This window comes from Prosopis cineraria, unplaced genomic scaffold (genome assembly GCF_029017545.1).
Source record: "Prosopis cineraria cultivar Desert tree isolate PC_DT_omini unplaced genomic scaffold, ASM2901754v1 PC2, whole genome shotgun sequence".
In the NCBI taxonomy this organism is placed as follows: domain Eukaryota; kingdom Viridiplantae; phylum Streptophyta; class Magnoliopsida; order Fabales; family Fabaceae; genus Prosopis; species Prosopis cineraria.
Window position 1 is genome coordinate 15,814,786 of NW_026555333.1, and position 121,672 is coordinate 15,936,457.

Sequence of the window (121,672 nt, forward strand, 5' to 3'; positions counted from 1 at the left end):
ACATGATCTATTGAAGTTAGTTAAGCTGAGGAGATATGATACTTGGGCTCCAGTATACTAGTCACAAATGATTTGCAAAAAAATTAGAGAGTATCAAAATGGAAATAGCTGAACTCATTTTTCCTCTCTCATTGCTATACCCCCCTTCTTCTCTCATCTCCCCTCTCCTTCGATACCCATAAATCCAAAGGGTATCAAAGTGGGAAATTCACATATCTCTGATGGAAGCTGCAAGATGCTAGTGTCAATAAAATATATAGAACAATGATTGAAGAGTGCAATGGAATAACTATGAAGCTCAGCAAGAGAACAATTGAAGGTGTAGCAGACAAGGTTGTTCAAATCAAGAATCAGATCAACAACTTGCAAGAGATGATACTAGGCCTTACATTATAGTAGAGCAAATTAATCCATGAACGGAGACAAGAACAACCACATGTTAGGACCAATTTTATTCCAGAGGACAGCCAATTACCAGGAACAAATGAGATTTACAAAGATTGACTTTCCAAAATCCACTCAGATGGTGTGAACTTGAGGGATGGATGACTAAGAGTGAACACTTCTTGTCCGACAGAATACCAGAAAATAACCTAATGGTGATTGCAAGCTTGACATTGGATGAGAAACCTCTCCAATGATTATAAGCTTTTGAAAACAAGCAAGGTGGGGAGCTAACATGTAGTGAGATGACTCAGCCTCTCAGGGATACAGAACCCATTTAAGTTTGATATTCGATGATCCCTGGAAGAGAGCTCATGCAGCTTAGTTAGGCAAACAGGACCATTATCACAGTGGACCAGGATAGCTTCAATAAACTGATACGTAAAATAGAATTGACTTAGAGCCAAAAACTCAGTTGTTAGATTGCTAAATTGAAATCTGAGATTGCAGATTGAGTCAAACATTTCCAACCTAAAACGTGTGCTTCCTTTACCCAATTACAAAAGACCCCCCTTCACACAATTAATCATCCTTGTAATTTATTTTTATAATGCCAAAATGCATAGAACCCCTCAAATTTCAAAATTTGACAGAGAATTTTTTCCAAGCTATAAAATTTGCAAATATCACACCTTGAACAGAAGCATAACACATCAAAGAGCTATTTGCGCATAACTTGTAAGTCGCGAAAATTATCCACAAATATATCAAAATTTAAAGGAATAGAACGTACGAAAAGCATAGAGGTTTAATATCACTTAGGGATCACATTCATTAGTAAAATAACGAACTCCAGAATGTTATCATTAGACACAGTTTAAAAAGTTTGTTATCAAGTTTCAAATGTTATCATTAGGCTCAAATTTCACTGTGGCCATGAATCTTAACCTTTTATAATCAAATATATGAACTACAATAATTTTAAAACACTAATAATAATAACAAGGATATGAGCATGGACTTTTGCGACTTCATTAGTGAGCCTAACCGTCCGAAGTGCGAAAAAATATGCTTTGTCTCAGAAACTAAAACCCCCATCTGTTAACAAGAAACTGGAGACAATGTATTAAAACGTGTAGTTACTAGATTTTACACAGTGAGAGAAAGACAAAGAGAATAAGCTCATAAAGTTCAAATCTAGAATAGCTCCTCCATCTTCCAGCAGCAAGACCAGGTTTCTGCTCAAAACTCGTTGGGCCAAGTTTTACTCAGGATTAAAAGTAGAATTGGAGGTTTATAAGAAAAAGTAGAATTAGAGACCAAATCATTTAGGAATGGATATAGTAGATCGAATAAGCCACAAACTGTTACCAGAAAAGGACAAGCGGACACCAAGCATAGAAGCAAGCACAGAGACAGAAATTTTGCCGCCATGGCTAGAATCTTTGACACGGTAAATCCTCAGAAGCCGTAACCTAGACCATGGAGGAGTGATTGGCGAAGGCTGAAGCAGAGAACCTCCTACGCGCGGTCTTCTTCGCCTGAAACCACGGGGAAATTTGCCACGACGGCCGATGAAGTCAATTAGACCAAAACGAATCCAACGGCTTGGATTCAGTTTCGACCATTGTTGTAAAATTATTAATAATTATTAATTATTAATTATTAATATTACATCACACAACCATCACTTAAATTATAGAATTTTAAGTTTTTAAATGTTTTCCATCTCTCTAATTTCAATAAGTTGAGTGACCTTTATTATAAAGATCTATAATTAAAAAGTTATCAGAATTAAAAATAAAATCTACAAAAATTATAAAAATAATTACATATAAAATTATATATTAATTTTAAAATACATTTTAAATTATAATAATTATATTTTGAGAGAATGAAAATAAAATTTCAAAACAATAAATTTATGACAATCAAGTATCTAAAAAATTTATTATAAATATTAATTGAGATTATTCTAAATTTAAGATTCAAAATACAAATAAACATTTAAATTTTAAATATAATTTTTATTTTTTAATGAAATTTCAAATTATAAATTATATTTATAATTTATTTTAAAAAAATTATTAGAAATCTAATTCTTATAAATTTTCAGTTTTGACTTTTTAATCTTATCCTTCCTATATTTTTTATATATAAAATCATTTTTCATTCACTCACTTTTAGTTTTAAAGTTTGTTAAAATATTTCTTTGGGGTGGGCTAAAACCGACTCAAAACAAGTGATCACCAGCCATCAGGCTTGATGCCCGGCTAGTGTGCGCCCATACCCGATCCTTAACACTTTCGACCCGACCAAACAAAAAAGCTTACACCCTTACCCTTTACCCTTCTTTCATCTTCCCGCCTCCCTACCACGGCCCACTCCGTCGCTTATCCGGTCTCCATCGCGTTGGCGCTCCATCGCTTCGTCCTCTGGTACTTGGTCTTCGTTCCTCAGCTGCTGGTCTTTCCTCGGCTTTGCCTCCGTCTTCACTTCGTCACTTCCTCCGCCGCCACTCCCCGTGAAAGCTGTTTTTTAGGTGTGTGGCGTTCCTTTCACTCTCTCTGTAAATTATATATATATATATATATATATGAGGATGACTATATGCTCATAGGCTTCAGATTTAAGTAGGCAGTTGACAAATTTGCATTTATTTTATACGCATAATTGTGTCTTGTGAACATTGAATTGATGACAGAGGAAAGCCATGAGGAAACTGAAGTTTCATGAGAAGAAGTTATTGAAGAAGGTGAATTTCTTAGAGTGGAAGAGAGAAGGAGGTCACAGAGAAATCATGTTATTCAACGCTATCATATTACTGGACGTGATGATTACAAGAAGTACTATTCTTCGTTAAATTATGTTTCTCATTGTTCTGAATTTGGATAGTTTACTGTGTTTGAAATTTAACTAATGCAATTCTTTATTTTGGTCATTGGGATGGTGAAAATACCAATAGATATTCAAGTCTTGCCGGATGGTGCAAAAGTTAGTAAACATGCTGAAGCAACATGCTGAAGCAAATGGACCAAAAGATCCATTTCGGATTGAGATGGCTGATAAGCTCTTAGAAAAGCTGTAAGTTTTATTAGCTATGAAATTTCTAAGTTTTGATTAGTGAACTGACTTAAGCTGCATTTAATGTTGTTTTTGAAACGACATATATAAATATGTGTTAATATTGGTCTACGATTCCTTATTAATCAATGTATCATCCAGGAGTTTCATTTCTACTTTTGGCCTCTGCAGCATGCATTTGGATTACCTAAATTCATCACGAACAGGGCTGCAAATGACATGTCCATTGTTGAATAATTGTGACTAAAAACCCTAATTTATCTCTCACAACTCATTTCTTCAGTAAGCCTAGTAGGCAGAGGGATGGCATGGGGTGCTGGTAGATAGGATTGTTTTGAGTCTTAGGGATTTGTAAATGTTGGAGGTGGTAGCTGTAAAACTGATGTTGTAGCAGTTGTTATAATGGTAATGTGAGGATGTGATGGCCGAGGTGATGGAGTTGATAATTGGGTATTGAGATGATGATGGCAGTGCATGAATGTGAGGGCAACAAGCAGGGATAGATGATGAAAGGACTTTAGGTTATTATTTGCTTTTAGATATTAATTGTTTTCATCCTTTAACTGTTGGAGTTCAGAACAATTTTTTATTTTTCTCTCCAATTACATGATTGACGAAATTGTTTGGTCATATTAATTGTCTATCATTGGTACATTTTTACCTACATTTTGGAATGCAGAGAACCGATATTTATTATCCCTCTCTCTCTCTCTCTCACACACACACACACGTGAATGATAGGTACAATATTGGCGTGATTCCAACCAGGCAAAGCATTACACTTTGTGATCGTCTAACAGTGTCATCCTTTTGTAGGTAAGAAAAAACCATTTCACTCCTTCAATATTTTAAATGAAAAATTAATTATTAGTTTGTGATTTTTGTACGCCAAAGATTCCTGATGACTGTAGTGCAGGAGAATGAAAAGGAATTATTTTTAATATTTAAAACAACGTTAGTCATCTTCTAAAGGCAGAAGGTATTATGATTTATGATACATTAGTACCTGTTACAGGCGTAGTCTGTAGTTTAGTGTGCAGAAACACAAGAAACCTAAAAAGAGATGGCAATATATAGCACTAAATTCTAAATTATGGGATAGATATGTTTTTTAAGTTGCTTCTTACATTCTTTTCCTGTTGTTTCAACACTAATCCTAGACAATTATGTAATACAAATGGTGTGGGAACCTTAATTTCGCCACTCATATATCTTTCCCAGCAACCTAAATATTTTTAAGCGGATAAAAGAAATTATAAGACAACCTAAATTAATTTAACACAAATGGTGTGGTAATCTTTTGTCTTAATGTATTTGACCTTTTCACAGGGGAAAAAAACGCAGAGGATGGGTTATCCTAATGTCCTTCTAAAGGAAATATCAACACCTAAAACTATAAGATAGAAATTGAATATAAACTTATGCAGCAAAGCTACTTAATCTTTCTGCATATCTTATAGAGACGTCCCCTCATAAAAGCCCTAAGCCAAATGCCATATAAAAGCTAAATCTATTATCCCAGCCCGTTAGATAAACACCCTTAAAATGTGAGCTCTGTGCTTTGATCAAATATTTCCATGTGCTGGTAATATGGTGCATTGCCACAATGTTCTACCCTACTTTTATCCGAAATCCTTTGAACTGTATAATGAGTGCCCCTGTGACACACCTATCTATTACTGATCCCAAACAACTTATTTCACAAGTGGCAATGGCAGTATGGTGAGCTTCAGCTTCTGCGTTGTTTATACACGTAATACCAATATTTGATCCGCAAATGAACATGCCATTTGTATTGATTAGAGTGTTGCTGTCCAAATAAGCGTCTTCATCTCTTAGGCTGGGGGTCAGGGAGTGACAAATTGTGGTAGGGACGAAACCTTGTGCATCATCTTTATAAAATGAAGGCTAATTATGATCAACAGGGGAACTAGAATAAGATTATGAAATGAAGACTAAGAAGAAGATATGTGCAGTATACTTCTAAAGATTTTAGAACTAATCCAAGTATTTTTTGAGATAATTCAGCTGTTCTACTTTATTAACATTATACCCTTGTGTTCTTAAATTTTGTTTACCCCTTTTGTAGGCGTAGGCTTGCAACTGTTTTGGTGCGATTAAAATTTGCCGAGTACTTGAAAGAAGCTGTCACATACATTGAACAGGGGCATATAAGAGTTGGTCCAGAGACAGTCACTGATCCTGCATTCCTTGTAACCAGAAATATGGAAGACTTTATCACATGGGTGGATTCATCGAAGATAAAGAGAAAGGTTCTACAGTACAATGACAAATTGGATGACTATGATCTAATGAACTGAGGCATGGATTTGGACATCGCCGTAACAGCCAACTGCTTCAGAGTTGAACTGTTGAGTTTTTTTTTTTTTTTTTTTGGGGTTAGGAAAAAATACAAGGTAGAATTTGGAGGGATGGGGTACGGATTGAATGCCAGCATGGGTTGTATTGAATTTGTTGGGGCTTTTTTTTTTTGGGTATTTATGTGTCGAATTTTGGTCTTTCGGTAATCAAGCTTGATATCTAAGCATTCGGTTATAGTACAAATTTGCCCATGAAGTTTCCATCCAGATGCACCTCATATTTTAAAGTATTTTGTGGTACAATTTTGTCCTGTGGTTAGAGTTTGATTATGTTGACTGTTAAGTTGAAAAATTGACTGTTATATGCCATGCGAGTTGGCCATGTGGCATTCACGTGTCATTTGTCTACCCTGCCCCTTTCACTTTTCTCTTCCAAGCCCATGTGCAGTTCACGTCTTCCCTCCCGTTTCTTCTTCTTTCTCAGATTCCAATCCCCATGACCACTTCAATCATATCCCTTTGGTCTACCATTACTGTCGCTTCCTCCTTCTCCTCTCCCCTTAAACTTCATTGGAGATAGCGAGTAGCAGCAGTGGTCGAGTCCAATTACCTTCTTCTCTGAGAACCTCAAATTGCTTCTCTGAAATCATTGCCCCTATCGCATTTGCCTTCCTCTCCAAGCACCACTAATTATGACACCGTATCAGCCATACTCATCCAAGTATTTTTTTTTTTTTTTTCCTTTTTCTAATTTTTGAGGTCTGCTTCAACAAGTCTGGAATTTGAAATCAAGTGTTGACTCCACTGTCGCTGGTTCCACTTGTGACGAAGCAGGAAGCTTCTTTTATACTGGGTTCGATCATGGCCTGATACAAGCTTTTCAGACTCCTCGCGAATTTTTATCAACTCTATGGATTAGTCACATATGGGTTTTGGATTCTTGCTCCTTTTGAAAGATGGTTTTTGTGATAGGTATTGTGGGACTAATACAAGCTTTTCCTGTGATATGTTATGGGACTTCTAGTTTGAAATATATTTTGATGGTTGATGTTCTTTAGGTTTGATTTCTAAAACATTGTTAATTTTTTTATTTCTCAATTTCTAGTATGTTGTAATTTCTGGTGTGCTGCTCCTTGGTTCTTGGCCCGTGCTGTCCTTACAAACTAAAGATGGAAGTATTGAGGGACTAGAGAGCAACACGAAGAAGATGGGGAAGGGGGAAGGGGGAAGGGTTCGAAGGAGAAGGCAAATTAGGGACCTTTGCAAGAAGAAGGATTAGGAAGGGCAAAGGAAGGAGAACTGGAGAGGTGAAGAACACAAACGACGAAGGAAGGGGACTGAATATCTACATGGAATTGTTCTTTTTTTTAACATGGGGTGGCAGTCCAGTGAGGCACAAAACAGTGAAATTTTCAAAGAAAGCAGTCAAAGGTTGAGAGCAAGGCGAAATTCTACCAAATTGAAAAACATTGAAGCAAAATTATACTAAAAAATATATTAGAATATGAGGTATGCTTGAGTGAAAATTTTAAAGGTAGATTGGTGTCATTACCTCTAAGCATTTTTTTTTTTTTCTTTTTGGTTAAAAGATAAAAATATCTTAAAACTTTTTATGAAGGGAGCTTGTTATCATAAACTTTTTTGGGATAATCTCCCCTTCAAACTTTTAAAAAATGTACAATTTCTCCCCATTATTAATATTGACAGGTGTTTGACTGTTAAATTTTTATTTTGAGTCCATGCTTTACATGTGTCATCCCCTCTCTTTGTGCATTGTTCTTCTTCATCTTTCTCTTTGATTACTAATGGAAGGGAATTTTGGCTCCTTTAAAAAAGAGTTTAGGAGAAAAAATATCTCACCTACTAATATATGATGTCCAGCACTCATAAAAAAAAGTACAAAAGTAAAAATATACTTTAACCCTTGTTTTTTTTTCATGCTCTTATTTGTTTTTAACTATTATTTTTTCATGTGAATGAAGTTTTCAATACTTATTCAAACAAAAAAATATATATGTTATTTGTATGTTATAAATAGAATGTATACAGCTTTATAATAAGATATATTTTTTGACTATGTGTTTTGTATGGATTTTGTTAAAAAGAACTTATAAAATATCATAATTTTATTGTATTAGAGGATAAATTTTTATTTATATGATTCTCAATGATGAAAACTTTTAAATATTTTTTATTTATTTAATATAAAAAGTTGTTTTAATTGATAAAGAATAATAAAAGTATAATTTTTCTTTTAAATTATGTTACCCATAAATAATGAGAATAATGTTGCTCAACTTGTGTTAAAAGTAAAAATTATGAGCTTGTTTGAAACTGTTTTTATTTTATTAATCTGAGAATATTTAGAAGTTATTTATATTCTTTTATTCTCTAAAACAATGTTTTATTTTTTTATTTTCCAAAATACTTTTTTAAAAATACATTATCAAACATATTTTTTATTTTTTTATTTTGTTTTGGAGAGTAAAAAACTGTTCCCATAATAGATTGCCAAACAAACCCTACAATTTTGTCCCTCTTTAAATTGTATTAAAAAATAGTAAAAATATTTTTTCATATCATGTACCATATATATTGCATTAATCTGACATAACAATAATTATATTAATAAAATAACAGTTAATTGATAGTAGGAGGCTTTGAAAAATAAAATTAAAGGTTAGAGTGATCAGTTTTAAATGTTAAAGAGGTGATGTGGGTTATATGCAATTGCCTCAAAATTTAGGAACTTATATGCATTTTAGTCTAATATTAAATAGGGTTAAAGTGTTAATTTATCTAATTTTTTAAGATCCAAAAAATTATACATAATTATTTTGTATAAAAAATTAATATTAATCAAGTCCTTTAAATTATAAATAAATTATAATAAATTAATGTTATTTCTTGCTCACATTAAAAATCAAAATATCATTTGAATCAATCTCTTTGATGGGCTATCACATGATTTTCAGATCACCACTATTGGTAAAAGCACTGATAAATGATTAAAAAATAATTTAAATATTATTATTATTTATTAATCTTCACACAAAATTTAACCGTCAACTTTTAAATATACAAATTTCCTAAAAAAAATTATAATTTTACCTAGTTAAAATTTCTGGAAGAGAGATTATAAATTTTAAAGAAATACATGTAAATTTAAAAGGCTGAAATTTCATATTTGAGGTGGTAATGCTTAATCGATAGCATGAAAATGCCATTTGTTTTAATTTTATGAGAAAAAAAATTGAATCTCTACACTTTGTTTAAGTTTTGCTATAAATCTTTGCATTTTTTTTGATATTTTAAATTCATATATTTTTATTTTCTAATGTTCCAAACCCTTATAACAATACTTATTGAAGGATTTAAAATATTAAAAAATAAAAATGTAAGGATCTGAAATACAAAAAAAAAAAATAGAAATATGTAACAAAATTTAAACAAATATAAAGATTTAAAGTTATATTTTTTCTAATTTCATTGAAGGCTTCGTCTCGTTAGATATAAAGAGAAACAGTTGGGTCAAGCATGGGAACGAACGCGTCATTTGTGTTGATTTCATCGACGGTGCTGTCCAGTTATGAGGAGAAACCAAAGGTCTGTGATGAAACATGTCATTTGCATCGTTTTTTTTTTTTTCTTTTGGGCAAACCATTTGTATTATTTTTATTTGAGCTATAAACTTTTTTTTTATAAAATAAAATATGCCAACATCCCTTTTATTTTATCTTAGTTATAGATTTTTTTTCTATTTTTAAAACTTATATAAATCTCTTTAAAAATCAAAATCTATATAACACATAGCTCTCGTCTATTTTAAAAATTCCATTTTTATTCATTCAAAACTATTAATTAACCATTAAATCATATATTTTTAACTAAAATACCCCCTCTTTAACATAAATTTTGTTTAAGAGTCATTTAAATTTTTAAATAATAATTATAATAATAGAAAAATGATAATAAAATTTTATCAAAATATATAAATGATAAATTGATAATCAGGTCTTTCAAAATACTATAATTTTTCTAAAATCTTTAAGTATCTTTTTGATATTAATAATTTTAGGTTAAATGATTATCTCTAGTTTAAAATAAAACAAAATAATGAGTTCATATAAGAAATTGTGATTTCTTCTTCAATTCTTATAATTTATAAAATAAAAATTAAGATTGCTTGAACAAAATTTATAATTAATTATTTTCAAAACTTGAACTTAATGATAAAAAAAATTACATATGCGATGTGATTTTTTATTCAATTCTTGCAATTCATATAATAAAAGTTATGAGTTTTTAAACAAAAGTTGTAATTGATTGTTTTCATAATTTAGACTTCAATAATAAAAGAAATTTCATGTGAGAAGTTGTAATTTTTTGTTCAACTTTTATAATTCACATAATTAAAGTTATGATTACTTAAATAAAAGTTGTAATTGAGAATAATTATTTTCATAACTTATTTATCAACCATAAAATAAATTTCACATAAGAAGTTATTATTTCTCATTTAATTGTTGCGATTCAAAAAACAAAAATGTTGATTACTTAACAAAAAATTGTACTTAAAAAAATAGAGCCAAACCCATTATTTTTATTTTAAATAAGGAACAATTTAGTCAATTAACATAAAGTTATTCATGTTAGAAAAGTATGAAGAAATTTCAAAAGAATTATAACATTTTGAGAAACCTGATTATTATGTATATATTTCGTTGAGATTTTATTGTCATTTTTTTATAATATATAAGTTGACAAAATAATATTAGTTAATTTAAATTATTAAACTAATAATTTAAGAAAAATTACATATAGGTCTCATAGATTAAACTTATTCACAACAAGTCTTATAAAATTCAAAAACTGCAGCCAGATCTCTTGATACCTGAGTCTAATTTAAGATTAAGCTACAATGACAATAATATCTTTATTAACATACATTACATTAATCAAATAATTAATTTATAGCTATTTTTATCAATAATTTACAATTATAATTTTACCTTTTTATAATTGTTACTTCATATATTTAATAATTAAATAATTATACGTTACTAACAAAGTTTAATATTAATTATTTATAACTATTTCATCAGTAATTTATAGTTATAATTTTAATTTTTTACAACTATAACTTTATATATTCAATAGTTAAACTGATCAATTTAATTATTAGATATATGAAATTGTAGTTTTAAAATGTTGAAATTATAGTTATCAATTATTTAACTCATGTAATATATATATATATTTCATAGGGACCTTATTGTTTTTTTTTTAATTCAAATTTTTAATTAGACTTAGGTTTTAAGAGACCTAGTTGCAGTTTTTAAATTTTGTATGACTTATTTGTCAATAAGTCAGCTCCACAGGACCTATTTATAATTTTTTTTCTATAATGTATTAAATTAAAACAAAAATCAAGTAATATATCATAAAATTTATAAAATAATTATTTATTATTATTATAACCAAATATAAAATAATTTTTTTTACAAAATTTTTATAAAATAAATATTTTTTATAAAATCTCAGAATTACTTAAAATTATTTATTTTTTAATCTTAAATAAATGAAGCTTAATGTACCACCTAAAATGAGACAGCACAATGAAGACTCAAAATGATATATATTTTTGCTTAATATTAAAATACATGATATTGCTATTCTGGACTGGGTCGCGAAAGTCCAGTCCATTGCGAAATTTGCGATGCGGGTATAGGCTGATTGCTGAGAAGCATTCGCAACCTACGGATTTCGCGGTTGAGGGAGAGGAGGTAGCAAGACGGTGAAAAGGGAAACGAAGGCTTAGCAGCAGCGAGAAATGAGGAAGTTCGATCCATGGCCTGTTTTCTTTAAGCGAGAGTGGAATCGGAATTGGCCCTTCCTGGTTGGCTTCGCCATCACCGGAACCCTAATCGTCAAGTTCACCGCTGGTCTTACAGAGGAAGATGCTAAGAAGTCTAAGTTCGTTCAAGAGCACAGGAGGTAACCTATCTATCACCATTCTTCAAACTCTATTATTTGCTGTATGAAATGAGTGCGCCTCTCATGTTTCCGATCGTGGAAAGCTGAAACAGTGACTCGTTAACTCGATGGCACAATACTCAGCTCTTTATGAATAAATTGATTATAGATTGTTAGTGGTAGCACGGGTCCCCTCTCCCTCCGGTTAGGCTAATGATAAAATCCCAGGATGAAAGGAGCATTAGGATGCACCATGCAAGAATAATTCCAGGGAAAGTCATGGCTGAAATGATTGGTGTATTGGTATTAGGCCTCTCTTGTCCTTCATGCCCCAGTTGATTTTCTTGCTGCATTGCCAAATCCTATCATTATTATTTTCTTTTAAGCCATCCTAGCTTATGGATTCGGTTAACGAGGTTGTTTCGTTCTTATGTTCCAGGTGATTCCAAGTGGTGTGTATGGCTTCGAGCTCTGCACTTTGTTTTCAGCGTCATAGTCGAGAGGTTTGCATGTCTTGGTGTTATAGATTGTAATAACAGAAGAGGGTTTCGGCATTGATCTTTGATTAACAATGGAAAAAGATCCTTGCCAAGCTTTCCATTAAACAATAGATTGACTTTTCGATTTTTTGGTTGAGTCGTTCACGTCAATCCTTATGCTTGAAAAATACATGATATTGTTTTTAGCAATGGCATTCATCTACAGAAAGTGATTTACCTTTTTGCCTTGTTTTCGTTTTCTATTAAACATACAAATCCATTTCCACAAATGGATTCAGTTTCCCATCAATATCACCGGGATAAAAATAGAATATAGGATGCGAGTGTTTTTCAATTTAATTTTTAATAAAATATATATTTCTCAAAAGAAAATCTAAAAAAAAAAAATGATAAGTCAATGCTTGTTTTTGTGACAATGGATTATAAAGGCAGCCCCATGCTGAACAAAGAAGACGCAGAAAGGTAGCCAGCAGAGAGCAGACTATTGCTACATGAAGAAGACAGGCAAAGAACGAGGCATCATTGATAAAAAGGAAAAATAAAGAAAGAAAGAAAGAAAATGAGAAGGTAATAAGGCTTCAAAGTTTGGACTGGAAAAAGAAGTTTCAGTTAGATTGAGAGTTGGGACCAATTACTTGGTAGTCAACGAAAATATTGAAGCGTCCAAAAAGAATACTAGATCAGCAGCTCGTGTCGTGTTCACCATGTTAATCAAGGTAGCACTAGGGACATGGGCCATAAAAGTCCAGTTAAATTTAAGATGCTCCAGGCTCCAATGATATTGCTTGGGCTTGAATTTTTTTAAAATTACATGACAAACTCTAATTTCTCTTTGCCTTTGACCGGGGATTTGATCTTAGCATTGTCATGCTAATAAAACTATATATATATATATATATATTTTTTTTAGTACGATCGAGATAGGTGAAATTTTCATGACTTAAATTGATCAATTCTGAATGATACCATCACGCTGACCGTATAATTTGACTGCAAGTTTTCAAATAAAATTATCAAGTATTGACTAAGGCACCTTCACATTACAAAGGGTAAGATCGTTAGCAAAATTGTTCTCACTAGCCACAAGGGCAAACCCATACTCCATAATTCAGCACAATCAAAAGAAAAATAATACATAATTTTTCTTACCTAATTAAATTTATTTTCCTTCTTGCTTGTCAAGAAAACAATTCTTACAGACAAAACCCTAAGCTAAAGTCTCGCATAAATCACTCCTTCCCTCCTAAGCAAAATGTTTATCACAACCCAAAGTCAAGTTCAGCTCGTCTTAGAACGCCAGTTACTCTCTTGTAGAATTCTGGTTCTTCCTTCTTTATATCATCTATTGTCCGTGACTCATGCTCATCCGCCTGAACAAATAAAGAACTAAATTATCCATCTAAATATTTTCAAGTAATGCAAAACAGATATCAAAACATCATCAAAAACATGTTATCTTCACAATGATTTTGACAACTCTAATACAAGGACGAAGAGAGAACCACTACAGCGACAGCAGCAAAAGAGGGCACTCGTTTGATAGCTAACAAAATCTTTCAGCCACTATTTTTCAATTTAGCGATTGGGTGTTGTTTTGCAGGTTAGAGCTATAATTTGGCACATAAACTCGTTATGATTAGTTTTAATCTTCCAACCACGCCCAGAAATCTGAACACTGGTTATAATCAAACGCAGCTTTGAATTTTTCATGTATCACCTACTAAATAATATTTTAAATAAATTTTCAGGATCTCGCAAAAAAAAAAACCTCTTTTAATCTTATTTATAAGTTATTTTTAACATGTTTTAATGGAACAAAGGAAAACTTTAAAACTCATTAAGTCTATTGAAAAGTTTAAGAAGTTCACAACTTTGTCCCTCCCTATTAAATATACATAAATAACTTACTTTCTCTCACCAATTTAAAGGGAGGTAAAGCAGGAAACCTATGATAAAAAACCAATAACATGCCTCATAAATAGATCATAAAAATTCTCTCTCTACTTTATAAATAGAACCAGAGGGAGTATTCTAGGAATATATGAAATTCAGAGGTCCATTTTCGTAATAGCACCTAAGTAACAAATGATGCTGAGTACAGAAATGTCACATTTCACGATTGTACCCTTTATGAAGCAGTGGTTGTGTCATGGGCGGTGCACTTCCTATTTAAATAGGGTGCGTATATAGAGACATGCATCGAATAAATAGGCATTCCATACAAAATAAAGCTCACTCCCGGGATGGCAGTTACTAAATTACCTCTTTGAATTTTAAAAGAATTAGATTTGAAACATTGGCCGGTTTAGTGCGATCCCACCTGAACAGTCAAAGCAGAAAAGATTCAAATGAGTTCAAAGTCACTAAATATACATGGAAATTTTATAGTAAAGAGAAAAAGAGATCAAAATGTGCAGTAAGATTAGGTTGTCATCCCATCTATACAACACTAAAGCTTTTAGACTTCACTTTTATTTTCTCTTTTTGGTGGAGGGGCATCTCTGTAAGCTTCACTAATGATTTAAGCATATTTCTTTCCATAAAAAGTCACTCTTTCTTTCTTCCTTTCTTTTTTAAATTGGGGAAAACAAAGTTGTCTCAAATGTTTAGATGACATGGACATGTATTTTGAGTACGTGTAATCTAATAGAAAATTAAAGCGAAAGTCGAAGATTTCAGACCTACGTTCCTACTGATAGAAAGAGCAAGCCACCAGAGTGGCTAAAGGGACGTTAATTAGAGTAGGTATATGCAAATTGAAAGGAATTGGTCTTACGTTTAAGAGAAGGAATGCATGTAATTCAGTAATTGAGCAAAGCTTCGAAATGACACCCTACAGGACAACAGAGTCATCCATACCTTACAAGCATCAATTCATTAACTGATCGCCACATCCCTCGTCCAACATCTTTAGCAAACTGCTCTCTAGCACTTCTGCCGTGCCACAATTCTTTGGCAATATACATCACTTCTTCCACATCAACCTTTGAAGTGGGAACAAAGACAACAGATGATAGAAAACGTGTAATTCTTGTGTGGGTAATAAAACAATCACATGTATAGAATTAAACAGAGTCAAACACAAAAATTAGATGAATTTGTTGTAGTATTCAATTGCAACTTTGCAGAATCCACAATGATTACGTTGAGGCATGCCAGCTGCTTTAAGAATCGCTAAAATGTCCACTAACGATAGTACATTGACAGTTTTAATTTAAATAAAAGAAATTTTGCTAAGGATAACAGTAAAATACTACTTGGTCGATAATATGTCTTCAAAAGAGAATAACAGGAGATTCTCATAACAAAATCAAAGGAGCAAAATGCCAGAATAACTCGTAAATGACAGAAAGCTTGTCAACCTCTCTGCATGTCAAAAACATATTCCCTTTATATATATATATATATATCCTTTTGCAGAGCACCAAAGGGAAGCCATATAAGAAATTCTATCCCATAACTTATGTAGAGGTAATGTCGTAATGATATGCTTTTGAAGATGCAGATATTCCTACCAACCATATAAACCAAATTATCCTGTAAACTGCATATTGTTTCTTCTTTTTGTAACCAAACTTTTGAAATAAATTATAGGAGATTACTCCAATATTTGACCAAAAAAAGAGAGAATACTTCAATATAATAGGCACTTCTGAAATACCAGGAAATAGGTGCGTCCATGCTTCATAGCTAAGAACTTAAGCAATTAAGAGAAGGCTATTATGGGTTTGATTCACATACCGCCAGTTCTGAGTAGTCATAGCCCTAAGGATTAGGGCATGGAAAAATATACGTTCCCATACCTTGTCCTGAACTTTAACCTACTTAAGTGAATGATAGAGACAGGGACAAAACTCCCAACTGTTTGGTCATGGAGGCTCCAATATCATGTCAAGGAGCATTGTAATAAACTATTAGAACTCCGAAGAAATTATAGGAATGGTTTCAATGCTTATATCTCTAGACATGTATAAATATTCTTCAAGCAAGAACTAGAATGAGTTTAATTTAAGAATAATAACTTATAAGTCTGTTGTTAGTTCTAAATCAATTTAAATCCTTTAGCTATATCATACTGTGTGTGGTTTGGCAAAAGGGGAAAAAAATCATTAGGTCCTTTCCAGGAGCGTTAGTTTTGAGGATATACATGAAAGTCATGTAAATGAACTATATTGGCAAGCTAACCAGTTATTTTAACTCCCAACTCGAGGTGTAGCTATTTTCCTTTAGCTCAGTCAGTTTAAATAACTGTTTTGACCATGCGCTCAAGGGTCATTTTTGGATGAGTTTCAGCGTGGCTCAATCTTCAATGGATCAATCTGATAGAGCTGGTGATTCCCAAAAGATTTTCCTGTCATTTCCTAAGGCTTACAGTAGACAATTTAGGCAGGGAGGTGATTTAGAGAAGACTAAGACCAGTGGTCAAGAGGTTTATTTGAAGGTTTATAACTGTAAAATTGAAATGATGAAAGAAAAGTCAGGTTAGGTGTAGCCTAGGATATGGGTACTGTCAGTAGGGGTAATGACTACTTTTTGACTCTTTAAATATGTACTTCCGTGATGAGGGATGGAGAGGACTATTGGAGAATTGTGGTCAAGTGAGAAGAGATCTGGCCTCTGGAATGCCAAATTAGGGGTGGAGAAGATCATCTTTTTTTCATCATTTTATCTTTCTACTTCAGTTTGTATTTGTGAGACACCAGTGTTCGTGTTGCTGCTCAGAGCGTGCAGTTTATGTTGTTTCATCCTCTGTAATTGCCATCTGAGTGTAGTTTCAGTCTTTATTTTGATTGTAATCCCACTCTATTGTTCAGCAATAGTAATTGTTGGTTACATTTACAGTGTATTTCTGGTTTTGCTTATTTTTAAGCTTAATAGAGTAGAGGGTTCCATCACAATCCATGAACAGTAACATGAATAAGGAGATTCTGGTCCAGAGGAAGGCATCAGATTAGTTAATTTTCACCTTCTCATACCCAACGGGCCTGCTGTAACTGAAACTCATAACCTTAGGAATACAAAGAGAAATGAGCAAGTTGGGCATGGCCCAATTAAAGCTGCTGAAAATCCATTCTAGTAAGGAGAAATGAAGTAAGATGATTGGGAGGGAAGCAAAGAAAATGAAGGATGGTAGTAGCTAACTGACACATGGTGATTGTGAAGTGACAAGCAGAAAGGAAGGAATATTGAGGACTCACGGCTGAGGAGGGAACAAAAAATCTAGAGAAGGAAACCTGAGCAGAGGATCCAGCCTCTTGAATGCCGGATACCTTTCAAGTTATTATCTGCATGTTTGTTCTTATTTTGCTCTATAGCTATGTCATAACTATATTTCTGTTTCTGTCATATCAACTCTAGTATTTGGATTGAATAATACAGAGCAGCAGAGTTTCTATCAAATTTCAAGATAATTAGTAGCTAAAGTGTTAACTATGTTACTGTTTGGAGCTACCCGAGGGGCATGCCAGCAATGCCTTCAATTTCTCTTGCATTAGCTCAATTGCAACTCCTTCAATTTCAAACTGCTTATTCAAAGACCAAAGACGCCAGTGCTCGTGGAACTCCTAGTCAATTATATCTCACTTTGAGCATCTTTAACACACTCTTCAGAGAATCACGGCAGCATTTTCATCCCAATTTAATCACTTTTTTACTATCCCATTTTAGCTTTCGACATGGTACATACCTTAAACCAAGCCTTCCGACCTACAAAGAGCGATCTAAATCCGTAGTTCTCACAAAATCTAAAGTTTCCACTTGAGATAATTTTTATGTCAAAAATTAAATAACAACAGATTGTAGAAGTAATAATCACATACAAGAAAAAGTTGGTGAGACATCTATTGATAAGAAAATAATAGAAAATTATTTGAGATAGTTTGAACATGTAGACAGAAGGCTGTTGAAGGCACCAAAGAAGAGGGTGGAATATATAGTCTAAGTCTAGATTTTTGTCAAAAAGGGTAGAAGAATATCAAAGAAAACACTCAATAAAGTTATTGAATGAGATCTTTTAATTAACAATATATCTAAAGTTTTGGTTGTTGATAGAGCACAATGACATTATGCAATATATGTAGCTGACTCCATCTATTAGGATAAGGCCTGTTGTTGTAAAAGTAGTAACACACAAAATATATCTTTCAAGTAACACAGAATGCTTTGTGTACAGAGAAGGAATATAAACATATAAATTACTCAGATGCCCCATTGTCCACGAACTCCTAGCAAGGATATGCTACCCAACAATAAAGTTATATACTTTGACAAGATGTTCGTAAGGTAAACTTCATACCTGCACATGCACAGCTGAGCCATACAATGACTCCTCATGCTCAATTAGGCGCTGATGAAGAGTATGGTAATGATCCGTGTCAAAATTGACTACAGGTTCTGTTTGAACTTGCAACCCTGCTAGACATGTCACAACATAGGAGGCCATGACTTGTCCAAATATTGCCGGGATGGAGCCCAGCACAGGTATGATACGGACCCTAAAGCCTGGTACAATCTAGCAACAGATAAGATGTCAGCAATCTAAGCCATTATAACAGACTCATGGCGATCCATGTCATTAAACATTACAGTAATGATAATAATCAGCAAAGCATAAACTACATTACCAAACAATAACAAGCATATCGGTGGTATTATTAGTAAGTCAAAAATTAACAAAACCAATACTCTCACCTGATAGTCTGAAGGGTTTTCCCCTTCTCCACTTGGTCCTTTGAATGGAAGCAACTTTACTTTGGGTTTCTCTAAAGAAAAGGCAACAGGAATACCACCTTCAATGCCATGATCTTTCCTCAAGCGGTGTCTTACCTAATAAAGGTATGATAATATAACTATTGTCAGAAATCTTAACAATAGCAATATAGGCAAAGGGGAAACATCACCATGAAAAAGCTTGCTCTCATGTTGGCTTTTATTTTCTTTTCATAATAACACTCATGTTGAACATCAAATATTGATATTCCAAGTAACATGAAAAGTATGCCAAGAGGACAATCTTGTCTAGATTACCCATGAATCTATAAACTGATCTATAAAATTTTGGTCTTTTAAAGATTCTTGCATCCAAAAGAGTTCCAACCTTTGCATGGGCACATGCTTTTTAGTACAAGTATTTTGCTGAGTATATGAATGCATGTGAGAGAAGGCAAGACAATGGTTTACTCTTAGGATATATAGGCGTTAGTGCATACAATAGGGAAAGGAAAAACTAAGTAGCAAGTTAAACTGCCTAAGCAATTACAATATGCGGTTTTAGGCCCAACAAAATATAATAATAGTAAAAAAAGGTAATGTCAAAGTATTACAGCTCGAGATAATGGATCATTAGTGGATTCTCTTAGATCAGCAATGCGTATTCTTGTTGGATCGGCCCGAGCACCAGCTCCCATAGCAGATAGAACCTTCAATCCCCTACGTACACATGCAGCAAGAAGGGCCACCTATCACAATCCACAAATCAAGCAATTGAAAGTGAACTCAAGATCATTACGTGTTAGCATAAGAATGACTTTAAAAAGGGAAGATGATTAGAAGGTAGGAATGTGCCATTGGGTTTCATCCTTCCAGGAAGCCAAACCATATTGACTAGTGTACATATATCTACAACCTTTGCTGATACATCTACAATCTCAACAATTCTCACAGCTCTGAGTGTAAGCATTCAAGTGAATTAAAAATCAATCATTGATATAAAAGCAAAAACTACTTTTACGATTATTAGGTATACTATCTGATAGAGCCCGTTATTTTCCTAAGACATCGGAGGAAGTCAAAGGGGCGGAATAACTCTAAATACTTTAACTGGTCCAAGGACTTATCCTTCAGTCCCTAGCCGTAAGGAACAGTAATTTGTGATCTTTTGTTATGATTAGAATCTTTTGGGTAGTATAGGCTGTGTGTAAGCCATGCTGAAGGTATTAATCGTCTTTTGCTTGGAGAGTGGGGGTCAGAAAGGATAATGATATTGTGAGGAGAGACTAGCCTCCCGAATGCCAGTGGGAGTGGAACTTTTATTTTGAAGCTTGTAATCTGGTGGCTGGAGTTATTTTGATTTTATAGAGGAAATATGGTTTTTGCCAGAATCAGAGAGTGTCCTTGTAACTCTGATTCGGTTCATTCAGCTCATTATTATAAAAAAAAAAACCTCAGCATTTTCCTCTCATATTTAGTGCTGTTATTGTCTTATTTATTGTTTCCATTGTATTCCTGGTTGGGTCACATTACTATCCAAATTCATCAAGTTGGGGTATGTCTATGATGTATGAAAAATATTCCTTAAAAGGAGAATACTAGCACACATCAATATAATAAAATAATGAGTAATTCAATAGAAGATACCTTTGTATCAATGTTGTCAATGCAGTCCAGAACAAAATCAGGGTGGCCTGAGAGAATTTCTTCTTCAGTAGATGTATCATATAACAGAACTTTTGCATCTATTTGGCACTCCGGGAAAATAGATAAGAAATGCTCCTTGAGGCACTGAGCTTTTGGGATGCCAACATCTGCTCTTGTTGCAACAGCGTGTCGATTTAGTGAAGAAAGAGAAACCTTCTCATTTAATAAATAAATGAGTATATTATTGTAAAAAATTATCTAAAAAGATTCTAATGCAACCAAATATGACATCAAATTTACAATTCCTTCCTAATTTATGAGATGTTTTAAAAAAACGATTTATGGGCTTCTTAAGTCATACAATGGCTTATATTAGGATAAATAACAACACACGGCTGTAAAGGTTGATATCTGAAGCTTTTAAAAATATCTTTAGCAGGAAGATAAAAACAAAAGTACCCAGTTGATATTTGATTCCCCCCCAGTTTTTTAAACCAACAATCAACATCATTACATCTTTACTTTTCACATATAGATTTTAAAACTTATATTTACAGGACATGTTCCTTATTACAGAGGGTATCAAGCATCTGAAGGAAAGATGCTCCAAATTAAATTAAAATGCTTCGAACCATGTTTGACAATTGACTTCATAAAACATTATGATGTAATATAAGTTGGCAAAAAAAACCACCACTTATGGCATTTGAAAAAATTAATAAAATACAAACATTAGGAAAGCATACATTAATTACAAACCAGCCCATCAGATAGAGCCTTGGACATAAGTAGTTTGAGGTTCCACCTTTCACAAGGAAACAGAGCACAAAACAAACAGGGATGACACACTGAAACCCTAATACAAAGAAAGAAATGGAGAAAACAAAACATAGAGAAGGAAAGATATTGCAGAAAGAAACCTGGTCAAAGTCCACTAGAAGTAGCTTGCCAACCCCTGACCTCAAAAGCATAGATGCAGCATGACTACCAACCCCTCCAAGGCCAATGACCACAACATATGATGCAGTCACTTTCCTTTGAGATTCAAAACCAAAGAACTGAATGTTCCTATTAATACAATGAATATTCCAGAGGAAAAAACTGTTTGATAAGTAAACGCTCAAGAAAAGGACATCTCTCATAAACGTGACTCGTATCCCTTAGAATGTGAAGATGTACCATAAATAAATCTATAACATTAAGCGATGATATAGAGACTAAAAGAGATGTTGTCTTAGTAGTCACAAAAGACAGAAAAAAAAGCTTCATTCTCACTGGGGCAAAACATAATAGCTAAAATATAATAATTGCTCTCTAATCAGCTTGTTCACATTAAACAAGCCTAAGAAACAAACCACAAGCCTGTGCAATAATAGTAACTCAAATTTGTTTGGTTTATTAGTCTCAAGACTCATCATATCAGACAAAGTAACATGTAAAAACCTTTAATTGCCTATCAAACCTAGTAAGACAATATGCATGACAGAAATCTTTGAAGTGACGTCCAGACTAAATAAAATGTCTAGACATATAGAACAACTAGTTGATGCAAAACGGAGGAGGGGCAAAGGGAAAAGAGAAGAGAGAACAGAGATCAAGAGATTAAAGAGAAGAGAAAAACTCAAAAGGAAGTCAAATAATACTCAATTCTTATCCATTCAAAAAGGCATGCAAAAAATGTGTTAAGGTACTATTTATAGGACTGAACCCTAGTATTAAAATCAAAGCATTAAAAGTGAGAATATTTAAGGAATCTGGAATCCTAATAATTTAATGCAAATATTCTAAAATAATTTAAAAGATAATCTAGTAATCTAAAAGATTACATTTATTCAAATCAAATCCTAATTCAAGTCTAAGTAATCATTTTGATAAAATGAAAATCCTAAATCTAATTAGTTATATATCCCATCACCATTACATCAGCATGATACCAAAAGGCCAAATATATTGATTCATGAGATTGGGCATTGACCTACACAAGCATAAGAGCTACTAGCCAATGGTCTGCTGTGAATAAGATCGTAACACATGTTGCCAACAAGTTCCACAATATAATACATAGTGAGGCAAAGAGATAATTTATTAAATGGAATTGTGAGATTAAGGGTGACAACTTGGCATACCTAGTCAGGTGTTCAGAAACAATCTCATCATTTAGAAGATCTTCATTAGCCACCTTATCATTCTTTTTATGAGTGGCAGTACATCTCTCCATACCTGTACAAGACACAAGACCCACACTTACAACAAAACACTGAACAACAACCAGTGTTCTTAATTCTATGGCATGAAATAAAACTTTGTCCATGTGAGAGCACAAACTACGTATTGCAACCTAGTTGAAAATTGAAACACATGAACAGTATTCCTTAGCAAATGTGCATGACCATGCAGTAGAAGGGCAGGATAACTGCCACAATAGGCATAAACATCACTGTGCCACCACTATCATCAATAAACCTAAAATTACTATTTGTTAAGCAAAATTGCAAACACCACATAATAAATGGAAGGGATTGAATACAAATAATTCACTATACCCCATATAACCACATTCAGATTCAACCTACAGTATCATTAGCCAGCCCCTAAAAAGTCCGTTGTTTAGCAAGGACTTTTTATATGTATATGGCAATACTCTAACTTGCTCACACCAATGATCATCTGAATGTTACTGCAAATGCTTTTCTTTTTCCTATATTTACCCCATTTATGCTAAAACCAAGAAATTTCATATCAGGCAAAGATTAAGGGCATCAGATAAGAACAGGATTAATTAAAATCAGACAAGTTGAAGACAAAACATCACGTACCGTTTAATTCAGTAGTATTCTTTCGGCATTGCTGTACACTGCGTCTGCAAAAATCATAGTCAGTACCGTTGAAAAAAGATAAACTCCAAATCCGAGGCAAGAGGCAACCACTAAGCGTTGCATAGTATTTGAAATATCCCGTTTTCCCAGCCTTAGTTTTCTTCCTAGCAGGCAACATCATGCCTCCAAAGACAAAATGATCATATTATTGGTTAGGCTCAATTAATGAATACAAAGTTTCTAGTTTGCATTTACAACCCAAATTTTTCTCCCGGAACTCACACTATCTCCGTCACATATACGTTTAGACCCAAAGAGATAAGGCACGAAATAGTTCACTTGCTCATGCTACAGTTTGGAAACAAAGCTAAGCGTCCAAAAAGGTAATTTTAACTTATACATTTCTCGGTAGGCAAGCAGGTAGAGACTGACTCACTTTTGTAGAAGCTTTAGAACGAAGACGGTAGACACAGAGCCCAAGAGAGCTCCAGCTCCCACCAATGCCACATACTTGGCTCTGTCCATCCGCTTATGTATCTTTTTATCTTTGGTCGAAGAATAAGCTCTTGCCAAAACACCGTGTTCGAGGTCTTCCGAATCCTGGGAATTACGCTGCACGCCGACGTCCCTTGGCGGTTTCCCGGTTTCGTTGAATAGTGACGTCGTCAGCTGGCTCGAGTGATTTGGACCTGAATCAGCCCTTTTCATTGGCTCCAGTTTTTTTTTCGGTTGAGGGGTTTTTTTTTTTCCGTAAGAATGAATATATAAAAAAGGGGAGAATTGGTCGAGATAACCTAGTTGAAACTAAAATTATACCCAAGGATAAAAATAAATTAAAAGACCAAACTTATTATTTTATTTATAAAATAATTTGATGAAATGACTAAAATGTTCCACTATGTTAATTAAAAAGAAATTAAAAAAGATGCACAAAATTCAATGAACAGAGCTTTGGCCATTCCTCTAATAATTGAGGATACATTTGTCGGAACTCCGGTCAGCAAATGAAGAGTTGCCAAAAAAATTCAACTCCCCTTAATTACATGTAATCATCAAAGATTATATGTAAACTCAACAATCAAAGGGTGTAAGGATTTTGGCTTAAGGTTTAAGACTTATAGCTTGAGAGCAAATTTTTTGGCTTAAGAGTTCAAGACTTTTAGCTTGAGAGCAAGGATTTTGGTTTAAGATGCAAGGCTTCTAGTTTAGATGTAAAGCTTTTGGATTTGAGATGCAAACACGTGTTCTTGCTTGAGGTGTAAAGTTTTTGGCTTGAGTGCAAAGGATCTAACTTATGGTGCACGTGTTTTGGCTTAGGGTGTAAGGTTTTTGACTTGAACAATTATATTTACTATCTTATAAATTACATGTAAATCAAGTGCACAAAATGTACCAACTATCACACCCCTATAATTACATGTAAATTAATATGGGAAAAAATTCGTGAGCATGTCTAAGAAATAATTTACATGTAATCTTTAACGAATTACATATAAATCAAACCCATAAAAAGCATGCCCTTATCAATCTCCCAGAATTACATAAAAATGATTATTGATTACATGTAAATCAATATGAGAAAAAATCATGAGTAGTTTGAAAAATAATTTACATGTAATTTCTAGCGAATTACATGTAAATCAAACATATAGAGAGCACGCCCCTGACAATCCCCAAAATCACATGAAAATGAATATAAATTATATATAAATCAATATGTGAAGAAACTCACAAGCATGATTAAGGAATGATTTACATGTAATCTCTAACAGGTTACATGTAAATCAAACACATAGAAAGCAGCTCCTATCAGTGCCCTTAAGTTATATGAAAACGACTATAGATTACATGTAAAGAAATATATGAAGAAATTCACAAATATGCTTGAGGAATACTTTACATGGATTATATGAAAATCAAACATACAAAAAGTACCCTATTGTCAGTGCCCCTAATTTACAGAAAATGATTAAGTCAGAAGCTATTCACCCTAAACTAGATCCTTGCACCTAAGTCAGAAGCTCTGCACCTAAACTAAAACCCTCACATTCTAAACCAAAATTCTTGCACCTTTTAATTTTGCTGCCCCAAATCAAAAAATAAGAGAACACTCATAATGAGTTCTCTTTTGTTTAAGCATTGTGTATCGTATAACAAGTCATATTAAACTGTAAATGATGCGAAGTCAATAATGTAACATGGAAGACAACTAAATTGTTCTTGAAAAATAAGTAAACATAAAGAAGAAGAATGAATAACAAAAGTTTCAATGAAACAGCAATAATTATATTAGATTTGGTCTGTTTTTCTATCAAATATGATCAAAATGATAAACAAAGATCATAGGCCATTTCATATCAAAAAATATATTATGAGGGGTAAGAACAACATCAGGCTCCATGTTAAACTACATCTTACCTTAAAAAAAAAACAAATAAGAGAGATGGCTATAAGTACACTTTAAAATACAATCATATTTTCATTTAATCTTTCAAGGGATTTCCTTGGTCAGTATTTCTTTACAGCTCGCTTGAATTATGAGATGCGTCTAAGAGCTTCTTGACTTGAACTTTTTTTTTCCCTCATGTTCAGCTAAAACCTTATGCTTTAGTACATCTAAAATATTATGCCTAAAATGAAAATTAATAGTTATCACAAACAGTTCATTCAAACATTAATACACAACACCCACAAAATTGCAACTAGCAATTTAAAAGATTATTAAACATCCCATCACAATTTACAATTATCTTGTGAGAAATCTAGATTTCATATGATAACTGATATGGGATGATTTAATGTTATAACAAGTTTGCCTTTTATTATGCAAATAACAAAGAAAACATATTAAAGACAAAATCACAATATAAAACACACCGATATTAATCCAATACCATAAGCTGATATGCCAATCATAAGGTAATGTTTAAAGTTATAAACGTGAATAGATAAAAAAGATGACAGACTCAAAATATTATTGATACTTGAAACATAATTTTTTGGAGGTTCATTATGATGTTTTGAATACTTACATGGATTTCATTATGATGTTATGAGTGATTTAGTCAAGTATTTCATCTACATTATATCTATTGAAAAATAAAGCAATTCTAAACAAAATGCTTGCATTTTGTATGCATATGACAAAATAAAAAGCTCACATGTATTTCAAAACAAGACATTTGAAATATAGGAAAAATTTGTTTGAATAAACAAGATCAATAAAAATACGTATTACACTTTATAGTTCTTGTACAATTTCTCCATTCTAGCAGCAACATTATAAGGTAGAGATCTTGCTTTTGCTTCTTTCTTGGTTCTCAACAGAAGTTGTACAAAACTACAACAAACTCTTCTAAATAGTCATAATAGCACAAGAGGATAACATTACCTCAATATCTTTCCAGTTGTGGGTGCACAAGAGGACCTCCGTATACTTCTAAAGTAGAGGTAAGCAAATACTGCCCAATAAAATGAAGAAAAAGAATAAAATCTCCAAACCATGCTCCTACTCTTTTTGCGTGGCAATCATGTACAATGTTCCAATAACATTAGTCTTTATTGTCTATAAAGTTTTTTTAACTATCAGATTTTCTCAAGGTAAACTAGATAGATAGAACTTTCAAATCAATGATAATGGTATGACGGGAATTTCTACTTTGAATGGAAGATTAAAGTACAGTGATAATCATAGTAGGATAATAAGTGAAGACGCTGAAAGGAAATCACATAGAATTCAAAACCAGAAATCACCTAGAAATTGAAGGGTCTCTCCCGCAAACAATGAAGGGAAATCGTCACTGTCACTGGAGCAAGTCATCGTCGCTATCACGAGGTTGAGATCAATGAGGAGTTTGTTGTCACTGTCACTAAAGAAAGGAGGAAGTCGAATTGAAGAGTTGGTTGAAGATGTGGGGTTGAAGGCGATGGTTTGATGTCACTGTCATCCTTGTCAGTTTGCTGTCTCTTCCTTGTTGTCGCACTTGCCACCTCCCCAATCGCTTTACTTCCTAGATGTTCTTAACCTCGCCCAACCAAATCCTCACTCACACTGCCAATGCTCTCCGTTACAGCCACGCTCAACTTTCCCTTGTTCAATTGACGTCTCTCTGCTTCTCCTATTAGGGATCATCTTGAACTAGCAGTTTTTTTTTTTTTTAATTTCATTGATTTAAACATAGAGATATTTCGATCATTTATTTATATTATTTAATAAATAAAATATTTAGTTTGATTCTTGAATTCAACTTAATCTTTAGGCATAATTTCTCTTTTAACTTAGTCTTTTTTACCAATTCTTCAAAAAAAAAAAACTCTAACTTCCTTTTTTAAGAGGAGAATGACAATAAAACGAAACATGTGAATGACAAATAAATACAGTAAAATATGATAATTATTTTATAATCATTAGGTAATTGTTCAGCATTTTTGGTTTTTTAGAAAAATAATATATTTGCTCCTTCCTCAACCCTTTTTTCCTCTATCTCCCACATCCACACATTTGCCCTTTGTTTCAGGACAATCCAGTAGAGAAGAACAAGGGAGGGATGTGGGAGACACAGGAAAGTAAGGGTTGAAGGAGGGGTGCATATGTCATTTTTCAAAAATCAAAATACTACCTAAAGTCTAGAAAATAATTATCATATTTTGCAGTACATGTTTGCAATTTACATTTGAAAGTATTTTATTACTATTTTTATTTTTTTAAGTAAAATATTGATGAAAGTAATGAGTAAACTTCTCTTAACTAAATTGTTACATAGAAAAGGATTAAAATTTTTCACCCAACAAAAAAAAAAGAAAAGGATTAGAATTTAAATCCCCAATTACTTGTTTAAATCACAAGACACATGCCAACTTAATTAGTAAAAGACTCTGATTTCTAACCATTAATAAATTGCCACTCATAAAAGCATTTTTATGTTATATATGAATGTAAGGCTGATAATAACTTTTATAATTATAAATTCTTTAAAAACAAAATGTTTAATTTCAATTTTCATATACAAAATCTGATCGCTGATTTTTTTTTCCCAAGAAAAAGAAACGATAATCATAATTCCCAATTTTATCTAAGGTCAAAATAATATGAGAGAACATTAATTACGAAACTTTTTATAAAAACAAATCTACCAAGTCTCTATAACTCGGCCAGAAAGACAAGTAAATCACGCCTATTCACCTTGTTTTTGTTGTTTTCTAAATAGAAAACAGATTTGATATGCAAAATACAAAAAAATAAAACCCAAGAAAAAATTCTTTAGATTAGAAATATCACTCATGTCCTTAAATAAAACCTAGACCCTATGTATGTAACAATTTAATTCGAAAATGTCTCCCCATTGTTCTCAATGCAGAGTCTACTTCTTATACTTAATAAAAAAACCGAAAGAAATTAATATATATTCCCTTAACCACACAGAACATTAGGCCTTAGCCTCCCCAAGGAAAGGAACGTCGAGATGTTCTCTGTTGCTATAAGTTTGACTGCTCTTTGGCACAAGTTAAAATGAGAAGTTTTACAAATACTAAATGTCCTACACATGAATGTACACAATACTTCAGATTCTTCTCTCTTTTTTCTTTTTGTTCTTTTCGGGAGGAGGGTGGGTAATGACAATTATTCACAGGTGTTGTGCTCTCCAGTCCACTGCAAAATCATCTTCACTGTCATCATCGCTTGATGGCTCGTCACGTTTAGACTCCATTACCACCTCAGAAGTTTTACTACGCTTTGCATCTTTAGCAGCCTTCAACTCCAATCTCCTCTTCCTCAACTTCTCCACTCTCTCTCTGTTGTTCCTGTACAAAGAGAAGAGCATAGAATAGAGATTTAGCAAAGGATGGAGATCAGAGCAAGATGAAGTAACAAAATAGGGTTTGAGTAGTATCAGAAACTAAGCATACTTCTGCTCTACGGATTCAGCTTCTTCAATCATTTCAGCAGCATCAATCTGCATTTGTAATAACAGACAGATCATTTTGCATATTTGCAGTGCACACATATCTCAGCGGTAAATCAATAGTTAATTAAAAATAGAGCAACAAGAAACTGAGAACCAGCACCTCCTCTTCCTCAAACCGGTCATCCACCTCCTGCAAGTCGTCTTGAATCAACTTTTCAAATTCCTTGTACTCGTCCCTAACAGAGGATTTAACAAAAGTCAATATTATTCAATGTTCAAATCTCTTGAATAATGCAGGAAAATAGAACACAGGACATTTGTAGTTTAAAAGATGAGTGATAGGATATGCTGGAATAGAGTTCACTCAGGAACTCGTCAATCCAACATGACAATGAAAAGATCATGCGATAACATGGAACTCGCCCATCATATTATTAAATTGCCACCAATTTGTTAATCAAAAGAATCACGAGAAGTTTCCAGAGGAAAGGGTGGAAACTCTGAATGGGTGCAGATTGACAGTGACCAGTGTTTCAATCACTCAAGGACCTCAGGGCATCCACAGTCAACAAATTGTCCAAAATCTAAGCCTTCCACTTCAGGATCGTGACCTGGAATAAAATCATGCTAGAAAACACATCTGACATGCTTGTGACTTACAGATGTGGATTCTTGAAAAGCATGTTTGAACCATTCTTAGTTCCTATTTCAAGTTTCTTTAAACAGCTCTGCCAGCCTTCACACCAAGTTTAGAAGCAATCATTCTTTACAACAACTCATTGCCATGATTAAAGATATGACTTCACTTCCTGTAGCCAATAGGGACCTATTTACAATGTAATAGTTTCAACCTTCTCCATCACTTCTTGATCGTGATTTATCACATGTGTCATCTGTTTCAGTGGAGCAGCCTAGCTACAGGCATTCTGCTCGGAGCTAGCATTGGGCAATCAGCCAACAGATTTATGCTTAAGATTCTCTCCGCAATCCAAATAGCATCAGCATTGATCCTTCAAGAAAATTTGTTAACTAAATAATACAGCTAATCTAAATGGACATGATAATTTTGGCATCACATCTATCATCCATAACAATCATACAACTACTAGTCAAAAGGGGCTATTCGTCACATCTTAAAAGTTTAAAACGGTAAAAGTAACGCCCATTTGTGCTTGCCAAACTGATTTTTCCATAGCTTTTAGGTTTTGTGGATGGACTTTCAAAATAATCTTTTTACACCCAAACGAACTTTTAGAAAATGTACTTTCTAGAAGGACTTTTGGGGGGTGTTGGATGTAGCATCCAAAGACCCCCTAATACGTTAATTGACCAAATTATTGGCCAAAAAAAAAAAAAACGTTGTCAAAATTAAAATAGGAAGTCATTTGCCTTGGGTTCAAAGTTGAGGCAGGCCATTTGTAATTTAGCCTAAAGGAAATTAGGACTTCCAATGACCTTAAATCCCCTTTTCTTCATAGTTGTTTTTCCAAGCTACCTCTATTCATTTTGCATCCCACTTCCCTTTAATTTCAAAAGTTCTTCCATCATCAACTTTCAAACTAGTACAATTATTCTTCCACTCTCTCATTTGTGCAGACAATTGCGCCATAGGATCCAATTCAGGAAACTCAATACTAAATAAATAAATATAACAAGGCCAACAAAAAAATTAAAGCATCACAGTTAGTATCATGTTTCAACAGAGAGGTAACCAATAATTTAGCAGTCAAATGCAAAAACATCAAGAAGCAGGAACCTACTTGACATCAGGTTTAACAGGTTTTATGCCACGAGCACGCAAATCAGCATCCTTGTTATCAAAAAACCCTTCAGGAAGAACCCCTTTTACTTGTTTGGCTTCTGTATCAGCAGGCATGCCTGATGTCTGACTAGCCTCCATTGCAGCCTGACTTCCCTTTGGCTGTGCTGCATTATTGCTATGTAAACCACCTTTCAACTTCTCTGCGTTTAACACTTGGCTCTGAGCAGAAATCCCCATTCTTTTATCTGAATCAGGGTCCACCGACTGGACAGAGTCCTTTTCTGCAAGAAAACAACGCATTCAAGTCTTCAACATGGTTTGTCTTAACCATGTTTGGTTGGAAGGGAAATTTTCCCTCCCCTTGTTTGGATGGAAAAATGGAGGGAGGGGCCGCCCTCCCCTTGGCAAAAATACAATGGAGGGGAGGGATCCCCCCCGTCCAAACTGGGGAGATTCCTCCCCTAACTCCCCTTAAAAGCCATTTTCTCAGGTGTTTACAATCTCAGACACCACAACTTTTCATACTCCATCATTAAATGATAGTCCAAAAAATTGGGTATGGCAACCCTCAACAGAGGGCAAGCAAAAACCCTTCCTTTCTCCTCATTGGATGTCACTGCTTTCAATAATATATTCAGTTTCGTCTCACATTTTTCAATGGTACATTATCTTTTGCTAATATACATATATGTGGAAAAAAATATTTTACAACCAAGAAGAGCATTTTAGATTGTCAATTCCATTCTCAAAAGTCACATTTTCTCAAGGCATAGAAAGTAGAGATTCATGAAAAGATAATAATGCATGGAAAGAAAATGATTATTTTGCAATTCTCAGTATTCCAAGCAAATAGGTGTCTTATTAATAAACTGCATTGCAAAAGAAAAAGAAGAGTATATTACATCTATAATCGAAGTAACAGCATACATATCAAGACAGATATATCTGTCTCCATGGGCTGTATATGTTGGCATGAGCAAGAGTGTATGAATATACAGCAATATTTGTCTAAACTAAATCCTTACCTGATCTTGGCTTTCGAGCACTGTTGTCATCAAAAAAATCTGGTGGAAGCACAGATGATGGTGGAGGTTTTGGTGATTCTTGCGAATGATTGAGCATTTTAGATTGTGATTCTGAAGCATTCTCAGGTTTAGGCTTAGGCAACTTGGTATCTGCAACAGGCTTTGCATGACTTTGCTGGGCTAATCCAGCAGCATTAGCTTTAAGATTATTTATTGCCTGTCACCCCACAAGAAAAGAAAAAAGGGACCAAACTATCAGACTTCTTCCCCTAAACCCACTTGAGGAGAATTAAATTAAATGTGAAACAAAGGCAAAAGGAAAATAGACCACTATAAGATCTTGTAAACATAAAATTTTGCGTGTACAATTATATAAAGCTACTACCATCGATGTTTTGACGTGTCACAGGATATGCATAACATAAATGAGATTGTAAGATATCATCACCTCACGATGCTTACGAGAAATTTGGTGTGCATCCCAGTTAGATTCATGCTTCAGAACAACATCACAAACCCGGCAGACCGGCTGATCAAATTCATTATACCTGTTTGAATATCCACAAAAAGACAGGCACATTCAGAAAATTCTTCTTGAAAGGCTAAAATATTCCATCCAGTCATCATTGGGGCTCTCGCTTTCTTGGCTGTGTGCCTTAGAGATAATGAGAGACAAGCTGATAACCAACAATTATTAGATGCATAGTGGTGCTAAAGCGATCGAAAATAAATAGCCAGCAGCTTGTAAGTTGGCAGAAAAACAGATAAACTAACAAATGGACCTAACAGGATAAGGATGTCAAGAAACTTGGCGATTTTACTTTTCTTGGTCCATGAGGGGGCCTAATAGTTGATGAAGAATATGAAAACAAGTTAGACAGTGAATCCAGAACTATACAAGTATGATGGCAAGCAATCCTAGATGCAAACTTATCAACAGCTTGTTAAAACGAAATTTATGAATGAAAGCGCAGAGGACTCATTTGGCCGAGCGGAGCACACCAACCTCACAAGAGGGGAATCTATGCGCTTTTCCTTCTTCTGAGCATTCAATTTAGCACGAAATAATGCCTTTTTTTGGGCTTGAGCATCCATTTTCTATTCGTTGAAGAAAGTATGTCGTCAAGGAATCAAGAGGCAAAAAAAAAAAAAATCGCTGGCTTAAACCTTTAACCAGGAAAGCTGAGAAACGAAAGGAAGAACTGGATAATTCATCTTCGCGATTCGCGCTTGAGATGGAGTATTCTACCTCGCTTCAGAAATGCTAGTATTGTCTCCAGGTACAAGGTCGAGGCTCGAAGGGTTCGTTCTTCTTTCTTCTTCTTCTTCCTCCTCCTCCTCCAATCGCAAGAACATATTTTTTTTTTATTACAAAAAATTATATTCTCTTTAATTAAAAATATAAGTTATTTTTGACAGAATATTATTAATAATAAAATAATTATTTATATTTAAATTATTTTGTTTATAAAAAAACACAAAAAGTAAGAGCAAAGTAAAAAAAAAAGGGCAAACGAAGGCAACATGACACTCTTAAAGGAGGTCTGCAATTACATTCTTGATCTTTTATTTCAATCTTATTTAATTCTTATCATTCATTTAAATTAATTTTTAAATATTTTTAATATTTATAATTATTAATATAAAAAATATAAAAATTTAAAATTTTAATAAATTTGTTCATTATCAATTTAAATAATACAAATTTAATTTAATAATCTAATTTAATATTAAAATTTTTTATAATTTTATAACTGACTATACAGATATACTCTGGATAGATTAAATAAAATTTAAATAATCTAATTTAATATTTAAAATTATAAATTTTATAAATTAATTATTTAAATGTATTTTAAATAGTTCAAATTTAATATTATATTTTTTATATTTTTTATTATAACATTAAAAATATTTAAAAATTAATTTAAATGAATCTTTCAATCAATCTACAACAAGTCATTTAACTCTAAATTGTAGAACTCAGAGCCAAAGCAAGAGCACATTTGGCCAAATAGTCAGTGGCAACGTTCGACTCTGGAGGTATACTTCAGACTCATCATCTAGTTACGATTAAGAATTTCCTAAATTTCCAAAATCTTGCTAAAGTATGCATGAAGATCGACACCAGCTTCCTTAATCAACTGGAGTGGATAGCCTCCCATGAATAAGAATGAAGACATATCTTCTTATAGCCTTTGTCCCAAGCATTTTTTAATCCCATCAAACACGTCTATAGCTCCCCTCTCAACTCAAAGGAACTTTATTTTTTTATATTTTTTCTTTTTAATAAAATATTTTATTTAAAAATAAATATAAAGTAATTTATTTAATATAAGTTTTTTTAAAAAATAATTATTATATTTTAAAATATTAAAAATAATACCTTATATTTTTTAATATTTAATTCATAAAAAAATATATTATATTTTTAAATTGAGGGAACAAGAATAGGGTTCGCAATTTCCATGGAGGCCCAGCCCAGGTGATAACAACTATTTATTTTAATTAAACTTTTTGTTCAACTATTTTAACTAAAATCATAAAGTAGTTCTGAAGTTGCTTTATATTAATGAACATATTTTATATAATTATCATAAATATCACTTATAAAATTAAAAAATTAGTTACTGTTATATTATACTACATATAAAATTGTCAATAAGAATTAGCTTGATCTTTAAAAGCATGATCCTTAAGAATTTATGCTCATATGCTTGCTTATTTTAAATCTATTATTTTTTCAACTTGACCGTCATTGATACGAGCAATCCAAGGCTAGTTCCGAAAAGGTGCATTTGTAATCTTAAATTTTTAATCACGCTAACAAATAAATATAAATTTCAAAGAACTTGAATTAAATGTTTGAAGCACAATAATAAACTCCCAAATATAGCTAGAATAATAGGGATCACTAAATAAAATATAATTTTTTTCTTTTTACTTAAATTTCTCATTAAGAAAGAACAAAATTTAATAAATTGTATCATTTTCATATATTAATTCAAAATTTAAAGTAAATTAAATAATTTTAAAGATACTCCCTCTGTTCAAAAATATAAGACATTTTTAATCAAATCTCACCCCTCAATAAAGTGATTAATTACTTTCAAACTAACCCTATCTTTTTATATTTACCTCTATTAAACACCTTATAATAAATATGAAGTCATTATCAATAAGAGCACTTAAAAAAATAATGATTATATCTCAAAAGAGTAAAAATATTTTACATTTTTAAATATCCAACTTTTTAAAAAATACTTTTCATTTTTTAACAGAAAAAATATTATTTTATTATATTATTAATTTTAAACAATTTTAATTACAGGTTAACAAGGAAAAAGAGAAAAAATGCAAGCCAATTGAGCCTAAAAGAGTATATCTTTTATTCAAAGGGCCTATAGGAGTCAAACTTAAAAAGTTTTCTTTTTTGTAAACATCATCAATTATAGTATATAAAAAGTAAAATCACTTTTAATTATTTATTAACATGAAATTATCTTGAAAAAATATATTAAATGGAGAAAATTATTTATTTATCTTATATCTTTAGTGAAATATTAAAAAATTTACTGTTCATGGAACAGTTATTTTAACAGTGCCATGGACCCACAAATGCTTTTTTTTAAAATAAAAAAAAAAACTTAACTAGAGCATGACCCTATGCGATGCACAAGAATACGTCAGCGTTAATAATTTTTTGTCAAAAAAAATGTTACTGTTGTTTTCACTGTAGCACAAGCATTAATAAAGATTATATTTTATATAAAAAAGATTGTTTTTTAGTCATTTTTTACAATATTTTTCCTTTATCTAATTTATTTTGTAACTAGCATTTAACCCCACGTGATGCATAGGGTGAAAAATAATTGACAAAGTTAAGCAATGAGAAAGTGTGGTGAAAGGGGTAAAGTGTTTTGGACGTGAGATTTGTATTTTAAATTAAACAAGCATTGGTTAAGCACAAGAATTTTTAGTCATCAGGGACAAGGATCAATAATAACAATTAATAAAAGGCATTTGTGTTTATTGCACAACACTAGCTAGTATTTAGTTGTTTCATGCACATGAAAAGATTGTGAGCTATTTTTATGTTCAGATGTTAAGATTAGGTATTGACTGATCGAGATGAAAAGGATATGGGTGATGACATCAAGCACATGCAAGATGATATTTTGATCAATATAGCTTGCCTTCACATCTATACTTATCTTGCACAGCCAAAACATTGACTAAGGCCAAATATATTGTAGTTTACTTTAATCCTCTAAATCTATCCTAATGTACTGTACGAGTAAAAAGTGTCATGTAGGTTAAGAAATGCTATAGTTTACTTTAGCAAGGTAATTTCAAAATCTATTTACGTGCAGGATGCTTTATTGATCTATTTTTTCATTGTCTTTTATCTAGTTTATTTTGTTATTCTATATCACTTTTTCCTCAAAAGAAATTTAAACTTTAAAGGCTTCCTGGGTTCATATGGCCAGGTTTGGGCTAAAACATATATGGATTTTTATTTAAAAAATAATAATTTTGAGGACATCTCAATTTCAGGGTTCAGGAAAAAAAAAAATTGATCCTTCTCAGCTAAGTTTTGGAGCAGCTTGGTTTATCAATGGAGGCTACTAAAAGCCATTCTTGATGTGTTCAAAAATTTTCAAGAGTTAAACTTCGCCAAAACATTTTCTAAAGAGTAAGCTAACTGATTTGAGAGCATTAGAAACAAACAGATTCATATATGCTTCTTCAGTTCTTCAACAAGGACTTTTATAAAACACATGGGTGAACGTAAAAAAATATCTTTAAAAAAAATTATCACTTTAAATTGAGTCGGACAATGTTTAAACCTAACTCAATGTCATTGTCATATTAAAAATTTATTGAGAAAAGTCTTTAGATCTCACCATCATGTCATGTGTGATAAATACATGTATATTTTTTAAAGGACAAACTAATTTACAAGGCGTGCCAATAAATAGAAGAATGGGTACAAATTTAATTGAATCTTGACCTCACGTAATGAGAAAAAATAACACACTACTTGATTATATTCTAAGATAACAGCTTATTTATTTTTGTATCATATTCTTTGTGACCAATAACTCATTTTATATGCAGCATAAACTTTTAGATTGAATGGTCTGCGAATTTTTTCCTTCTAATTTTGACATGATTATGAATTGACACACCATTATCTTTTAATTATCATATTAAAAATTTCAACCCCGTCACATCACAACGGGGGAAATTTATTTCTGCTTATAATTAATTAATAAAAATCATGGCTGTCATTATTTCTGCTGTAGTCATGTGTTGCACAGAGACTGTCAATATAGATAATAAAATTGAAAAAAAAAATGAAGTGTAGTGCTTATAACTTAGTAATATTATTTTTGTCATAAATTTTATCAAAAATGCAATATTTTGAATATATATTTTTTGGAATAGTTAAGCATACATCATTAATATAAAATATAAAATTGATAGCAAGTTACACTAGTTATAACTCAACTTAGGATATATATATATATATATATATAAAGTTTATTATTTTATTGGATTAAATATTTATAGCTTTTTTTGGAAGCCATGAATTAGCTGCTGCTAAATAAATTTTGAGTTTGGTGTAATTTAATGAAATCTCAAATTCTAGTTCTATTAATTTCTTATCACGAGATTTGTAAGTCAAAAAAATTTATAGAAATCAAAATACGTGAGAATTGAGAGTTTTATCAAGCGTGACTTACTAATTTATTTCCTTAAAATTATAATACTAATAATTTCATTTAATTGTTAACTTAGCACCCCTTTTTTAGCTTACTTTCTATAAAAATATTTTTTAAAAAAAATTTTGTGAGTTTTTATGATATTTGTTTAAACTTTTTTAAAATAATCAGAATAAAAAAATAAATTTTTAATTATCTTAAGACGTTACTGATTGTCTTGAGAAATTACTTTGAATAAATTTTAAAAATAATTTAATACAGTAGATGAAAGAGATTGTTTTAAAAAATGAAATACGTAAACATATCATAAAATTTTAAAATAATATGATAATAAATTATTTTTATAAAACAAGCATCAATATATATATATTATAAAATTTAAAAATAACTAACTAATAATTACTTTTTTATTATTATAACTAAACATAAAATAATATTTGCTTTTTATGAAATCTCTATAAAATAAATATCTTTTCATAAAATTTTTATACTATCTAAAAATTGCTTATTTTTAAATTTTAAACAAACAGTCCCTTATCACTATGGTTTACAACTTTGTTGATAGAACTTTATAATAATTTTAATGTTATATTTTTACCAACTAGTTAGGCGCCTGCTTAGTTGGTGAAGGGCATGAGAAGGAGATTAGTAATACTAGTACACCAGCACTATTCATGATGCATGAATAATGTGATTCCCCATAGATTTTATATCATATATTTATGTTCTGTTGTATGAGTAATTGTTGTATTTTTAGTTTATTGTTATCACAAATTATAGATTTCGAGCATTAAGATGTAACATACATCTAGATAGCTCTCACAAGTCACATGTATTGGGTAAAATTTGAAAAGCGAGCTTTATAAATATCAATCATGTCTTATAAATATTATGTGCTGTTATATATTTTACATTGTACATTGATATTGATTATTAGGTTTTTATATGTTGATATATCAGTAGTTAAATTAATAAAGTTTTAATACACAAAACTCAAGATGAAATTTAAAAATTTGAATAAAATTATAATAATAAAAATATAATTTTCAATTATTAAATTCTTCATTAGTCAAAAATAGTATTGCATCTTGATTAATTGGAAGCGGGAGGAGCAAATCAATTAGAGAAACTCAAACCCTTTCAGTATTTATTCCTTTCTTTCCTATTTATAATATTTGAACTGAAAATCTTACTTAAAAAGGTAATTTTATAATAATTTAAAATTAGTTTTATGTATTTACGTTGACCTTTTTGACTTGGTCTACAAGTTCTTTGCCCCCTTATTACTTGTGGAAGAGGTTGGGCGCTTCCTGAGTCAATTATTGTAGGCTTGACAATTTGCCAATCACCAAGACGCTTCCTGCCTGTCTAGCTTGGCTACAAATAAACCATTCTCCGCACAGTGAATGTATCAATAAGCAAAAGCTTTGGCAATCAGAATCTTTCAATCAATCGGCCATGAATATCAGACTAGGAGGACTTATTGTGTGCTCATGCCTGCCGCTCATGAGCTGCTTCATGGAGTCAATTGGTGAACTTTTTTCTGCTGCTTCTCAGTCACAGTTCACTGCAGATTCTGGGGAGAGCATGTTGAACGCTGAGGAAGAAGATGATGCAGTATCTGCAAATGCACAAGCCCAACAACACTTTCGACAGATTCAACATATAAGTCAACCTTAATTGTGTGGCTAAAGAGTAAGATTTCAGAAATTGACTTTTATATGCAATACTGACTCCTGCAGTAACCTTGATCTTGTAGCTAAAACTTCTGTGATCTAAGCGTGTGTTTATGTGTCTGTTTTAGGACACCCAAAATGTCCGTTTCCATTGGATTTGGGAAACGGATGTTGTGTGTGTCCCAAAACGGACATCCAAACATGCTATTAAGTATAAATCACTTTGCCCTTCTATCTATCGTTGTGGAGTCAATGAAGAAAGGAGTTGTATAACTATGAAACAATTAAAATACAATAAAACCTCATCCTATGTTGCTCGCAAATATGGGGAATGAGTTTTTTGACTAAGTGCTTTCAGACTTCTGAGCATCAATGAAGCATGTATTAAGTATAATATGAGAAATATTTACAATAAAGTGGAATATTCATGGCGAAGATCTTTTAATACTGGAGATAAGTAATTGGCCAAACCCAATGTTGAAATTGAATAGAGATAAATTCAAACAACAGAAAAGTTTTTAGTACATATGATCTCAACTATACATACCTTGTGCTTGTAACTTAACGCCATACCTATATGATGTAATAAAGTATACATATGAATGGTAGATCAACGACATGTTCAAAAGGGAAATGAAATCACCAACTATTGCAAAGTCCTTTAAAATTAGAGTGTAAAAAGGTCATTAAAATCAAGAAACCTTATTTGGACTTTCGCTTCCATGATGTTCTCATCTTGGCGTTATGTGTCATTGTGGCAATTGCAAAATTACAACATGAGGGTGGATTTAAAAAATGAAGATATTTATCTGTGACGTTGGAAATTTATTCATATACATCACAAATGCCGTAAATTGTACCCCCTTCACCTCGACAAACGTTCCTGATCCTTCCCTACTCCTGGCCAGTTCTAAATGGTTTCTGAAGCCTATAAAAGCAAACAGAGTGATACATTTACAACACATAATTATGTGTTATATGAAAGCTACAATACGTGTATCTCTATTGCGTTTTGTGGACTAAATACAGCTTCTGGCCATCTTTGATCATGTCAACATCAGTAATTAAACCTGCATTTTCAGACAGAATACAGGAATCAGAAGAAAAGTCTAGCTGCTCTGTTGCTCTTTTCATAAGCTCTTCAATGGTGTGTGGAATCCACAATACAATTCCAAATCTTCCAAGTTCTTTTGGATCCCATGGGTGGAAAGGGTATATTGTGCATTTCATTGGGTGCATTTTATCTGTAAAAGGGCAAAGAAAACTTCAGATCTTGTTTTATTTTTTTAAATAAAAGATATCAATTTGGAATATGTTTTTTTCCATCTCTTAGTAGTAGGCATCAAGAAAAATAAAATAACCATTTTTTCTAATGCAGGTTGGCAATGAAACATACTTCACAACTACGTAATTTGTATATTTACTAGCAAAAGGGGAATTGGCAGTGATTAGGTGTTGGGAACCGAATCCCAGCCAAATTCATATGAAAAAGTATGGAGTAAATTACATTGCACATTACAAAAGTTTAAGCTACAAAGGTCATCACCGGTTTAGACTATTTATATTTGCATTTTACAATTCAGGTTAACATAGGTTGGAAACATAAATAAAACTTGATTTGTGGACCTCATAAGTTCCATTGAAATGTTAGATTTATGTGACATTTTAAATGATCTCTCGTGATCCCTTAGTTAAGAGAAAATTTTATTTTGGGTTGAAGTCTTAAGTCCATGATCCATTAGACCATGAGCCAAGTTTAGGTCCAATATCTTGAGTCTATTTTCTAGAATAGTATTAAATATAGATGTTAGCTAGAAAGAATAAATATAAGTTGGAAGGTGCATTTAATGTTAGTAGATGATGGTTGAAAGTTGTACTAAATGTAGATCCTTTTATGACTCCTATAAATAATGCTTAAATCTATCAAGCCAATATACTTTCTCTAATAGAAGTCTTCCTTTCTCTAATATAATCCTCTCCCTTTCTACTCTCCTAAATTATCTCTACCAATAACTGTTGATACAACATGTTTCTTGTGACTTGCTACTTCTTATGAGGCTAAACTCATTTTGCTGTCCCAACACATACATGGAGTAAAACTGAGCTAGACACAAATCTTTAATGTTATTCCTTAGGGGACAATGTGCCAATTATCTCGCTTTGGTTTAGTATCATGTCAAGAAACTAAGCACTCTGACATTTAAACTATTGTAAAACAAGTTCATGAACAGTTTTTATTAATGTATTTTTAGGTTAAAAACAGAATAATGCTATCAAGTGAGTACTAGTAAATTCTGAGGAATGATTTGGGAATTTCAACAATTGAGCAGACTTTGCATCTTCTAGTAGCTTCATCATATTTTTATTCCCACTCATCTTGGCTTCATCAAGTGGGGTATTTCCCCATCTGCAGTGCAATAAAAAGTAACAGTTTTAGCTTTTGGTTTCATTTTCATGAATCAGTGAAAAAGGAAAGGGCAACAAATAAGATTTCTTTGTCTGTCAAGAAATATACAGAATTATATCCTCATCCCATTATTCTGTAATAGAAAAGATACCCTTCAACATATAATGCAAAGAAATTCCATCAGAAAGGACATTCTTGGAATTAAGAAAATGAAGGGAAAGACATAGTAAGTAATTTCATTACAATTAGAATTACAAGGAGCCAGTAGGAGGTTTAGGAAGTACTGACTGATGAGTTTCATGTATCAACAAATTTACCAAGCAAAAGTCTCCAGCTTGCATTTAGTCGTTAGTATTGATATAATTTTCTGCCAAAAGGGGAAAACAACTAGGATGGAGATCAGTGTTACTCGTTATGCCTTTAGCATAAACTACACAAAAAGCACAATATGAATTCTTAGATCTTTTGACAATCAGCATTAGAGAAATCCTTCTATTCTCTTTTTTGGAATAAGGCTATGCCAATGCACTATACTCCAGCTGTTAAAGTTTGACTCATGAAGGAAAAAGGTAGTCCCTGGCTCAATGCCCTGATGTAAGGTTCTACTACAGCTTCAACTATTTCGCAATTCATATCAGTTTGAGAATCAATGACGTTGGTTGCCTAAAAGGCCCCACAAAAATTTAACTTAATTAAGAGGGGGTGATCAAGAGGACTCCTCATTAAATTTTCTATCTCACTACAGAGCAATATTCCTAGTCACTGCTGCAATACCTGAATCAACATGGATACGAATGCTCAAACTTTTTTGTTTGTTTCCCATAATATTGAAGATGCAGCCAACAAATTTAGAAGACAATATAGCAATAACAATATGAAGATTCCTACAATTACAAGCAAGGTAAAAGGAAATCAATAATGCATAAGTTTTATGAGAAAAGATATTGAAGCATGGTATTTATTTTATTGTTCAACGGGCTTGTAAGATTGTTCAGGTTAATATAGGTTAAAGTTATTTCTAGTTGGCAAGATGCTAGTATATCATACTTCTTTTTAATTCATATCATAGTTTAGGGGAGTTGTGCCTGTTGTTAGGCTCGTGGGTCTTGTTATGCATTTAGTGAGGGTATTGGAATTCTATTTGTTGCTGATACAAAAGATTTTCAAGTCCTTGTATGGGTAAAACTTATCTACACATTATTTGAACATCCATTAATTTCAAGCTTTATGTAATCCTTCATCAAGCCTTTTGTTGTGATACCATAACACACACACACACTTTTTGATTACATGATACCATAACATATTTAGTATAAAGAAGTTATGTTTCTGAAAACATCTATGTCCAACCTTCTAAATAAACAGAAGTCACCATGCTTTTTCCAATTTTGTCAAGTAGAAAAAGTATGCTCTCGAGTTTCAAATTGTATAAGCAAGTTAAGCTAGCATAAACATGCAAAATGAGTTATTCAACTGCACCTGTCTTTGGTGAAAACACTAGCCCCAGCATCTAATAGCAACCTTGCCATGAAGTATAGACCTTCAGCAGCGGCAACATGAAGAGGGGATCGGTAATCATAATTTTTTGAGTTAGGATCCATACCGTAAGATAATAGCCTTTTAACATAATCTGAATCACCCCTTGCAACAACTGTGCATAGAAAACTACCCGGATTGTCTATCCTCATTGACGCCCCTTCTTTAACAAGTAAGGAAGCAACTCTATCATGTCCATTCTTTATAGCCTCAAGTAGTGGCGTATTCCCAAAGTTATCTAAAATGTTTGCCACATCAAATATATTCATCAGCATTACAGCAATAAAAAGGATGAAACTTTAGTGTCGTTTTGAAGTGTTTGCCATTAACATTTCCAATTTAAACATGCACTTATTTATTTTTGCTCCTTAGATCATATAATTGTCGCTTTCAAAAAAGTTTCTATGCATATCATGTTTTCATCAGAGAATGCAATATCAATTCTTGAGGGATTTTTGCAAATATTTGTCCCAAGATTATTTGACAAATCAGACAATTACTTACCTCTAATACTGACATCTACGCTTTCCTGAATAAGGAAATGTGTGATATCTTCATATCCTCTAGATGCTGCAAGATGCTGTAGCCAAAAAATAAAATAAAATATTGGTCATAGCAGAAATATATTTTTCATAACAGAATGCTGGAGTGCTTTTTCTCATTAGAGTTAATTACAGGAAATCACGTGCAAAGTGCAACCTGCTATAACTGAATCGGAGGACCAACCCATTTCACTTTCAATAGAACAGAGTTGTGTTTCACATACAGCAAGAGATAGTAAATTGCGGAACTTATTGGGATACAAATTCTTCAAATAGATTTTTATTCAAATAAATAGACAGTAATGAATTTCACAAGGTTGCCAAATTGCCAAAGACGAAACCATAGCAAACACAATTTGTTTTTTATACAATTAGTATAAAGGCAAAAGTTGAGTGCAATTATGAAGTTTTTGCTATTACATCCTTCAATAAAAATAACAAAAGAATAACTTTTACATAAATAACATCGCGCAAGTTGTCTTTCTAGAATTTTCTTTCTCATGTTTTGATCAAAAAACTTGATGGCAAGGGAGTAGTTTACACGACTGGTGTAGTCGATTTAAACACACACACACACACACACACACATTGTTGGCCCAAACACACAATTAGCCAAGTTACTGGGTTGCTTATTTACCCTTACTTGATTTATGGGACATTGCAACGAAGAGAGAGATTTTAGAAAAAAGGAGAAAATTTCAAAAATAAAATTTACACGAACCTCAAACTTGCCTACTCCCATAATTAAGTGATTAAGTCAAACACCATAGTATGTTGCGCAAACTAATCAATGACAAGACATCTTAATAAAGTAAGTTCCTCACCAAGGGTGACCTTCCATCATAATCAGTCTTGTTGGGATTAGCTCCAGCTCGAACTAAACCTTTTAGTTGATACAGATCTCCTTGAAAAGCTGCATTATTGACCTTTAAAGCAAGTTCAGCTTTTTGCTTGCTAATATGAAGAGTAATGTCTGACCCCAATTGTTTATCATGAAAAGATTCTTTCCCCTACAAATTAGGTAATGCTTTCTCACGAAAAACACTTATGTGATGTTTAGTTGTCCAAAGAATAAAACTTAAGAATTATATGAACCTCAAATAAATGTATAATTTCAAACTTAAAGGGGTGAGATATTATATACAACAATCAGTACCTCTAGAAGGTTGTTCAATACTTTCCTTCCATCATAAAAGTATACTTCAACAATATTTGTGAATGATTGTTTATCAAGCCGCAGAAGCCTACATAGTTCACAAACCCTAACAGTATATGGCTGAGGAATGTTACAAAGAACAGATATTTCTCCAAATACACTGTAAGGTTGTAGAAGGGAAACTGTCTCTTCATATCCATCTTTACATGTACCTACTTCTTCCTGCGCATAGACAACTTCTAGTGTTTCAGCAAACTATTTCTGGTTGAAATCCGTCTCCAGGAAAAAAAATTAAAAAGAATAATTTGAAAGAATATGGTTTGAAATTTCATATAAAATTAAATTCAATTTTTATTTAATGACCAGCTCAAGACATATAGTACATTTGCAAGATTCTTAAATTGGAATCTACAAAAATGATTTATCATGTGATGCCAAATAAACAACTCAAAAAACATTAGATTTGAGCATTTCACATGCCTAAAAAGAGCATCCACATTTGTCTGTCTCTATATTAAATGGTTCAAAAGCTATAAATATGAACATTAAAAATTAGGAAGACAAAAAAATAAGAGTTGAAAAATACAAATTCACCCTACTTATTTTGGAAATGCATAATTATACCAGCACACCATGACAGACAAAGTATAGCTGGTCCACAACACTTCCATATTCCACAATCACTTCTCCTGGGAGAAAGAATTCTTCATAGAGCCGAATAACCTGAAAGATTGAAAGAACCAGGGCTATAAACTTCAACATCCCATTAGTGCTGGACTAGTAACATTCATTCTTTAATATGTATAGACCTACTAACAATTGTTTTGTCACACAGAAGTTTAACCTGGAGTGTCAGAATTCAAATTTGAATAAATAGGCTTGCAAAGAAAATAAGCATTGTTGTTTCTTGAGTGGGAAAATCCCAATATGCTTGAAGAAAATGAGAGAGAGGACTTGAAGGAAAAAGAAAATTTTATTGGATGTTCAAACTACAATAATCTCCATACTACTTAACTTTTTCACTCCCTTTCCTATTCCACTTCACTTCATCTTTCTTTTCACCCTTCGGCCTTCAACGCCACTTCTTACTTCTCTTTCTTACCTTTTCGCTCACCAAACACACCTCATGGCACTTCTTCACTCCTCACCTCTCTCTTCCTTTTTACCACACACCTGCTTTTCTTACCATTCTCCACACCAAATGCTTTACCGAGGAACCTATTTATACTAGTTTGAAGAGTTGTCCAAAATGTTACCCATTTCCCAAACTTTTTGCCCATTTCTTGAAGAGGAAGAAATCCATTGTTTTCCTCTTCAATTGCTGCTATTTAATACACACACACACACACACACACACACATTTCTTTCTTTCTTTCTTTTTACTTTTAAGTTTTTTTAATGGAAATGGGCCTTTGAACTTATTGGGCCATGAACACATATTTTGGCTTACTGGCCAGTAGTATTCTTTGTTCCTTGGGGATGGAATTAGTGCTGTGAATTCAAAGTTGCTTATCAAACAAATAATAATAATGATAATGGGATGCAGAAAGATGCTGGCATAAAAAGGTTGATATCCTTTTCGTGCTTGTTACAAGCCAAGCCAAGAAAGTCATGTTCCCTGTTAATGTCTATAGAACGGGGAAAAAATGGTGGAGCTCTAAAGTATTGTTGCCCTCAGTTTTAGCTGTAAATTATGAGAGAAGTGAAACCTAATGTATGTATCTGAAAAGAAATGGCGCCAGTAAGCTGATAAATAGTTTATATTCACGTGCAAATTTTCCGCCTAGAAAGAAAATAATACTCACAATCTGATTGATAAATTCTGAAGAGCAACCCTTAAACAGAGAAACTTTTTCGATGTATGGCAAATATAATGTCTGTGATATCTGTAAGAAAAAATCAGGCCATTCCATTGAACAAAATTGTTGGAAGAAATAATTCATGTCTTTCTTTGAACACATGAAAATCTCCATAAAATAGCTCAGACTCAATCCGACTTGTAGAGGACATCTCAAAGAATACAACTTCAGATAAATCTTATTAGGAACTGACAAATTTCTAAATTGATCTACCATCGGGAAGAGACAAAATGAAAAGTAGGAGAGGAACAGCATAACTTTAGCCCCTATTTGGAGGGGAATGGAAGGAATTGGATAGGAGATTTAAAAAAAAAATGGATAAGTGGGTTATAAAATTTTAATAGAGAGAAGATATACTCAACCCCAATTCTCCATATTTTCTATTTCAATAAGAGGAAAAATAAAAAAAATTAATTAAAAGTTTTCAACCCCAGTTCTCCACATTTTTTATATCAAAAATCTCCACTTCACTCCCTTCCTCTCCATTCCTTTCCAACCAAACATAAATATCAAGTTCTATAAATACCAACAAGGCAGAAAGGACGCAGGAAGCACCAAAAAACCAAATACCAGGCATAAAAAAAAAAATGTTAGGATATGATAACTTAGAGCTCTTGTAGAGAAAAGGGGGAACAGGAATACATAACAAGGAAATATGATAAAGCATCAAAGATCCATATACAAAGCCTTCAAAATGACATATTGACATAAGCCACTGGAAAAGATATCTATCCAAGACCGTGATGGGGATACATATTTGTTCTTCAATTCAAAATAAGGGAAAAAACTCATGGCTCGGATCCTCTACATTCACAGAATGAATATAGGTGTATTCAGAAGGAGAAACAGTTTAGTTTAGCTCTGAAATGCGTCCACATACACAATCACATTTTTTGTATCACTCTATTTTTTAAGGCGTGAGTGGAGAGGATCCAAAGGCAAAATATACCTCTAAATGGTAACAATTCAACCTATCATAAACACCTAGTATGCCAAACACACAACACCAGATGTCATAATCTCATATAGTCTAAACTGTGCATTTGCATGAATGCTGATATGCACCAACCAAAGTCGAAGGTAAAAAACAGTCGTTAGAAAGTCTATTGAAGAAGATAACAAATCATAATATTATCACTAGAAGAAAGAACATTTCCAATGGTTACTTTAATTGTGTCACCCTCAATGCATCAATAAGGTTGAAAGCCTTCCTTCCTCCAATTACCTTTGCTCGAATAGAAATGGGTAATTCTTGAACGACAGCTGTTTCAGCATATCTACTCTCATACTGTAAGCACACATGGCCTTTTATTTGTTCACGGATGTCCCTTCCTAATCGGTTTCTGTTCATATATTTCGTGAGATCCTTCATTTTGTCCCTAAACTTTTCAGTCTTTGATCCTTTGACTATTAATGCCGTGATGTTACCAATCAAATAAGCACCAAGAACCATGTCAAATAACACAAATATCATTACAAATATCATCTCCCTCATATTGACCGCGTGTATATCTCCATACCCTGTGGAATAAATAAAGATCTTTAATTTTTTACAAAATCGCAAACAATTTTCACTAAGAAGAACATTAAGGATAAGAAAAATAGTACAGAATTTGAAACCAGGATTTAAGGCAAAAATATTTCTGGAATGGTACATGAAGCACAGAGAATATCACCATCTCATCTGTAATTTACCAGGTTCAGCTAATATTCAGACCAAACGAGAACTAACATCGAAAAACATTACCAATTGCCAATTATATCAGATATCAGTTGCCTTCAGTCCTAGTATGGGACCATAAGCATAAGATGACAATCTTTGTATAGCATGTTTAATGGTCTTACAAGATCGAGCAAATTCTTCTTTTGGTTCTTAGAATACCCAGTAGACCATCTCACAAAGCTTCAGAATTGTATAGCAGTTCATCAGGAAGAAAACAGGGATTTATAACAATGAGGACGATAGATTATCAATTAATCAAAATCATAAACCAAAAATGAGGACGTTCCTATTAACCTTAATGAATCCATTTTGCTTCTACATTGACATGAACCATCATCATGCTTGAAAGAAAGAGCTCCAAATTCACCAAATCCTTAAAATACATTCCTCCTATTTAGGTCCCTATCATGTTAATTATAAGCTCCGCAATAGATTATCGATTTAATGTCAGTGGAATGAGACTTGGTGTATGGAAGAAGCAGAGGTGCTGGTTCTTAGTTTAGTAAAGCATTAAATAAAACTGGCCACGTCCAAATTAGTTCAGGAAAGCATTAAAGCTGAAAATGACTATGATAAATGATTCTGTGATTAATGATGATATATAAAACGAAGAACATTTTGCTTTCTGATAAATTGTGTAACTTACCAACAGTAGCCATTGTAACAATAGAAAAATATAAGGATGTTATGTAACGCTTTCCGAAATCAATATCTCTGAAATGTGAATAACTATAGTCGCCCAGCTCTAGACTTCCAATCCACGTATAGCCCTCTTGGGAAGGAGGTAGTGTGGTAGCCAAATAGTAGAAGATACAGGCAGCTATGTGAGTGCAGTACAGCTCAACTGCTAGAAGTTTCAGAATCCTAGTAAACATGTAATTTACCCGTATATCCTTTTCCAACTGCTGTAAAAAATCATTGACTCTGCGCACCCGATATGATCTTATCCACAAAAAGTACCTTAATTCCTCTCTTCTACCAGAAGCCTGCCCATTAAAGCTTTATCCTAGTAAGCAAAAATCTACAAAACAAGATATTATAGCAAAAGACGTGAAGACCTCTAGTGCAATCTGTCTTCATCTACTAAAATACTTTAGGCAATTCGGTGAAACGGATATCTCAAATCACAACCGACAGGACTATAACGAATGTCAAGCAAAAGGAGTTGCAAAGTAAGTTTCATGGTAACACCTAAAAATTAGAAAATTATGAAATATAAATAACCTCTGATAGCTCTCACCCAACGAAGTGCTGCAGACATAATTATGTACGCGCTCGGGTCCAAGGACTTGGCAGGCTAGACATTTTGTGAATCTAATTGGCTTCATAAAAAGGTTCAGCACAAAAACAATTACATGAGAAAAGGTTGCTGCTACATGTATCACTGCAGTCAACTAGGGACCCAAAGACAAATGCCAGCTGAAAATTTTATCAGCATTCCAGAGAACAAAAGGAAGTTTCAATTATCCTTTTGAGAAATGAGACAACGTCAGGATCCCAAAGTAGACGTTCCTTTCCTTCGCAAGTTGTCTTCTTTTTGGCCAGCTAATAGTTGGCGAGTGTAAGTAGAACTTCATTAACTTTTCAACTTTACACTGACACAAAAAAACTTGAATATATATCAAATCCTAAATAAATACAGATAACAATTTTGACAAGAAAAGAGCAGAGAATGGGGCATGATTGAAGCTTTCGGGGGGGGAGGTCAAATAAGACATTTGTTATCTTGGTAAAGCGTTCCTCTGGAAGTTGTCATTTTACTTAAAAAAAAAAATCAAAATATACTAGAATTACTATTAAGCAAAATGACTCATTATGTGGCAAAAGGGAGTAATCTGAAGCCGAACTCATGCAAAATGCCATCATACATGCCACTGAATTAAATAGACACGAGCCAAACATCAAACAGTTGCTGTACTGGTATAGGTGGTCAAGACTTAAAGGTAAGAATATATATAGTCAAGAAATTTAGGTTTATGCAGAGAAAGAAGAACCTTGTAAATAAAATCCCAGGGCAAACATCCTAAAAGATCAATGACAAAGCTAGATTTTATATACCTGCATGAATAGGGAAAGGAAATCGTGAGTCAACTTTAATAAATGCACAAATAAGAATGGCAACATTTGAGCAGATTTTTCAATGCTCATCGCCATTCAACTCCCTTATTTCCGGATTGGAATTTTGTTAGTTTTATAAATCCAAGGGGCTATTTTGCCACGCGAGATTTGGGAACAAGATTTTTCATTAAATCATTCATAGCACCCGAGGACTTAGTAGTGAAACACATCAAATGATAACATGTATACGTATTTATATGATTTTTTTTATAGCTCGATAAAATTCCTATATCAAGTCTTTATCAGTGTCCTATCTCAAGTGAATTGAATTGTAAATTTTACCATAAGATTTATTTGTATATTTAACTTCTAAATTTTTCATTAATCAAATAATTCTCATAGGCATAATTTATAAATGGACTTATACACACTTGATAAATCAACAAAGCGTTGGCAAAAGTGTACTTTTAATACTCTAGTTTTATGCAAAATTTCAGTTTAGTCATTTAATCTTCTAAAGTACATTTTGAATCTTCTAACATTAATATCATTAATCTCATTAATTGAAAATGCCAATTGCTATTTTAAATACTAACAAAGCATTCTCAAACATTGATATATTCAGTTTAATTTCAAAGATTACTCACTTAAATATTGAATGAAAATTCAATTCAAATATACTAGAACGATTGGCCAAATTATTAACAATTGCATTATGCGTCCCTAATAGGCCAGGATAATCAAGAAAATATAGTTCAGCTCAAATCGCCATCACTTTCAACAAATTAAACAAGCAACAGAAAATTGATTAATATGTAAACAATTAGGGGTGTACATATGGCCAAAGACTTACAGGCTTTTGCCTTGGGAATAGTAATACAGGACCTAATATTTAGAGGAGATGAAACTAGAACTTCATAAATCATAACGTCTACTTGTAAATTTTTTTTTTATAAAAAAAAGTGAAGTTTTAATTTTAAGAAACATAAATGATAACGTATTTGTATAATTCTTATAAGGATTTTATGTAAAAAAATATTTAATCATCAATCATATGAATTACAAAGTGTCACTTTTTTATTCCAAGCAAACAAGGATGTATCGCTTAACCATGAGCAGTAGAAATTAAAAGAATTGAAACTTACCGCAAAGCTATAGGGGTTCGCTTATAAACCATACAATAGGTCTGAGTGTCCCTATAAGCAACAAAGAACTGCAAAACAATGTCTACAAGGAAAGCTATTTGTGCAATGATGTCCAGTATAAGGAGATCCTCAGGCAATCCACGAAAAAATCCAAACTCCATCGAGGTGAAGAAGGATGAATACACTGCCCATAACAATATGAATTTTGTCCATGCCCGATACCACCTGCTATGCATTTAATTATTTTCCTAATCTTAAAAAAAAATACAAATATCATTCTGAACTAGAAGAATTATATATAAATCCTCCGTTCATGCCTAGGATTTACTGTGTAATCAGTTTAAGGGCTGAACGAGATGCAGATCTTAGAACAAGAAGCATATAGATGAAAATTACTCGATGCCTCAATTACTGCATGATAGTAGATAGTAAGAATCACTCTCTGGTAACTAATATAATACAAGGACGTCAATGATTTAAACCATCGTCACTAAGCAAACGACAAACATCAACACTACCGAAAGCACATTACTGCTTCAACATTTAATTTTACCTCCGGTAGTTTTGTTTTTCTCTCTTCTTACCTTGTTTCGAAATCAGCGGGGGAAATGCAAAGGAGATCCTTTACATATATAACAGTAAGTTGCCAAAGTTGCAACGGCTTATTACACGAATGAAGTAACGACAAGCTACATACTTTGTTCGTCCTTATATACAAAATATTTTTAATTAAATCACACAAATTAAAAAAATTAATTATTTTATTAAAAGCATAGTAACATTTTCAATTTTACCCCTAATTATTATAAATATAAAAATGAATATCTTTTTTTCAAAGTAAATTAATGAGAGTACTTATATTTTTTTTAATTTAATAAAAATATAATGGTCTATTTATTAAAAAATATGCCAACAGCCTCTTATATTTAGAAACAAAAAAATTCTAAAATATGTTTTGTATGTAAGAACAGAGAGAGCGTATAGGTGCATTTTTTGCCTGCTATATTTGCTCGAAATTATCACCAACCATTTTCTCCCAGTCACCCCCAAAAAGAAAGCGAATTACTAAGTCCGTGAGCGTTAGTTCAAATTTCAACCCGGCATCAGATCAATATTTTATATATATATATATATATATATATATATATCAACTCTGCATGCATACTGCACGACTGTACTCAAATCGGATCATTTGCTTAGAAGGTTCAATTTTACTTTATCTAATTATCTTCCACGATCTTTTAAAATTTGTATTATTAAAAAGGTACACAAAATTTGTATAAAGTTCTGCTACTCATTATTCATGAATAATGCAACTAAGCATCCAATGAAACTTTTGGAAAAAAATTAATAAAAAAATATCAAAGCTCTCCAAAGTTTTTACCCAAACTATACTATTCAAATATCATTCTTTAAATTTTTATTTTAATATTACTTATTTAATGTTGACAATTGTAAACTCAATTCTTTCAAATTTAAAACTATGTGATAGTATATATTAGTTATATGTGTATACACGCACTAAATATTTATTATTGTTAGATAAAAAAATATTTTGACTAAAATAAGTGTGTGTTTGATTTTCAGTTTGTCCAACTTTTATTTGTTAAAAAATAATTTTGGTAAAAATTAATTTGATAGAAGTCAATTATTATAATAAAATTTATGTTTGAATATTTTTTAAAAAATTACATTCAAGTCTCACAAAAAGAAGTTTATTATTAAGAAGTCTCATGAATTTTATAAAATATTTTTAAATTTTAAATCATATATATTAACAACTTGATTAAAGGTATTGATAATTGGACAACTTATAAGTTGTAAATAATCATTACCTAATTGTCAATACCCTTAATCAAATTGTTAATTCACAAAATTTGGAACTTAGAAATATTTTATGAAATTCATGAGACCTTTCAATAATGAATCTCCTTTTGTGAGATCTGAATGTAATTTTTTTCTATTTTTTTTTCAAAAATTGATAAGTAAGTTGTATGTTTTTAATTTAAAATATACTCCCTCCGATCCTATTTATAAATTATTTTTATCAATCTCATTAATACCAACACAATAAAAATATAAAGAATAATTATAAATAAAATTTTAAAACTAACTCTCAAATGAAAAAGGAAAAAAATGATCAAATCAATATAATATTATCCTTTTGTATTTATCTCCCACACTTTATAGAAAAGCTACTCCCTCTACAATAAAGAAAGTAATTTCAATTTTCTTTTATAGTAAGGGTGTTTTGAGAACTTTATCTTATCTTAAAATGCAAAGTCATCATCATTGGATGACCTATATTATGGACTACATTTTCTTTCTAGAATGTGACCCATATAGTGGACCAGAGGGAGTAAATTTTAAAAGTAAAAAAATTTGAAGTTGGCCCAAAGCACGTTTAAATATATTTTGTAAAGGATTATGGGTTTCTTCAAAGAACTTAATAGCCAAACAACACCTATTTTATGTTAATATATTGTGAATATTAAAATAAGAAGTATACTCGGAGGAGGAGGGATTCCCGAACCTGTTGTTGGGGTGAATCACGTAGTCTTTGTAGCAACCACTGATGCCATTGAGAAAGGTTTGGTGACCGAAATTCCTCAAATCTGATTCGTGTTTTAACAATTCGAATCGACTTCCTGATGCTCTAAACTGGTCATTCGCGTCCCTGATCACCTTATACTCTCTATCGTCCAATGAAGACGACGGTGACGAAGATGAAAAAGAAGAAAAAGGAGAATCAGAGGACGACGACGCTTCATTCCACTTGATATCCCCCTTTGCCTTCTCCAGCTTCACCGTCGTCAAAGAAGGTTTATTGGGAACACGGTTGTCCAGTTTTGTTTCAGCGAAATCTTGATGTTTTATACAGGCAGATCACGAGAGTCCGGGCAAGTAAAAGGAAACAGATTTGACCTGGCGAACAAGAGCTGCATTACTATTTATGAAACGTTACAAACGCCCTTATAAAATAAAATTAAGGAACTTTCGTTTACCTGAAAAAAACTAAGGAAAAATTAATGCTTTAATCCTTATATTTTTGGTATTTTACACTTAAATCGTTTTCTATATTTTATTCTCTTATAATTCAGTCCCTATATCTTAAATGCAATATCTTAAGTTATTGAGCCAAATATTTTAAAAGCATCATAAATGACCAAGAAAAACCTTGAGTCGTCCAAGAGATCAATCCAATCTCGGTGCCTGAAAACCTTCCTAAATTATTTATAACCAGGTTTGGCTGAGCTTTTGGGTTTGTAAAATCTATGGTTATCAAATTAAATCTAAAAGCCTCGAGGAAAAAAAAAAGGACCAAATTATAAATATGCCCCAAATATTTTTAAAGAAGCACAATTAATATCTTAACATTTTAAAAGGCAAAATGTCATTCTCCACATTTTTAAAAAATGGGATAATGTTGCCCTGTATTAACAGATATAGGTAACCGTGTTAATTTCTTCAAATGGATCCCACGTATTAATGCCACATACGTTTGAGTACTTTTGACCAGTGCCACGTAGATCTTCTTCCTCATCCTCAATTTGTCCTCACACCCACCTGCAAGACACACTTTCTTCTTCCTCCTACCCCCTCAGAAAGCCATACTCCATTGAATTTGAGAAACATAACCCTTTGAGATTTGTACCAAACTATGGCAGCAAAATCTTGAAAAGCCACACACCCAATCATTGCAGCAAAAACATAATCCATAGCATTTGAGTTATACATCTAGACCATTGCAGCAAAAACATAATCCATAGCATTTGATATTAATATACCCAGATTAATCGATATCATTTGAATCAAGAATTGGAAAGGAAAAAAAAAAATAGTGTCTGGATAAACGAGAACTTGACAATAAGTAACAAGGATATTAGTATTGGTTAGAATAATGAATGGGGGTTTTGGGTGCCGCACTCAATAGCATACATGAGAACTAATATTTATAGTCTCACGTGTGCTCAATGATTACACCAATTCTAATTCGTGTTATTTTGGACAAGAACTAATCCTAGTGAGAAGAAATTGCTAGTCAATGTTCTTAAACTCAAACCAGACCAAACTACTAGTGAACGTGATTGGAGATCAGTTGCACACATGCTGGAGTTCCAATCAGTTCGGCCATCGAATCTTGGGAAGCAAGGAATGAATCTCGAGTCACAAAGTAAGGAAGGAAGTAATATCGCAATCCTTAAGTCTGAAGAGTGGAGATTTGAAGACGGCACCGACAAAGGGTTAACGAAGGTAATTAATCTTGCAGTCTTCAAGTCACAAGGAAAAGAATCCTGCATTCTCGATGAATCTAATCTTGGCAAGTGAAAGGGGAAGAAGAAGAGCTCAAGCAAGACTGTAATTGCTGTTGATGATGGGGGAAGACGAAGATAATGACGAAGAGGTGGGGGAAGAAGACAAAACCATCCGACTGTGAGGATGAAGACGATGAAGGGGCAAAGAACTAGCTTGCGTGGCAATAGTCAAAAAATTTTCCTGCACACGTGGCATCAAAGAGTCGGCCCATTTCACTAAATTAACATCGTTAGCTATTTTTGTTAGTGTAGGGCAACATTGTCCCATTATTAAAAACATGAGGATGATATTGTGCCTTTCAAAAACGTTAGAATACTAATCGCACTTCTTTGAAAATGTTTTGGCGTAAGTTTGTACTTTAATGCAAAAAACTTTTTTTTTTTTTTAGAAAAAAGTCAGAGCAAATAGCTTTGGGTCGCAAAACTATGGTCAAGTTCGAACCTACTTGTGTTTGCTCTCTAGCTTGCTGCTAAAATCATGGTTTTTTCGATCTTGTAAAATTTACTATTTCAAAAAAGAGTATTTAAATTAAAAAACGCATTACCGAATTTCAATCCACAAAAAAAACAAAAAAAACACGCGCGCGCGCGCTACCGAACGTGTTTCGAGATTGGCCAACCAGAGGACACAGCGGCATTGTCAAACACAGTACTTAATATATATATATATATTATATTAATTAGTTAAATCATCTTTGAAAAATCGTGTAATATTAATTATCAAACTTTGAAAATAAAACATGTCCCAAGTAAAACAAAACAACATAACTCAGATAAGATCTTTAAGAAGATATAAGAGAAATTAACAAAAACATATATAGCGATCTCAATGAAATTACAATTAATTACAAGGTAAAAAATGAAATTCCGATTACAAATTAATATGACTTAAACAATAGCAAACATCTGTCATTAAGCCGTTTTAAGAGAAAGAACCTAATTAAAAAAAAAACTGAAGCACCTTTTCATTCTTTCAATGAGTTCTCTTCTTATAGAGAACAGGAGAGAAAATTAACGTCAAAAATATTTTATTCAACAAAACTAAGCATTGCCTCCACGTCGCCCCTAACCCTACAGGACAAAAAATAAATAAATAAAAGAAAACAAACTACAGTGTGCATGAAAATGTTAGACTCGGGGGAAAAAAACAAGAAGAACAAAACAAGACGTGACTAATGCTAACAGTAGAGTCACCAAGAATTGTTCAATGGCTTCTCCAACAAAGCCGAGAGATACATCTCCTTCATCTGCGGTCCCCTATCGAGCTTCTTCCCCGTCACCCACTTCACCTTCTTGAATCCGACGCTCATGATCATCGGCTCATACACATCCTTCATCTGCTCTCCGACGCAGAAGAAATGGTCCAGCCACAGCAACCCACCTGGCCTCAGAACTCTGTATATATCGAACAACAAGAACTGGAGCAGCGTCTCCGGGATCCAGTTGCTCAGAACGTGCATCGAGTGCACAATGTCCAGCGTGTTGTCGAAGAACGGAAGCCTCTGCGATATGCTCATGAACAGAGGAACCACCCCACGAGAAGCTATGAAGTTATTGAAAGGTCCGTTCAGGTTCATTGACGTTGTCACGATCGTCACGTTTCTTTCTCTCATCCTCACCGCGAATGATGCCACTCCGCCTCCGATGTCCAGCCCGATCCGTATCGACCCGGGTTTGCGGGTTCTCAGAACGTCGTCGATGCTAAAATCGAGACCCTTGGATTTCTTGTAGGTCCACCGGTGCTTCTCCCGGCCGTTCAGGTCGAAGCAGTCCTTGCAATCGTCGAAGCCCTTTTGTGTTTTGCGGTTGATAAGGCATTCGTAGCTTTTGCAGGTGTAGGCCGTCCAGACCACTGAGGAATCGGACGGGGTGGACCATAGGCTGGATGGCAGAGGGAGCGGTTCGATGGAGTTACGCGGCGCTGCGGGACGACAGCGGCGGCGGGGGAGTGGCTCGCAGCCCTTGAGGAGGAGTTTCTGTGCGAGGAGCTCGTCATCGGGCAGGAGCCGTTGACTTGGTAGGACATGAAGTGACGGAGCTCGACGGGCGAGAGGGTGCAGCCATTGCCGACGGGAGGGTGGATGGTGTCGGAGGCGAAGTTGCGGTTGAAGCCTAGTGGGAGACGTTGACCAGAAGTGAAAGCCAAGAATTCCAGCGGGAGGTCGTCAGAAGGAGGGGGTACAGTGGCGGCAGTGGCCGAAAAACTGGGAGTGCATGAGGATGAGTAGAAGGTGGAGGAAAGGAACAACGTGAAGAGATTTGAGAATAAGAGAATGAAAAGGAAGGGTAAATTGGAAGGGATGGTGTTGGACTGAGAAGACGCCTCCATGGGAGGTGGTTGTTTTGAGTGTGGTTAGGGTCACTTCGTGGTGAAGCAATCCATTTTTAAGTACTAAGTTAGGGCTTACAGGAAAATTGTTATTATAATCAATATTAATGCAAAGAATCCAAGAGGGAAGCCATGACTCTAAGAGCTAATGTCAGTTTGGAGAAAGTCAACAGTTTGCCAATAAATTCATGTTCATAGTCATTAATTTATAGAATATATATATATATATATATTACAACTGTTAGAGTGAAATAGTCGTCCAAAAATCTGTAATTTTGAGATTAAGGTGATCGGTGTAATTTAAAAATATTTTGGCAATATGTGATGGCCGATGGGTCACAGATTGCATCAGATGCGGGGAGAACATTGACTTCAGAGCAGCAACACTTGCGGATCGGGATCATACATATTCTCTTGTTTCTGTGTGTTGACTCAATTTCTTATAATAGTAAAGGAATCATATTCTTCTTTTTTCTTCACATGAGAGATAAGACAATTGGTATCAGAGTAATTAGATGCAATTGTAGACATGTAAATTAATAAATAGGCTCCCCTAGCCCCAAGGCTTTCAAGTTGCTCAAGGTCACGGGATTAGTCAACACCTGTGATGGAGTGTTCTTAAACGGAATGGACCATGACTAGCCTTGATTTGACCATTTGGGCCGTTTTGTGGATTGGACTGGTTTGATCGATTTTGGACGGGGCACTTTGGAAGAACCAGAATGAAGCCAGAACCGGGAGCGTCTTAGGGCCCAAACCGTGCATTCTGAGTCAGGAAAAATCCTTCATGCGACTTCTGGTGTATTTGGATCGGACTTTTAACAGTTCACGAGTCTTTTCGTGATACAATCCATAAGAACATGTTGTTGAGGTATTCTTTGATGGTATCAAAAGTCCATTTGAAATCTTTACAAAAGAACCCATTTGAAGAAAGCTCTTGAATATGCAAGTTTCATTTATCAGTTTTCGGACCCTACCAAATTTGCACCTTATTATTACGTTAATAAAGTCTGTAATTTGAGTCAAGTTTGATTTTGATAAACTAATCTAAATAAACTTAAAAAATTTTACAATTGGATTTAGAAGTCTATAAATTTTTCTTTAATTTATGCTTATTCTAACGCCCAAATAAATTCAAAAAAATTGAGTCAAGAATGAACTTAAATAAACTTATTTTAAATATTCAAATTCTTTTTTTATTAATAAAATAAAATTAACATTCATCTTAGCCAGCACTCACAGACCCTCCCACAGACTCTTAGTTCACACATTTCACATTCCTACATGAAGTTTCAATTTTCTAATCATTGTCTATCTTGAATTTTTTTTGAAAATATTAAGGAGAAATAATCACAATAAATTATTTCACATACTTTCATTTTTACTTTTTCAATACTTACACATATATGGCTTAATCTTACTTTTTCAATACTTGGTCTCATGTACTAGAAAGCATAAAAAAAAAGGGCGTTGTAATGTTATGTTGCTTTAAAAATCTTAATGTTTTAGGTAAAAATTGAAATTGGCTCAAGAATAGAAAAAATAAAATAAAAGGCTAAGGTTCGTTTTCATTCATGAACTGTAACACACCAATTTTTTTTTTTAAATAATTTAACTTAACCATAGTTGGGTTACAGCCACCCAACACATTTTTATATCAATAATTTTAATATAAAATATTTTATAATTAGCTTCAACTCACACAATATAACATTTCAGATAAATTTTTACCTCTCACATGCCTTTAGGCTAAATTACATTTGTCCATCCTTATACTCCCAACAAGTAAACTAAATCACATTTGTCCATCCTTATACTCCCAACGAGTAAAATAAGCAATTTAGTCAATTTTGAACACAAGCCAGTTATTTGTCTTTATAATCATGTCATTTTAACCAGTCCAAAATAAACCAAATATTAAAATTACAGTCATCTAATTGTACTAAAAATAGAAATAATTTGAAAGGCATGATTACATTTATATATTCATATAATTGACAATAAATAAAAAGCCCTAATATTGGCAATATAACACATTTTAAATCATAAATCAAATACCCAAAAGAGACAGTGGATCTATGCCACTAAGCCTCTGAGACTCCTCCACGTGTCACTCGTGGCTTTTCTCCTGAAAATTGTTAACCACATAATGAGACTCAAAGTCCCAGTAACCAAAGCCAATTTATGATAGTGTATACAAACAGTTAAGTGTGTGCTTATTAAGTAAAAATTAAAAATAATATAATTCCAACAATTATAAGAAATATTACAATACATACAAACAACTATCCTTATATCCCTCCATTAACCTCGAGCTGTAGCCCTCACTCGGTGCTAAATTATCCGGCCAAAGGTAAATTAGCCCGAGCCCTTACAAGCCACCTATTGAGCTCCAATAGGGGCGTACCACGTGGCACATAAAAACTACAATAATAGCAAGTCTCCCAACACCTCCCACAATAATCAAACAAATTCATAATAATATTGCACAATTATACAATATTACAAATTCATAATTTTCTCAATAATCACCCAATTAACATGAAGTAACACTAATCACAAATTAAAAGCATGGTTACCTTGTGGCTTTTTTAATGAATTATTTCTTACAATTTCTCTCCCACTACAATTTTCACCAATAATACAATCTACAAATAACATATTATTTATAAATATTAGTTTCAATTTTTGAAACTAATAAAATAATTCTAATAATAGAATTAAAAATAAACATAATTCCTAATCTCAATCTTAATACAAATCTAGAGTTAATACTATTAAGTAAAATTTTTAACTCCTCTTTTACTCATCAATAAACATTAATAATCTAAAAATCAATTTTAAAACTAATTTCTATTATCAAAATTTTCTTTTTATTTTATAAATTCGCACCTAAAATACCCAAAAATTAAAAATTAAGTCTCTAGCTTAGAATCATAATGCTATAGCCATAATAATTTATTTTCATCCCAAATAATCATCTAAACCTCAATAAATTAACATATATTTTCAGATCTAGTCTAGAATTTGATCCATAAGCCACAAAATTCAAAGATCATCAACAAATTTATACTCTAGAACATTTATTATACTACTAACAACCTCATAAACCATATTTATTCAACATAAATTCATCCCTTTTCCAGATCCTAATTTTTCTACCACCACAAAATCAGAAACTAAAGAGAAAGGATGACTAAGAAAAAATTTCAGACAGAAACACTTAGTCTTGAAAAGCTTGAAATCACACCCTAAATATCCTATCAAAAACTCTTACCTTAAAAATTCAGATCTTCGCACTGGCGACCTGACTCACAGACGCTCTCTCTGATCGCACACGAAAGAGAAGAGAAATGAAGGAAAAATGAGAAGAGAGAGAACGGTGGGTTTTTAAAAAATGAATGTGGGTCCCATAAATTTTTTTATTATTTTTCTCTTCCTCTCTCTTCTTTCTTTTTTTATTATTATTATTATTATATAAATATAATGATTACACGTGCACGGCCGAAAGTTTTCTTGTTCTTCTCGTTTGTTTGTTGTTTTTTTTACCTTTTCTCTTTTTTTTAATAATAATAATAATAATTTAATAATATTTTTTTTATTTTTTATTTTTTAATTTTTTTAATTAATTTAATTTTTAATTTAATTTTTTTTATTTTAATTTATAATTATATCCTAAGTTAGATTTAATAATTATTTTCTACTAATTTGCTTACCTCTAAATATTTTTCAAAATTTCTATTAACCCAAATTAACTATTAAAATTTAAATTGGGATGTTACATGAACTTTTTTCAAAAATATTTGGCATCATGTTCTAATAACTGTAGCAATTTCCTTGAACCCAATTTTTCGATAAGTACAAAACTCCTTCTATTAGTCACCCATTAATTTTATCTTTTTTTACTAATGTGATATACGTGTAGGGCCCACATAATAATAAGTAGGACTCTAACTATGTCTTTAATGCTAATATCCCCTTCGACTCATTCTCTAAAAATATTGGATACCTTGAAATTTTTTTTTCAAAAGTGCTAAGTACCCTAAAATTTATTAAAATAAAATTTAGTAAATTTATTAAAATATTTAATATTTTTATATATAATAATTTAAAGATTACTGTTTATAAATGTTATTCAAAATTTATAAATTATTTTTTAAATATTAACAGCTCAAAGTATATTTTCATACATTTATAGATAACTTGTAATTTTTATATATCGATCATATTTTTAATATTGATTAAATTTTTTAAATTTTTAATACTTTTTTTTTTGGCTAATTAATGGTCTCTCTCCAAAATATTGTACTACCCAAATTTAATACTCTCTATGTGTTGTAATGTTAGAGGTGAAATCATAAACATGATAGACTATGACCAACATGCCAAATAAAATTACTTATTTGAAAGATATCATCTATCCCATTAATGTGTTACAAAATGAGTTACTTGACAAGAGAATAATGGAGTATGTAGAGATGAGGGAGAAATTCCTTTGTTCATTGGGAGGTATATTTTATTTGACAACTCGGAGATTAATTTCTTCCAGTTTTAATATAAATTTGTACAATATTAAAATATTAAATTTGGATAGTGTAATATTTTGGATGATTATTAATTTCTTCCAATTTATAAATAATAATATTTAAATTATTAAATATTAAAATATTAAATATTTTAACAATATTTATTAAATTTTATTTTAGCAAAACTTCAAGGTACTCAGTTTTCTTAAAAAAAGATTTCAAGGGTGTGTAACGTTCTTAGAAAAATGTTCAAGTACAAATTAGCATCAAGGGACATTGCTAAAGTCCTACCTTTCATTATGAGTGAGCCTTACGCATATGTTACATCAGTAAAAAATGACAAAGTTAATGAGTGACCAATAAAAATGGTTTTTGTGTCCTTGAAAAAATTGTTCAAGTAAAAATTACCTTATTTATTAGTACAAAATAGTCACCGCTCATAGAAAAAAATTTGTGCGATAAAAGTAAACCTTATCCCTAAAACAAAACAATCTTTGACAATATTTGGGTAGTGGGGCTAACTTCAAATAGGCTTGAGATATTAAGGTGAGAGTTCACTATGTAGCTTTATATATATATATATATATATATACAGCTAGGTATTTTAAACTCAATTTAAATAAATATGACCTACTTGAATTACCAACTTTATGCATTAGAAATGCATTATCAACAGAACCTTATTTTTTATATTCTTAAACGTCAAATCTATTCTAAAAATATTTTATTTTTTATAATTAACACCTCTAATTTAGTGTTCTTAAACAGATTGGAAAAAAATCAACTCCACCGCCTTCTCCCTCTTTCTCAATATAGAGTCCCAAAAATAAACCTTATCCCTAAAATAAAACAATCTTTGACAATATTTGAGTATTGGAGCTAACTTCAAATAAGTTTGAAAGCTTGAGAATTAAGGTCAGAGTTCGTTATATAGCTCTCTCTCTCTCTCTCTCTCTCTCTCTCTCTCTATATATATATATATATATATAGTTAGGTATTTTAAACTCGAATTAAATAAATATGACCTACTTGGATTACCAACTTTATGCATTAGAAATGCATTATCAGCAAAACCTTATTTTTTTTATGTTCTTGAACATCAAATCTATTCCAAAAATATTTTATTTCTTATAATTAACACCTCTAATTTAGTGTTCTTAAACAGATTGGAAAAAAAAAAAATCAACTCCTCTACCTTCTCCCTCTTTCTCGATGTAGAGTCATTGACCCCAACATCTCCCATAAACTAAATCATTTCTAACCGATTTTGCGGACCACTTGCCTCGCTCCCGAGGCATTCTTCTTTTATGAGTTTGAATCTGCTCTACTCCATGCTTGTTTAGGATGTTAAGAAGGACAGTGTAAAATTAATTTATTTGAATGCGAACATATGTGTTTTGGAACAAGTTAGTGTAATTATGTTTTCAATTTTTAGTACCAAGAAGTTGTTATATGATTAAAGCAAACCCCAGGACTTTCATGGGCTTATGAGATATAATGCAGCCTCTTTTATTAAATTAGAAGAGCAAACACTAATAGCATGTTACAAGCGGGATCAGACATATGACTTTTCACTTATAAAAAAGTTTACATGCTACTAAATTACGAAATCGTTGACATAGGACGTGGCCTCTAAAACACAAGACATGGGCCTTGAGGGATGTAACATCCTGATTTTTTTTAGATAAAAAAAATTGTTGTGAAATTTAAATTTTTATTTAAAAAAATAAATAAATAATAATAATAGAAATTTATATTATTTGAGATTATTCAAAAATAATAATATGGTTAGAAATTTAATTATGAATTAAAAACTTAGGTTTAAAATTATATAAGAAATATTTTGTTAAGATATAATTTTAAGATTTAAAAAAAATTATTATGTGTGTGTGAGTTTAAAAAAAAAAAGAAAAGAAAGTAAAAAAAAAAGAAGGGGGGTGTAGAAGTCCCACATCGGTTAGATGTGGGATGAGGAAAGGATTCCTCATGTATAAAAGAAAGCGAGAATGTGCAGGAAGGAAGAAAAGAAAAGTTTATACAATTGTAAAAATTACAATTAAGGGTCCAAGATGCAATTTAGAGAAAATTGCAAGTAATGGTCTAAAGGTTTGAATAATTAAATTCAAACCTATAATTTTTTTTAATATAATTTTGGGACCCACAATCCCATTTTTATATTATTTTTCTCTCTTCCTCTCACATTGCTCGGCGTCTTCTTGCAAGGGGGGATTATTTTCTTTTTCTTCAAGTATGTTCTAACTTTCCTATTTAGATTAGCATTTAAAAATTTATTTAATTACAAAATTAATTTTATTGTTATTTTCTAAATAATATTAGCTTTCTAGTGATATGATTATTTTGTAGGATAGAGTAAATATTCTGATTAGGATTTTTCAATATGATAGTTAATCTGATGATATGATGGATTAAAAATATAGGTTAAAACTCTTAGGGATATAATAAATATTATAGAATATTTTTTTGAGATTAAAACTCATGTTTAAGAATTTTTGAGTTAAAATCTAGATCTATATGGTTGAATTTATGTGGAATCTGAGATGTAGGAATAAATCTATGATTATTAAATATTTATTTAAGTATGAATAGGTATTTTTGAGGTTATAGAAAGGTGATTTGAGGCTTCAGGATAATTCTAAAATTTTTAATTTATTTTTGGACAATTTTTAGAATATAGAGGGATGAAATTGTGATATGAGAAGTGATTTGAGGACAAAAAAAATAGTTTATTAGGGTACGAAAATTTTAGAAAAAGAATTTGGAAAGTTAAATGAGGCATAAATCTTAAATTAGTATTAATATGGATTATAGATCTAAGACTTTCTAACTCTTTAAATTAGAGTTATTTATTTTAATGTAAAATTAATATATAGTATTGTGAAATAATTATGTAGATTATATTGACAAAGATAGTGGTGAAAAAGGAGTTGTGAAGGGGAACTTGTTATTCAAGACACAAGGTAACGATTATTAATGTGTTGTGATGAGTGTGTTTGTGAATGATTATGTGTTGACTTGTTGTTTGGAAAAACTATGAATTATTGAAAATAAATACTGTTATATACTTGTTTGAAATTATTGCCAAGTGGGTCAAAAATTTATTTTTATTTATCATGATGAGATATTATTGTTCGGATATATTCCTGTTTGAATATTTGAATGATGCATGACTTGTCAGGGTATTTTAATGTATGGTGTTAATGGGAATTTCTGTTCGGTTAATTATTACCATGTGGTAAGCTCTCATTGGACCCAATGAGTGGCGTGTCGCTTGGTCCAACTCACCTTTGGCCGGGTGATTTGGCGTCCGAGCATGATGAAAGGAGGATATAAGGTGCAGTCATGCAAATTAAATACTTGTTCGGTTTGTTTGAAAGTATTGTTCGGTTAAATGTTTTGTGTGCCCACTTAGCAATCGCATGATTAGTTTACATCCGCATGCATCATTACATATTAATTTTTGGTTACTAGGACTTTTAAGTTTCATTCCCCGTGGTTAATATTTTTACAGGAGCGAGTCCGGCCGAGAAAGCACCAAAGGTGTAACTGGTGTATGAGACACCATCTTTTACGTTGCCTCTTATTTTAGATTATACAATGTATCTTGTGCCAACTTAGGACATATCTTTTTTGTGAAGCATGTAAACTCTAATCCTTTTTATTAAAAGTATTTATATGACCAAGAGGATTATGTCTGTCCCTCTTGATTTATGATCTGATTTGAATATCATGACATGAGTATCCTGTCTGTCCCTCATAGTTCTAATTGCTTTTTTGAGATATTTTAAGACCTGTGATATGTTGTCTTAGATGTATCATGGTAGAAATTTTTCTACCATGATAAGGGTATGATAAGGGTTTAATGAAAAAAAAATAATTTGTTGAATTAATAATTTGTGAAAAATCAGTTTGTAAATTTGAGGGTGTTACAAGGGACGTGTTATGCTGAATGTTACCAAAAGAAAAAACATATTTTGCTGAGCATGGGTGCTGTTTGGTTTCCAGCATATGTGAAAATTGGTTTTTACCTATAAACAGTGTTTTGAGTTCACTTAAAGATATGCTTGGATCAACATTTGATATAATTGATTACGGATAACTGAGTTATATGATAGACTTTAAATATAATTTATTTAAAAAATTATTTAATAATATTAATTTTGCACCCCTTTATTTAAGCCTTCTTTATAAGAAAGAATTATGTTTTTAAAAAATCTATTTTGTGAAATTTTATGATGTTTGTTTAAAATTTTAAAATATTTAAAATTTTAAAAATAGATCTATGATTATTTGAAAAAAAACTCTAAATAGCTTCTAAAAATAATTTAATATAATAAGATAGGAGAGAAAATAACGTCATAAAAATGTGAAAATACATGAAGATATTATAACTTTTTTAAAATAAATAAATAATAAACTATTTTTATAAATAGAGAATCAAGAAAATATCATAAAATAAAAATAATTCTATAATAATTAATTTTTATTATTTTAATCAAATATAAAATAATAAAATCTTTGCAAAATATAAATATCTTTTTATAAAATCTATAAACGGAATAAAAATAAATTATTTTTTAATGTTAAACAAATGAACCCTTTGATTATGATTGAAAAGCGAAATTAAAAATTAATTTAAATAATGTTTTATCAATATACATATCAAAATTAATTCTGAACATAAAACTAGGAATGATATCTTATAAGTTAGTGTTTCCTACATTTTAATTTATCTTTTCAAATATATTTTCTTAAAAATTTATCTAAACGTCAAATAAACTCTACTTTGTAAATTTTTTTAAGTTTATAATTTATTTTTTCATATATATATAAATTTATTTGAATATATTTTCATAAAATTATATTTTTAAGTCTGAAAATTGATTAATGGCTGGCATGCGATATCAAGTTAACTTCCCAAAACTTGCTTTTAGCTTTTTTTTCCTTAAAAAAGATCCTATAAGGCTACAATAACAGCCTAAATTTTTCTGGCCCAAAAAAACAGCCCAAAGATTTGAGCGAAAGTCGAAAGAGTTCCAGCCGACCCGCCAACCGACGATAGCAATTCGATATAATCAAACCCAAGCTCCCAACCCTTCTTCGACGTCCTTGCTGCCGCTCTCGTGAGTAGCGGCGTATTCAGTTTTCTTCGTGGACGAAGAAGCACCCGACATTCCGTTGGACGCCATTTACCGTCGTGAGTTCTCGTGCAAGCAACTACGAAGGTTCGAACCCTAGGGCTTTTTCTACTCCCAAAATCCGGTGAGATTGATTTGTTCAATCTGGCTTTGAATCTAGATTTGAATTTGTTCCACGCGTCATCTGTACCCTGCGTGGCTGTTCCTGCTTTGTTTTAAATTTTTCATTTTAATTTGGCTTTGAATCTTGTCGTGCTGTCGTTGAATATTGACGCTTTTGAATTTGGGAATATTTACATATTGAGTTTATTATTTTTTTCTGGGCACTAGTTTTTGCTTGAATGGTGTGTGATTGGCTATATACTTCTTCCCTCTTCATTTTGATTATTAGGCGACTTGCATGATTTGTATTGTGTTGTTTTGCAATGTTGGACTTGTTGTGTATTGGTATTCTGTTCATTAATCTTTTTATATTATCATCAATTTTGGAAAATTCTCAAGGTATTTGTGATGTATGATCGTGTAAACGAATTGGCTGGAGTTGTGTCAAAGTATCTGGAACAAAAATTAAAAGGGTATTATATCAACTATGAATATTTCTAAGATTTCAGTTGGGCCAGATGTCCCCACTGAGAGTAGTATAGGTCCGCCTATGGTTACGCGATTTTCTGATTTTGGATTGTTAGAGACTGCTAAGGTCTTGTGACCTAATAATTTTCAGATATTTTCCCTCGATTGGGAGGATTCCTTGTCCTCCTTCTTCGTTGTTGTATCTATTTTCATTCTCAAAAAATTTTTTCTATCAAAAAAATGTTTTTTCAATTTATGTCCAAGACTGGTTTATCGGAGCATGCATGATGCATGATAAGACAGAAAGAAAAAGATAACAGACTTTTTTAGTTTTGTTGGTATTGTTACATTTTGTGATTTTTGTTTGCATGCCATATTATTAATACATATCGTTGGGTTTAAAGGTATTATTTGTTTCTTTACAGAGCTTTTAGTATTTATAATCTATGTAGTATCCTGCTGTAGATATTTGCATGTATACACTTGGAATTTTAGAAATATGTGAGATAAGGGGAAATGGAAGAGAGGCATTGTGGATATCATAGTGATTAATAAATGATAGGTTCAAATTATGAGATGTATTATTGAAGGTCAAAAAGTCTATGAGATATACTATTAGAAAAAAAAAAAGAGTTATGGTTTTATGATAAATCCAAAATCAAATATGCTAAGAGCTTCGAGTATTACGGTAATAAGAGTTGGGGATGAAAGTAACACATACTTTACATGAACTTTAGAGCACTTGCAGATGTATTTAACTAATTCAATCACGTTCAGTTAAAGCACTTGACATATTTGATCTTATGACAACAATTTGGGGCTTGACATATGTAATCTTGCAATTCAATTGATTAGCTTTGTTTTGCTTTTTGCCTTATCTCACTATTTGACATGCATATTCTAGTTGAAAAAGTTTCTTTGATCAACTACTGTAGGGAGTGTGCATCTGGTTAACATTTGTTGTATAATTTATGCCTGAGTTTTTTTCGTCGCTCTATTCTAGAGGACTAACACAGAAGAAATCTGATTTTGGAGAATATAATATTGGAAATAGCTTCTTAACAAGGAAAATAATATTGGAAATAGCGTTTTGGCCAGTCGTTAGTCATGCTTGTCAACTTTGTGTTTTAAAATGAAAATATTTTTGGCATATGTTGTTCTTTTTTCTTAAAAAAAAAAATCTCCCCTTATTATAATTTCTTTTTCATACTATGAATTTTCTAAACTATAGCGCTCCATCTATTTTGGATATGCAAACTCATGTATTTTCATTCTTCCCCTATTTGAGCAGGACATTTTTCAAGATCATCAACTTCTCTCACCACCATGTTACAGCCATCAGGCATGGCAGAAGAGGCTGGTATGTTTACGGTTCATCAGACCATTGGTAGTGTTTTGTGTTGCAAATGTGGAATTCCCATGCAACCAAATGCTGCCAATATGTGTGTGAAGTGTTTGCGTTCAGAAGTTGATATCACTGAAGGATTACTGAAGCATCTAATCCTAGTACATTGCCCTGAGTGTGATAGCTACCTTCAGCCACCAAGAACTTGGATCAAAGCACAATTAGAATCAAAGGAGCTGCTTACATTCTGTTTGAATAAGCTGAAACGAAACTTCAATACAAATAAAGTAAGATTAAAGCATGCTGAATTTATATGGACTGAGCCCCACTCCAAGAGGATAAAAGTCAAGGTCGTAGTTCAGAAAGAGGTTCTGAATGGGGCAATTCTTGAACAGTCTTATCCTATTGAGTACGTGCAGCAAGAACATATGTGTGAATCTTGTTCTAGGATTCAGGCTAACCCTGATCAATGGGTTGCTGCTGTCCAACTTAGACAACATGTTACTCATAGGCGAACTTTCTTTTATTTGGAACAACTGATTTTGAGGCATGGTGCAGCTGCTAGTGCTATTAGAATAAAGCAGATGGATCAAGGTATTGACTTCTTTTTCTCTAATCGAAGTCATGGTGTGAAATTTGTAGAATTTATAGGAAAAGTTGCTCCAGTAAGGAGTCGTCATGACAAGCAGCTTGTTTCTCATGATCCTAAAAGTAATAACTACAATTATAAGTATACTTTTTCGGTTGAAATTTCCCCCATCTGCCGTGAGGATTTAATCTGTTTGCCTCCCAAAGTTGCGGTTAGTTTGGGAAACCTTGGCCCTCTTGTAATATGTACAAAAGTCACCAATAGCATTGCTTTGCTTGATCCTTTCACGCTGAGGCACTGTTTCTTGGATGCTGATCAATACTGGAGGACATCATTCAAGTCATTACTTACCAGCAGGCAGCTAGTGGAATATATTGTGCTAGATGTGGAGCCTGTCTCTTCTGAAGTTGTTGTTGGTGGTACGAAATATGTTTTAGCAGATGCACAAGTGGCTCGTGTATCAGATTTTGGGAAGAATGACACACTATTTTCGATCAGGACACATCTAGGTCATCTTTTAAATCCTGGAGATCACGCTCTTGGTTATGATTTATATGCAGCCAATAATAATGACATTGAATTGGACAAGTACAGAGGACTCGTGCTCCCTGAAGCCATTTTAGTGAAGAAAAGCTATGAAGAGAAGCGCCTTAGGAAGCGTGGGAAGTCTCGTGCATGGAAGCTTAAATCCCTTGACATGGAAGTTGATGATAAGGGTAAAGCTGACGACGAGAAGATTAACTCTGAGTACGAACAATTCCTGCGCGATCTGGAAGAAAATCCTGATCTGAGGTTCAACATATCGTTGTATCGGAATAGGGAATATCAGCCATCTGAGATGGCTTCAGTGACTGATGGTGAAGATCTACCTTCTGTTCCATTGGAGGAGTTGATGGCTGATCTTGATCTGAGTGAGGAGGAAGATGAGGAGGATAGCATGAGGGAGTGAACAGAAGGTTTTATTTTGATTTGGACTTTTACGAAGTTTTGGGTCCTATGTGTTTATTCAGAGTTGTTTCATTTTTGTTTTAATTTTTGTTTGCTGTTTACGGATAAGACAGTAATTTAATATGAAGGAGAAAGTAACCGCAATCCCTTATTGATTGGGCATTTCTCTTCGATTTTATTTTTGATCTATTTTTTAAAATTAAATGTCATTATTAAATCATATATTTATCTTCTAAGACTAAAATACAAATTAAAATGTTCCAAAATTTATGGCCAGTAGATACGATTCACAATTTGATTAACATAAATATGGATTTAAGCGGTTAGCTTGATCCGTTTTTCAAGACTTTAGAGGACCGGGTTTAGAGAGTTTTGTGTACAAAAATACTGCAATTTTCAAAGCCCAAATGTTTAAAAAAGGTTTCAAATAGATAGCCTGATAGGCTTGGCTTGTATTCCCGATCCTGCCAACAGAAGGAAAGAAAATCAATGTGTAATGTCTATAATTTCCCTTAATTTTAGGCCATATGTAAAAATAACCATACTCTTCCATAAACTTTCAAAAGTAGTCCGTCACTGTTAGCCAGTTAATCACATATATTTTAAATTTTAAGAGAATTTTGCACAACTTAGCTTTTTATATTATAATTTTGGGATAGTAAAACTTTTAGTCTCTAACATCTGTGGCATTATTAATTTGGTTCCTGAAATTTAAATTTTATCAGTCAAAGTTTTAAAGTTTCATAATCATACATAGTTAATCCTTAAGATTTAAAAGGAAAATAACACAACAATCACTAAATATACATGATTATAAAACTTTAGGAACTTAATTAATAAAGGTTAAATTCAGGAATTAAATTAATTGAGATAAATTTGAGAGACGAAACATTTCATTATTTATATAATTTTCACGGAAAAATAAGTTCAACTCAATTAAATATCAGCATATGGTAAATTGAACATGAATTTTAACTTTCAAATTCTCATATCTTCCTAGTTTTTTTTGGGTTAAGTAATAAATTAAATTAGAGTTAAGGGTCATTTTTGCCCCTCAATTTTACTTGAAGGATCATTAGAATCCTAAACTCAACTACAAGTTAATTATGTCCCTCAATGAAAAAAGATTCCCTCATTTGTTACTTAATGTTAAAAACACTTAACGTTCGATAGTCATCAATGTATTTCACTATTTTTAATATTTTTTATTGGGTTAAGAGTCATTTTTACCCTTTAACTTTTATTCTAAGAGTCAATGAGCACTCTCAACTCAAATATTTTACAATAAAAATGTTAAAAAATGTAATATAAAACTTACTAATAGTCAACTAAGGGTAAAAAAATGACAGGGTGATAAGGAAGAAAATCTTTAAAGTTGAGTAACAAAATTGATAATTGAATTTAGGATCTCTAATGAACTTTTGGATAAAATTGATAGGCAAAAATGACATTTAACCTATTAAATTATATGAAAAAAGGTTAGTATAAAAATAAAGTTCCAAACCGTCAAACATTGAGACACACATAAAAGTCTACTTGAAAGTAGACATAGGCATCGAACATAACTCCTGCTTATTAGATGAACTATCTTCAATCTTATCACTTATTGAGTGGTCAGATTTTTTCTCTGAAGTTATAATTTTTTTTGTTGGGATAAACATGGGAAAAAACAGACATTAGACAATATTACGAATGTCTTGAACCAAACTTACATCTAAGCTAGAGGAAGAAGAAAACAGAGGATAAAACCTAACAACATATGACAGAGCCATCTTGGCAAGTATATTAGCAACTTCATTATCATCTATCACAATTCGCTGACTACGTACTGCCCATTCCCAAGTTAGAAGTGCTTGAATTTCAACAATGAAGTTATAGATTTTAAAACAAAGAAAAAAGTCACAGTTGTGATTGTAAGATAAAATGTTTCAGTTATAAAAATAACTATCTTTAATCAAGTAGTAACTATAGGACATTCTCATTTCAATAACATATTTTCTCTTGCAAATATATATTGTGATATAAAAATTGTAATTGAAAGAAAATTTTTGTGAAACATATGTTTTTTATTGAATATTTATTATTTTTCCTTTTTTGGTTGAATGTAAAAATCCAACATTTATTATTTTCAAGGAAGATATTCTTTGATGAATGCATTTATACACGTATAAAAATGGAATTTTTCCTTTTCTTTTCCCTTTTTTCTCTTGTGAAAGGAATCCCTATATTTAATTCATTTAATAGAGAATCCAACATTTTTACTACTGATTACAAATTTAAATGGAAACAAACATGAATCTGAAAAAGCACATTTCATAATTAAACATACAAATTAGCTTTGGATTCACTTATACCATATCCATTACCATTAAATCTACCTATAAATGTTAAATATTTCCTAAAAAAAATCAGCAACAATAATTATTTTTTGATTTATTTATTCAGAAATGCTTATAATATAATTGAATATTCATTGATTAACTGTATCTTAGTTCACTGCAATAATTGCGTCATTAATAGCAATAATTACAAAACAAGAACTAAATGCATATTGAAAACCAGCCATTGTTTGATGTTTTCTATGAGAGTTTAAAATGAAGATTTCTTTTAGAAGGGATAGAAGCAAAACTAAAAAATGACTAAAATGAGGTTTTGGCCACTTCAATTGATGGTATGTATGCAAAAACATGGATTAAAAAAAAATAAGTATCTTTCTCCAAAAAAGTAAAATAAAATTTATTACACATTGTTTTTATGATAAAGTGGGGGTTTAAACATGGAAATAAATGTTTTGCTAAAAAAAAATGGAAATACATGTATTGTTTCTAAATTAGGGTTTTTTTGTTGCAGTATCAATGGTTTGTAGAAGTAAAATTGTCCCAACTAATTGGAATGGAGTCAAATTATATATATATATATATATATATTATATAGTTATATATAGTTTTTAATTTATATATATATATATATATATAGTTTTAGCGGTAGTTTTCTCAATTGCTCAAAATTAAAAACGGTTAAACCACTTGAACTAATTTTTAGAGAACATAAAGAGTTTGAAAACTAATTGAAAGGAAAATCTTTTTTAAAATTACAGCGCACAGATCTTTGATATTTTTGGGTTACGGACATTTGATACATTGATGAAAAGAAAATAGTTCTTTTTAAGTATTACACAAAGCAGTAGACATCTACTCTTCAAAAATCATAAAAATATCATTCAGAAGAAATTTTCCTTCCTATTTATAAAATGTTTTGTAAAATCCTGACGTTAATTACTATTTTTTTAAAATGCCCCTAAAAAAGATGTTTTAAATTAATTAAAAGAGTGTGAGAATGTGAGAGAAGATTATTCAATAAGAATTTTTATGGAAAGATGTGATAATTTTAAAGACATACTTCCTTCAATCCTATTTATAAGATGGATAGATAAAATTATTTTGATGCTATATTTGTAAGTCATATCATTAAATCTTTATCATAAATTTTTTCTTTTACTTGATTTTAGAAAAATATGTCAGAAGTGAGTTATAAATATATAAATTTATCTTATAAAAAAAAATGGAATGAGTATCAAAAATTCATTTTCACATACTCATATATGATAACACAAATCAGCAAATACAAATCTCTCCACTTTATAGACAAAAATGGATTTACGTAAAAAGTTGTGATTTATTATTTAATTATTACGATTCACAAAATAAAAATTATGATTATTTAAATAAAAGTTGTAACTGATCATTTTTAGAGTTTGAACTTCAATAATAAAAAAAAATTTGTGAAAAGTTGTGATTTTTTATTCAATTCTTGCAATTCACAGAATAAAAATTATAATTGCTTGAACAAAAGTTGTGACTGATTATTTTCAGAACTTAAACTTCAATGATAAAAGAAATTTCACATGAGAAGTTATAATTTCTTATTTAATTTTTACAATTCATAAAATCAAAGTTATGAATACTTAAACAAAAGTTATGATTATGACTAGTTACTCTCAAAACTTGTTTATATAAGAGAAATTTTACGTGAACAATTATGTTTTTCTATTTAATTTTTGCAATTCATAGAACAAAAGTTATTATTGTTTCAACAAAAGTTATAATTGAAAAAATAAAACTAAACCCGTTATTTTTATTTTAAACAAGGAATAACCATTTAACCTAATATTATGAATGTTAGGAAGGTATTCAAAAATTTTAGAGAAATTATGACATTTTAAAAAATCTGATTATTATTTATATATTTTAGTAGGAATTTATTTTCATTTTCCCATATTTCAATTACAGGAAGTTTTCTCACCAGAAACCACCTCATCCCAATGAATTTCCCATTCATTCCAACTTTTTAAATATTTGAGAATTAAAGTTCGGATTTTCTGTATCTTGCATTTATGGTAAAATATTTTAACCTCAGAATTTATTGAGAGGCCCTTTCATTTACAGCACACAGAATTCCTCACAAAATGTTGTGCACATCCCCACCAAATTCATCTATATAAACCTCATACTGCTACCAAAACCAAACCACACAACCATTTCAATCTCCTCCTTGTTCCCTCTGGTTTTCTTCTCTGATATCAACACCATGACCAGGAGGAAGGTGCAGCTCGCATTCATTGTCAATGACTCTGCGAGGAAGACAACATACAAGAAGAGGAAGAATGGTATGGTGAAGAAGGCAAGTGAACTGACCACCCTTTGTGGGGTTGAAGCATGTATGATAATTTACAGTCCTTATGAATCTGAGCCTGAGGTTTGGCCTTCCTCCATGGAAGCCCAGAGCACCCTCGTGCGGTTCAGACAGCTTCCGGAGATGGAGCAGTGTAAGAAGATGATGAACCAGATGAGCTTCACCAGGGAAAGGATCCAGAAAGTGAGTGAGCAGGTGAAGAAGATGAGGAAGAACAATAGGGAGAAAGAGCTTGCCCAGATCCTGTATCACTTCATGAGCACTGGGATTTTTCTGCAGAATATGACTGTCAATGATCTCTATGATCTGTCATGGGTGATTGAACTGAACCTGAAGGATATCTGCAGGAGGATGGAGGCACTGGAGATTGAACCTCAGAATGATGAAATCCAAATTCAAATTCAGGGACAAGCACAAGCAGGAGAAGAAGATCGTAACAATGGCAAGGGGATAATGGAGATGAGCATAAGCACATTGCAGAGACAGCAGAATTTTATGGAACTGATGAGCTGTGCTGGGGATGAGACTCTGCCATTTGGAGAAGCCAATCTCTACAATGCTTGGCCTAGCCCCTTTTACTTTTGACAAACATCAAGAGGCCATTTCTAAGTAGACTAGGCTGCAATTAATATGAAGCAGAGTTGATTATGAATAGATACGTAAATTTGGCAAGCCTCGACTTATTTACATGTCTATTCATGATTTATCTAATCTACAAAATTTCTTTTGTAGATTAGATCTATCTCTAAGTTTTCTATTTAATGTTTGTTGTCAGTAATGCTCTCGTCTTTAGATTTCCGCAGCTGAAGTAATAAAGCTTCATGGTCTAGTCTACCTATTTAAGTTTCTGATTTATGTTGTTTCAGAGTCGTTAATCTGCATCGTCAATGGTGCTGGTTAGTTGAAATCAATGGACTCTATTGGCTTAGTGCAAATCTCTCTCTCTCTCTCTCTCTCTCTATATATATATATATATATATGTAAATATCACACCTATCAATTATCATAGATACTACATGGATTTCATTGATATAAATAGGAAAAGCTGGTTCAGATGTACCATGTATGGATATAACGAAAGGGGAATGATGAATAAAAGGAAATCATTTTATTCCAGGCTCGCTTATTGTACAGGAATCAATATAAAAAAGAATTGTCAAGTTTCAACTGAATGAATCAATTTGGAAGCATTGTATATCTGTAGTTTCTACATTGTGTTTTGTCTCTATTGTTTGTACAAAAAAGAATGGAATGAATGAAAATCTGATGAAATGCAAGAATTAGAAGGGCTTCTTAAGGTACTTGAGATCCAAGGATGAATCCACACATTCTGCTTTGCTTCTATAAGCATTCAACAGTTTCAACAATTCAGTGACCTTCTCCTTCATGCTTTCTTCACAGCCCACCTGCAACAAAACCAAGAGCTTCTGAAAAGCTCCAAGTTGAACTGCCTCAACAAGAACCTCTTCATCTTCCTTATCACAGAGCTTCCAAAGAATGGACACTGAAAACTCAGTGGCCAGCGCTGACACTCTTAAGATCTTCTTGATTGCAAGAGGCAAGGTTAGAGAATTAGCCATGGCTGATTCCCTCCCTTCTTTACAATCACAGATACAATCCAACACACCCATAGCTTTCTCACATAGACTTTTGTCTGCATCCACAATGGCCTCCAGCAACAAAGAAACCAAACCCAATTCCACAAATCTCTGTGAGATTCTCTCGTTGTCATCAGATGAGGAAACCAACTGGAAAATCTTTGTCAAGCTTGCTTTTGTTGCATTAGGTCCTATAGGCTCTCTAATCATCTTCACCAAAGCTTCAATTATGCCTTCAGTTTTAGCCAGAGTTCTCACAGGCATTTCCTTGAGCACCATGGCTGCATTTTGCCTCGCTGAAAGGTCGTTCCCATTCAGAAACCAAACCAAGCAATTCAAAGATGCTTCAGACCTCAATTTCGATCTTGCATCCTCTCGTGATGGATTCATCATCCATGGGAGTACCTCCAATATCATCTCTAGAACTTCCTCGTTTTCCTCGATGGAACCACGTGAGAAGGAATCAAAAGCAGAGGCTAACACTGCACAAGCACCGTTTTCCACTATACACCTCTTGTTCCTCTCACTCTCTTTACCCCAATTCTTAATCTTCCCCAGCAATTCTTGGCACCTTTTGATATCCCCATTACGAGCGGCGACGATTATCCTCGAGCAAGTCTCCGAAACCTCGTACGGTGCAACGGGGATCCTCGGAGTGGGGATCCTTTCAATCCCGTGAGACTGGTGTTCGACGCACCAGTCCTGGATCATTCTTCGAATGGCGTGATTTGGGATCATTTGAGTGCTCGAAAGAACCTGCTTGGTCACGGGGCAGGTGTTGTTCCCAGATTCAATCCACCTCTCGATGTTGTCCCTGTCGTAGGTGATTCCGGTGCACAATGTCACCGGATCTTTCATCATTTCTAGGCTCACCGGGCACCGGAAATGCATCGGAATCACAGGTTCCAAGTCAAGCTCACCGCCGGGAAGGCATTTCTCTTTGTGGGCACGTCGGAAAACTTTCCTTAGCGTTCCTGACAAAACCATGCTTGTACTATCTTCAAAAACCGAAACAAATCAGTCCGTATTCGTGAAATTGATTGTTGTACGTTTGTAGGTAAGTTATAATTGTTGAATATTGAAGGTTGCGATTTGAACTGAGCAATGAATCTATGAGATGGGGGTATTTATAGGGACAAGAAGACGCTTGAGTCATACATAATAAGCGGGTCAAAGCGAAGATTGGTTAAGAAAAAGATTAATAAAGAAACATGCATATAATAATATACACAAGGAATGAAGAGAAAGGTTCAAACTTTAATTTGCAGGCAAGGTGGGGAAGGAAGGAGAATGGACGTGTTGACTGTTGACCGTTGAAGGATTCAAGATTTTTCAGAAAAAAGAAGAAATCAGGGTTAGGAACTTAGGATTGGCTCGAGCCGACATGAGGGTGACGAGATTGTTTGCTGAGTGGGACTGAGTCAAGAGACGCGTGTGGTGTGGCAGCGTCGTGTCCGCGTGCGACACCAACTTGTTTTGGACTTTGCATTGTTTAGTGTTTACGGTTAGTATTAGTATATCAGGCTTGCTACAGTATTTTCCGGCCTGAATTAGGAGGTTTGTTAGAGTTAAATTCAATGATCATCAGTGAGCAATGACACTGTAAATTTATACTTATTTAATATATTATTTCAATTAAAATTTTTTAATTAATATTTTTTTATTAAAAAATATAAGATATTTTTTGAGGAGTTAGATGCTAAAAAATGTAAGGCATTTTTAATCTTTTGAGGTGTAATCTTATCTTTTTTTTTAAAGTGTCTTTATCAATGATTGACTTTATATTTATTGCAACGTGTTTAATAAGAGTAAATATAAAAAAATAGGGTTAGTTTAAAAATAGGTAACTACTTTATTAAGATGAGATTTAATTAAAAATGCCTTATATTTTTTAATGGAAAGACTATGTAATAAAAATATTTTTAAAAAATGTATTAATTATGTCTTAAAAGACTTAAAATATTTTATATTTTCAACATGATATTTTAAAAATATATATCTTATAATGCCAAATAAATGAAGCATATCCCTTGAATTTTATATATAAATCATTTCTAATTAAAAAAATAGTTAAATTATTGTTTTTTTTAATTTTCTCTTATTAAATGCATCATGTTTAATAATGCATTCTCCTTCACATGTAACATCTTACTCTGTTCACAAAAAAATTTCAAAGGGTCAAATTCAAAAATAATTACGAATTAATGATCTATCTTTTTACATAAGGTGACTGAACAGATAACTATTTTTTTTTTTAAAAGGTGACTTATATATAGGAAGAGTTGGTGATAAGCCTAAGTTTTTTTAATTGTGCATAGGTATATATACTCTTATTATCAAAGATAATTTTGTCAGAGGTGCAATTAGATACTAACATAAACACATCTTTTAATGAGAATTTAAATGTGAATTCACTATGTTGTGATGATTAGCATATTCAACTAGATCCAACCTTGTTGGGTTAATAATCTTAATTCAATATTTTCTTTTTCCTTTTGTATGGTTTTATTGTGGTCTACTTTTACTTTTATCTTAGTTCATAAGATGCTTTTCAATATGACTCAGTGATACAAAAGATAAGATTTTTTAATAAAATAAGCTTTTATTGATAGTACTTATTACTCTTCCCTTTTTATTAAATTTTCTTTCTTTATTTAATGTTTTACAAATAAAATTATATTAAATTAATGATATTTTTAAAAATTTATATTTGTAAAGTGTATTTAATAAATTTTATTAGCATGCATAATTTTATAAAAAATGTCTTATAAAATAGGATGAAGGGAGTGTATTTTCCTTTTAAACAAAGGAGTTAGATTGAATATCATCTCATCTCACGAACGAAGGCTAAGAATGTGCTAATTAGATCATCAAAGTGAAAAAACCAACTAAAGTTAATGTAAGTATTCAAAACTCTAGTTACTTATGAGTAGTTAGGTATTCAAATCTCAACTCTTATATATATAACAATTTTAATTGTGAGAGCTTTATATATTACATACTCTCAATAATCATAGTAGTTAGCAAAGTTGTTAAACTCATAAGTTTAAGTAAACTTATGATAGAAATGTTAGCTCATATCACGAACTCAGATTGTAAATTCATAAGAGTTTACTTTTATTAACAAATAGCCATTAAAATATGAATGTAATTTGATTTAAATATATTAAAAATATAAATCATTAAAATTAAACATATCTACATTGATAAATTGACATATACAAGACATAAAAATTCTAAAATAGGGAAACTTATTTTTAATATTTTTGTTTTCTTTTTTTTAAATATTAATTTTTGTATTTCAAGTCTTTTTTTTTGAACTAGGTCTTATAACTTTTATGAATTAAATTTTTTATAATATATACTTAACTCGTTAAACTCAAAAAAAAAAATTGACAAACTTAACAAGTTTAGCTAAGCTTGTATCTAGTATGACACTACTACAAAAAGTTAGCGAGGGACAAATCTCTAACTAAATATCATTTTTCCTCACTAAATTTCTTTTTAATGACAGATTTTATCCCTTGCTAAATTTGTAGTGAAAAAATGGCTCGCTAAATTTAGCGAGGGATTGTATGTCCCTCACTAAAATTAGCGAGGGACTGGATCCTTTACTAATTCCTTGCAAATACTATTTAAAATTTGATAACTTTAATGAAGGATTAGTTTCTCACTAAATATGTTTATATTTAAAAATAGTAATGCCACTCGTCATGTGTACGTTAATTTATGACATGTCATTAATAACTTTGTATCTCGTCAACCGCCATGTCACCTACCCATCTCGTGCCCTATCACCCGCTACGTGTGCGACAACTCATAACATGTCATTGTCCATCTTATGCCAGTCACTTGCTCCTTATCATGTCATATATTCATTATATTTATGCCAAAACTAAGATTTAAATCCTTGATCTCATATCTTTCAAGCCTTATACTCTTATTCTTTGTTAGTTGAATTGAAAGGTGTCTGCAGTCATTATATAAAAAATTAAATATATATTATTTAACTACATAAATATATCAAATAATATATTATAAAAATACACATATATATACATATTAAATTTTATTTTCAATTATTAATATGTTAAAAATATTTATATTTTATTAAAATTATTCTTTATAAAATATTTTTCATACAATATTATTTTGTTAATGAAAATCAACTTAAAATAAAGAAAATATTAAATATTAAATAATTTTATTCTGAATATTTTAGTTAATTTTTAAATTAAATTTTTATTTTTGAATGAAAATAATTAAATATATAATTAAAAGTCATTGTCAAAAGTTAATTTTTTTTGGCAATAATTAGCTAGGGATAGAATTTCTTGCTAAATCTCTCGCTAATTATCTTATTTTAGAAAGAGATTGGGAATCCCTCACTATTTTTTCAGCTAATTTTTTTATTTTAAAGAGGGATTGACAATCTCTCACTATATTGTCTTATTTTAAATAGGAATTGACAGTCCCTCGTTATTTTTTTTGTTAATTTTAATCAAGTTATGAAATTAATATTCCTCACTAATTTTCTCATAAATTTGATATTTTAGAGAAAAATAGATGATCCCTCGCTAATTTATATTTTTTAATAGTGTGAATTTATAAATTAATTGACATAATTTTGTAAGTTAGAAATGTAAAAAAGTAAACTCAGAGATAAACTCGTAAGTTTAATCGAGTTTGTATCTAATCTGAGTTTATGAGTGAGTTAACATTATTTTGTAAGTTGGAAATGTAAAAATGTTAAACTCATAGAGTCAATTCAAAAGTTTGACAACTATGATGGCTGGTGATACTATATATTTCAAATATAATCAATACTATATATTTCTTTAAAAAATATTAGTAACATTATTTAACTTAAGATTCCAAAAAGGGATCATGCAGGTCCTATTGGATTTGATACTTTTAAATTAGATCTGGACAAATAAAAGCATATATACATGTATATCCCAAACAAAATATGTACAAAAAAGGGGGGAAAAAAAGACTCCGCAGTAGGCAGGTGAACACATTCTCAACTATTTGGGGAAAAAAAATCCATATACAAAAGTCATGTGTCAAGTAAATAATAAAGCTTCCTTTGTTTTTTGAAGTATATATAATATCTATTATGAATCTAATGTTAGCATTGTAATGAAATGATTATACATGAGTTCTTTTTTTCTTTTTTGTTCGCCGAAATTATACATGAGTTCTCAAAAATGGCACCCAAAAAAAAAAAAAAGATGGCTTAGATGTAAGGAGTAAGAATTCATCAAGTATAATGTAACAGAGTGAGTCAATCAGCTTCAATAATAATAAATACCAACGGTTAGATCTAGTGGAAAGAATTATTTTTTTACAAAAAGACAAATTAATGTTGGAATCTTCATGTAATGTTAGACAATATCTCAAACATGATTGTCCAAGTATACTTGTGAGCAGCCAAAAAAACTACGATAATATACAACCTTATCCCATTAGGTAGGATAACAAGCCAATCACATAACTAAAAAAAAATATAAAAATGCTTATAATTCATACAAGCACAATAACAATTTAGTATGTGGAGCACATTAGGCGCTCATCAGTGGTGGTAAGTAATAGTGCTCATCACCTTTGAACCAATTTGGATCGTCTAGATTAAGATTAAGCTACTTTTTTAATTTTTTTATTTTTTAAATAAAAATTTATAATATTTTAAATAAATATATTTATTATTAAAATGTACTGCCTATATTTAATCATATTAGTCTAAATTTAATATTATTTATTTATAATTTTTATAAATTCATCATATAGATTTAGTGTGTACTGTTCATATTGAAAATTTTTAACTTGTTATACTGTCTATAGATTCAAAATTTTTGACTCGTTATACTGTCGAATTCAAAACAGCTCAAAATAAATTTGTATTGTCAATTTATAAGAATTATAAGAAAATTAATATTAAAATTAGACTAATTTGATTAATATGAATGGTACATGTTAATAATAAATATATTTATTTAAAATTTTATAAATTTTTATTTTAACAAATAAAAAATTAAAAGAGTAATTTAATTTAGATGGTTCAAGTTGATTTAGAGGGAGGTGATGAGCACGCACCTAATGAGCACAGAATGTGCTCCTCTTATTGTGTCAGTAGCAAAGCTTAAACACCTATTTGGAAGACTTACGTTCAACAACTTTTTTTTTCTTACCTTAATTTTTTTTTAACAACTGGATCAAACTTTAATAATATGAAATAATTATCGTAAAACAAAATCTACCATGCAAAAGGGAAGTCCAATTTCTCTTCTTTAGGACACTCCGATATACCCTCTTGCAGCTACCGGAGCAATATAAACTTCTTAGAGATTGTATATTAATGTGATTCCTTGAAATCCCTTTTATCCAATCGTCATGAATTTTGGAAGTCAATAATGAATAATTAATTAATCGTACAAATGTGTTAATTACAACTTATAAATTACATTTTAAGTCAAAACTTATGTACTTAGATTTATATATTAATATATTTTTATTCAATTAATTTAAGATATGTGAATTTTAATGTGTTAACAATATTAATAATTATAATTTGCTATAAAATAAATAATTTTTATTCACATTTAATTTAATTAAAAATAAATACCTCAAATATATAAGATCATGTATATAAATTTTTTTATATTATATATCGTATCTAAAACTTTGGATTTTATAACTTTTGCCGCGTAAAGATTTTTTATAAATTCGATCTATACTGTGAGATTGCTGGTTTAAAAAAAAAAAAAATCTATCCTTTCAGATCAATTTTTATTTTTTGACTGATCAATGTACGTTCAGACTTCTAACCAGGGGGCAAGAATCACGACCTTGCAAAGGGGGACAGGTTTTTTTTAGCAACAAAATCTTTTTCGCATAGATTATCCAAATTAAAACAATAATACTTCTGTTGAATGTTGAATGCTCATTTATTGTCTGAAAATTAGTTCGTTATTTTTCATGCTTAGTCAGGGAACAAAACATATAGATTTGCACATTATTGGATTGGAAAAAGAAATGTCGCGATGAAAATTATAGGAGCAACAATTTGTATATAAGATATATGTTATGTATGATAAAATTGTAAACATAATATATGTTTATTAAATTAAATAAGTACATAAAAAACCAATATTTTAAGACATGACTGGTTGGACCACCACTCAGATATAGAAGTGACTCATTTTGACGGGTTACTTATTTTTGAAATTGATCCATTTTAAACTGGACAGGTTTGACAGAATCGAAAACTTAGAATGATTGAACTTTTTTTTCCTTTTTACCTTTATTTTAGTAATAATTTTTTTTATTTAATTTAAAAATATTAATATCAACTTCCTTTTGAATTGCTGTAGTAAAAGTTTAAGTGGATGATTTTTTTTTGGGGGTAATCTAGATGATTTGTTTATTAACATTGTATGAATTAAACTATAGAGAAAATTGAAAAATTTGCTTTAGGAGGACAAATAAGATAAAAATATCTATCTATTATATATATATATATATATGAAAAAATTAAGAAAATCAAATATATGTTATGCCTTAGCAACTTTGAATGGAGAATGCTATTATTAGTATTTTTAATGTTTTCTCTATATATATGCAAAAAAATATTTTTATTTAATTATTATATTACTAGTTGGACTATCAATCTAATTGGTTAAAACATATATACTAACTGTGATTGTTAACCTTTTCAATTTTTTGTTCATCTAGTTTTTAAAACATTGAAAAAAAAACTGCCTAACCAATTATATATTTGTAGGTAAAATTATACATTTCTTTTTCTAACTTTATATAAAATTTTAATTTAGTCTCTTAACTTTATAAAATATATTTTCAATCATGTAATTCTAACACTATTAAACTCAAATGTTGAATTTTGTATTTTATCATTATTATTTTAAAAAATTTAACTTAATATATTAATGTTTGAAAATATTTTGTTAGTACGTGAGAGTTCAATATTGACATTTTTTGTTAACAAGGAATCTAATGATATTAACACGGAGAACCGGTGTTTCAATTTTCATTAAAAAAAAAAATGTTTACATTTAGTGTTTGATTGTAACTCAACTAAGATTACCTTTACTAATATAATAAATGTGAGCAATAAAATTAAGAAACTAATGCAAAATACTATATGAAGTTAAAAGAGTAAATATGTACGTTTGCCTTTATTTTTTTTTAACAGTCCAATGAACACTCAATTTCAATGGATAGTATAGAATTTTACAACTTAATACTACATATCTTCACTAGCAGAGCCAATAATTTCGGTGGACTAAATTTATTCAAGTTTAAAATACTTAAATATATAAAAAGATCATATAATAAATTCAACCCTAACACTTGGGACTTTTAAATTTGTTTAAGGTAGCACGAATACTCAAATTATTAAATATTATTTTATTTTTGCTTTTTCTTTCTTAGCAAATTTCAAATTTAATCTTAAAAAGTTAAGTTTTTTCAAACAGATTAACAAATTTTATTTTATTAAAAAGGCTGGCTAAAAGCTTGGAGCTAAGACAAAAAACAAAGAAAAACTAGTGTTTGTGGGATAGACCCCACTGTGGTCAAGCAAAAAAGATTGTTCGCAGGCCATGGGAATTTCATTTAGGAAGACCATTCCATTGGCAGAGTTCTGAGCAAGTTGAACCAACTGATCAGCACATGTCATCGCTTCCCTAGGAGCATACTTCAATGTATAATCTGTATGTACAAACAACATTTCTTGCACTTCTAATATTTCCTCAAAAAACATATGAGAATTGCTTACTCCTCTATAAACACAGTTGATTGCATCCATAGAATCTGAATATATCAAAGCCTTTTCAATATTGAGGATTAAACAAAGACGGATCCCATGTTTAATGACTTTCAGTTCAGTTATGATGATTGGGAAGTTCCCCAAATTGCACTGAAAGCCACCTAACCATTCACCTGAAGAACTTCGAGCCAGCCCCCCACATGCTGCATTGTTGTGTTGGCCTCAGGATGCATCTACATCGACTCGCACACTACTTAAAGGTGGTGCACTCCAATGATATTCATGATTTCCCGTTCTGTTGCTGTGAGGTCTTTGAAGAGCTGCCAGATCCCTCTCCTTCATAAGTCTCCTTCTACACACTGGTATTGTTGCTGGAAGTATGTTGGGTGCCTTCAAATATGTCTTTGCATCTGTGCACCCATAGTAGCCAACATATGTTACTAAAGACTTTGATCTAAGGCCAATTCTGGAATACAATGCACCTTTTTTTCATCCTCATTAAAATAAGCCGAAATATTGAAAGAGTAAAAATAAAAGCATATAAATCCTCATGTTTAATTAAAATAGTCAAAACAAATAATAATTAGAACAAAAAAAATTCTTTTAGGAGTGCCGTGCAATTTGAGAGTTTAAGAGAGAGTTTGTTTTTTTTTTTTGGCAAAAGAGTTTGTAAGTGCTAAGCGAAGGCAAATGTTTATTTATTTAATTAATAATGAAATAAAATTTAAATATTCAGTCTAAGTTTATTTGAGTTTAGACTTGCTCAGATTTCTTAATCCTGATGTTAGGAAAATTTCCTAACCTTTCAAGTTCAACCCTGAGATTTTTTTTTTTTTTTTCAGATGAACCGAATTACTGCCTCTAAATTCACCAGCCGGTTGTTACGATGTTATTTGCTAGAAAACGAAGCGTTTAGTGTCTTTGAAAAGTCATTGTACGGGTCAGAAGCAACAGTCAATGAAACAAAAATAAAAAATTTCGAAATTTATTTTATTTTATTTTTAAGAATAGACTTGTGGACTTGTGGTTGGATACCGAAAGAGTAGTTGATTTCTTGATTTTATAATATTTTTACGCTGCCTTGCGTGGAAAAAACGAAAATGCCTTAGCTTGCTACAGACAAGCATCTCTCTCTCTCTCTCTCTCTCTCTCTATGTTGACCTGTTTCTATATGAAAAAAAAAAACAAAAATAAAATAAAATAAAAGATAAAAGGTGTGAATATCTATACAATACATTGATGACTCAAAGTTTCAAGTCTTTAGGTGTATTGGCCAAAAAAAAAAAAAGGTCTTTGGGTGAACGACATCAAAGTCAAATAACTAATGCTTGATTTACTATTCTTGCAACTTTTTTTTTTTCAAAACAATTATTTTGACTTGTAATAGTAGACATATGAGTTTTGGGAAATTCCATGCATGCGTTCAAAATTCAGCTACCATATATTTTACAAGGCACATGGTCGTTGACCCTTAAACTTGGGGTATTGGTTAGTGGAGAATTAATCTTCTTAAATTTGAATCACAATCTTTTTAAAGGTCTATGTATATATATCATTGTTTTAAAAAATTCAGACCAAACTGTCAATAGGAATCATTAATGCTTAATTTGGATAAAAAAAATTATTGAATTGAGTTGGATCGAAGTTAAATTATCATTGAGGTAAGCATCGTAATGATTTTTAAAAAATTGGACAAGTCTAAATATAATATAGAAATGGATAAAAATTGAAAAAATAAAAAATTCATTCATATTAAAAGTCGACTTTATTTTTAAACCTTTCATATGTATATAATATGATTTGAAACTATTTTTTTAAAAAATATTAATAATTATAAATGTAAATATGTATACTTTAAAATTTGTTCTTACCTAATTTAAGCAACATCCATATATATTTGACAAATTTAAAAATTATAATTTATAATATTGTTTATTTATAGTCATATACTCATTTTGTTATTTTATTAACTATACATATAGTGAATTTATTTCTTATCTATGTTTTATATATGTATTTAATATTATTATAAAGTAATTTAATTTTCATTTAGTCATTACATCATTGGGTCAACTACCAATGTAAGGGGTTAAACCTTAAAATTGAGAATGTTGATTTTTTTTTTTTCAATTTAACATCCAGTCCAATTTTTAAAGACACATATATTTGCTTTTTCTTTCTCTTGATTTTTCTTATTTAGATGGATTTTTTTATGTCTCTGTTGGTTCCAAAGCAAGTCGGTTGAGCCAATACCAACTCTTATAATCTTTTATACTCAACACAGTCTCGCATATTTTGGTCAAGGAAATGAAAAAAGAAAAAAAAAAAAGGGCACCAACTCGCATAAGCCTTTATACTTTTCTTTCAAATTGATATAAAATTAAAAAATGACGTTTAAATCCTTGTAATCTGTATTAAAATCCTCAAATATTTAAATCTCATCCAGCTAATAGTTTTGTTCCATTCAGAAGACTCAAACACCAAACATATTTTAAGAAAACAAATAATGTCAAACCACTATTTGAACCAAATTATATTTAATACATCTACTTTGGTTTATTTGATTTTCAATTTTAGTTTAGTCACTTTTTTAATGTAACTTGGTTCGAGTTTTTCAAGTGCAAAATCTAAATAAACCGAACCAAATGCGTGTGCCCGCGCGCACACATTTATGTTTTAACATTTTATATGTGTTATTATAAGAGTTTGATTATTGTAAAAACTAGTTTCTTCAATTATTTTCTTAAAAGAAGTTCGCTTAATTTCTACATAAAAATAGTTCAAAAAAATGCGCACACATAACGTAAAAAATTAACTTCAATTGAATAAAATATAATGAAAGAATTTAATTACTGGCTTACTCTTATGTGGTTTAACTAGTTTCTATGATTTCAAACGTTGTTCCTAATCAATAAAGTTTTAAGAGTTGGAATACTACCTAATATAGTATTAACAGAAATACAACTATTGGTTATTACACCTTTAGTATGTTTTGGTATTTCTCATATTTTTTTCATTGTTTTATATCCTTTAAATTTTGTATGTCTGCAACATTAGTCCTTACTATCATCGACAAAATTAAATCTGTTGATGTGTACGTAATTATGTTTGATTTTGTTGTCGAGTTAGTAAGATTATGATGATTTGGATATTATTTAAGCAAAATGATTATTAATCTTTCTATTTGTTTGTCTTTTTCTACCTTTTAAAGCTTTATCTATTGGGCATTTAAGGATTCTGATTTAATATCTTACTTTTTTTTTGTCTTCTACTCATTTTTTAAATTTTATACAACTCATCATAATTTTAATAAGTTAACGCAAGAAGTAACATAATTTATGCATGTATTAGCCAACATTTGGTCATTTAAATGTATAGGAGCTAACATTGCAGATAGAAGAAATTCAAAGGACTTAAAACAATAAAAAAAATATACGGACTAATACCAAATTAAATGGTGCAATCAATTTTTTTGTCATCAAAGCTCAAATCCCACAAGGGAAGAAAATATGGAGAATGAAAGCTCCTGAAGTATCTCGATCATTTTTATAGAGGGTTATAGAGGAAGTCTTCTCACTAATTGTGCCAGGAAGAGGAGGGGTATAAGCTCGAATGATCATTGCCCTCTGTATAACGAAGCACCTAAGGAAATTATGCATGTGCTTTGGGACTGTGAAGATACAAAATGAATGTGGAAGAAGCTAGTTTCACTTGTACTTTGGCATAGCTTTAGTAACACAGACTTGCAAGGCTAATTGCTAAAGAATTTGTCAAGGAAGGCAAGCAACTTTGTGACTAATTGGGGAGCATTCATGGCAATCTGCTAGCTCTTATGACGATGTCAAAATTCACATATATTTGAACAAAAGTTTGTAAGACACGAGGAGGTTATTTCTCAAGCAATTGTCATGGTTGATTCCACTTATGAAGCGTACAAGAAACTAAATAAACATAATAATGGTTTTGGCTTGTCGTTTGGGAGAGTAGGAGGTTGGAAGGCACCGAAGGTTAGGTGGGTAAAATTAAATGTCGATAGTGCTTTTTCCACAATGACAAATTTATCATCTTGTGGGGCGCTTCTTCACAACGCACAAGGCAAATTCATGCAAGACTTTGCCATACATCTAGAGAGTGTGGATTGTCTGATCTCTAAGTTATAAGCTTGCTTGGTCAGTCTTAAAATGTCTTGGAATGCTGGTTTGAGGACCATTGTGCTAGAGACAGACTCTACGGATGCCTTAGATCTTCTGTACAATGAGCTAAGCGTTGAGCACTAGGATTATGATCTTGTCAAAGAGATCCATAGCCTTTTGAGAAGAGAATGGGAGGTTATGTTGCAATATATAAGCCGTGAGAACAACGTGGCAGCTAATTATCTAGCAAAATAGGGACTTGCCGCTATGCCTGGGATGCATCTACTCGTTCGTTCATCTGAGGAGCTGAATAAAATTATTGCTTTGGATTGGCTTGATAAGGCTTGTAATCTGATTCTGTAGGTAGCTTCCTACCTGCCTTATTATCAAAAAAAATATGTGCTAAAAGTGTAGGGATCAATAATTATATTTTTCCTAAATAATTACAAAAACCCATTTTTATTAATAAAAAAAATGAGTGGCCTAATTGGCCCGAAACTTTAATTAACTGAGCCAAACAAACCAAAATATTTCAATTCAATTTAGTTTAAAAAAAATTAAAATTTTGTTTTCAGTTTTGCAATCAAACCGAAACTAAATTAATCCACTGTTCACCCATTATTTTGACCAAAAAATCCTCAAACTGCTGCATCTACATGCTTAAGTGATCAGCTATTGTTTTATTTTATTTTTTTGGTAAAAAAAATCAGCTAATGTTACTATTGTCATTATTAGTATCCTTGCATTTGATCCAGAAACCATAAGTTGATCACTAGAGAGTTTTTATCAATTTTTTAATTGTGCATTGGTGTCATTTTATTAGAAGTAATATTATTCAAAGTATGATAACATATTAAATATAGGCATTTCTCATCTCACAGCAAACATTTAAATTTTAACTTGTCATATTGTAAGAGACTAATATTTTTTATTAGATTTAGCTCTCACTAGTTGAGTTTTTATCAATTTTTTTCGTCCATTCAATGACATTCCTCATTAACCCAATCGCCCGGCTATTGTTGGAAGGGCCATCCCAAGAAACCATGATATTGTTAGGGAAAATCTTTGATACAAATAAAAGTAATGTTAAAAAAGAAATAAAAAATAAATTACCTTATTTACTTTTCAGGAAAAAAAATTTCCGCTATTAAACATTACTTCATGTTACTTGTAATTATAAAAGGGAGGGGATGGGGTTCCCCAGTTGGGGGAAAAATGTTTCTTTGATCTTATCCAAAGTTGATCCTAGTAATGTGTTACTTTGTAGTATTAAGATTTAGATTTTTTTTTTAGATAGTGAATGAGTCAGATTTTAGGTTAGGATTTATGTTCCTTTTATAACTAAACATTTGTTTTGGGTTTCCAATTTTTTTGACGAGTTTATCCTTCTTAATTACACGAATATCCATCATGTCTTTTAGGCATAAGAGGATATCGGACACATAAGGTTGGGGAAATAGCACTGAAGGATCGCTGAGGAAAATTAATATCAGTTAAGAATTAATTGACTTTAAAATTGTATTGTATTCCTTGATTCTTGACTGATATTAATTTTTAAAGTTAAAAGTTCAAACTGTCCCTCTAGTTAAAAAAATAAACAAGAAAGAAACCCTCACTGTCACCTGTGCCAACCGTCAGACCATCGTTGACAGCGAGGTCATCCACAAGGTACATCTCGCGCCTATGGGCTACTATAACTATCCAAGAAGACACTTGAAACTAGAAGCATAATTGACGGGGTTGCCGGCAGTTGATTATCAGAGCTTCGGTGTTGGAAACATTTTTATTTAAGAAATAATTAGTTTAGGTGGCTAATAGGCCACCAAGCTTTTTAATTATATATAGTAAAAAAAATTATAAACAGTAAATGAAGCTTCTAACTAGTTCCATGTCATAACATAATGGTGTGTTGTTAATTTCTAAACGAAACTTATTATTCTATAAATGTTACTTGTTAATCTGACATGGACAATTACAAATGAAAGATTTAAAACTTCATGCATTTTACGTATTAAAAGTCAAAATATATTGTTATTAATCACGAATAGGTTATTGTCAAAACCTGAATGGATACTTGTTAATGAATGACTACAATTAAGCACATCCTATCAATTTTTCTAACTTGTTAAAACTAAAATAGATTGTTGTTAATTACCAATGAATTATTGTGAAAATCTAAATGTACATTTGTTAATGAAGGATTAACACATATAATTAAATCTATCTTATGAGTTTTCTTAACTTATTAAAGATCAAAAGAACTATTGTTAATCTAAAATGAATTATTGTCAAAATTCGAATAAATACTTGTAGCTGATGATTAAAAGCATATGTCTAATGTACTATTGTTTTTCTAGCTTGTTAAATTCTAAATGAACTATTATTAATTTAAAATAAATTATTGTTAAAACCTGAATGGATACTTATTAATAAAAGATTAACACATACAATTATGCTCATCCTATATGCTTTTTTACCTTGTTAAAACTAGAATGGACTACTATTAATTTAGAATAGCTTGTTTTTATACACTTGTTCTATTAGATTTGTGTTTTTTATACCCCGCTGACAGCAAGGGCTCAAGCGACCTCACTTGAGGTCGTAGGGGCAATGGTCCTACGATTAGAGCCAACGACAGGGGGTTTCTTTCTTTGTTTTTTGTTTTTTAATTATAAGGGCAATTTGGACTTTTGATTTTAGAAATTAATATCAATCCAAGACTAAGGGACTATAATGTAATTTTGAAGTCAATTGATCCTTAACCAATATTAATTTACTAGTGAGGTCTTTAGTTGTTATTTTTCTTATGAAGTTCTCATAACATTTTCTTACAAATCAAGAAATATAAAAAAAATATTTCTTAAAAGAATTATAAAAATATTCATATTGAACCCAAGAAAATTAGATCGATAATTTTCAATGTTTTTAGAACCGGACCGGATATTGAATCAAAAAAGTCAGCGGTTCACAGTTCGCATGATTCAACCGGGTTGGACCAATGGTCCAATCGGTGACGTAATAATTAAATTTAAAAAATTATATATGTATATAATAATCTAAATATAAGAAATATATATATGAAATTGCTATTTAACTTAAAAAAATCAAATATTTTAAATTTATCATGACTTAACAAGTCACATGATACAACATAATATCAAATGAGTAAAAAATTAGTCATTTTTTTAAAAAAAATTGATAAAAATAAAAAAAATTTGAACAGTCCGGTTTTTGAAAACCAAATCTGGTTCCCGGTTTGATTTCTGTTCCCGATCCGACCATCAGTTTAAAATGACTCAATCCCTAAAATGGCTTTTTCCTCTGAATCAGACCGGTCGACGATCAGATCGGTCTGTCCGTCTGGTCTGGTTTAATTTTAAAAACATTGATAAGTTCTTTCTGCAATTGCGTGTTTAAAAGTTTAAAAAAAAAATATTTAGCTTTTTTTAAAAAAAATGTCATATCAAATAAGTTATGTGACACGTTGCATGGAAGCCAGTTGTAAAAATCAACAACAATACGTCGTTTCGTTGGGACAACCAATAATGAAAACAAAAAAAGGACAGAACAAATTCAAGTTGCATGTGGCAGTAGATTACGGTGTAGCCTTTTGTGGCAACAAGTTGGAAGCAACAAAACATATTCTATTCCATCGTTACTCCTCTCCTATTTTTGTCGTTTTCACAATTTCACTGTCATATTCCTCCAAAACGACATCTCCTTGCCACGCGCCTGAATCCCCTGGTCCTCTCAAATTGACCCTCCCTCTCCCACCTGCCAGCTGTATCGTTCATCCCAAACCCAAGTTTAAAATATTCATTCATAATTTTAAATTTGCTCATGCATACAACATCCAGAATCTGCTACGCGCTGAGTTGAAAGTAAAGTTTTAGAATAATCTGAACCGATCTTTTCAAGTGGCAAACCATTGAAATTTTTCATTGTTTGCCCTACGTCAAGATCTCAAGTTTTTTTCAAGTGGTGGGCTCCTATATATTATTGCATCTTCAAGACTCAAACTTAAAAGTATTGATTAAATTAAAATAATTTTTTATTAGTTTTATTTTTTACCTTCAACCCTTTCGATAGACATAATTTTAAAATTTTCACATAGGGTAAAAAAATTTCATTTTAAGAAAATTCTAAACTCACGTCGAAATAAAAATAACTCTTTCAATATAGTTGCTTTTTCTCCCCTCAATCAAGTGTTCTGGCCAAAAAAACAAAATCTTCAACTGAGTGCAAGAGATACTCAATCTTTTACTTGCAACTTAAGTATATTGGTTAACATGTAATAATTGGAATATCTTCAATTAGATTTTTTTTATACCCTATTAGTACCCGCCATATAATAATTAGAAGTGCTTTCGTATTCAGACTTTGCGTAATTCTTGATAACGGAGTATTTTATGATTTTTTACTTAATTATTAATAAGGTAATTATTAGCACTTTCAACTATCTAAATTATATATATGGCCGAGAAAAAATATTTAGAAGCATTTTCATAATGCCACCTGCAGAAATAACAAGTACAAATCATGGCCGTCACAAAATATTCCCTCTTTTGAAAATATATAATGTATAAATTGAATGTTAAAAATATAAAACACTTTTACGTTTTTATTGTTTTAATTTATAATTATTTTTTTCAAAAATATTTGTAATAAATAAATTATTTTTTTGTTTTTTTAATTGAAACCCAATGAAATAAAATAAATAAAAAAAAAAGTTCAGTTAAAAAGACAATTAACAAATTTATTAAAATAAAATTTAATTAAAAATATTTTATATTTTTTAATAGAGAAAGTATGTGTGTGCATGTATATCATAGTTCAATATTATAATTTGTTGCATCTTATTTTAAGTATATTCACTTAATTAAGATACAAACATTATTAACTTATGAGGTTTTTTCCGCCGATTTAAATTATTAATGAAGATTAAAAAAGTGCAATTGGAAAGGTCCAGCGCAGAAGTCAAATTACGATTCCTGATATACAATTCAATACAGCAATACAGACAGTAAAACATGACCAAGAGGCTACAAAACTCACTAGACATGTGCCCAAGAAAATGCAAGATTACTCTCAGAAAGAGAGTGCCACAACACATGAAAAAGCCCGCAAGATCCAAATGACAAAACCTGCAATGTACTAATTCTCAAGTTCTTGAAACAAGTTTTTTCGATAGAATTATAACACGTCATCAAGAAACTTGGTTGGAGAACAGATCCACATGTTATATTTTCATCGAAGAACCTCATAACTGGAAGGATTTTTTTTAACCTTAGCTTTTGTCTGAAGCAAAGAGGATGAAGATACAGAAACAATACTACTTGAGTCACAATTTACAAACCAGCCTGATTCATCACCTCCCATCGTTTGACGTGAAAGACTCGGCAAAACCATACGGGCGTGTTGGTATGCTCGTCTGCGTGCTGTCCAAGCTTGGAGGGAGTGAGGAGGAAGATGAGTCCACAGGGCCTACTCCTCCACCTTCATAAGCCTGCCATTTCTTGAGTGCTTGAGGCAAAGACATGTCAAGATCGATTCCGTAGATATCTTCGGCGCTCTGATCAGATGGCTTCCAGAGTTCTGCCAGAGAGGAAAGCACATTCACGGCATGACCCATGTCTGGCCTTTGATATGGCTCTCGCGCGCAGCAGTGGCCTGCTAGTTCTGCCACTATGCGAATGCTAGAAAGAGTTTCCTCATTGCGATCTATCGTAGGATCGATAGCCTTGCTGAATGATTCTTCATTTATGTACATTCTGCGGAACCATGTTACAAGGTGCATGCTGTCCTCAGGTTGGGTTTCATCAAGTGCTTTCCGTCCAGTTATGATTTCCATCAATATCACCCCGAAACTGTATACATCTACTTTAGTTGTCACACGGCCGGTAACTGCAATCACATGACCATAAACACGTTAGGATTAACATTTAATGAAGATGAACTCAAACTGGAAGTTTGATATGAACAAAACACAAATACAACCCATAATCACTCCCCGTCAAAACAAATGGGAAAAAGTTGTTCGTGTCAAGGACTTGCTCTATTCAAACCATGAGTCCATAATTGTTAATTCTAGTGCTATGTTAACTAATGGTTCAACTCAAAATCCTAAACTTCTAAGTGAAAGCCGATGAATGGCTCTGTCATAATCTCTATAAACTTTGAAGAGTTCATTACCAGGTTCTCAATAGAATTGACATGTGAAAGAAAATATTTCAAGGACTAAAAAATTGTAATATGGCTGTATGTTAAAATTTTATTGAAGAACTTGATAACAAGGTATCTAAACAGCTTTGTGTTTAATCTTCCACACAACTCACTTGAGTACGGATGGTTTAAAGCCTGCTCAACCAACCATGACTGCTTTAAAAGTGAGATTTATTCAAGTGAGTCAGTGACCATTTTCATGAATTGAACATGCATAGCATAAACATAGATTCTCTAGGCTGCAATGGTGACTTTCTAGAAATAACATGAGTTTATGATGGAATATTTTAAATATCTTTTACTTTTCAAAACAACAAATGCAGCAAGAAATGGCCAACTGAAAGTAACTTCTAGTCTTTTACATCAACCTCTCAATCAGTTAATTGGTCTAATCTTGACTTGGCACAGATTAGTTGCGCAAGTAAATATCTATATAGAGAAAGTGTTTATCTTTCTAAGGTGACATGGATGTTCAGATGATTTTTGACCCATTCTGGATGCAACCATTTCCCACTAGGTTTTATGATATCCAGTAAGTAAATCTAAAAGATACCTGCATATTCTGGTGCCAAGTATCCGAATGTTCCAGCAATTCGTGTTTCTATAGAGGCTTTTCCTTCAGGAGCAAGACGGACAAGACCAAAATCTGCAACCTTTGCTCTCATATCATCTCCCAGAAGAATGTTTGAGGGCTTTAGATCTCTATGTATAAAGCTTTGATGGGCTAAGCCATGAAGGTACTCAACACCCCTAGCCACATCTAAAGCAATGGTCAACCTCCTGTTCCAGTCTAAGGGTTGTAGTCCTTCTTCTGGCCAGTTGAATAGATGCCTACTTAGTGTACCCTGAGGCATGTATTCATATACCAAAAGCTTTTCATTTCCATCCAAGCAGTAGCCGAGAAGTGCAACAAGATGCCGATGGCGAACTTTTGTCAAAACAGCGATTTCAGATTTAAATTCTGATGCACCCTTTCCAGTTATTGCTCCAGACTCCATTCTTTTCACTGCAATTTTGGTACCATCATGAAGTTCACCTTTGTAAACTGTTCCAAAACCCCCTTGTCCCAATATATTCTCTTCACTGAAATTGTCAGTCACATTCCGAAGGACTTGTATGGAAATGACCATGTTTCCAGCTTCAACCATTTGGATGTCTCCTCCTGTCTCACTGCCAGGTACCGTTTGAGTTTCACTAGCTGTGCCGACACTGACACTTGAGCCAGCGACTGTTATTTTCAAACTTTCATTATCTGATCCAGAATGACGAGGGTGGATTACCAGAGCATTTGGGCTCTGTACCCTGCTTAACTGCTTTTGCTTCATTCTATACAAGCAGAAAACTATGGCACCAATCATCGAAACCAAAAATACACCTCCAACTACAGCAATTACGATCACTACAACATGAGAAGATTTTTTGCCACCATTTGCAGAAATCCCACCATTTTCTCCTGTTGTACCTTGACCTGCTGGGTTTGGAGATGCTGTACCTGGAGGAGTTGAACTGCTTCTATCCTTGCCAATGTCCTTGTTACCATTCGTGTTAACAATTACGTTACTCCTAAAAGCAGGGACTTTTCCATAAAGCTGATTATTTGCAAGATTTAGTTCAGCAAGCACCGTAAGTGTAGTGAGCTCTCCTGGAATCGTACCAGTGAGATTGTTATCGGCAAGGATAATTCTTTGCAATGACTTGATTGAGGCAAACTCTGGGGATATGGTACCAGATAGACCCATCTTCTGAAAATTAACAACAGTAATGTTCCCATTACTACAGGTGATCCCAAGCCAATCAGCACATGGATCATTGCCCTTCCATTCCTCAGCAAACCTTTGAGGATATCCCATAAGTTTAACAATGGAAAGCAAAGTATTCACCCGAGGATCACAATCCCCAGGACTTGGCAAGCAAAAGTCATTCGAATCCTCACTCATATCCACTTCAACCCCTGTATTGAACGCTGGCACAGGCCCTTGAAGTAAGTTATTAGTCAAATTTACAACTTTTAGGGACTTAAGACTCATCAATGACAAAGGAACAGGACCGGTAAACGAATTATCCCTTAAACTCAGGGTCTCCAAATTCTTCAAGCCTGAAAAATCTGGTAATGGACCCGAAAACGCATTTGAATGCAACCAAACCTCCCTCAAGGAAGTCATATCCTGCATAAAATCTATGGTTCCATTAAGTTTACCTGTCTGCCCATTAACCCACAAAGTCTCAATCGGCAAACCAGAAAAGCTAGCGGGAAACCCACCCTCGAGGTCATTAAAGGACAAATGCAAAAGGGTCAAACCAGGAAACACAGTTGCATTAAGAAAATCTGGTATTTTGCCTGTGATATTAGCCGAGTTGGCCGAGAAGTTCTGAAGGGACGAAGCGTCTCGAAGACTTAGAGGTATCTCCCATTCCTCAAATGGGTTGTTGTCGATCTCCACGGACTGAAGCTGAGACATGTCAGTGAAAAAATCGCTAGGGATCGAGCTAAATTGGTTGTTACTGAGAAGAAGCACTTGCAAAGAACCCAACCCCTTTAAGCTAGGAAGAGGACCCGAAATCTTGTTATATTGAAGCTCCAAGCGCTGTAACTCGGTGAGATTTCCAAGACTCGGGGGAAGAGTACCTTGAAGACCTAGACGTCCAATTTGGATCCGCGTGACCCGATTTGCATCGCAACCAACATGATCCCACTTGCAGGGATTCGGATTAGACCATCCGATAGAGTCAGGGGCGTTGAGGCTCTTCTTGAGAGCTTCCATTGCAGGACCATCTGGGCTAGGGTTTGCTTGAGACTCAACGAAGACGAAGACTGAGAATAACCCAGAAAGGAATAATAGTAAAGGCTCGAACTTTATGCACGTTTTTTTCCTCATATTCGCTCTCCTGAGGAACAACGAGAGAAAGCGAAGGAAATGACGAGAGAGAAGAAGCAGCAGAAGCGGAAGAACAAAGAGAGGAGTAAATGGCGGCAAAGGGTATAGCTGGATACCAGAGCACGGAGTGATGAGAAAGCAGAGAAAGCAGAAGAAGGAACAGGAATGCACATGGAGGTGGGGCCCGCATATCCGGAACCTCGGGCTGTCATGACATTGCTGAGATGCTGGAAATTGAGATAGAAGGAGGAGTGGGTGTGCTTTTGGTCTGTGGGGGCCACGGGGCCACGGTCCTTCTCATTTGATCTTTGGAAAAATATTAAGAAAAATACACTTGTAAGTCTTACACTTTCATTTAATTTTAAATTGAGTCTTTATAATTTATTTTATTGAAACTAAATTTTTATAATTTCATCTATCATACATGTTGGCTCCTGAAGATTGAAATTAATAATAATTATTAAATTTTATAAAATAAAAATATGCTTAAAATTTGCAGAAAATTTAATTTATTATTTTTGATTAAAACTAGAAAAAAATTATTTAATCCACAGTTTATATTTTTATTTTAATTTTATGAAAACTGTACATGTAAAAAAATATTTAAAAGACAATTTAATTATATAAATTTTAATTTATAAAAATTATGTTATTGATTTTAAAGTCATATAATCATTTAATAAAGTTATAAAAGTTCTTAATTTTGCATTTTGAAGGAGAACTGAAAGGATTTTAACTTTTAGGAATTAAAAAATTTAATTAGTTAAATTATAAGGAGTTAATTAAATGAAAATAAACTGTAGGAATTTAATTTAAAATTGAGTATAACTATAAGGATCTGTAGATATGTTTTCTTAAAATGTTACTTCATGCAAGCAATTTAATATTAAAAAATTAAAATATTTTGAAAAATTACTTAAAAATAAAGAAACTAATTTAAAAAAATTAGATAAAAAATTATAATATTTCTTCTCTTCTTTTAGAAAAAGAATTTATCAACTAGTAAATAATTTCTTGTTAACTACAAATGAATATTTATTAATTAATAAATTATTATTGGTTGAAACATAATCTACAATTATCCCTTAAATTATCCCTTCTCACAATCAAATTCTTTCAAATTTTTGAGTTTGTTGATTAGCAAATGACTTTTTATTAAATGTAAAAAAATACTTGTTAATTAATAAATTGTTATTTGCTAAAACATGATCTACACTTGTTCCTTTTCATGATTAAGTTTTTTTACATAATCGAACTTATCAATTAGCAAATAATTTCTTACTAAATATAAATATAAATAGGTACTTGCTAATTAAAAAAATATTTACCTATTGAAATATAATCTACAATTATCTCTTTCCACAATCAAATTCTTTTATATTATTGAAATATGCAAATGGTCCTTATTAACTTAGGAATAACTATTTCTCAATTAAAAAGAAAGAAAGGTAAGGGTATCATAATTTTTTCATCTAAAAATTATTTTTAAATTATTCTATTGATCCTCCAATAATATTTCAAAATTTTTTAATTTTTTATTGACATTAAATAAATGATCCTTCAGTAATATTTTTCCATTATCATTTGAATATGTGGAACTTTGCTGATCATTTATTTGCCATGTTGACATTTAGTGAGATCAATCTAATCCTTCTTGCTTGAGCTGGAAAGGGACACCCCTAATAATGCGCCCAAGCACAAAGATGCTCTGCCCATATCCCCAGGAATGAAATTTGGGAGATTCCCCCCCCCCCCCCCCCTCTTTTTTTCTTGTGAGGCCGGGCGCAAGTATGAAGAGAATATTTACGAGAAAAGAATCAGAAAATTATTTCGAAATGACATAAAAATTGATTTTTGATTTTAGTTTCATATTTTGAAATTTAGTGTTATTTATATTATTTCATACAAGAAATTAATTTTCAGTTTATTTTTATATTTTAAAAAATTACTAATTAAGTCTACAGTTTAAATAACTTTCAATATAATTTAATAGCCTTTTTTTATTACTATAAATTATATGTGTTTATAATCTTTTTCATCAAAGGATAAAATCAAAATCCATGCAATGCCACAGTTACATAAAAAAACAAAATTTAAAAGTAAATTAGAAAAATAAGCAATTGACAGAATGCCAAGTGTTAATCATAGTCCGAAAAATACTGGGGCTGACTGAGGAGAACCTATCTAACTGGCAACCAAGACCTGTGTAGAGTGACTCCAATAGTTGTCTTGTAGCTGGAAGAACATCAAGTTAAAGCAAGCAATGAAAATGGAGTGTAGCAAGAACTTCTCATCTATTGCCAAGCTGTAAATCCAGTAGAGCACAAAGCGAAGGCATTCATTTGCAAAGAAAGATGACTCTGTGATTCCTTAACCTGCCGAGTTTGACTCTCCACAACTCTCCTCCATTCAAATAAGTTGCTATATTAATCTTATAAAAGGAATTATATTTATTATTTCTGCATGCAAGAAATCATCTTGGGAAATGAAAGATCTGCTCAAGGAGTTTGGGAAGTGAAAGATTTGCTCAAGAAATTTGGGATGTTAAGATGCTTGTAAGGTTTCACTATAAGCAAAATGACTTTTTCACATTTCTTGTGACAAATGTGCTTTAGATAGAAATGGAGGTGACCAACTTCTTATATTGCTTTTGTTGGACAAATTCTTGTGCTATTGTAAATGATGTAATTCCTTTTTTGCCGTAGAATTGACTTGGTAAGTTCATCATCCAGTTTTCTTTACATAAGATGTTTGGGAAATTAACAAAAGACCATTTTAGGTTTTAATTGACTGCAAATGAATTTGATCTAACTGTAAGACAACTATATCATACTGCCCTTGAGAACAGATGAATGGCAAACTGGAGGAAGAATAGAAGAATAATAGAATAATACTCCCTCTAGTCCAATTTATATAGTAGAGAGAAAAGATTTTTTTGTCTTATTTAGAAGTTACATTAATAAATTTTTATTATAAATTTTCTCTTTTACCCTCTAACATATTTTATTATTTACATATATTTTATAATGCTTTTCTTGCATTATTGCATCCTTGGGAATTCAATTCTTGTATATTTAGGCATTTGGAGGTCTTTGAAATCAATTAAGGTTTATTCATAACTTAAGGATATTTTGGTCATATTGATGATTTTTGGAATATTAGTTTAGTTTGTGTCTTTTGTTTGTCTAAGATTAATGGAACGAGATTGAGATTCAAATTCATTTTAGATTATAAAAAAACATTAAAAGAAATAAGTCATAGGATGTTTCAAGACAAAAACATTGATACTAAATTGTCATGTTTTATAATCTAAAACTTTAGAAATGACATTATATCTTACAATTAGCTTTAAATTTTAATTTAAAATTTTGTACACATGTTTTGATCATTCTTATGTTTACAATTGCAAATGCAAATAAGAATTTGAATCAAGATTAAATGGTCAAAAGATTGGATTACAAGATAAAGTATAAAGTCAAAAGATCTTAAAGTGACACATGTGCAAGAGTTAAATTAAAAAGCTTCTCATGACTCTACACATGAACGATTTCGATCAAGCAACCCTTAATCACCTTTTTATCATCTTTTTAGAAGTGTGGATCATTCCACAAGAGCTATATGTGTATCCAAGTTAACCTAACTTGAATGGTGGTCACATTCATTTTTGAACCTCCTAATTAAGCTTGTTAAGTAGTTTTAGATATTTTATGGCATTGATCACTTGAAATCCATCCTATTTTACTCTTTTTACACCATCACAAGCTGAATATAAGATTTTGGGTTGTGCACGCACTCATTCATTCATTTTTACATATTATATTCTAAACCTATTCTCTTTCACTTTTTTGAATTTTTTACCACCATTTCATCCAAATTTTCTGTCATTTTCCTTCATTTTTTCACTTTTTCCATTCCTTCATCTCAAGCAAGTATTAAAGCAATGTAAATCATCTCAAGGAGGATTCAAGCTTGAATTCAATAAGAATTCACCATGAGAGGCTAGATTCTTAAAGTTTTCTAAGAAAGATGAAGCCATATATTGAGTTCTCCTAAACCTTTTCTCTTACATTCAATTGCTTTGGATTCTTTTCTTCTCCTTCTTTAATTCTGTAACTCATGCTCTTGATGATTGATTCTAGGTTTTAGATTAATAATTATGGCTAAAATTCTTGTTCTAAAGAGGAGAAGATGTACATTTGATTTTTAAACTAGTTATACATTTTAAGTATTTATGTTTATGCCTCAAAGTTTTGATGAATAAATACATATTTTTATTTCAATATCTTGTTGTCTGCACTCATATTAGCTATTGTTTAGGTCTTAAACTCTAATTAATATCATAATCTTGATTAATTTAAGGTATTAAATATGATCAAGGTAAGAGCTATAACTAGTTTCAAGGATTGAATCATATATTGGTATATCTAACTTAGGTGTTTTGTGCATTGGATTCTAAATAGTTATTAGGTTCTAATCACTATCACCTAGTCTTGATAGTCATTAAGATACCTTTACACATCAATTGAAGAAGGTAATTGAATCTAAAACTAGGTGAGGAAAAACAAGGATTGGAGTGGTGAAATCTAAGCTTGAGAAGCTATTTTGATACTTGGTTAATTTCTACATGTTTTTTTCTTTATTTGTCACATTAAAATCAAATATAAACATCTAAATTCTCTTTTAAACTCTTCAATTCAATTCTTGAATTTTAATTTTTCATGGTTATTGGCTTGATTTGATTGCAAAATGATTTCTCTTTGAGGATAGAATGACAAAGGGTGCTCACACTATTATATCTTAGTTTCTTTAAAAAGTTTGATATGATTAAGGGCTTTTCATTAAATGTTGTGAGAGAAAATGTGTTGTTAAAATATATATATTTAATAGGAGTAAAGCTAAAATTTTATTAAATTTTTAGATAAAATTAATGAGTTATAATGCTTTTTTAATTCTGATAAAATATATTAAAAATGATTTATAAATGTAATCAAATAAATATATAGAAACAATGACAAGATTTAACTAAATACTGTTAAAATTTTTATTTGTATTCAAGTGACGTTAAAGTTTCAATAATAGATATTGAATTAAAAAATATTTTATTTTGTAAAATATAAACTTTATTACTGTTTGTTGTACAGTAAAAAAATGACATTGAAGTGTCATGGTGGCTGTTATTTTTATTTAAAAGTCTTTTATACATCTGTTTTAAATTTTGTAGATGTTTTAAATTTAAAAATAAGTAGTCATTACTTAAACTTTTTTGAAGGCTTATGTGTGTGTATTAGTATGGCATTACTATAACAAATATACATTAGTGTTATGTAACATAATGTACTAATCATAAACTTTTTTTTGGATAAATATATTAATCATAAATAACAAGTGTCGGTCCTGGTGAAAAAGGAATGACCACTTAACCATAAAATTTCAAGTTTGAACATGTGTGAGTGTAAAAAATGTAGTTGGAAGAATTATTTTAATTGAGCTTGATAATGTTTAAATTTCTAATGCATATATAGCCATGAAAAAATTATCTGTTAATCATATAATGCACAATATTTAAATGCGAAAACAATATTTTGAGAAAGAAAATAAACAAAAGGTCGTGAGGTGCATACCCAGGTAATGAGGTAAATAGTAAATTTAAAGTGGTTTGTTTGGGGAGGGGGGAATTTGTAAGAACTTCCAAGGTAGGTGTACTTAGAAAAACGGATCAAGGTTTTTTAAATAAATTAAATGTACATGTGTTTAAATTTTTTTATTTTAATAGTTTAAAAAATTTCAAATGAAAAATATAAATGAATTGAGATTTAAAATAAAAATGAAAATTTAAAAATGACAAACTTTATTTCTCTTTTTAACCTACAAGGGACAAAAAAAGATACACGAATAGCAATATATTCATAACAAAAATGTGAAGAGAATAAAATATTTAAAATAATTAGAATATGAAATAATTAAAATATAGAGAGAATTTCAAATTATAAAAAAATTATAATTTAAAATGAATTTGAATTTAAATTAAAAAATTATTGAGTATTCAAATAGAAGATTTGGTTCAAATTCTAATCCTAATACTAATCTTTTTAATCCAAACACACCATTAGATTAAGTGAATTAAGATTACAACTTTAATTCAGTTGAATTACCTTAATTCTTTTTTCCAATTACCCGTACCTCATGGTGCCTTTTTTTTTCCCACTTTTCCCTAAGAAAAATTTATGAGTCCATAAATTATCTCAAGCGACTCCATCAATGGGCTGATGGACTAGATGAGCATCATCACGCACGGTTCAAATGTTTCGTCATCCATTCTCGGGGATGAAATTTGACCTCTTCACATTCAATACTCACCACTTTCATGAACGCCACATGCTAACTATGATATTAATAACATTTGCATTTCAAATTTCTTCTTTTAAATCACATTGTAAATTACTTTTTAAAAATACTTTTTAATTTAAAATATAAAATATTAGATAAATTTTATATTTCTTATCATTTATACTCTTACTTTTTTTATTCCTTATATTTAATTGCTCCATATTTAAAGATTATGCAGATGTTATTAGAAAAATTCAAGAACATAAATGTAAAGATGTGAACATTTTTATAAACATAAGGTTTAAACTAATATTTTTTATAAAACATGAAAGAGTTACCAATGACATATATTGTGATTTGAAGAGATTATATCTCAACAATCTGGATTTAAAAATTTTAAACTATATTTCCTCCGTTCAAGAATGCAAGGCCTTGTTAATCGAATCTCACCCTTTAATAAAGCAGTTACCTACTTTTAAACTAACCTTATCTTTTCATATTTACTCCTATTAAATAACTTATAATAAATATAAATTTATTATCAATAGGAGCACTTTAAAAAAAAGTAATAATTACACCTCAAAAAATTTAAAATGTCTTACATTCTTTTAATATTGAACTCCTTAAAAAATATCTTACATTTTTAAACAGAAGCATTGTTTATACAGTAAATTTATTTTTAAATAAAATATAATGACTTCCTTCCGTTTTGCTAAAATTACAGAGTGCTTCCACTATTTTCAAAACCCACAATTTAGCTTGCTTTTTAGCATGGTTGAGAATATTTCATTAAAGATTATAAAATATTTTAATTTGTATTTTTAATTATGTTAAAATTATTTAAATAATTATTTTTCCCTCATGATCTAACTGTCTACTCTCCCTCTCCTTAATTTAAGGATATTTAAATAATTAAGTATGACAATATTAAAATAATTAATCTAAAAATAGTGTCCAAATTAATAAATTTTAAATAAAAAATAAAAAATTATATTGATTACATCCCCGTTTCATTAAATTTAAAAAAAAAATCATTATTTTAGACTTATGTGAAACATCCTAATTTTCGCAGTTGAGAATTTAGAATCTTTAAGCGTCATTCATGAACTTGATCAAGGATAATTATAGAGCTAGATAGGTGGAAGATCACGAAACCAAGTTATTTTTTGAGGTTTTGAGGTTCTACTCTCGTTTGTCAGTAGGACCACGTCTATCTGCGGATAGGGACAAAGAGCAGGGATTGGAGTCCCAAGTTGCGTCCAGTCTCCGTGGAGACGCATTGCAAATTCAATTGTTCACAAATGACGGATGAATACGAGAAATCGCCCTTTGACTTTTCGTTTGTGTATTTTACTTTTTTTTTAAGAAAAAAAAGTGGTAGTTATGAAATTAATTTTAGGTCACCATTATATTTTGGAGATGATAATTCAAGTCAAGATTGAAGGCCAAGTGAAATGAGCTCGAAAAAGTTTAAGACCATATTTGGGCGCTTATACAATTTTCTATAACTGTCCAAATAAATTTAAAGAAATTTAGGCAACGTCCAAACCCAAATGAATTTTTCCTTGAATACTCAAATTATTTTTTTATTATTAATAATATGAAATTAACTTCATCTCAACTTGCACTTAATCTTCACAAATCTTCTCCCAGACTACTAGTTCAAATAGTTTACATGCTTAAATGAAATTTTAATGTTCTAATAATTGTTTGTTTTGATTTTTTTTGAAAATATTCAAAAAAAACTCCTTTAATGGTTGCTCTCACTTTAATAAGCATGGAAAGAAAAAGTTTGCATTGTAGTGTTATTTGAAAAATCTTAATTTTTTAAGATAAAAGTTAAAATTGGCTCAAAAAATAAAATAATATAATATTTTATAATTCAAATATATGGGCTTGTTCAAATTAGTCTAAAAGTCCTATCCAATTAAAGTAGTACTTGGCTATATGAAATTTGATATGACACCTTGTAGAAGAATTTTTTAGTTTTTAAAACAAGGAACTTAAAAAGATATTAATTGCATTTTTATAATATTATTCCTATTTAACATAATTAATTATGAGATAGAATGCAATGTAAGTTTAAATTTTTTATTAAATAAAAATATAATTAAAAGTTTATTTCATTTTTAGATAAAATTAATGACTTAATTAACTCTTTTTAATTTTGATCAAGTAAATAGACATACCTTATAATAAGAATATGAGGGACTATTTATTAGGATAAAATATATTTGAAATATAAAATAAAATAAATTTAAATGATCTAAAATTAATGTTTAGATTCATGATCTTCCTGACCCTTTTGATGACCATGTAATGTGCTCCTGAAATTGGACCTTTTACTAAGGTTTCAAAAATCAAAAAGTCAAGTCAAATTTGATAGTCCAACGGTCGGATCGTATGTTAGGCTTGACCGCAGCTCGGGGTTGTGGATTGAGTCATTTTCATGTCTAGCCTGGAGCCAGACAAAAATCATCTTTGAGAATGAGATGGAACGAAACCTGGCAAAAAAATAAAAATAACAAAGGATAAAAAATTAAAAAAGTTTTTAGAATTACGTCTTGTTTAGTTTGGGGCTGGATTCCCTCTTCTTCCATTTTCATCCTCTCCTCCCTCTTAACAGTTGAAATTAACATTTTAGATGGTTTGGACTTGGCTCTTCACTCCCACCTCAATTCTCTGCTTGTTTTGCTCACTTTTGGCATCCTGTTCCATTGCCTTTGTAGCATCCGTCATCAATTGACTGGTTTGCTTCTCCTGCATTGTGGTCAAGGAAGAGGGAAACCATAAGGCTGAAGCCTCTAGTGCTAGTAGTCGAACTCGAAGCCTTTCTTAAAATTGAAGGCAAGCTGCCATTTGTCTTGTTGGTGCTTTGTTGTTACTGCAATGGTATGCAATTACTTTGCATGCATGCATACATACATACGGAATGAAAGAAAGTATCGGTGATTTGTTAGACCTCTCTAATTTGCAAATGCTGAGTAGGAGATAGTGGCTTGGTTAAAATCTTGCTCTGTAGTTTTCATGTTTTAATAATTGCTTGATGATAATTATATTTATATTTATGAATAACAAAGTTTGATTGGATTTTAAGCTCGCCTTTGCCTTCCAACATTTAAAATTGAATCGGTTACAATTCTATATATGACTAGTTCTGAGGATCATTTTGTCCATATCAACCAGTTCCAATGCTATAGTTCATTTTAATATATATATTACTTTGTTCTATTTATAAACTGTTTTATAAAACAAAAACAGAAAAATGGTCCTAATTATAAGGTGGCAAGCAAAAGAGATAAAATAATCTTTTCATTTTACCTTTTAATTTGAAAAAATATTTGCACAAATAACAATAGATTCATGATCTTCTTCTAATTAATAAGGGGTATTTGAAAAGCTGAAATGTTTTTTAATAAATAAAGTAACATAATAACTTTTCTTAAGCTAAAGCACGTGAAACGTATTTCAAATACTTTATATATAAGATCGAAAAGAATATATCATATGTAAGGACTTAAACATAATTATGATAAAAAAATTAATTAAAAATAATAAAAAAAATATTTTGATGATATTTTATAAATTTATAATAGATTGGAATTTAAGTGTGATATCTACTTGCTACTCTTAAGTTCGAATGCCCATTGTATCAATTTAGACTATGTTTGGTAGCATTGAATTGATAAGGTGGAGATAGAATTAAAGATGGAATCCTAATTTAATTATGATTGATATGTAAGAGTTACAATTTTTAAAAATTCTAATTCCACCAAAAATGTTAGAATCCAAATTGCTTCAATTTCCTTAAATTCAATTTGTAAATCTCACTATCTTCATCTTTTTTGTCTATTTATAATAAATTAAGTCTTTTTAATTTTGAAAAAAAAGGACAATTTAGTCTTTTCTTATTTTAAGTACATATACAAATTAATATTATATTAAAATTTTATTTTCATATCAAATACACTTTTAAAATTCAATTCTATTTCGATTTTAATTTCAATTTCAATTTCAATTCTATTAAAAATTCTTTCATCATATCAAACGAGGTCTTAGATTTTATTTTACTTTAACATTGTAAAATTACCAAAACGCCTCTGTCAAAAGAGAAAAAATGCACACAATATCAGATTTTCTTATCCCTCCCTACTTTTTCATCGTGTTTTGCATCTGAAAAAAATGGAGAGACAGAGGGCTTCGGAAAAAAGGAAAACCCAGGACCCTCCGCGATTCTCCTCCTCCTCCGCCACGAGCGTGAGGGAAAGACAGTGGTGATGGATTTTCCGTTCTTCCGTTCGTCGCCTATGTGTGTGCGGTGGGTGATCTGTTGCTGCTCGAGGTTACCGAACTCTTCTCCCTTCTTCCCTGTTCTTGCGCACCTGATCCTTCTTCTACATCTCTGCCTGGCATTATTCTGTGTTGGTGTGTACAAGAGAGATTCAGTTCTTGTTCCTTCTCGTTGCCATTTGCTCACCATTGTAGACAGCCGTTCATCTCGTGATTTCTCTTCTCCCCTGTTTCTGTTGGTACTGTTTGAGAGAGTTAAAGGAGCTTTGATCTCCTTCCTTCGTTCTCCACAGGCTTGCTTGGTGAGTTGAACCTATTTCTTTTTCTCATTGCAGCAGCGAGAATGTGTTGATTGGGTTGGTGGGAAATTGATTTTCCCCTTCTATCAAAGTGTGGTGCGTGGATGGGAAAGTAATTGGGGTTTCAAACAAGCTGAGATTAATTCTAAAGAATATGTTTCTTCACTCTTATTTTTCCTTTCTTTGAAAAGCTTAACCCCCTTTTGACATGTGCTTATGTCTGTAATCCTCAAATTAATTATATAATTCAAATTTGCTTTGGGAAAATTTTCAGTTGATTCCCCTAAATTATTACATTTATTTATTTAATTTCTTTTTAATGGTGGCTTTTACGAGAATTCATGTCTTTTTTCACATTGAAAACCATCAAAACTATAGTTTTCATGAAAACATGTTCTTAGGCTAATTATAGGTCTACAAATATTATTTGATCCAAAATATAGGGTGATATGTAATATTTGTATTAAAAAAATTCTTTTCTTTTTTGACCAGCATTAAAAAAATTCTTTTCATTTTATCCATTTTGTAATATTTGCATTAAAAAATTATTTTCATTTTATCCATTTTCTTGGTTTTATGAGGATGTGTTGGTGCTCAGAGTGTTATTAATCAATTTTAAATTTGATGCTACCAATAGTTAGGGATTTGAATATCATTATATAAGTAATAAACTAGTTAAAAGAGATTTCTCTCAATATATTGAAGGACTGTTGGTGAAGCCTACTCTTTATGCTAAAAAAAATGCCACTAATTTTGAATGAAGATTGAGAATTTAACGAATGAGAGATAGGCGTTTAGAAGAATTTCATGTAAACTTCATTAAAAAAAGAATTTACTGTAAAAAAATGTGTATTTTAACTTTATATATTTAAAGTGCTTTATAAAGCTAAGTATCTAGGTATTACATACCCATGTAATATAAATCTTGAAATTAATATAGTAAATAAAAGTATATTTAAAATAACTCTTATTTGTTATAAAAATAACTCTTATTTATATATTTGATTGGGTTGGTGGGAAATTGATTTTCCCCTTCTATCAAAGTGTGCTGCGTGGATGGGAAAGTAATTGGGGTTTCAAACAAGCTGAGATTAATTCTAAAGAATATGTTTCTTCACTCTATTTGGGTTTGTTGCTACTTCAGAAAGATAGATATGGGTTTGAATTTCTTTAAACTTAATTGATTCTTGGTACGAGATTTAGGTCCTCTTTTCTATCGATGATTCTGTGTGTGGGTGGGTTAATTGGTTGAAATGGTTATTTCTTCTTCATTATTGTTGCTGTGCGTGATTGGGGGGGGGGGTAGATGGGGTTTGATCAAGTTGAAACTTGAGTTAAAAGCATAATTCTTGGTAGGCAATCTCCCTTATATGTTAGTTATTGTAAGATGAAGAAATTAGTTTTATTTTTCTTTGAGCTTAATTGATTTGTGTGGAAGGAGTGAAATTTGAGAAGTTTGGTAAATTAAAATTTGGCATTAGAAATTGTAGAGAAAGAGATTTAAATAATAAGATGTTTTTGTATGGTTTGATTCTGAAAATACACATGGTGTTCAATGAAATGTTCGGTAGAAGACTTATGGTTTGATAAATGTATTATTGTTAGTTAAATTATTATAATAGGGAATTATTTCTGTAATGAAAGATTGGAAATGAAATTAGAAATTTTGGGGAAAAGGTATTTACTTAATAATTCCAGCCAAGATTGTTCTTATGTTAGCTTTTGGGTGCATATAAGCTGTTTGACCAAATGTTTGTAAAAGGGAGATTATGAAAATTGGATTTATATGATTGACGATGTTGAATGAGTTATGGTAGAAGTTGCCTATTTTCTATCAGAAGGCTTAGTGACTTTGAATATGTTTATATAAGTATTCTAGAGACTTGAAAATTTATTATGAATGGTTTAAGTTGAGATTTTCTTTTCTATTCCTCTAAGTTAACTTGGATTGAAAATTTTAGATATATAAAAATGAATAAAAGAAATAACAATGATATCACTCTAGGTGTTAGGGAATTAAGAAGCAAACAATATTACAAAAGTGGTTGATTATGAGTATGTTATGTATTTGGAAGTATCTTAGGTAAGTGTATAGCGTCCTAAATGATCTATAAATTTATTTCCTTCAAAATAATGTTTAAGCGTATCCATGACTATTTTATCATTATAAATTAAGTTGTATTATCGATTATTATGGAGAAAGATGCTTCTAATATACTAAGTTTTGAAAGAAAAGTTAAAATTATTTTACAATTGGGTATCTATCATTATATATTGAAAGTGTTTGACTTATGGGTTAAAGAATGATTTATCATTATGAATCATGTATGCTTGATTTAAATTGGGGACTGAATCAGAACGCTCTCTTGGTGCACCATGATACACCTAGCTAGTAGGCTGCTGTATGAAGTGTTAGCCCTGTGCTCAGGCCAATGCATATGGAACGGATGGATGGATATTTATGAGCATTGTCTTCACGCTTGGTTCGTCAGTTTCGTGTTTGCGCTTGTTTTGTAGCTGATGCTGCACTTGTTTTATGGCTTGCAGTTGTGTTTGATTGACCATTTACCCCCATGAATTGTGTGTCCATGCTTGTTTGTTATTTACTCTTATAGACTGTATATCCACACTTGTTAATCGTTTTGATAAAGTCTTGCCAAAGAAAAATTTTGAAATTATTGTTTTTAAAACTAATCCTATTAAACAAGCTGGTTTTATAAATAGAGTTCTTTATACTGAACGATGCATCTTTTAATTGTTTGATACGAGCATGATAGTTAGGAAGTGGAATTGGATTATTGTGTTATTATCATATGAAAATATTTCTGGATTAAGTGTTTGAATGGAATTATTTGATTTGAGTTATGCAACCCATATAATTTGAATGACTATTTAGTTATTTTATGCCTACTCCATTTATATTTTTTTCTTTTATTTCCCTTAAATTTTAAATTTGGGACATTATTCATTAAAAAATATATTTTTTATCTTAGATAATATAGCTGAACCTGTGTCTCAAGGTCTAAATTGAGGCGTTTTATCGCTAAGATGGGGTGGAAGAATTATTTCAGACAAATCTTGTTTGATATAAATTTGAACTTTGTATTAATTTCATGGTTTGATCCTAGGTGCTCCACATATGCTATGGGCAACATTCTCATCTTTCTTTTAAAGCTGTATATCTGTTGGTAATGAGCAATGATTATTTTATTTGATTATTTTTATTCTTTGTTGTAAATTTCAGGAATTATATTTATGGTGAAGTCCTATTAGAAATTTTTATAAGGAATTTATTGTTTTGTTTATATGAAATATATTAAAGATAATATTTTTTATATCGAAAATATGCCTATAGTTTTGCATGAATCAAAATATATGTGTCTAAGGCTCAAGGGGTATGGGTTTTATATACTTGTCCTGTGCTAGTCACGCCTAATTTTTAAGGCGTGATATCATATGCATAGTATTGGCTAAGAGAGAATCAGCCAAGCAAACAATTTGCCATAGGCAGGTTATTGAAATGGCAAAAACAATTATACTCTTTTAGAACTAATTTGCACGGCTCAAAATTTTAGCCTGAACAAAGACAAATTATGTTGTATTACTTTTATTTTACATTTACCCTATTTGAATTTATACCTTACACTCAACTATGGGTCATGGTTTGTTTGTCTACCAACCCACTTCACTTTGTGTTTTATTTAATTACCCCTTCCATCTTTTATTTTTAACTTTTGGCATGTGGCAACTTAGGGAGGATCTTGAGGTCAACTACTTCACCCTCCATTCCCTAACTATTGTTGCCTATTAGGCATTGCTTATATTATACCCATTGACCTAGTAGAGGAATGTGGTAATAATCTGAAATGTTCTTGTGGCAAGTGAATATGTCAGTGATCCAGGAATTCAAAGATTTGGGGAAATTTCCTGATTGATAAAATTTTCAATTTGGCATTCTGTTCAAGGTTTAACTATTTAATAAGGGGAAATAAAGCTTACTTGTTTTCTTCATTTTCTTGTCACTCCTAAAGCTAGCTAAGCACAGAACCTATTGTAATCAGCCACTAAAGTGCTTTGGTTTTGACCAAGTATAATCTCAGTGGTAAAAAATCAATTGGTTTTTTATCTCATTTTCTGCCCCTGGATTGTATCCACTTAGCTTCCAAATATGAGAGACTGATGTCAAAGATCAGTTTTTAACGTAGATCCTATACTGCCGGATCTAGAATTCTCTGTTCAAAATTCATGATCCCAGCATTCAGCTCTGGATAGAAAATTTTAGTGATGGCAGCAACAAACATTGAACAATGAACAGTGTTTTTATAATAACAAAAATACTTGATAATTCTGTATTTTGTGTTGTTAGTTGTTAATGGATTTTAACATCTACCGTATAATTATATTTCACAAAAAAAAGGGCATCACAAGTGATAGTGAGGTTGGCTAACTGTAAGGTATTTAAAGGCAAATTCATTTATTTTCATTTATTTATCTGCAATTATATTTCGTTGAATTTGCAAGAGACTAATCAATGCTTTATTTTAAATTCTGAAAAATAAAAAATGGTACTTGGTCTATTGCTTTTTGAGCTATGTTTTACTTGAATGAACTCTGTTGTAGACTGCGAAATGAGCTGCAGCAAGGAGTAAGTTGGCAATGAGCTAAATACTGATACATACTCATTTCATCTTTGGTTTAATTGATTTATTATATGCCAATTTCTTTTGTGAGTGTCCAATGGATTTCTTTTAAATGCAGAGGTCAATTGTTGGATAATGGCTATATTGGTAAAGACGCAAGCAGGGTTTCCATTGATAAATCTTGCTAAGTTAAAGGGGATTCCTATTTTGCAGCAGTTGCATCTGGAGAAGTGGCTGCTGCGAACTAGCTCAGACAATTGGTGCATTAGAAATGATGGAACCAGTTCCATGCCATTGTAATGGGCTTGTCTGGTTATTTCTTTCTATGCTTTAGCCCTTCTTCTGACAATCATGTTTTGTCTGTACTGAGCTCATATCTCTAGTTTTTCTTGCATTGTGTTTGGCATGCATTATATGACAAGTTGTAAATTCATGATATCATGGCTAAACCATTACTCGCTGGAAAGCTTCCTCCCCTCACTCTTACATTTGGTAGGCACCTCCGCAATGTTCTTCTCTAGAAGACCTGACTAAGCTTTTGAAAGTGCTAGCTGATACCAAAAATTTAAAATTTGGTTAAAACTGCTCATGCCCAGTTGGTTGTTAGGAATCAAACTTCAAAAGATAGTGACATCTCTCAAATAAATTCATTGATCAACCTATATGTCAAATGTAGTCAAATACAGCTTGCTCAAAAGCTATTCGATAGAATGCATAAGAGGAACGTAGTATCTTGGAGTGCCTTAATGGCAGGATATTTGCATAAGGGGGATGAATTGGAGGTTTTTGGACTTTTTAAAGCTTTAGTTTCCTTGGAAAATTCATGGCCAAATGAGTATATTTTTACTACAATTATTTCTTGCTGTTCTGATAGTGGGAGAGTTGATGAGGGTAAGCAATGTCATGGCTATCTGTTAAAGTCTGGATTGTTATTTCATCAATATGTGAAGAATGCCCTTATTCATATGTACTCAAGGTGCTTTCATGTGGAATTAGCGATGCAGATTTTGGATACAGTGCCTGGTCATGATGTTTTTTCATACAATTCTATCATGAATGCACTTGTAGAATCTGGTTATACAAGGGAAGCTGAAGCAGTTTTAGCAAGGATGGTGGACCAATCTGTAGCTTGGGATAATGTCACTTATGTTACTCTGTTTGGCTTTTGTTCTCATATTAGAAATTTGCAATTTGGTTTGCAAATCCATGCCCAACTGTTGAAATCTGATCTGAAGTTTGATGTCTTTGTTAGTAGCGCAATGATAGACATGTATGGGAAATGTGGAGGAGTCTGGAATGCAAGAAAAGTTTTTGATGGCCTTCAAAATCCGAATGTGGTCGCATGGACAGCAGTCATGGCAGCTTACTTGCAGAATGGGCATTTTGAGGAAACTCTGAACCTATTTAGAATTATGGATCTTAAGGACACTGCACCAAATGAGTGTACTTTCTCAGTGTTGCTTAATGCTTGTGCAGGTCTAGCATTGTTAAGCCATGGTGATACATTACATGCTCGGGTCGAGAAGGCAGGTTTTAAGAATCATTTAACTGTCAGAAATGCTTTGATAAACATGTATTCCAAGACTGGCAGCATTGATTCAGCATATAATGTGTTCTCAGATATGTTGTATCGAGATACCATCACTTGGAATGCTATGATAAGTGGGTACTCCCACCATGGACTTGGTAGGCAAGCTCTAAAAGTTTTTGAAGACATGATTTATACTGGAGAACGTCCAAACAGCATAACTTTTGTTGGTGTTCTTTCTGCTTGCGCACATTTAGGCCATGTAAAAGAAGGGTTCTACTATTTGAATCATCTAATGAAAAAATTCGAAATTGAACCAGGATTGGAGCACTACACATGCATGGTCGCACTTTTGAGCAAAGTTGGCCTTCTCAATGAAGCCGAGAACTTCATGAAGACAACACAGGTCAAGTGGGATGTTGTTGCCTGGCGTACTTTGCTCAATGCTTGTCATGTTCTTCGAAATTACGGTATGGGAAGAAAAATTGCAGAACATGTCATACAGATGGATCCTCATGATGTGGGAACATACACATTGCTGTCAAATATGCATGCCAAGGCAAGGAGGTGGGATGGAGTTGCAAAGATTCGAAAACTGATGAGGGACAGAAACATTAAGAAGGAACCTGGGGCAAGTTGGCTTGGGATTAGAAATGACACACACACCTTTCTTTCAAAAGCCAGCAATCATCCTGAGTCTAGTCAAATTTTGCGAAGGTCCAACAATTGTTGGCAATGATTAGGCCATTAGGATACATACCAGATACTGCTGTTGTGCTGCATGATGTGGAAGATGAACAGAAAGAAGGCTATCTGAGTTATCACAGTGAAAAGCTGGCCATAGCATATGGACTCATGAAAATACCCTCACCAGGACCCATCCGTGTGATAAAGAACCTTAGGATGTGTGATGATTGCCACAATGCTGTGAAACTAATTGCAAAGGTCACAAACAGGTTGATCATTGTTAGAGATGCTAACCGTTTTCATCATTTCCAAGATGGTTATTGTACTTGTTCTGATCACTGGTAGCAAACTAATGATTCTTCTCAGTGTTCGTTTTCTTAGTTGAATGTGGTACGTTAACAAAAGGGGAGAAAAGATTGACAAATGAACATTCATATGCTTCTCAATGGTACTTTTTTCATTCAAGTCAGAAATAAAAAATGATGAAATGTTTAAAATGTTAAATTAAATTTTAAGCAATACAGTTTGAAAACAAAAAAAAAAATTATGACAGGAAGGATTTTGGTATTTTGAAATGAGTAAATGGTTCGGTGTGTCTCTCACTCTCAAGAGAAAGGGAGGCCATGTTTAAAAATGTATTGGCTCGATTAGAAAATCAGCCGAATCAGTGTGGTTTTAGTGTATGTCAATGACAATATGAAATGAAGTGCCTTATATTATTATTATTATTATATTATTATATTATTATTATTATTATTATTACTATTATTTGGCATTTATGTTTCGTCATCGTTATTCTTTCCTTGGACAGCTACTCATTATGAGTTTTTTTTGGGCATCATTGCTAAGCCTAAACTGATCCCCCTGTTTCGAAGTGGGCGGTCCAAAAACAGTGTACCAAAATTGGTACACCAGCCCAGCGTTTGTTTACATGGGCTTTAATTGGGCTAGGAGACTTTCCCCTGGAGCAAAAGAAAAAGGAAAAGGCCTTTGGGCTTCTCTACCGAAAGAGATTGGGCTTCAGATCTAATGTCACCTGTGTGAAGGAGGGCCCTTAACATTGCACTTTTTATAACCCCCCCCCAAAAAAAAACTTTGGACCTTGATTTATTGAAAATTACAATTTAGAAATTCATATCAGAAAAATGTTTTTACCAAAAACAAAAATATTTAAATTAATTTAAATAAAAATATTTAAAATTTGAAATTGAGATTGAAAATCTCAGTTCAAAATTTAGATTAATTTTTTTAGTTCTTCAAAATTTAAAATCATTTGTATAAATATATCTAATTCCTAAAGTGTAATGTTTACAAATTTTTTCGATCCTTGGCTTAACTAGGCCTGTCACTTCATATTAATTTTCAGTGGTTATTCACTTTGAAGACCCAGCCTTTTTTAGAGGTTGGGAGAGGGTTAGTTTGTACTTTGCATAATAAGTCATTGCAAATTAAGGACCTGTTTGGAAACCTGTTCTAGGAACAGTTTTTGTTCTCTAGAACAAAAGAATAAAAAATCGTTGGTAACGTGTTTTCAAAAAGTATTTTGGAGAATAAAAAAAAATAAAATTATCTGGAGAACAGAAAAATGGAAAACAACTTTTAAATGTTCTATGATTATTGTTCTGGAGAACAAAAGAGAATTAGAAAAATACTTATTTTCATTATTTTTTGTTCTCATAACATGTTCTACAGAACATCAGTTTTCAGAACAATAAAATAAAACAGTTTCAAACAGCCCCTAACTCTTCCTAAAGTCTCCCCTAGTTTTCACAAAATACTTAGACCAACTTACAATAAGTTCAATGTTTGTGACTTATTCGTCACGCACTACAAAAGATGGGGGAGACTTTTTTTTTTTTTAACCAATCTTAAGCAAATTTGCTAAATGTATGGATTGAAGTATTAGTTTATTAGTTCAATTTTAATAGATGATTAACACACACACACAAGCATTAAAAACACCAATAGGCTTTGACTTTTTAGGAATGGTAGAGCAACATTAGGTAATTGGGAAAAGCCTAAATGTTATAACAAGAGGCAAGTGGAGTAAAGTGGAGTGGAGGGTTCATCATTCAAATTTTTTCCAAATCCTCATTAGTGACTAACTAACCAATACCAAACTTGCCACCACAAATTATATATATTAGTGGGCTTATAATGGCAAGAAGGTTTATTAAAGTTCATGTGTGTGGGTGTGTGTGAGAGCAAACTTTGGCAATCAAAATTGGAATCAGGCATGGGAAAAAAAAGAGAATCATATAACAAGTGGTTGACAGTTGACAGTAAATAATATAATTAGCCAAAGAGAAGCATGCTTGCTTAGATAGAGATAGAGAGAGAGAGAGAGAGAGAGAGAGAGATGCCACTAATATGCTGATTCCTTTAGACTTGGCGCCCTCTAAGTAATTACACTGGGCTTCTTGTTTATCAAATCAAATTAAATGTAAAGTTGGGAAGCTTCACACACACACTGGGAGGAATTTAATTCACTTTCTTCTTTACTACTTCCTCAATCTCATTTTATAGGATGTTTTTTTTGGGCGAAAATACATATGCTACTGAAAATCATTCAATGTAATTTATAATCTTAATATTTTCTACAAACTTTCAAAAGTAGCCTTCATTAATAAGAAAGAGGGAGAGATGAGATATGAATATATTTAAGGAGTGAAATAATGAGGGGGGTAATATTGAGATAATTATCATTAATGAATCCTTATTCTTTTCAATACATCTTATATTTTGAGACAAACTGTTTGGTGTTTGAGTAAGTGTATATATTGTAATTATGACATGGGTGTTGGGTGTTGGTTAGTGAATTAATAACGAAAAATATCATAACTACTCCATTTCAATACTAACACCTTGTTTAATTTGGAGGGGAATAGAGGGAAGGGAAAAGAAAATTTTAATAAGTTTCAATTTTAAAACAATGGAGAAGTGGTGCTAGAAGTTTTTAATTAATTTTTCTGTCATTTTCTTTTATAATTTCTCTGTTGACATTTTTTAACCCTTTCTTCATTTTTTAAAAGTTAAATTCATTAAATTTGGGATAATAATTATTTTTAATCTCTTAACTTTAACACGTTGCAACTCAATCTTTATAATTTATTAAGTTATAAAATTATACGGATTGAATTGTAGTAAATCAAAAAATTATAAGAACCAAGTTGTTTTGAGTTAATGAACTACAATGATTGAGTTGTTTTGAATTAAAGTTTAGGAAATGGATCAATAATTAACAAAAAATTAAGGAACAAAAGTTATATTTTCTGCAAAATTTTCATCAATTCCCTTCCAACAAAATAATGGGCAATTCTTTCTTGATTAAGTTATTATTATTCACCAAATGTATAATTTGTATTAGATTCCTTTATATGTACAATTTTTGTAATGTATTAAATTAAGGAATAACACAAATAAATAAGCAATCAAGAAATAAATAACTTTTTTTATAAAGTTTCATACGCACCTTATTTATATATTGATTTGTTATGTTTTAGAATATTTAAATTATTAAAATATTTGTTGTTGCAGTTAGTGGTGGAGGCGGCGAAGACGTTGTTGAGTACTGTGCTTAGCCTCAGCGGCGGAAACATGGACATTTGCGTATATGTCATAAAAAAATTCACAATCAATTATATATTATTAGCCTTTTATTTATAATTTATTTAAGCAAGCCTTTTAACGATATAATTAATTGTCAATAGTTTAATTTAATTACTCATGTCACTAATTTTAACTTGTACTATATGGTTATTGGCTTAGTTGCACATAACCTTTCACATATTCAAAAGCTTAAAAGACACACCCTCATCTTTTTATATTGCCATCATTAGCCCCCTATTTTTAA

At 31.6% G+C, this 121,672-nt stretch overlaps 11 protein-coding genes and 1 pseudogene across 18 annotated transcripts; 6 read left to right on the forward strand and 6 right to left on the reverse strand.

Annotated features, from left to right (window-relative positions):
- Positions 1-3,388: 3,388 nt before the first annotated feature.
- Positions 3,389-6,812, forward strand: LOC129302563 (uncharacterized). Its single transcript, XM_054941497.1, has 3 exons — positions 3,389-3,468; positions 4,210-4,284; positions 5,558-6,812. Exons 1-3 carry the CDS (start codon positions 3,389-3,391, stop codon positions 5,787-5,789), a joined length of 387 nt encoding a protein of 128 aa, XP_054797472.1. The 3' UTR covers positions 5,790-6,812.
- A 4,664-nt stretch (positions 6,813-11,476) lies between these two features.
- Positions 11,477-12,487, forward strand: LOC129303857 (ATP synthase small subunit 6-A, mitochondrial-like). Its single transcript, XM_054943403.1, has one exon. The coding sequence runs from the start codon at positions 11,623-11,625 to the stop codon at positions 11,788-11,790; it is 168 nt and encodes a 55-aa protein (XP_054799378.1). The 5' UTR covers positions 11,477-11,622; the 3' UTR covers positions 11,791-12,487.
- A 763-nt stretch (positions 12,488-13,250) lies between these two features.
- On the reverse strand, positions 13,251-26,887 carry LOC129303167 (tRNA threonylcarbamoyladenosine dehydratase). Of its 3 annotated transcripts, XM_054942280.1 has the most exons (12): positions 26,828-26,887; positions 23,873-24,125; positions 23,437-23,480; positions 22,747-22,840; positions 21,541-21,688; positions 20,621-20,833; positions 19,588-19,722; positions 18,956-19,090; positions 18,561-18,776; positions 15,125-15,249; positions 14,528-14,585; positions 13,251-13,635 (listed from the first exon to the last, which is right to left on the reverse strand). In XM_054942280.1, the coding sequence occupies exons 2-12, from the start codon at positions 23,959-23,961 to the stop codon at positions 13,525-13,527; spliced, it is 1,368 nt and encodes a 455-aa protein (XP_054798255.1). In that variant the 5' UTR covers positions 23,962-24,125; positions 26,828-26,887; the 3' UTR covers positions 13,251-13,524. The 3 variants fall into 3 exon arrangements, with proteins under 3 accessions (XP_054798255.1, XP_054798253.1, XP_054798252.1); XM_054942278.1 differs by lacking the exon at positions 26,828-26,887 and having other exon boundaries at positions 23,437-23,474; positions 23,873-25,009; XM_054942277.1 differs by lacking the exon at positions 26,828-26,887 and having other exon boundaries at positions 23,873-25,008.
- Positions 26,888-28,809: 1,922 nt separating this feature from the next.
- Positions 28,810-33,497, reverse strand: LOC129303643 (protein ABA AND ROS SENSITIVE 1). 5 transcript variants are annotated; one of them, XM_054943094.1, is made up of 8 exons: positions 33,379-33,495; positions 33,136-33,227; positions 32,578-32,677; positions 32,130-32,346; positions 31,103-31,385; positions 29,503-29,578; positions 29,344-29,390; positions 28,810-29,238 (listed from the first exon to the last, which is right to left on the reverse strand). In XM_054943094.1, the coding sequence occupies exons 2-8, from the start codon at positions 33,222-33,224 to the stop codon at positions 29,061-29,063; spliced, it is 990 nt and encodes a 329-aa protein (XP_054799069.1). In that variant the 5' UTR covers positions 33,225-33,227; positions 33,379-33,495; the 3' UTR covers positions 28,810-29,060. The 5 variants fall into 5 exon arrangements, with proteins under 5 accessions (XP_054799069.1, XP_054799067.1, XP_054799071.1 ...); XM_054943092.1 differs by having other exon boundaries at positions 33,297-33,463; XM_054943096.1 differs by lacking the exon at positions 33,136-33,227 and having other exon boundaries at positions 32,592-32,677; positions 33,379-33,497.
- A 6,889-nt stretch (positions 33,498-40,386) lies between these two features.
- Positions 40,387-56,261, reverse strand: LOC129302564 (potassium channel SKOR-like). The gene is made up of 14 exons (XM_054941498.1): positions 56,024-56,261; positions 54,494-54,824; positions 51,961-52,185; positions 50,752-50,815; positions 49,404-49,743; positions 48,260-48,555; positions 46,981-47,061; positions 45,800-45,898; positions 45,176-45,397; positions 44,844-45,029; positions 43,982-44,057; positions 43,421-43,715; positions 41,820-41,941; positions 40,387-40,778 (listed from the first exon to the last, which is right to left on the reverse strand). The coding sequence occupies exons 1-14, from the start codon at positions 56,259-56,261 to the stop codon at positions 40,537-40,539; spliced, it is 2,817 nt and encodes a 938-aa protein (XP_054797473.1). The 3' UTR covers positions 40,387-40,536.
- Positions 56,262-57,069: 808 nt separating this feature from the next.
- LOC129304153 (probable methyltransferase At1g29790) lies at positions 57,070-58,689 on the reverse strand (annotated as a pseudogene).
- Positions 58,690-68,218: 9,529 nt separating this feature from the next.
- LOC129298723 (uncharacterized) lies at positions 68,219-71,915 on the forward strand. Of its 2 annotated transcripts, none has more exons than XM_054937151.1 (2): positions 68,219-68,374; positions 70,149-71,915. In XM_054937151.1, the coding sequence occupies exon 2, from the start codon at positions 70,184-70,186 to the stop codon at positions 71,738-71,740; it is 1,557 nt and encodes a 518-aa protein (XP_054793126.1). In that variant the 5' UTR covers positions 68,219-68,374; positions 70,149-70,183; the 3' UTR covers positions 71,741-71,915. The 2 variants fall into 2 exon arrangements, with proteins under 2 accessions (XP_054793126.1, XP_054793117.1); XM_054937142.1 differs by having other exon boundaries at positions 68,228-68,411.
- A 4,267-nt stretch (positions 71,916-76,182) lies between these two features.
- LOC129302104 (agamous-like MADS-box protein AGL80) lies at positions 76,183-77,226 on the forward strand. The gene has a single exon (XM_054940781.1). It carries the CDS (start codon positions 76,327-76,329, stop codon positions 77,014-77,016), a length of 690 nt encoding a protein of 229 aa, XP_054796756.1. The 5' UTR covers positions 76,183-76,326; the 3' UTR covers positions 77,017-77,226.
- Positions 77,227-77,592: 366 nt separating this feature from the next.
- On the reverse strand, positions 77,593-79,222 carry LOC129302103 (U-box domain-containing protein 21-like). The gene has a single exon (XM_054940780.1). It carries the CDS (start codon positions 79,014-79,016, stop codon positions 77,712-77,714), a length of 1,305 nt encoding a protein of 434 aa, XP_054796755.1. The 5' UTR covers positions 79,017-79,222; the 3' UTR covers positions 77,593-77,711.
- A 16,701-nt stretch (positions 79,223-95,923) lies between these two features.
- Positions 95,924-100,256, reverse strand: LOC129303062 (receptor protein kinase TMK1). The gene is made up of 2 exons (XM_054942074.1): positions 97,726-100,256; positions 95,924-96,854 (listed from the first exon to the last, which is right to left on the reverse strand). The coding sequence occupies exons 1-2, from the start codon at positions 100,046-100,048 to the stop codon at positions 96,319-96,321; spliced, it is 2,859 nt and encodes a 952-aa protein (XP_054798049.1). The 5' UTR covers positions 100,049-100,256; the 3' UTR covers positions 95,924-96,318.
- A 10,287-nt stretch (positions 100,257-110,543) lies between these two features.
- Positions 110,544-116,125, forward strand: LOC129303722 (uncharacterized). Its single transcript, XM_054943216.1, has 2 exons — positions 110,544-110,967; positions 115,723-116,125. The coding sequence occupies exons 1-2, from the start codon at positions 110,653-110,655 to the stop codon at positions 115,738-115,740; spliced, it is 333 nt and encodes a 110-aa protein (XP_054799191.1). The 5' UTR covers positions 110,544-110,652; the 3' UTR covers positions 115,741-116,125.
- LOC129302565 (pentatricopeptide repeat-containing protein At5g39680-like) lies at positions 115,740-118,184 on the forward strand. Its single transcript, XM_054941499.1, is given in 4 exon segments — positions 115,740-115,887; positions 116,126-116,181; positions 116,183-117,842; positions 117,845-118,184. Coding segments are annotated over 4 exon segments (2,184 nt in total). The 3' UTR covers positions 118,165-118,184.
- Positions 118,185-121,672: the final 3,488 nt, after the last annotated feature.

Coding starts and splice junctions, on each gene's coding strand:
- LOC129303722 (XM_054943216.1), top strand. CDS start 110,653: ATGGATTTTCCGTTCTTCCGTTCGTCGCCTATGTGTGTGCGGTGGGTG.
- LOC129303857 (XM_054943403.1), top strand. CDS start 11,623: ATGAGGAAGTTCGATCCATGGCCTGTTTTCTTTAAGCGAGAGTGGAAT.
- LOC129303062 (XM_054942074.1), bottom strand. CDS start 100,048: ATGAGGAAAAAAACGTGCATAAAGTTCGAGCCTTTACTATTATTCCTT. Junction 96,855..97,725: donor CTTGGCACCAGAATATGCAG/GTATCTTTTAGA, acceptor ATGTGATTGCAG/TTACCGGCCGTGTGACAACT.
- LOC129303643 (XM_054943092.1), bottom strand. CDS start 33,344: ATGAATTATCCAGTTCTTCCTTTCGTTTCTCAGCTTTCCTGGTTAAAG. Junction 32,678..33,135: donor ATAGATTCCCCTCTTGTGAG/GTTGGTGTGCTC, acceptor ATATTCAAACAG/GTATAATGAATTTGATCAGC. Junction 31,386..32,129: donor TGCTCGAAAGCCAAGATCAG/GTAAGGATTTAG, acceptor GTTTTCTTGCAG/AAAAGGACTCTGTCCAGTCG.
- LOC129303167 (XM_054942277.1), bottom strand. CDS start 24,144: ATGAAAAGGGCTGATTCAGGTCCAAATCACTCGAGCCAGCTGACGACG. Junction 14,586..15,124: donor AATGAATTGATGCTTGTAAG/GTATGGATGACT, acceptor TTGACTGTTCAG/GTGGGATCGCACTAAACCGG. Junction 13,636..14,527: donor TTCTTTTAAAATTCAAAGAG/GTAATTTAGTAA, acceptor TTATTTGTTCAG/GCGGATGAGCATGAGTCACG.
- LOC129302103 (XM_054940780.1), bottom strand. CDS start 79,016: ATGGTTTTGTCAGGAACGCTAAGGAAAGTTTTCCGACGTGCCCACAAA.
- LOC129302563 (XM_054941497.1), top strand. CDS start 3,389: ATGCTGAAGCAACATGCTGAAGCAAATGGACCAAAAGATCCATTTCGG. Junction 3,469..4,209: donor GATAAGCTCTTAGAAAAGCT/GTAAGTTTTATT, acceptor CGTGAATGATAG/GTACAATATTGGCGTGATTC. Junction 4,285..5,557: donor ACAGTGTCATCCTTTTGTAG/GTAAGAAAAAAC, acceptor CCCCTTTTGTAG/GCGTAGGCTTGCAACTGTTT.
- LOC129298723 (XM_054937151.1), top strand. CDS start 70,184: ATGTTACAGCCATCAGGCATGGCAGAAGAGGCTGGTATGTTTACGGTT.
- LOC129302104 (XM_054940781.1), top strand. CDS start 76,327: ATGACCAGGAGGAAGGTGCAGCTCGCATTCATTGTCAATGACTCTGCG.
- LOC129302564 (XM_054941498.1), bottom strand. CDS start 56,261: ATGCAGGATTCTTTTCCTTGTGACTTGAAGACTGCAAGATTAATTACC. Junction 54,825..56,023: donor TTCACTAGTAGTTTGGTCTG/GTTTGAGTTTAA, acceptor TAAAACATCAAG/ATTTCGCTGAAACAAAACTG. Junction 52,186..54,493: donor GTGATTCACCCCAACAACAG/GTTCGGGAATCC, acceptor AATGCATAGCAG/GTGGTATCGGGCATGGACAA.